At 43.6% G+C, this 141155-nt stretch overlaps 2 protein-coding genes and 1 long non-coding RNA gene across 5 annotated transcripts; 1 reads left to right on the plus strand and 2 right to left on the minus strand.

The window, feature by feature from the left end:
• Nucleotides 1–839: 839 nt before the first annotated feature.
• On the minus strand, nt 840–52535 carry IL20RA (interleukin 20 receptor subunit alpha). Of its 2 annotated transcripts, none has more exons than XM_025178071.2 (7): nt 51897–52535; nt 24576–24705; nt 22666–22844; nt 19741–19916; nt 15773–15917; nt 14818–14957; nt 840–12004 (listed from the first exon to the last, which is right to left on the minus strand). In XM_025178071.2, exons 1-7 carry the CDS (start codon nt 51979–51981, stop codon nt 11045–11047), a joined length of 1815 nt encoding a protein of 604 aa, XP_025033856.1. In that variant the 5' UTR covers nt 51982–52535; the 3' UTR covers nt 840–11044. The 2 variants fall into 2 exon arrangements, with proteins under 2 accessions (XP_025033856.1, XP_006112787.1); XM_006112725.4 differs by having other exon boundaries at nt 24576–24702; nt 51897–52533.
• Nucleotides 52536–88198: 35663 nt separating this feature from the next.
• Nucleotides 88199–92780, plus strand: LOC142827633 (uncharacterized). The gene is made up of 3 exons (XR_012902331.1): nt 88199–88337; nt 91655–91807; nt 92703–92780. It is a non-coding gene; the product is annotated as an uncharacterized LOC142827633 (long non-coding RNA).
• A 26224-nt stretch (nt 92781–119004) lies between these two features.
• Nucleotides 119005–129149, minus strand: IL22RA2 (interleukin 22 receptor subunit alpha 2). Of its 2 annotated transcripts, none has more exons than XM_025178103.2 (6): nt 128927–129149; nt 125263–125401; nt 124004–124182; nt 121525–121694; nt 120781–120940; nt 119005–119281 (listed from the first exon to the last, which is right to left on the minus strand). In XM_025178103.2, the coding sequence occupies exons 1-5, from the start codon at nt 128967–128969 to the stop codon at nt 120785–120787; spliced, it is 687 nt and encodes a 228-aa protein (XP_025033888.1). In that variant the 5' UTR covers nt 128970–129149; the 3' UTR covers nt 119005–119281; nt 120781–120784. The 2 variants fall into 2 exon arrangements, with proteins under 2 accessions (XP_025033888.1, XP_025033884.1); XM_025178099.2 differs by lacking the exon at nt 128927–129149 and adding an exon at nt 126207–126356 and having other exon boundaries at nt 119008–119281.
• Nucleotides 129150–141155: the final 12006 nt, after the last annotated feature.

Here is a 141155-nt window from a genome sequence, read left to right on the forward strand (position 1 = left end):
TAATGTGATATCTGTTCTGAAGCTTTCCTTGCTTCTGTTTTCACCTGTGTTCATTTTAGATTCTTCCTTCAACGCAGTTATCTACATCCACAAGGTGGCAGCATCGTCTTCTTGACTTCAGAAACCTCCCAGCATAGATTTTGTACCCTTACAGTCTGGCTCCTCTGCCTATAAAGTGAATCTTAAATGTTACTCAGGTGGAGAATCAGTTTTCTTGTATTCATAATAGTGGTGGGTGTCACATTTCTTCCCTCGTCTCTGATTTCACACCAATCCGTTAGCTTTCTTTGATAGGATAATAAGTCTTGTTGATAAGGGAGAAGAGGTGGACCTGGTATACCTAGACTTTAGTAAGGCATTTGATACTGTCTCTCATGACCTTCTTATCAATAAACTAGGCAAATACAACTTAGATGGGACTACTATAAGGTGGGTGCATAACTGGCTGGATAACTGTTCTCAGAGAATAGTTATTAACAGTTCATAGTCATACTGGAAGGGCATAACAAGTGGGGTTGCTCGGGTATGTTTTGGAGTCAGTTCTGTTCAATATCTTGCAGATGATGCCAAGCTGGGAGTGGTTGTAACTGCTTTGGAGGATAGGGTTCTAATTCAAAATGATCTGGACAAACTGGAGAAATGGTCTGAGGTAAATAGGGAAAAGTTTAATAAGGACAAATGCAAAGTACTCCACTTAGGAAGGAACAACCAGTTTCACACATACAGAATGTGAAGTGATTATCTAGGATGGAGTACTGCAGAAAGGGATCTAGGGGTCATAGTGGACCACAAGCTAAATATGAGTCAACAGTGTGACACTTGCAAAAAAAAGCAAATATGATTCTGGGATACATTAACGGGAATATTGTGAGCAAGACAGGAGAAGTGATTCTTCTGCTCTACTCTGTGCTGATTAGGCCTCAATAGGAGTACTGTGTCCAGTTCTGGACACCACATTTCAAGAAAGATGTGGAGAAATTGGAGAAGGTCCAGAGAAGAGCAACAAGAATTATTAAAGTTCTAGAGAACATGAGCTATGAGGGAAGACTGAAAGAATAGGGCTCATTTAGTTTAGAAAAGAGAGGACTAAAAGGGGACATGATAGCAGTTTTCAAGCACCTAAAAGAGTGTTACAAGGAGGAGGGAGAAAAATTGTTCTCCTTGGCCTCTGAGGACAGGACAAAAAGCAACGGGCTTAAATCGCAGCAAGGGAGGTTTAGGTTGGACATTAGGAAAAACTTCCTGAATAAATTGCCTAGGGAGGTTGTGGAATCTCCATCACTGGAGATATTTAAAAGCAGGTTAGATAGACATTTATCAGGGATGATATAGACCGTGCTTCAGGGGACTGGACATGATGATCTCTTGAGGACCCTTCCAGTTCTAGTAATCTATGATTTACATGAAAAAAATATTTTTTCTTTAATGACATAGAAAAGGAAGAAAGCTTGGTAGTCATCTGCTTAGGGAGCAGGAGAAGTGGGAGAGTTCTCCACAGGATTAAGTCAGATACTGGAGCGGGAAGGGTTTCTTCGGTCTCTGGTTCAGACCAGTCCCCCACTTCCACAGGAATGTCAACATGTTAGGGAGAAAAACAGGGTAGCGACCCACCACAGCCCAAATGTCTTATTGTATGTTCCATTGTGGAAGCTGGATTTGCTTCCTTGTAGAACAAACACTTGGGCCAGCATCCACATTTCTCAAAAAGAAAAGCTCTAGTACAAGTTGAACCTCTCTAGCTGGGCACCCTCAAGACCTGACAGGTGCCGAAACAGAGAATTTGCTGCACCATAGGAGGTCAATATTGTCTAGTGGTATTACCAACACTTCTACTGCTTCCTGGGCTCTTAGAAGACATTTAGAGGTAAATTAGAGCTAAATAACAGCACAGAACACTGAGAGCCAGGACTGGCATCTGTAGACATATTTTATGAGACAAAGGGAAATTTGGCCACACCCATGCTAGGTGGAAATCCAGCCACCTAAAATCACGCTGAACCACGGATGTTGCCAGACCAGAGAGGTTCAACCTATAGTTCAATCACAAGATTTGGAGTTTGTTGCAAGAATGACTGGGTGAGTATCTCTGGTGTTTGCCATCAGGACTAGATGGTCATGATGGTTCTTTCTGGGAAATTTAGGCCTTGGTATCAATAGACTCCCCTCTGGATTTTGGAAGACTGGAACTCTGGAATTGACGGGAGATTTGGGCTCACTCATGGGTCTCTGAACTCACTCCTGCCCCCTCACAGTAGCTCCTGAAGACACCTCTGCTTGTGTCTACAGGTTTTACAGAGCAAAAAGTATTGACCAGAAAACTTAAAAGGGAACGGAGAAGAATCACAAGTTCCTCTTTTTCAAAAAATTAAGTCATTACTGGAAAGAGTTTTCAGTCACTGCTGATGTCTGTTGGTCTAGAGAGGAAAGGCTCAGTTTCACATGATTACTCCCCTGTGCTGTCCCACACACCATCAACAGTTGTGCTTGAGTAAAAGAAATTAGATATCAAGTGAAGTATCTCCTTAAGTAGAAAAAAGACATGTGATAAAAGTTAGAATGTGAGGTCCGACAGGGTGAGATGATGGTTTTAAGCTGCTCTCCATGCTGGTTAGGTGCATGGGGAAGTTATACACACCTATGTCAGCTCCCAGCAAATAGCATTCTTTAAACTCTGTGGGGTTTCTCAGGCTGCTGCTGGAGAGCCCTCCACTCCCTTGCTGAGTGCCAGAGATGGTGCCTGACCCTTCTGGTTGCCTTGCTTTTAGGTTGCCCAACTAGAGATAGTTTTAAGGAGTCTGATCATCTAAAGGCAGGTGTTCAACCCTTTTTGAAACTCACACCCCCCTGGACTCCTAAACATTGACTCACCCAAGATCACCACTGATAACATTTTTCAAATGTTTCTCAAGCCGAAAGTCTGTTGCTAATTATATCAAAACCGTGGGTTTAGAATCTTGTCTTTAAAACCAACGCTTGGAACTCCAGGTACATTTTCCTTATACCTCGGGCCACACTGCAAAAGAGAAGGGTTACAATGCAGGAAGAGCGCAGCAGCTGTGAGCTCTGAACACACAGTTTTAGGACCCAAAGAGCTTAGTGGTCAGACCTGGCCCTGTAATAAATAATATACACATAACAGTGCATTGAAAGAACAATTACCACACATATTTGCTCTTCCCCTTTTTGTAGCCTTCTTTCTTGCAAAGGGGTGGCTAATACTATTCAAGAAGAAATCATTTGCTTATAGGTCTCAGACATACACTTGCATTGTCTGAAAAATACATTTGCCTTTTACAAATGCCTCTGGTGGCCAGGAGGAAGCGGTGGGGGGAGAGAAAATACCCCTGGAGGCAGGGAGGCTAGGGGAGAGGAAACACCCCTGGTAAACTGGGGGAAGGATTTCAGGGAAGAAAAAAGGCCCCTGTCCGATGGGATCCCCCACCCCGAGTCCCTCCTCACCCCCTAACCCTCACTGTCACATACCTCCCTCCTCCCCATATCACCAAGCTCCTGACTCATCACCAGGGAATGCTGGGTAAGTCTGCTAGTCCTCTTATACTTTGCCCAGCCCTTGTTTAACTCAGCCCACACTGCAGCCAAACAACTGTGGCTTGGCTTAGAGAATTAATTAAGGGCCATCCCCATGGCTGCTTCTGTTATTTAGAAGAACAACATCTTGCATCTTAGCAGCAGAAACCTCCATTGTCTCCTTGATTTACATATTGGCTTTGCTGCTAGTGCACTACAGTCCCTGCTGGGCTGCTGCTCTGACATTGTAGTGAAAGGAAGCCAATATTAGGGTGTACCCGACATACTCTGCAGTCTAATGGTTGTTTTTTACTAGCTTGCACGCTGCATTTCTAAGAGGCAAGTAAGGAGTTAAAGCATTCCAATATGGATGTAATGTCAAGGACAGCCCTTGCCTGATGTTAATGGCTCAGCTTTACAGTCAGCATCTAACCGTGTAAGGAGTTGAACCCCTGGGCAGGCAGATATCTGCCTGGCACAGTGAAAAAGGGCCTCTTACCTGGCCCATCTCATTTGTGTATTCATAGCTGAAATGTAATAGTTACAGTCATCAATCATTCTTGAGTCTGCCAACAATCCAGAGATCATTGAACATAAATGTTTATTAAGATGACAGTAGTGGGGGAAAAGGGTTGAGCCATAAATTGTGTCTAAAATAAAACATTCCCTGATTAAAAAAACTAAAACAACAGGTTCTAAAAAGATTTGAAACAGTTCTTGTTTAATCTGATAATTAATGTTGGCAGGCCATAACTACCTGTTGTGCTACTCACTAGTGGCAGTGACTATGCTGTGGAAGCCTACAGAAATAAGGACCATTTGATTCAGCAAGAGCATTGAAGAGCCCATCAGATTTTCATTAGTGACCCAAATAAAGACACTAGCTGCAATGCCAAGCTCCAGAAAATCACAGAGAAAATAGGAAGAGTATGAGCAAGAGATTTTGTTTCTCTCTTCTCATCAATACCTTGCTTCATGCGATTCCCGTTTTCAACTTACTCTTTCTCCAATCCATTAAAAACATGAAAAGCCTAGAATGCAACCATATTGGGCAATAGATACAACCACATATAAAAGACTATCTTCAAATGAGACATTTTCTTTAGGTATCTATTTCTCCAGGTGTCAACATTTGTAATGCTGTCAAGGACCTCTATAATGGTATTTTCAGTCTTCAAGCTGTTATTCCTCCACCTTCCTTATAAAATAATTGAAACTGTTCTGTCTATTACATAGGGCCCTCATTTGGGAGCTAGGAGACCTGAATTCTAATCCTGACTCAGCCACTGATTTGCTTTGTGACACTAGACAAATTATATTTCTTCTCTCTGCCAGTTAAACCTTTTCCACCCTTCATTTGTCTTGCCAGTGCAGGGGATGTTTCGATAAGGAACATCTCTCACTATGTTTGTGTGAGGTTAAGTACAGTGGAGTCATAATCTTCAGGCTTTTAGACACTACCGTATCATAAATAGTAAGGTAAGCTTCTGAATACTCTGTTTTTGCACACCAATTCAGACCAAATACTAAACAGAAACTGAGGCAGAAGAGAGGTTAGGCAACTTGCTCAAGAATTAGGAAATCAGTGGCAGAGTTAGGAACTGAACTTAGATCTCTGGAGTCCGAGTCCCAGTCCCAGTGGGTAATTTCAAAGCCATCCATCCTTAACCTAATCTGCCCATTTGTCTTGACATTTATACCACACTCATTACTTTGGTCTCTAAGAAATTAATGTCTCAACCATGTTTTCCATGTATGAGGAAGGAATACAACCATTTTGGGGATGTGGAGTCCTGTCCATGCAAGTAACTGTCTAATGCCACCAATTCATAAGTCACTGAACAGCTATCAGATGGGAAAGGATTTCCTTCATCCTGGATACAGGTAGGACGCCGATGGAAAGGAGTGGGGATGGAAATCACAATAGGAATTCTCATGCTTATCAAAAAGATTAATTTGCCCAAGTAAATCTGAGTTAGCCGAAGTAAATCTGAGTTAGCTTTCAGAGATTAAGGCGGTCACACTTCTGCAGCCTGACAGCCATCAAGCCAGTAGATTAATTATTTGATCACTTGAGGAGCAAGCCCACTCTAGTACAACACTGTGTAAAATAAAATATGAAAAATCCAAGTTGAACTGATGTCATTTTTCACAGCAAAGCGACTTAGCCCAGTCACAGTGGCTTTTGATTGTACCATAGCTCTGGTAGCTGAAAGAGATTCTTGGTACTTTTTGGCAAATCAGCAGTTCTACAGCTCAGATAGAAAAGCATGCAGAAATAAGCAGCAATCGATGAAACAGAACCATCTGCTGTGTGTCTTAGGGATCAGAAGTTAGAGAATACAGTACATTTACAAAACAAGTCTCACAGAGGTTGCATGTTTGGTTTTTTAAATAAATTTCTTGGGAACTCTGATGTCAGTGCTGCAGCAAAAAGCCTGGAGATAGATGTTAATCAAATTATGAGAAACAGGTCTGTCATTTTATTGATGAAAACCATAAACAGTAAAAAGCAAGTAAAAACATGATACCATCCAGTTAATTGATTTTGATTACCATGGTTTTCCATTTACCGGAATATTTGGCTTTTGATCAGAAATGTAGCTGTCACATCAGAAACAAGCCTTCATGGTCCATTGCCCTGGGAGATGAATGTATTAACTTAGGCTACATCTACACTGCAGCTCTTTTCCGGAATACCAGAGGTATCCCGGAAAAGCTATGCTGTGTCCAAGGATACATTTCAGAAAAGCGGATGCATTCTTTCGCCATTCCTATAAATCTCGTTCTACAAGGAAGAAGTGACGTGTTGAAAGAGGAGGCTTTTCCGAAATTTGGTGCAGTGTAGATGTGCCAAATTTCAGAAAAACCTCTTCTGAAAGAAAAATGGAAAAAGATACGCAAATTGTGGTTCGCAATTTATCTTTTTCTGACTTTTCTTTGTAGTGTAGACACAGCCAAAAATCTCTGACACTTAAGATGCCAATCTTCTAAAATAACAAGTAGTAACATTGTCCCATCGCCTTTCAATTGGCAGCTGGTACATAGGTAACTTTTTCTTCAAACATGTAATTTGAAGGGGCAGCAGGTTCTGGAGGACACCACTAAGAAACATACCGGATCATTATGAGGCCCCCTTAGAAACCCGTGGAAACCATTCTGCTCATATTCTTTAAATTTTCTGAGTCCCCAATTCCTTCATTACTTTTTTCAGAGGTAGACCTTTGTTTTACATAGAAATACTCCACCAATCTGCCTAACACTTCACAAAACACCACAGGGAGTGCCCTAATAATCCTCTCCACCAACCAGAGGGCGTCAGATGTTGTCTTTGCTTCTGATCAATTTTTACACTTTCTACAGTTAAGGGAGGCTACAGCTGAAGCCTTTTTTGGTGGAAATTCAGGGTGAGACATGTATTCTATTACCATCTACTCCTCTGTTCCCTGATGGGCCATCGATAGGATGCATTGGGGCTAAGGCAAGAAGCGAAAGATCATGCTAAAGTCTCCCTTAAAATTTAACAAAAGGAAGCTAACTTTGCTATTCAGTGCTTAAGCCACACAGCTGGACTTGAGAGTGTTGCCTTAAGCAACAGAGCAAAACACCTCTTGCAATAAGAAAGTTATCAGCCAGAAGAACTGGTCAGAAGGATGCATCCTATGGCTCCCTTTGCAGGATCAGGGCCTTGGAGACCAAGATTTGTCTTTTACTTTTGCGGTATGTCCTGCATTTTAAAAAGTGAGGATTTTTTCCCCCAACAGACATGGACTTCAGTCAAAAGTCTGGATTCATATCTGTAAAGCAATGTAAATGAAAAGCCAGGCTGTAACAACTAAAGTGCCACTCAGCTAAAGCACCACTCAGTTTCACTATGCAAAATAGCTGGGATTTCCCTCTGCTTTTTGGGCTGGGACAGCTTGCCAGTGAAGAGCATCACTTTTAATTACAACATGTTTAGAGGCACAATTTTATATATATTTATACATAAGATTACAATGTAAATTCAGATGTCTGTATTTGGAATTTAAAGGTGAATAAAGAGCTCTTGGCAAGAGAAGTGATTCCCCAATTTATCATACACTAAATAGAAACAGGGATGTAAGCAACTAGTCTACTACCTGATATGCCTAGGCTTATCAGGTAGTCAAGTCACTACTCGACTAGTCACTCCCCAGGGGGAGTGGAGACAGTGCTGTGGGGAGCCGGCTTAACAGCCAATTCCCCCCCAGTCCCATTTCTGTGGGGGGGAAGGGGCAGGAGAAGCAGAGGTGCAACAGGGGAAATGGCCCAAGCCAGGACTGAGGAGTCCCAGCTCACACCAGGTCCCAGATGCTGTGGCTCTGCTTTTTAAATGTAGTGGCTCAGCTGTCCTGGCTCACGCTGGGTCCCTCATGCTGCACCTCTGGTTTTTACATGTAATAAAAGCCTGTTGTGCCTCTGCTTTTTAAATGTAGTAAAAGCCTGGTGGCTCTTACTACATTTAAAAAGCAGAGGTGCAGTGAACCCCTTATCTACTAATTGAATAGTCAATGGAAATTCCATCAACTACTCAATTAGTTTCCTAACCACTATTTAACATCCCAAAACAGAAGCATTACCATCTACATGTTAAAAGTAATCTTTAATTCTTATTAAACAGAATAGCAAGGAGAAAGATAACAGTAGTTCAAACACAGTTTTGAGGCTATCTGTGGTTGATTTCTGACTCTATAGCTTAAAAGTCACTAACCTTCTCCTGCCTTCTGCTTTCCTGTCTGTAATATCAGGGTAATAACACCTTCCTTACAGTGAGATTATGATGATACTTTATTTAGTGTTTGTAAAGAGTTTGGTGCTCCTCCAATAGAAGATACTATAGAAGGAGAAAGCATTAAAATCCATAATATACAAATACTGCATTTAAAGATCAAAACTCAGAATAACCAAAGTTTATTAAACTGAGAGAGGGAATAAAGACTAAGTTTCCTAGCATGTGTTTATATTTATACAGAAGTGTTTCTCAAACTGTGCTCCGCGGAGCCCCTGGGTTCTGCGAGACATCTCCAGGGGCTCCGTGAGGTTGACAAACTGGAAACATCAATAGGTACAACACATACAATCAGTGGACCACTGGGGCTCCACATAAATTTTTACACATGTAAAGGGCTCTGGAACCCAAAAAGTTTGAGAACCGCTGCCCTAAGGAAATGTGCTTTAAAAAAAGGACATGATATGGCTTACAATTTGCCATGGGAAATAAAGAAACCCCACCTAATTTTCACCATTGTTCTTATGCCAGGCTAACGCCACCGTGAGGGCCTGCTTTTGATCAACTGGCAAACAACATTTCTTAATGCCATTTGAGGCATTTATTGTAAATCAATGCTACTAATGCCTGTTCGTGTCAGGTGCTGCCACTGATAAGGATAACTCCTGCACAAATCACTCTTGTAAATGAGAATTGATTCTGGCACTGTGAAAGTCATGCTAGTGAACTATTTCTTTCTCAAGCTGCCATTGGACTGCAGGATCAGTAGTATCTTTGACCTTGATGAATGAGTGGCTGTAACTTTCACAATGGAATAATTGACAGCCTGCCCAGATCACATTTATGCCACCAGAACTTCAAGTCTTTGAGTGAGGGAGGATCTTACATAGCCATTGGCAAGAAGTTCCAATTGTTAATTACACTTGCTGTTAAAAAATACATTCTAATTCTAGTTGCAATATTTCTAGCTTCAACTTCCAGTCACTTGACCCTGGATTATACTTAAAATGTATATCAACTTAGCTAGGTCACTCAGAATCATGAGAAATTCACATCCCCGAGAGCAGTAGTTCAGCTGAGTCAGTCCCCGGTGTAGACAAAGCTAGTCCAACAGAAGAATTCTTCTGTCAACCTAGCTACAGATGCTTGATGATGTTGATTACCTACAACAGTGATGGGAAAACCTCTTCAGTCAATGCAGGAAGTGTCTACGCTATGGAACTATAGTGTCATAACAGCAGTACCATATCTGTGCCACCAAAGTACCTGTGGCGGAGACATGCCCTGAGTCTCTGTTAAGCTTTCATCTGTTCCTCAATTATAATCATATATTTTCTGGGTGTCGGTACTTATGGACCAGGATCAAGCCAGATCTTAACCTCTTTAATAAAGACAAGGCCTTATTCAGGACATCTCTTTCAGTACAGTACATAAGCAGAGGCTTAACTGTGAGGCTTACCTTGAATTCAGTGGGACTTCAGCATGTACTTCAGTGCTATCCTGAATAGGAAGGAACTTAAGCATATATATTCCCAGATAGGGGACTTGATCTTTTATTGTAAGATGTATTTTCAGACCTTGAAATCATTCTTGTACCTGTTTTTTAACCCTGATTTTTCCATATCCATTTTAAAATATGAATGCCAGAATTCGACACTATTCCCATAAATGGTCTCAACAATACTGAATAAAGCAGCAACAGCACCTGCTTGCTCTTACTTAACACTCCTTGTTTCTTTGTCTAAGGAATTAATTGATTTTTTTTTAAATCTACAGCATTGCAGAAGGAGCTCTTATTCAGTCAGTTAACTCCAGTGATCCCCAGTAGCTGTAATTGTGCTTTCATGTGAAAGTGTTTCTTTTGCTGCTGACTATTTGCTTTGATAAAAGTACCTACCCTGACTAGTTAATAAGATTGACGTAGGGTAATTAGAATGTTTAAGAATAACTGAATATCCTCAAGAAAAAGTGCATCTAAGTGTCACCAATAATTTACTGCTATTCACTGACAGAGATTGGTGTAGCAACTGGGGTGTGGGTGGTCAGGCAATAGCAATATTTCTGTTTTTTCACCTTTGTTTAGCTTGTAAACTATTTTTCTTAAGTATCTGTAAAATATCCAATATAATGGAGTCCAAATCGTCTTAGAGCTTCTATAATATCAATAACTAAAACACAAAACAATGTATAGTAGAAGCTGTTAATTCCTACAAAATTTAGCCTTTTCTCCCAACCTCTCATCAAAGATTAACGGTAGAGACTGTAATACATTTATTAAAGCTCAATCCAATTCCCAAGGAAGCCTACAGCAGTCTCTCCAGCAGCTTAAGTGGGGGCTGGACTGGGCCTTTAAATAAATCTACTTCATTTTAACCAAAATATATGAAAGAACTTCCCCATGGAAATCTGTGATAGCTCTGAGAATCCTTAGGGCTGAAGAAACTTAGGGTTTTTCCTCTGCTTCCTTCCTATTTTTTTTAATCACTTATTAAGCGCATTGTGAGAAAAGCTTCCTAATATTCTCTAAAAATGATTGTTTTCAAGTACAAATAATTTGATTTAATGAAGATAGCATGAGGAAAACTCCAGAACAATCCTTACAGAGAATCTTTTTTTACAATATAAGTCTTAAAAAAATTTAAAAAAAACCCAATATAGAGATTAGATTATTTCAGTGCAAATCCAGCCCTGGTCAAATCTAGCCATTACTTGATGGTATAAACAATAATTTACATTTAACATTTTAAGATATTGAGGGAAGACCGTTCAGTCTTCCATTTTTACATGCAAACCCCACTGTTCCTTGAACTGCAGGAGATATGGTTCTTGGTCTTCTGATGGCTCAACAGACACCTGCCTCTCATAGAGTTTGGACAAAAGTCCCTCGTCAGCAGGCTGATCACATGCTTCATGCTCAAGTACTTCTTCATGTGTATCATGCTCAAAACTGGACAATGTAGGTATAAAAAGTTTTCCAGTATGAGGATCCCAGTCTACTAATATTGTCTGTTCATCCTCTTCTTCCACCCCCATTGTCCCAGTTTGCTCCTGGGGGCTCTGTGTTATTGTTCTTAACTGGGGATGGTAAGACTGCTCTATCTTTTCAGTATCCACATTCACCAAATCACTCTGTGGCTCACCCAGCAGTACCTCTGGTGTAGCAGCCTTCTCCATCCAATTTAGTTCTTTTAGTTCCTGCACCAAACACACATCTGTAACTTGCACATCAAGCTGGGGACAGTACGACTGTCCTATTTTACTGTCAGCCAAGTCCCTCAGAGTTATTTGTGGCTCATCTAGCAGTTCTCTTGGTTCAGAAGACTTCTCTGTTGAACCACATTCTTGTACCTTTTGCACAGGAAAAAGTTCTGCAGGCCTCACATCAAGTGCATACTCTACAGCCCCTTCATTCTTCTGACCCAAAGCATAGCGGAATCCATGCTGGCATCGTGGTGAGCAGTTCCGATATCTCACAGAGTCAGGTAAAATTTTAACATCTTCGGAAGTATCAGCCAAACAGTTCACTTCTAAGGCTCTTGTCAGAGGCTCATCAACACTGCTTTCGTCATGAATGGAACTGCAGTTGTGGCTGGTCCTATGTATTAAATTTGTGGTTTCTTGGGAAGTCTTGTACTCATCCACTATATTAAGAGTGATGAAGTTAACCACTATTTTTTCAGAAGGCATAAAAACCGTTTCATCAAATTTATTGGTGTACTGCAATACCTGGAACGGAAAGGCAATGTGAAAAAAAAAAAAGAAATATAAGACTCTCTCTCAGCAGTTTATTTGGAATCTACTTTTAAAATGTACAATTAGGTCCCATCTGGTCAGGGGTAAGGAGGAAATGAAGTGCAAAATCTGGCCCATTCTCTATAAGCAGTGACAAGAGAAGCCGTAAGTCCATTGATAAGCTCATTGGAAAGCTTCCACCTTAAGGCAAAGCGGATTCAATAATCAGGCTTAACTTTACATTGGAAGTGGTGGATTGAGACAAAGGACCAAGAGTCCAGAGATTTGTGTTCTACTTCTGGCTATGTCACAGAGTGCATTTGTGGCCCTGGGGGCTAGTTACATCACCCTCTATGCACCTCCATCTCTCCATCTAGAGAACTGGGATGTCACTAAGTTACCTACTTCTCACAGAAGCTATGCATGTCTTAACTTGCTCGTTAGTGTTTGTATGGTGATCCAAGAGCTTCAGGTAGAAAGTGTTACAGGATTTCAAAATACTTGTTATATAATAGTTGTACTTCTCTCTCAAACTGGAAGAAACCTATTACTGGTGTCTACCAGCAATCCTTGTTTCAAGTACAAAAAAACGTCTCTCCAATCAACAGGTCCTTTCAAACACAGTAAGTGCAACCACTGTAAATAAAATATGCCAAGGGGAAAAAAGAACCCCAGAACCAGGAAACCCAAAGCTGCCTTTTTTACTGTAAATGTGTGATGTTTTATACTCAATAAAATGAGAGATTAATACATGTAGCAAAGCACAAAAGTTGTTCCAGAAAGTTCTCCTAAAGCTCTTCATCCCTGACCTGAAACTGCTTGGCTACTCCATCTACCACTGGGTGCAGATGGCCAATCAGGGGAAATAGTTTGTAGAAGTAGTGAAATGATGGCTGGTATATAGACTAATTTCCACTTCTTACTGAATTAAGGATTTTAACCCAGAAGTCAAGAGGTGGGGGTTGTAGAAGATGAACCTTCCTGGGGTTCAGTCACAGCAGCAAAGGCTGCTCTACAGTAGTGACATTACCAGTTCTAGTCTCCCCAGAAAATCTGGCTCCATATAAAAGGGAGAGATGCTGCACCTCCTGCACCAACCCCACCACGGGCTGGCTTCCTTCTGATTTAATCCCATCAGTCTCTTTACCTCCTTCAAACCCTCCATACTATCCTCTGTCATGGACAGTGAGTTAACATCACAGTTGAGGGCTGGCGTACACTACAAAGGTAAGCTGACTTATCTACCTTGCTCAGGCCTTTGAAAAATGTCCTGTCCTGTGAGACATAGTTAAGGCAACTTAAGGCCTGGTGAAGACACTGCTAATCAACAGCAGAATTCTTTCGAAGAGGTGGATTTACTATAGCGATGGAAGAACCCCTGTCACTATAATACAGGTCTGCACTCCAGTGCTACAGCAGTTGGGCTGCCATGGCATTTCTAGTTAAGACATACCCTTAATAGTGCATTGTTTTATAATGGTGCCTCAATGTTTGACAGCTTGCTGTGCAATATCTAGGAGATAAAGCCCTGCTTTTAGGGATTAAAAATGAAACACTTCCCCCTCCCCCGTTCTTTTAAAGATCTTTTCTTTAAAAATTGTTATAATACAATGAAAGGGACAAACTTATAAATATTTGTACACAGAAATATCTGTGGGTGATCTAATTAGTACAGGTTGAACCTCCCTAAACTGGGACTTTCTGGTTCAGCAATATCTGTGGTCCTAATGTTCCTGGACCACAGAGCCGAGGAATGGGTAGGTCTGGTGGTAGGGCAGGAGCATGGTCGGGGAGTTGTTGACTCAGACAGGAGTCCTGTGTCATAGGGGGTGGGTGTTGTGGGGAGTTCTGGCCCCAGTGGCCAGCTCCAGCCCAGGTGCAGCCAACCAAGCTCTGTGGCTGTGGTCGGAGCTGGAGCACCCTGGTTGCTGGGGCCAGAGCTCCTCAGCCAGGGAGCTCCAGCTCCCACTCCAGCTGTGGAATTCTGCCTCTGACAGCAGCTGAGCCAGCAGCAGCAGGGCCAGGTTGGAGCAGCCCATTTGGGGTAGCAGAGCAGCACAAGCTAGTAGGGGAGGAATCTTCGCTGTTCCGGCAAATTCCCTGGTTCAAGACAAGTCAGGTCTTGAAGGTGTCGGACCAGACAGGCAAACCTGTAGTACACTGACATGTTAGTAGATTACTACAGAAAAGCAGACTTAACCGTACTGTATTAGAAAATATACTAAATTGAAAATTAAGTCATCTGCCTAGTTCAGATATACTAAATCCTCCAGAAACATAAACAAAGAGTGAACTAGAGTAATCACTAGTAATAGTCCAAGAGAACATCAATATTTCATTTGGTCTCTCTTATTTAGTGATGAATTAATCCAATTAATAATTTTTGCTCATTGAAGCCTCTCCAGAGAACTCTGTGGGTAAATATAGAAATTGTGCCAGGAGCTTACTAATTGCATTTGCCTCAGCGCGCCTTAATCCTTGCTTATAGCAATGCCCCTTTCCAAGAACAGTTCCATTTTGATGCTCAGTAACTTTGGGTTTCTTTTTAGGAAAGCCTGCCAGGCAGTCATACCTCACAGGCACAGCTGTTAATATAGAATGTGTAGGCGGAGGAGTAAAATTAACAACCAGTGCATTATGTTCTTTTCTTGATTTGAGTGCAACTTAAGGTACTGATCCTGCAATATGTGGCATGCAGGCAGGTGCTGTAACACCCACATGGAAGCTTAGGGAACCCAAGGGGGCTCTTCACAGGTGCAGGGTAAATGGCTGGACTGAGGCTTGAGTAAATAATGAGGAGCACTTACCAGGTTAGGTGGATGCTTTTGTTTGCTGACATGAATATATCTATGCACACAATAGCCTGCCATTGAGACAATGAAGGCTGTTAAAATGATGGGCAGAATGTATCCAAATACAATTGTTACAGTCTGTTCTACAGTTGGGTCTGTTAATAAAACAGAAGTTATTGCATTATGTAGTTTACTTCCCAATACTGTCACAAGCACTTATCACGCTGCTGCCTGGATGGAGGAACCAATTTTGCTGCATTTGGGGATTTCTAGCATCTGTAGGGGCTGAAAATGGTGACATTTGATCCAGAGACCAATTTTGATAATTCTACTTGCCTTTGCAGGTGGAACTAGCTAACCTGATGCACCTTCGCTGTCAGAAAAAATGCTTAATAAAAGAACAGTTTCATCCTGATTTCTCTTGGATACAGAATCTCTTCTCTTCTGAAAAAATATTAGTTCACCCAAAGGCCCCAGCTTCATGCAACAGAGTTGAATAGCCATCGACTGCTGCTATTGGTGTATTCAGACTGGATTTGAAGACTGGATGGATGGGTGAAGAGGGAGAGGGAGAGAAAAAAAAAAGTGTGCAGACACCCACAGATTCCAGAATCCATTAAGAAAATTCCAACAAAGACCATCGAGCTACTGGGGGAAAGAGAATGGAAGGTGATGAGATTTATTCCTGAGGAACACCCTGTTCACAGAGGAAGTCATTATATGTGAGCTCCAGTTAAGAGGATGGCATGTCTGTCGCAGCCATGGAAAACATTTGGGAGATTCCTCAACAGTACAATTTGGTGGAGGAAAAGATAAGGGGAAACTTTCCAAAATCAGAACTGGCCCTTTCACTTGGCTATCTAAGCAGTTCTAATCTATGCCTTTTCCTAGAATTGTTATACAACACATAATTCTTTCCAACTCTGATCTAAGTTTCATTCTCTTGGCAAGCTGCAGGATTTGTACATACCTTTCAGAGTAGCAATGCAGTGTTCTTCAGAAAATTCACTAAGCAAAAGTGGTGTTGTAACGTATGTCTGTACGCTGACACAGTAAACTATATTGGATTCCAACCGGGGCACAACCAGTGTATTGTTTTTAATGGAGAACACCCACTAGAAAAAAGAAGATGGCAACTTTTATTTTAAATCCTACCCTAAAACAAAGAAGATGGATTTTATTAAAAACAAACCAACAAAACCTGGAAAGAGCAACATTCTGACCATTAACCTGAGCTAGATCCGTAATTCTAAATTATTTCATTTTTTCTGAACACTAATAAAACAGAATCAGTTATTACATTGTCTCATCTGAGAATTTTACCTTCTGTTTAATGTAATAGTCTACATAAGAACGTAAGAATGGCCATACTACATCAGACCAAAGGTCCATTTAGCCCAGTAAAGGGCATTCCTGCTATACATCCAAAATACATTCCAAAAATTGGACATATAATGAAAAATGACAAAGAGGGGAATTTTTTTCCTGCAGCTGACTTCTGTTTTCATGAATTGGTCTTTTTATTTGCATGATGTAAAAGCGGGGAATAGGAGGACTTATAACACAACAGTTCCTACAAGTGTCAACGACGTTAGTGCAGAACCAACGAATAGCGTGGCAACGCCTTGTTGCCCAACAGTAGCCAGTGCCAGATGCCTCAAAGGGAATGAACAGAACAGTAATCATCAAGTCCCAGAGGAGTCGCTGTGTTAGTATGTAACTTTAAAAACAACTAGCAGTCCTGTGGCACCTTAGAGACTAACAAATACATTAGATCACGACCTTTCATGGGTAAAACCTACTTCATTAGATGAGCTGGAGTGATAATTACAGAATCTAGGGTATATGTAACAGCTAAAGCAGTTACCTGTCAATTGCTTTTATATCTTTCCTGGATTCTGTAATTTCCACTCCAATTTGTATAAAGAAGTGGGCTTTAACCACAAAGCCTCATGATCTAATGTATTTGTGAGTCTCTAAGGTGCCACGGGACTGTTTGTTGTTTTTAAAGTTAATCATCAAGTGATCCATCGCCTGTAACCCGTATCCCGGTTTTGACAAACAGAGGTTAGGGACACCATTCCTGTCCATTCTGGCTAATAGCCATTGATGAACCTATCTAGCTTCTTTTTTTTTTAAACCCTGTTATAATCTTGGCCTTCACAAAATCCTCTGGCAAGGAGTTTCACAGGTTGACTGTATGTTGTTCTGTAACCCAGATGACCAATTCCCTCTTTACAGAAAGGAGAGAAAATGGAACACTGTTAGTGTGCACTCTGACAGATATTATGCTATTCAAGAAACATCTCTCTGGTCTTTCTGTAGGACATCCAAAAAAGGTCCAACAAAGTTACATTTAGTTTCCATTTTAGGTAAACTCATTGAGGCTGATCCTCCTTCTCCCAGGGTATGTCTACACTACCCCGCTAGTTCAAACTAGGAGGGTAATGTAGGCATACCGCACTTGCAAATGAAGCCCGGGATTTGAATTTCCCGGGCTTCATTTGCATAAACTGGGCGCCGCCATTTTTAAATCCCTGCTCGTTCGAACCCCGTGCCGCGCGGCTACACGCGGCACGAACTAGGTAGTTCGGACTAGGCGTCCTAGTCCAAACTACCGTTACTCCTCATTCCATGAGTAACGGAGTAACGGTAGTTTGGACTAGGACGCCTAGTCCGAACTACCTAGTTCGTGCCGCGTGTAGCCGCGCGGCACGGGGTTCGAACGAGCAGGGATTTAAAAATGGCGGCGCCCAGTTTATGCAAATGAAGCCCGGGAAATTCAAATCCCGGGCTTCATTTGCAAGTGTGGTATGCCTACATTACCCTGCTAGTTCGAACTAGCGGGGTAGTGTAGACATACCCCCAGAGCTTATGAGGGTTTTAACTTTGACTTAAATAGGAACAGAATTAAGCCCTTTCATTTCTTAGCGGCTTGTGAAGCTGAACCATTATTGAGATGGAGTCCTAATAAGTGAAAAAATAAAGCTGTAATGTCAGATGAAAAAAGGTTGCTAAGAATGTCTCTCCATAAATTGTCTGTGGAATACTCACATCCTTTAAGCATTTGAAAGAAACAGCATAATATTAATATGGAGCAGTTGATAGGGTAGCATAAATGTCCTGGGTGTTGTTTGGTAATAGTAGTCATGAATGGAGAATCCACAAGTGAATTATGCAGGACAGCTCAAATGAGCATTAATAGAACCTTCACACTATACAATTTATTCTCTCAAGACTGCTTAAGAAACAGGTTCCAGTTTTGCAATTTAAAAAAAATTAGAACAATAGTTTGTTAAACTCTTCTTGTTAGTTAGGTGTCTTCTCTTGAAGGCAAATTAAAAATAGAGATTACATTTAATATTTAATACCTACATTTAATAAACATTTTAGATCTCAGAAAGAGATCTAAAAATAACCTTCCTATATTTAAAATTGTTGTAGCAGCACTAGCTAATATCTTGGCACTTTGCACTGCTTGCACCTAGAAATGTCCCTTTTGAAAGTTGGAAATCTCCCCTTTCCAATGGTATAATGCACCCATTCTATTTCTGCAGATCTGTGAGAAATTGGACCTGCCTAGTAACTAAATGTGCTCATCTTGCACTTCACAGCGTTGTAATTTGGAAGAGGAGGAGGGGGAAAGAGAGACAAGGTGATAGAAATCTGCTCCAAGATTTGGAATGTTATATTCAATCAGGTGAGATGGACTGGTGGGCAATATTTAGATGTTGTGGTCAAAAAACTTATCACACAAGTATTGTAACTAGATATGTGGCATTGTGATGGGGTGGATGAAGCCCAGAAGAAGGCCTCAGGGTCCTGCCATGCACTCATCCCAGGAGAAGAACAGAGAAGAGGTTCCAAAGCAGGCTAGAGTGGCTGCAGCAGCAGAAACTAATCAAGGCCTAGGAAGGCCCTATAAAAAGTTGCTGCAGCAGCATAGACAGTTACTTGCTCGAGCTAGAGGAGTGTAGATAGTGCTCCTGCCAGGTCCAAGGGAACTGCAGAACAACAGACAACTCAATATAGACTGGAGGAGTGAGGAAATGTTCCTGGCTGTCTATTGGGCTTAAGATTGGAAGAGCCTGAGCTAAGGGTAAGGCATTACTGAAAGGTGGAGCAGCAGGAAAGTGGACCCACGAACTGAAGGTAGTTTTGCTAAGGGGACATGGCAGTGCACAGCTAGGGTTGCCAGATGCCCAGTATTCACCCAGACAGTCTGGTATTTTTGCTTCCTGTCCGGTAAAAAATTCAGAGAATACCAGACACCTGAGATGTCTGGTATTCTCTGAATTTTTCCCCAGCTAGGAGGTGAAAATGCTGGGCACCTGGCAACCATACAAACACTCAGCACCTGACCTCCTCCCACCCCTCCCCGGCCCCCAACTCCCACAGGCCGCCAATCTCAGCTCCCATGCTTATATGGTTCCCCAAGGCTGCCTGGGTCTTAGTGCTCAACTGCTCCCCTGTTCCTATCCCTGCACTCACTCTTAAAGGGTACATGCTGTTTTATCTTAATTTTTTTTGGCTTAAGTCCTTGGAGCCCCCCCTTTTTTTGCTCAACAACTTTGCCCCCCCATTTTTTCCCCTTCAACAGAATTTTTTCCCAGTGTTTTTTTTTGGGGGGGGGAGAGGGGTGTTTGGTATTTTTGTTTCAACCATCTGGCAACCCTATGCACAGCTGTTATTCTAGGGTCCCTAGGCTGGGGAATGGAGTAGAGGAGATAGGCCTGGGTCCTTCTCTCCCCATAAGCACTAGCAAGAGGTGGGTCCCCATAAGCACTAGCAAGAGGTGGGTGCCAGGTTGTTTCTGGCAGGTGCAGAATTATATTTAAATAAATGAAGTACACTAGTCATGCTACTACTTACAGGGCAAGTGCCATAAACATGTCAAAAGATTTAATATGTACTGTTCTATAGACTTTTTAAGCTTACCCTTTTCTTAGTTTTTTTGTTGAATACAGACACATTATATTGCAGGCCAGAGTAGACTTGGTGCAAAGATACAGATCTCTCTTCAAGGGTTCTTTTCCATTTCTCAGGAGCAGTGAGAACTATTGATATAGACCTTTCAGTGGAAGACACAGTAACCATTGGTGGATCAATTTTAGCTGGAAAGAGAAGTGCATACACTTAAATAAAGCAATTTCACACAGCAAAGATACATTTGATATGACAAGTATTGTTGCATAAAAGCCTCTGCCCGAGCTATTACATATGGATTTTCTAGAAATACTCTAAACTGTAAGGTTCTGCCAACACATAACTTAGACTGACAAAAATCTCCTGCTGACTGCATTGGTGGGGGGAAAGGGGACAGCTGTCTTCTAAGTCTCTTCATTACTGATGATTTGTAAATGATTCTCTGAAGCTTTGTAATTGTTTCAACTGCATTGCTTTTTAAACTCTGCAACTCTTTGTGATCTTAAACCTTACAACTCTGTAATCTTAAACCTTACAACTCTGTAATCTTTGTAAAACTTTGTACCTCTCAGCAACTTTGCTTTATACGTTCAGAAACTTACTGTAAGCTTGGTGATTGAGCCTTGTAACTTTGTAATCTTTGTAACTCTCAGCCACTCTGCTTGTAACTTGCTCTAAACTGCATTTTCCCGAGATAGGAACGTGTGTGTGTGTGTGTGTGTGTGTGTGTGTGTGTGTGTGTGTGTGTGTGTGTGTGTGTGTGTGTGTGTGTGTGTAATAGAGAGAGAGAGAGAGAGAGAGAGACAGACTAGAGCCGTGGTCACCACCAGGTCAATCGCGCGATTGACTGATAGATCGCGAGGCCTCAACCAGCTGATCGCGAGGCATCTGGCCCCACTCCCATTTCCCCCCCCGCCTCCGAGAAGCCCCACTACCTACCTCCATTTTTGCTGGAGGTAGTGTCGGCTTCCTGTGGGTGGACGGAAGTCCCACAGCTTAGCGCCACTTCCGGGAATTCCAGAAGTGTGCTGGCTGCTCTGCCGGGCATGCTGTGGGAGGGGGCTTGGGGCCCGGAGGAGGAGCACGGCGACTTCTCTGCCCCGGTGCAGGAGGGGTGAGTCGGCCCCGTGGCAGGCACACACGGGGTTTTCCTGCGCTGCGGGGGGTGTTTCAGCCCCGGGGCAGGCACAAGCGGGGTTTCCCTTGGAGGGCGTGGAGGGGACTATTGAGTGTTTGGGACTAGAAAATGCAAGGCTGAGCACCTGGAGCTGGGTGATGAGTCATCAGACCACTTAAGGAGATTGCTGCTCTGTTGGATCAAGGGAAGTCTGGGCATGCTCCCTGGTGACTAGTGTGGATGAGTCACAGGGGTTGCACAAAGGCAATAAAAGGAGAGAGCAGTGGCAGAAACTCTCTTTCTCTCTCTCTCTCTTTCTCTTTCTAAGAAGAAACAACCAGTTTCTTTCCTGACCAGCTTCCCAGCCATGATCAGCAGACAGACCCTCCAGAATCTACATGCCTTGGCTCCTTCTGCAATCTCTCTGTGTGAGTGAAATATGGCTGGTTCCCATTTAGTTAAATCTTTAGTAGCAGCTCTGTCCTCTTTAGTTTAGCCTTGTAGTGCATATGATGGAGTGTTAATTCTTCGAATAATAAATCCATACTAGTGTAACCCTGGGAGGTCTCCAGTGGGAATTTTTTAGTGTAACATTAATGATATTAAAAATTTCCTACACAGTTGATTATATTAAGTTTCATTATAGGTTTTTGGAACTTAACTGTAACTTAGAATAATTTGTATTGTTTCAAATGTATTCTCAGGATAAGCAACTAAGTCTTACAATCAACAGTGTGGATGCTATTGCATTGGGAGTTTGGGTTAGGAATTCTTGTGCCTAGCAGACAAAAAACCCTTGAAATGTACCTGACTTGATTTATAGCAACGTGCATGAGATTTCAGTTTACTAAAATGAGCTAAGTTATTGGGAATTTCTAGAGAGCAGACTATCTGGCAGAGATGAGAGACATGGCAATCAGAGGTTACTGATTATGGACGGCAGAACATTTTTTTCCTTAATATGTGTTCTCCAAGCTATGCATGCATGGTAGCCAGCTTTTCAAGTAGAATGAAGCATTACTATACTTTCAAATAATATCTGCCTATTATTCAACGTGCAATGCATATATTTCAAAACACACTTAATATGTAATTGTCATAGAAACTCAAAATCTTATCTGATGCACTCCAACTAGCTCTGTCAACAGCAAAAACAGCTTTGACTAGGGATGTCATCGTGTAGTCAACTATAGGCCTATGGGTTAATCTTGTCGACTACAGGCATTTCCCCCCCCCCTGTATCAGAGGCAGCAAGGTGGGGGAGGGGAAGCAGGAGCTGGTGCTGAGGGGAGCCGGCTTAAAAACCGGTTCCCCCCAACACTGGTTCCATGGTGCTACCTACCCCGCCCCCTGTGCTGCTGCCCTATAGCAGCGCAGGGGTGGGGGAGAAGAGGAGGCTGCCGTGAAGCAGCCTCTGGCCATGGTAGGCCAAAGCTCACTGTGGACAGAGGCTGCATCACCTCCCACACAGCAGCCTCTCTCTGCGGTGAGCCTGGGCCTGCTGCAGACGGAGGCAGGTCTGGCAGCAGCTCATGTTCATGGACCAACCTCTGTCCATGGGGAGCTGAACCCCCAGGGACAGGGGATGCTGTTGGCCCCGGCCCTGCCTCCAGGGACTATTGAATAGTCATGCAACTGATAAGAATTAATGTGGTTACACGACTGACTATTCAATTGCCTGATATCTAGCATCCCTAATTTTGACATGCAATGAAATAAAAGTTCCTTCCATTTCCCGCAAGAGCAAGCACACAATGTTAATAAACATTTCATTAATTAATCAGAGGTATGAACCCGACTTTGTTATTGTCTTTCCTTACTATCTGTGAGAGGATTGAACCGTGCAGTTTCTGTCCAGTTGGAACAGTTGCCACCGGAGAAGACTTTTACTTTTGCATAGTATTGGTCTTCATGATTATGTGTTTCACTGGAGAGGTCACACCATGTTCTGCTGATGTTCTTGCATTCTGACTTTTTAATCCATTTACCTATGCCATATCTGCATGAGAGAGAGAGGAGACAGCTGAACAAGAAGCCTGGGCACAAACATAGTAGTCATCTGGGAAACGGCACACAGGAAGAACAGAATTCCAAACCTCAAGCACCCACCATTTGTACTGGTGGAGATTTCCCATTAGCTGGTTGTAATATCTCCGGATATACATCTTCTTTATAAATCAGTACAATAGAATTACTCATCTACTATACTCGTAATGTAATATAGTGGTCTGTCCCCAGTGCTCCCTGACAAAAACTCTATTTTGAGGGACTATTATCTGGATGCAAAACAACTGAAAGATCTGTTCCTATGACTACCAAGTTCTATTCCTTGGGTCCTTTTTGCCAGTCTGGTTGGGCCATTTTGTTCCTAAAACCCACATTGTCAACTACTTGAGGATCTCACTACACTGAGGGAATCCTGAAGCTAGAAAGGCCCAGACTCAAAAAGGTGTTTAGCTGCCTAAATCCCCACGAGACTTTGCAGGTGCCTAAACTGACTCAACACCTCAATTTTCATGGTAAAAGTTCCCTGTGTGACTGTTTCTGCCTCTGAGCACACACAGCCACATTGCTCTCTAGACATCCAGATGTGCATTTGAGAGGCTGCTTATCAGATTGGATCCCATTCATATATCTGGCTAATGGAAGAGATCATTGGCACATGGCTTGTAACTTTTAGGTGAGGGGTTAGTACACCCAGCTGGGATACGGGAGACTCAGGTTCAATTCTCTGCCCTAAGGCAAAAGGGAAGCAGGGAGAAAGGATTTGAATTTGATCTCCCCATCTCTCTATCCACTGAGCTCTGGCATATTCTGGTAGGGTGCTCTGTCAGTCTCTCCTGTTGTAACTCTTCCACTTTGGAGTCAATCTTAAAGAGCCATTGGGTGAAAAAATGACTGTAGCCTGATGAGCATTGCCACACCTAAATACCTTAGGGTATGTCTACACTACCACCCTAGTTCGAACTAGGGTAGTTAATGTAGGCAACCGGAGTTGCAAATGAAGCCCGGGATTTGAATTTCCCGGGCTTCATTTGCATATTGCTGGGCGCCGCCATTTTTAAATGTCCGCTAGTTCGGACTCCGTGCCCGCGGCTACACGCGGCACGAACTAGGTAGTTCGGATTAGGCTTCCTATTCTGAACTACTGTTACTCCTCGTGGAACGAGGTGTACTGGTAGTTCGGAATAGGAAGCCTAATCCGAACTACCTAGTTTGTGCCGCGTGTAGCCGCGGGCACGGAGTCCGAACTAGTGGACATTTAAAAATGACGGCGCCCAGCAATATGCAAATGAAGCCTGGGAAATTCAAATCCCGGGCTTCATTTGCAACTCCGGTTGCCTACATTAACCACCCTAGTTCGAACTAGGGTGGTAGTGTAGACACACCCTTAGAGACTCTAGGTCAGGGGTGAGCAATAAGTCAGAGATCGTCTGCCGGGATTAGTCCCTGGCACTTTATTTACCTGCATGTCCGCAGGTACGGCTGGATGCAGCTCCCATTGGCCATGGATCCCCATTCCCAACCAAACAGGAGCTGCAGGAAGTAGTGTCCCAGTCCACGCCTTTCATTGATGTAACAATCAAAATAAACAGTTTAAATGGTTTATTATCCTTTAAATCTTGAAGCCAGATTCATTCACAAAATTAAGTTTTCTATCTGTGCCTTTGCATAAAAATGCCTTTAGTTATTCTACTAGAATGGAAACAGAGACAATAGGCAAACTTACATCAAATACTTTACATTATAGAGTACTCCCTCTCCCAGTCCTTCTGGTGGTGACCAGTGCAGAAGATTCTTCAGGTTTTTTGATTCAAAATGGACATTCCTAGGACTGGGCAAAGAACAGTACAGCTCTGCTGGAACAGAAAATTTAAAAGGAACAATACACATTGAAGCAAATATGTTTTGTGATTCTTAAATCAAATTTATTTATTTATACTTTAGGGCTGTCTATTAATCACAGTTAACTTATGTGATTAACTTAAAATGAATCGTGATTAAAAAATAAATCACAATTAATCACAGTTTTAATTACACTTTTAAACAATACCAATTATAATGTATTACATATTTTGAATGTTTTTCTACATTTTCAAATATGCTGATGCCAATTATAACAGAATGCAAACCATACAATATGTTATTTTTATTACAAATACTTCACTGTAGAAATTATAAAGGACACAGTATTTTTCCTTTATCTTATACAAGTACTGCAGTGCAATCGCTTCCTTAGGAAAGTGCAACTTACAAGTGTTGAGGGTTTTTTTTTTGGTTATATAACTGCATTAAAAATGAAACAATGTAAAGATTTAGAGCGTATAAGTCCACTCAGTCCTACTTCTTGTTCAGTGACATGCTCAGACAAATAAGTTTGTTTCCATTTGCAGGAGATAATGCTGCCTGCTTCTTATTTACGTCACCTGAAATTGCAAACAGACATTCACATAACACTTTTGAAGCTGGCATTCCCAGGTACTTTACGTGCCAGTTAGGCTAATTCCTATGTCGCTTCCTGCTTCCTGTCCATTCCAAGGGACAAACTTCCATGCTGACAACGCTCACTAAAAGCATATTAATTCAATTTATCACAAAGAGATTGCACTACAGTACTTGTTAGAGGGGAATTGAAAAAAATATTATTTCTCTTGTTTTGTACAATGCAAATATTTGTAGCCAAAATAAATATAAAGTTTGCAAAGTATTCTATAAGGTAACTGAAATAAAAATATTTGAAAATGTAGAAAACAATATTTAAATAAATGGTTTTCTATTTATTTGATAAAAACTGATTGTGATTTAAAGCTGTGTGATTAATTTTGTAATTGTGTGACTGCCTTATTTTTTAAAGCAGTGTTTACCTCATAGACGTTAACCTCCCACCTCATCCCCCCTCTGTTCTAAAATCTGATTTGTCTATTTTATGTGTGTTCACTTTTTTTGTTTGTATCCTTTTGGTATATATGGTCATGCCAATTTTCTTCCACAATTTGATCTGAGGAAGTGGGTCTGGCCCACAAAAGCTCATCACCTAATAAACCATCTTGTTACTCTTTAAAGTGCTGCATAGTCCTGTCTTTTGTTTCAGCTAGACTAGACTAACATGGCTACATCTATATTACTTTTCTCCAAGTGGTCTATGGACCCACTGTGAGGAAGCTGCTACTGAGCCACTCCATTTGTTTACTTACCGGCTCTGTAGCCACAGAGCCATGCTGTTCCCATTGGCTGCCGTTTGCTGTTTTCAGCCATGGGGAGCTGCGGGAAGCAGTGTGATCCAGGCCACTGCTTCCCGCAGCTCCCCTTGGCAGCAAACTGTAGCCAATGGGAGCAGTGAGTCTCTGTGGCTGCAGAGCCAGTAAGTAAACAAACCAGAGCTGCCCGGTAGAGCTCTCTGAGTGGCTCCATGGACCGATCTGAGAAACAATGTTTTAAAGAAACCCTAAACCATGCAACACTTTTTTCCTTCCTCCCAGGAAAGCAGAGCTGTTTTGGTCACGAAACCTGGATTATTTTCTAATGTTGCCCTACTGGAACACACAAGAGACCTATCTAATTCAGTATCTGGTCTGATAATGGACAGCATCAAATATTCAAAGGAAAGTGAAAGAACCACACAATATGCAGATGTAGGATAACCCACCCCACATATTAGGTATCATTCTGAACTCTGATAGTTAGAAGTGGCTTAAACCCCAAAGCAACTATTTCAACCTACTGGTCAGGACAGCTGACTGTTCTTTAATCCTCTGGGACCATTTTAAACCCCCTGGAGCCTTTTTAAACATAAAAATTCAGGTTAGAGGTTTTATTTACATTTACCTTTTCCCAGAACAATACTGTATGTATTTTTAAGAGCTCTATGTAACTCAGAAGTTTGACTCATCAACAGAGGCTGGTCCAATAAAAAATAATATCTCATCTACCTTCTGTCTCTAATTGTTTGCTTTTGTGAAACAAAACTATTCTACATTAAGCCTTTGTGGATGGTTCCTATGTAACAGCAGACTTTCTTAGTTAAAAGAACATTATTTTGAGTGATGCTGCATACTCTTATTATAATACTGTGATAGACTATGATTTATTATTATTATTATTGAGATAAGAATCTTCCTGAATACTGGTTGAATCTCTTTAGTCTGGCGCTCTCTGGTTTGGCAACACCCATGGTCCAGCATGATTTTAGTTAGCTGGATGTAGCCACATTTCTCGTGGTCCCATAAAGTTTGTTAACATCCACTAGTCCTGGCTCTCAGTGTTCAGTGTTGTTATTGAGTTCTAATTTATCCCTAAATATTTTCTAAGAGCCCAGCAAGCAGTGGTAATGTCACTAGGCATAAGCACGATTTTTATGCTTTATCTACTTATTTCCTTGTACCAATACAGGAAATTTGTGTAACGACACTAACACTTTGTTATGAAGAAAGCTGATAGGCCTTGGCTAGGCACAGGCTTCTACTGGGTGTACGGTAGAACATTATTAAGCACCACTGCAAGCACTGTTCCATTTATTGGTCTTAGCGAAATAAAAATAAAGAGGCCCACTCCCTACACTATTGACCTTCTGTGGCTTAGCAAATTCTCTGGTTCGGCACCCATAAGGCCCCGAGGGTGCTGGATTAGAGACGGTCAACCTGTAGTAGGCTTCTTGTGTACAGTTGCTGCAACAGTAATTTTGTTACATTACTGTTTAAAATGGGACGTGATTACATTAACGTTACTTGCTGAGGTGACAGTCCAGATTCTGATCTTATTTGCACAGGAGTAAATCTGTATTACTGTATTTGATATCACAGTCTGTATTCACCCAGACATACATGAGATCACAATCTGACCCTGTGTTAGCTACAGGACCCTGACCCTGTGTTAGCCAACTAAATTACTACTCATTAATCCTTTATTTCACAAACTGGCTCAAATAAGGAATTTAGTTTTGGTCCAATACGTGCCCCAGTTTAGCAAAGCACTTAGGTGCTTAACTTACAGCACATTTCCAAGTCAATGGGAAAGCTCGTGTGCTTACAGTCCTAGCGGAATTGGGGCCTTAATGAGGATATCACAAGCAGTGGCCAAACCCTGCAAACTTTACTTACAATTCAATCCCATGTGCCTCCTACCAGGAGTACTGTTTAACATCTCTGGAAGCTGAAGGCATTCACTAAGCAACACTTAGGATCAAACCTGAAATCTCTGAAGTTGTACAACAACAGCACAACAGCCTTCTTTGCATTATCTCTTGTCAAGAGTACAAGGCTATGAGACCAGAAGTGGGAATTAAAAACGGAATCTGTGGTCACGCTGGACTTTTCAAGGACCCATAAACCCATCCTTTAGGGATGTAGTTGTAGTTCTTCTTTAGCTGAATAAAGAACTAGAGAAATGAGGAAGTAAACATTACAATGTAATGAACAATAGGAACCTAACAGACTGGTGAGTCCTTGTGGTGAAACATGACCTTGTTACTGCCTAAAATGAACTGAAAGAATTTTCTGAAGTTTATTTCAGTATCATTTAAATATTTGTTCTCCAGATGTTAACATTTGATTACACTTGTAATACTGATCTATAAATCGAATGAACGTCATCGCTGCTCTCTTAACTGACTTCTATCACCTTAGGATGTCCTTAGGCCAAACTCCAAAGACAAAAAATAGGAAATACTTTCTCAAAATCAATCTGAGAATATTACACTGTTGCAGTTCTACTGGGGCAGAGTTAAGGTTGCCACTTCCAGTAGGTTTAGGATAGAAATAGAATCTTAACTCCGAATTTTTAACTTCACCTTCTAAATTTCCTCCACAAATCTCTTGATTAATGCTGCTCCTTTAGGCCTGAAGGGTAAGATAATATTCAGGATCTTGCAAGACTGTTGCAGTTAAAAAAGGAATTTCATTTTGGTCTAATATGGGCCCTAGTTAGAAACAAGAAGAGACATGAATGATATGAGTTAGCTATTTCTTTGGTGCAATCCTTTGTATTTACAAAGAATGGCTGCAGAAGCCAAATACCCTTAACGCAGTAGAAACAAACCAATAGCAGGCAGCTTTCTTGCTCTCTATTTCCAAGTCTGCCTCTCTAATGATTTGTGCCCACAAAAGTCTGCCTCTCTGCTCCCTCTCAAGGCCACACTAGGGACACCAGGTGCCTAGTCTCCCCCCAGAAAGTCTGATAAAAAAGCGGATGTGGCAGTGGTCTGGTTGGATGTTCTGACGACACCTAAAGTCCATACAGTAGGTAACTCATACAGTTACCTACATGCTTCCAGCTCCCATCCAGAACACACCACACGATCCATCGACTATAGCCAAGCCCTTCGATACAACCGCATCTGCTCTAATCCCACTGACAGAGACCAGAAGCTTCAGGATCTCTACCAAGCATTTATAAACCTCAACTACCCACCCGGAGAAATAAAAAAGCAAATAGAAAGAGCCAGACGAATACCTAGAAACCATCTACTTCAAGACAGACCCAAGAAAACCAACAATAGAACACCACTTGTCATCACCTACAACCCCCAACTTAAACCTGTCCAACACATTATCAATAAACTACAGCCTATACTGGAACAGGATACCATACTCCAAGAGGCTCTGGGAGACAGACCCATAGTCTCCTATAGACAACCACCTAACCTCAAGATGATTCTTACCAACAACCACAGGACATACCACACTAATACCAACCCTGGTACCTTCCCTTGCAACAAACCCCGTTGCCAGCTTTGTCCACATATTCATTCTGCTGATACCATTATTGGACCTAACCAAGTGAGTTATAAGATCAAGAACACATATTCCTGCGCATCCAGAAATATAATTTATGCTATCATGTGCCAAAAGTGTCTGTCTGCTATGTACATTGGACACACATCTCAGACACTTCGCCAAAGGATTAATGCCCACAAAACAGATATCAGACAAGATCACAAAGAGAAAACAGTTTCTTGCCATTTTAACCAGAAAGGACACTCTCTCAATGACTTAACCACCTGCATTCTGCTACAAAGACCTTTTACATCTGCACTTGAAAGGGAATCCTCTGAACTGTCATTCATGTTAAAATTCGACACTCTCCGAGAAGGAATAAACAAACACTCAAACTATCTTACCCATTACCAAGATAGCTTCCCCAATTATCACCTCTAATACCATTAGCTCACAAACATCCCACTCTCCCCACCTCTAATATCATCAATTCACAGACACTTACCTTCCTTCCTTTCCTCCCCCCCTCTGCATCCCCCTCCTGTTCTAAAATGTGATTTGTCCTTTTCATATGTGTTCATTTTTTGTAATTGTATCCTTTGGTATATATGGTTGTGACTATTTTCTTCCACTATTTGATCTGAGGAAGTGGGTCTGGCCCACGAAAGCTCATCATCTAATAAACCATCTTGTTAGTCTTTAAAGTGCTACATTATCCTACATTTTACCTAAAGTCCAGTTATTGCGGACGGCAGGTGCTGAGTCATCAACCTGCAACAGCCCAGGCCTCCTTCCTGCATCTCGTGGGCAGGCAGGTGGGTTCTGAATCGGGCTGCAGCTCTGGAGCAGAGGTTGCCTAACAGGGTGGGGAAGAGGGCGATGGAGAGGATCCAACTATGAGGAAGGAAGAGCAGGAAGGAGTGTGGGGGAAGGGAGGCAAGTGAGCAGGGGTAAGGACTTCAGGGAAAGAAGTGGGGCAGGACTGGGGCTTCAAGGGGAAGAAGCACAGCAGGGAGCCATTGCCATCAATTAGAAAGTTGGCAGCCCTAAGCTACATTCATGACTGCTTAGCTGGCTTTCTGCTGGCTTTTTCTTTGCTTTTCTGCCTCTCACACAGTTTATACAGGCCTGTACACAGGTGGGGTGCAAAAGCACACCCTTAATCCCCCAAGTAAGCTCCTACCAGGGGAAGATAGGAGCGGCACACTGCCCGAACCTCCCTCCCTCATGCTCTGGCAGGCTAGGGGAGGGCTGGGGCTGATTTCCCCGCTTACTTGGGGGACGATATGGGGGTGCATGCATACCCTTACAGGCCACATTTACCAAAAAAAGCATCCTCTACAGAAATTCCTGCATATGGTCCTGAGATAGATTTTAGCTTCAGGATTATTAGGCCACCACTTCCATAGAAACCCCCTTTTATTTTCTAGGGTTTTGCTTAGGCCTTGCCCAGCAGTGCACTATTTTGTGTGGTGGCTTCTAGTGTTTCCAATGATTTAATTGCTCCTTCCATTTAGCCTGCTTAGGACACGCACTTGCATGAAGCAGCTCTGTGAGCTGTTTGGTGGCTGCCATTAACACCTCCCAGTGTAATAAGGCCAATTAGGGATGCAGTGACTTGGACAAAATAATTAATCACTGGGGGTATGTCTACACTACAAAGTTAATTCGAACTAACGGACGTTAGTTCGAATTAACTTTGATAGGCGCTACACTAGCAAACCGCTAGTTCGAACATAATTTGAACTAGCGGAGCGCTTAATTTGAACTAGGTAAACCTCATTCCACGAGGACTAACGCCTTGTTCGAATTAACTAGTTCGAATTAAGGGCTGTGTAGCCACTTAATTTGAACTAGTGGGAGGCTAGTCCTTCCCAGGTTCCCCCTGGTGGCCACTCTGGGCACAACCAGGAAAACTCCTCTCCCCCAGCCCCGGGCCCTTAAAGGGGTAGCTCTGGCCAGACGGCACTTGCCGGAGCCAGCCCTGCCAGCAGTCTCTGCCCCGAGCCAGTGGCCCCACGATGAGCCAGGGAGCCAGTGCCAGCGAGCCGTCCCCTGCCCAGTCCCCCAGCAGCCAAGGGCCATCCAGGGGCCGTAGATGGCGCGCACCCTCCTGGTCTAGTGCGGAGGTCATGGACCTCACTGAGGTTTGGGGGCAGGTCCCCAACCTCCATGATCTCCGCACTAGGTGGAGGAAGGCGGCTGTCTATGGCCGCATAGCGGCTGCCATGGCCCGAAAGGGACACAGGCACGCCCAGGAGCAGGTGCGCCTGAAAGTAAAACAGCTGCGGCAGGCGTACTCCAGGGCCACCAGGGGCAGCGCCGCAGCAGGGGCTGCCACCTGCCCCTACTTCCCCGCCCTCGACCGACTCTTGGGGGGCAGGTCGGTCCATGCCAGCCCGGGAGGCAGCGAGCCGGGACCGGAGGGCCCTGACCCAGGCACATCGGAGGAGCCACCACAAGATGTTCCAGCACTGGAGTTGGCAGGGTCATCCAGGGAGACCGTACCGGGTAAGTAGTTCGAATTAAGTAGTTCGGGGGGGGAAGGGGGGAAGGCGGGGGTGAGACCAGAGACCGCGCACCTGGGCCATGCCTTCCACGGATCACGCAGACACCTGTGCATGTGCGAGCACATGCCATACCACCCTTGGGCAGGTGGCTCCAGCTGCGTGACACCCAGGGGCCGTGGCCGAATAGGCACATGCATGTGTGAAGAGACCTGACATGCTCCCAACCCCGGGGCGGGACCCAGCAGGATGCTGTCCCTTCACATGTCCCCTCTACACGGAGGCAGGGGACATCTCCCTCCCCCCCCCCCGCCACCCCGGCCACACTATACACAGCACAGGGACATGGGTGCGGTCTTGGGGCAGCTCCCAGTCCCGGGGTGAGCCAGACATCCTGACCATGGCCTCTGTACAAGCACAACGGCTCTGACAGTGCAGGGCATGGTCACCCTCACGTCGTGGGGGTGGGGGCGGGGGGGGGAAGAGGGGGCTGGGCATCATCTACTGTGTCCTCAGGGAGAACTGACCACTTCTCTTCTTTCTCTACAGCTGCACCAGCTGCTCGTGCCGGGCGCAGCATCTCGCCCAGGACATGCTACCGCACCCGCGGCCTGCTCCGGACCACCACCATGGAGCAGGAGTACTGGGACCAGCACCTGGGGTCTTTGCGAGCCCTGCACCGCACAGTGAAGGCCTGGATGCGGGCAGACCTGCAGCTCCGCCAGGAGGAGCTGGTTGAGGACCGAGCGCTGAACTCAAACCTGCAGGCCCTGCTGCAGAGCATGGTGCCCTGTGCCGGTCCTGCGCCTGCTGCCCCCCCAACTACTGTCCCTCCTCCCACTCCTGCCCCCCCCACCTTTTCCTCCTCAACCCCCACACCCTCTTCCTCAATGTCCACACCCCCCACCTCAACCTCCGCACCCTCCACCCCATCCCCCCAGGGACGCCGAGGCCCCCTCCGTCGCCGTGCTCGGAGGCGGTTGGCCCGGCGAGACCCCCACCCCAATTCCTGAGTTTCCCCTCCCCCTTCTTCCCCTTGCTTCCCCCTTCCAGCTCCCTCCTCCCAGTTTTCCCCCTCCCCTCTCCCACACTCTCTCCTGCCCTTCCCCCGTCTCCCCAGTTTTATTCCCCCCCCCCCAGTTTTGTTCAATAAAGAGAGTTTCTATTTTTGAACACACGTGTCCTTTATTTTGTACATCAGGAAGAGGGGCTAGGAAGGGGTAAGTGGAAGGAGTTGAGGGAGGAATGGGGTACGAGCCCCCGATGGGGAGGACTGGGGTGGCTCTGCGGGCTCCTCGGGGTGGAAGCTCTCTTGGAGCCCCCCGATTGACCCCCCTCCCTGGATGGCAGCCTGCGGCAAGTGCAGCCGGGCTGATGGGCGAGTGCTGTGATGTGCCGAGTGTGGGCATTCAGGGCACTCCAAGCCAGGACTGCTTTGCAAGCAGGGAACCTCCGAGAACTGTCTGTCCAGGGTGGGGGTCGGGTCCCTTTAAGCACAGCCCTCGGCTAGCCTGAGACAGCAGCTCCACGCTCTAAGTCCTAACCTGATGCCCTGCCGGCACTGCTTCCGGCCAGCCTTAACCTCGGTTCAGGGTCCACTCAATGTGGACATGCTAGTTCGAATTAGCAAAATGCTAATTTGAACTAGTTTTTAGGTCTAGATGCACTAGTTCAAATTATCTTAGTTCGAATTAACTAATTCGAATTAAGTTAGTTCGAATTAGTGCTGTAGTGTAGACATACCCTGGTAGATTTCTGAAGATCCTGAGGTGCCTTATGCTCATTTAAAGTTTCTCCCCACTGTGTGGGGCTCAACCCCAAAATGCCGAGAGTCTTTTTGCCTTTTAAGATCACAGTGGATCTCATCAGGCATGGTAATGTTGCAGGCCATGTCTGCACTATAAACTTACATGGGCAAAATTATGTCACTCAAGGTGAAAAATTCTGCCCTCCCCCTCCCCCCGTGCAACACCAGCTGGGAGAGACTCGCTGCTCTGTCCTCAGGAGGGAGCTGCTTGCTGTAGCTGAGGGAGAAGTGCCCCTTCCCCAGCCAGGGAGCTCCATGCGTGGAGCCCCTAGCTGGGCAGGGCTCATTAAGCAGCTGCATGGCTGTGCTACTCTACAGCTTAGAGCAGGGATTGGGAACCTTTTTGGGGTCATCGGCCACTGATACGCAGAAAAATCAGTTGGGGGCCACACAAGCGAGAAGCAAAAAAAACCCCCAAAACCTTCACTAAGATGGCCTCCGAATGAAGAGAAAGACATTTCCTGATGTGGCCCCGAATGAGAAAAATATCATTGTTGCACCCCTGTTGTGTGTATGCCCCAAAATTATGCGCAAAAAGGGGCCAAAGTGAGGTGTGTAATGAAAGCTTATGCTATGCTGATTCTATATACGCTACTCATATACTTGTATGATTTTATATGTAAAGTTATTAATATGGAATGATTATCCAGTGATTATTCAGCTCTCAAGTTTGCCAATAAACACCGAAGGAATGCGGCTGGGAACCTGCAGACCAGCAGGTACACCATGGCAGCTTGCCCAAGGGGATACAGAGAGGTCATTTGATCATGTGATCAGCTCCAGTTTGGAAGATACCATCACCCAGAAGAACAATGGATTTCCCTCTGCATGGGCAAGATTATAAACATATCCTGGAGATGCCTCCATCTTTGACTTCAATCTGCTCTTGACTTCAGAAACAGCCCTGCTAAGGGCAGAGGGCTGCGAAGGATCTGATGACCTGTCCTAACATAGGATGTACTGCAGAGACCTTTAAGCTAGTAGTTTATTACATTTCTGCTAAGAGCCTGCATCAAGAACATGGTGATTGATGTATACAATGGATTTTCTTTAACAATTCTACTATCAACCTTTTCTTTCTTGTTATTAATAAACCTTTAGATTTTAGATTCTAAAAGATTGGCCCAGCGTGCTCTTTTCGGTAAGATCTGAGGTATAAATTGACCGGGAACTGTGGCTGGTCCTTTGGGACTGAGAGAACCTGTTTGGAATTGGTGAGACTGGTTTCATAACCGCTGGCCTGTATAAGGTGGGTGCTGGTTGTGACACAATAAACGCTGGGGTGTCTAAGGGGATTTGCTTGTGAGGCTTCTTGCTGGCCAGAGTGGCAGCTGAAGTTCTCTGTGAGATGTGTTTGGTGCATTATATGGAGGACCCCAGTCTTGGGCTGTAAGTAGCCCTGGTTTTAAGCAATTTGCACTGATTTGACCCTCTCAGCGGTGCCCCTAGACCAGCCTGATATATTACAACTCCCCACATTTCGTATACACACCAGAGCCAAGGGGGTGCCCAGGCAAGTGGATTTTGTATGCACCAGCCCTGCTGGGGGTGGGGGGATTGGTACGCCAGTGCGGGCTACCCAATGTTGGAAGGGGGTAGCCCCAAGCCTCGGGAGCTGGGTCCAGGCAAGTCAGGGGCTGCATCCAGTCCCTGGGCCTTAGGTTCCCCACTCCTGACTTAGAGGAACCTTGCTACAAAAGATGTGTCCACAACCATGACACAAGCAGATTACTTCACTGCAGTGAAATGTATAAAGCTAAGGTAAACTCTCAGCAAAAGCAGAACCAGTGACTACAAACTAGAGGTGAAAATTGGGAAGCAATCTTACAAGAGAACAATGGTGCAACCTATGTAACAAAGGACAAATTGAAAGACAGAAGTACTTTTCATTTCAATGCTCAAAATATGGGGAAGCACAAACAAGGGAATTTCTCAAAGTACAAAGAGTCATAAAGAGATTTCTCATGAAAAGCTATACTGCAAAACTGTGCACGACTCTAGGAGGAAGACGGTAGACATGGCATCAGACTGTAAATCATGCAGATCATGAATGGATGCTGCTGACAGACAGACACCAGCAACCAAACTTCAAACATGGTGTTAAGACCTACCCTAGGAGGGTTGTAAACAAGTTTGACACATCCTAGCGGGTCAGCTAGCTTTCAAAAAGCATAGTTTGGAAACACCTGCATACTTGTCATGCTAATAGTCTCACTGAATTGCACTAAATGGAAGGAATCAGCTCTTGTTGCAGACACAGTGGATACCAACACTTATGGAAGTCAAGAGTCTGAATTTTACTTGTTCACTCCCTGAACCTTTTGAAGTTCATCCATCATTACATGAAAGTATTTACATTTTCCCAGCATATTTATACAGCAGACCTAAGTCATGTATATGTTTATTACACTAAAATATCTTTAAAAATACACTAAAGCTACATCTACACTGCAAGGTTTTTGCACAAAAACACACGTTTTTGCGCAGAAAACAGCTGAAGCGTCCACACCTCAAATGCACTTTTTCCTCAAGGAAATCAAGAGTAAAACGGCGGAACAGAGGGCTTTTTCTGCCATAGGTAAACCTCCTTTTATGAGGCATAACTCCCTTTTGCGCAAGAGTTCTTGTGCAAAAAGGCAAGTGTGGATGCTTTCTTGCGCAAGAAACCCCTATGGGAAAAAGCATGAGTGCTCTAATGGCCATTTTGCCATGAAGTGTGGACACTCTCTTGCACAAAAAGCACATTGCTTTTGTGATGTGCATTGAGGTGTGGACATGCTCTTGTGCAAGAAGTTTTTGCGCAAAAAATCTTGTGCAAAAGGCTTCTTGCTCAAGAAACATGTAGTGTAGACGAAGCCTAAGTGTCAAAGTGGGGTTTTCATTTCATGCTTTGCTTCCCTCCTCTGTGCAGTGTTGTTTCTGTGAAGCAAGGAGTACTCAAGACAGAGATCTTGCCTGCAATGGGTTAGGCAATCTAGTGAGCAAAACCCACAGAACTTGCAAGAGAAGGGATTTTCTTTAAAGAAAGTCACACTCCTGCTCCCCTTGAAGTCAACTGATTTAGAAGATGGAAAGATTAATGTACATGCTCAGGTAATGCTCTGGATTGGGACTCAGGAAATCCTGTTTCCACTCTTGTTCTTGGTCCTGTTCATATCTGTCATCTAAATTAATACAACAGTACCACAAAAAAGCCTATAGTAAGGTAATTTAAAATTATATGCCAAGATTTCTGATGAAGTTTATGATAATATGTAACGGCTTATAGACACATTTTAAGCTCAATTACACTGCAGAGAATCAGGACTAAATCCTTGGCTTTCAATGGGGTTGCCTGAATAACTGAGATCAGAAATTGGTTGTGTTCTCCATTTTGCCAGATTCAATAGATGCATAAAAACGTTCTATTTCATAGGAAATGCTTGAAATGACCATTATCACTTCCATTATAATGAAGCCTCTTTCTATATTTCTCCTATAATTTAAGAAATGTGGAGCCTCTACTACTATGCAGAGGAGACTGGGTGTACCTCTGTATTTGCACAGCATCTAGCACAGTGGTGGGCAATAATTTTGGGTGGGAGGTCTACTACATTTGGTAAATGGTCAAAGGCCACACTTCTGTTAATGAAGGAGGTGCGGGGTCTGCAATAGAGGTTGGTTGCAGAAACTCAAGGTAGGGGATTGAGGTGCAGGAGGGGTTTTTGGATCTGGGAGGGAGTTTGGGTGGAGGAGGGGGTTGTGGCCTGGGGCAGGAGATTGGGATATAGGAGGGGGTGCAGGATCTGGGAGGTGGTCTAGGTGCTGGAGTGGATCCTGACTTGAGGGAGGAGTGTGGTGCCAGGTGCAGGCTTTAGCCAGGAGGCGCTCGTCGTAGATGACTCCCAGCTAGCAGCTCAGCAGGACTCTGGGTCAGGCTCCCTACCCGTCATGCCCCCACATGCCACTCAAAACAGCTGGCTGCCAGAGCCTCTTGGGGAGGGAGGCTTTGTGTGATGCATGCGCCTGTAAGCATGGCCTAGGTAGCTCTCACTGGCTGGCTTCTGGCCAATGGGAACTGAGAGATTGCGCTGGGGGCAGGGACAGTGTGTGGAGACCTCTCCCACTTGGGGTACATGGTGCACACACACACATTGGCTCTCGCTGCTGGCTGCTATGAGAAGCTTGCCAGGCAGGGAGTCTACCGAGGGTGCTGTTGGGGCCACAGGATGTTGCTGGACTAGAGGATTGTGGTGGGCCAGATCTGAAGGTTTGGTGGGCCGGATCTGCCTACAGGCCATATTTTGCCCACCTCTGATCTAATGCAACAGTCCCTGATCCTGACTGTGAGCACACGATAATATACTAATATAAATATTACGGATGTGAAAGTGTAACCATGTACATGGTTACCTGATGAGTCTAGGCTCTTTGGCTAGCCTTCACGATTACATGCAGGCTCCCCTCTCCCCGTGCATAACGACTGAAAATTTCGGGAGTTACATGGTTACTTAATTAAATGCTTTTTAACATCCCTAATAAATATGTCTTAACAACATGTTACTTTTTATGACTCTAAGGCAGAACTGTCTTAGAAAGAAAGAACAAATACAGAATAATAATTTAACTATACTTAAAGACAGTCAAGCCTCTGAGTAAACTAACGAAGAATTATTTAAAATTGAGAGACTAAACCTGAAACTCTCTTAGGTGAGCAGTCCTTACTCAAACAAACCCACTGACGTCAATGAGACTACTTCCACGAGCAACGATTTGCAAAGCAGGAATATAATTTGAAGTCATCTTTTTTTACATCACAGTTTGGATGGTCTAGAAAGCCGGTTAGCTTTAATTACAGGTCACCACCATTTCTGCACAGTGCTAGAATCTTTTTACAATTGGAAAGAAAAATTATGTGGTTATGTTTAGAACAGGGATCAGGTAAAATGTCACTTGTTCAACTGATCAGATCCTTGTGCTGAGTTAAAGTCATGCCATTTTATATTAGCGAAAAATAGCAATGGTTCAATGCCTTTTATTTCTGTGAGTGCTGCAAAACAAAGACAGCTTGCTACAAGAGCATATGGAATTCTATCTGAGCACATGCCTCATCAAGAGGATTGATAGCTAAATTCCAGTGACAGATTATTTATTATTGCTAATGTGAGAGCCAGGAGAAAACTAGCTTGGCTGAGGTTGAAGAGCTGGCATTTAGAAGACATTTGTTTCCATGTGAGCAAAGAAAATTTGACCTGGATATCATTCTTCTTAACTAAAGTGCTGCTGCAGCACCATTGCGATAGCGCTGTACGTGAAGACAAGCACTGAGAGAGAAAGGAGGTGAAAGAGGCAGCAACAGCAGTAGTCATCAGGGAGAGCCACAGTCAGGGTGGGGGAATGAGCGATTAAAAGGGCCTGGAGCTTGAGGAATTCTTTAGAAAAGCAACATGAATTCCAGGGACAGCAGATGAAAGGAAGGAGGTGCGTGGGGATGGGGAAAAAAGACTGGCAGAAATCCTGCCTGGGAGATGGGTGTGACCATGTGAGAGAGGAGTATAGTGCAGGAATGAAGGATTGGCTTGGGCTGACACTGACAATCGCCAGAGGGGAGGAGGAAAGAGGACTGAAGTGAAGATAGGGATAGTTGAGAGACAGATAGCAGCGGGAGGAGGCACTGAAGCAATAGCAGGAAAAGGCAATAGAGTTGGTGTAAAAGGAGACAGGAGATGTTGGGCATGAGAAAGAGAGAGAGAGAGAGAGAGAGAGAGAGAGAGAGAGAGAGAGAGAAGGGAAAGGTGTGAGGGGGCATATGCAGTGCCCCAGGACAGAACATCACTATCTGTTACCAAAAAGCCAGATTCAGCCATGAAAAATAAAATTTTTGTATGAGGTTGTCTGAACTCCCAATAATATTTTTCAAAATACTTAAGGCTGGAACCAAGGTGTGTGGAATGTTCTGGAACAGTTCCTAAATTATACAGGTGGGGCATCAGAATGAGCCTCTCTTTTCACATATCCTTTGCTGAGGTTGTTTATGGATAGGGAAGTTAAATTGCAGTTACCTAACTAATCATATAGTCAATACAATTTTTAAGCCGGGTCCCCCAACACCAGCTTCTGTTTCCCCCCGTGCCCTGCTGCTTTTGCTTATTGGGTAGTTGACTACTCACTAATATCTCTAGTTATGATGCTCATGCTACGGAGTGCTATCATCCATTAAGTAACAATAGTTCAATTAAAATTGATAATTTTGTATTTATTGCCTGAAGGGTGTTTCTGATTTTACTGTCTGACTTATTAACAAACCTTTGTCTGGACTAGGAATGTAAGCAAGTAGTTGAGTTGAGTAATCAACTACTCCCTCCCTCCCCCCCTCACTGCCTCTGTATCAGAGGTAGCGGGGGGGGGGGGGGACAGGAGCCAGTGCTGGGGGGGAGCCAGCTTAAAAGTCGGTTTCCCCCAGCACCATCTCCGCAGTGCCATTGCTGCCTCTATCAGAGGCGGGAGAGGGAGGAGGTAAGGCTGCCACGAAGCAGCACCTGTTCACAGTGGCACAGGCTGGCTGTGGGCAGAGGCTGCTCCAGCAGCAACCCCTGTTTGCAGCAGCCTGGACCCAGCATGAACTGGGACTGCTCAGTCCCGGCTCATGCGGCTCAGAGAGCTACCCCCACTGCAGCCCTGCAGAGCACCTCCTCTTATCAACTAATTGTGTAGTTGATACAAATTGTGTCGACTACACGATTAGCCAATTACCCGCTCCTTAACATCCTTAGTCCAGACTAGAGTTTTTGCTCCTGTGAATTTAAGAGTTAATTGATCAAGTTAAACTCCTATGCCTGAATCTCTACTATTTCCTAGACCTAGGATGAAGCTTCCAGATGGTGGTTAAGTCCAGGCCTCCCATTTTCCAGGGCTCATTGCTCCTTCAAGGTGTTAGCTCAATACTTCTCACTATCTTAGAGTCCCAAAATGAGACAAAAGTGGCCCCAAAGCCTTATTAACACTTCAGGTCAGTCTGATATGGCAGCTTCAAAGACAGCAAAGCAATCTCTTTGAACATCTATCTCCTGCCTATATCCAGACTTGCAAATGACAGGAGACTACACTGGAGACAGCAACTCTGTCCCTCTGATCCAGCAGAGGAGAGCACTCCCAATTCAGTGTCTTTAGGGAACATATCTGAGCTAAACATCCATCAATTCCCCCAAATCCAGCAGCCAAATAGCAGGCAGAGCAAGAGGAACCCTTGCCCTACATAATTTCAAATCCAAATAATTAAGATGTTGGGACTACCTTCCTGCTTACCCCAGAAAAGCATTATAGTGTATTCTCACAGGGTGAGTGCAACAACTCTGCTATGATGTGATCTCTTCTATGGATTTGGGGGCCAGCAGAGAGTATCCCCATAGACCTGAAAGCATCATCCTTCATTTAATATAATCCTTCAGGTGCTTTTCACTGTTTGGTGTGTACAGACAACTTCTTTCTCTTCCTAGTGCCTAACATTTCAGCTCCCAAACTCATGGAGCATGTGACACAATCACCTCTGGCAAACCTGGCCCCATCACTCCCAAATCCATGGCCCCTCAGATGCTTCAAGTTTTTCCGATGTGTCTGAACTAGCCCTGTTCTGCAAAGAGGAGAAAGGGAGTTGTGTGAGAACAATCTGGGGCTGCCACATAAGCCTCAAGGAAAGAAGTACTGGAGTCTTAGGTTGAGCAACTGCTCTCTGATAACACACAGGAAAACATTCATTTCATTCTGCTGCAGGGAAAAGTCCAGCATAATCTCAGACACTGTGTGCAATTTTAGATGCAGACCACTAACCACCCGCTTATTTACAGTGGAAGCATTTTTATTAAAAGTGCTTTACTTCTGGAAAAGCTACCCATCATGATTTCATACACCTGCTGCTGTTTTATCCCACTAAGATAAACTTGAGAGACTGATGTTGAACATGGAATCATAAATAAGGAAGGAGCTAGCCTAACCATCTGCCTCTGTCACATATAGATATAGAGTAATGAATGCCAACACACCTTTAATAAAATTAATATATACAGCAGAACCACAGAGACAATGTTTTGGACTGAGCCGGGACGGTCTGAGGGCAGCGTACACATATTCAATGGCCTTCCAGACAGAACTCTAACTACTTACTGATCATAGCAAGTATAAAGGATAAGATTCTTCGATGATGAAACCTGAAATACCGACAAGTCCCATCTACAAAGCTATCCAAGGTTGAATGAAATTTGACCTGTTGGAGAGCTTCATCCCTCCTGCCACCTTTTTAAATTTAAACCTCCGTGACATGAGCCTCCGACTTCCTAGTGTGTAGCTACTTTTAAATGTTTCTGAGCTACATCCTGTACTCTATCAGTTCAAACATTACACACTACAAAAACAGGATATTGCAGCACTTTGAGAAAAAAAAGCTAGCGAAAGACAAGTTAAGAAGAGTTAAGTCTTGTGCAAACCACAGGTAAGAACACTTACTACCGCCACAGCATCTAAAAGTTCTGGCAATCCCCTGAGAATCTAACAGAAAAAATTATCTCTTTTCATTTAAACACCCCAATATCCATTCCCTGATGTCTGTGTTTTTACGGTATGCTCCAGTTCAAATGCAGAAATTGCTATGAACAGATTCAAGGTTCTATACACCCAGTAAAGAAACATTCTCCCAGTGTGATCTCTCTTAAGCCACTCCTATGTCTAGTTTGGGAACAGAGGTGGAAGCCAGAGAGGGCAAAGAGGGCTTTATGCCATCTCTGTGCAGACTTGTCTCAGGGCTTGCCTGTAGCTACTGGTCACAATAACCTCAGGAGCTATGGATGGCAGAGAATAATAGGAGTCCAGTGTGCTCTGGCCATGACCTCAATGCTAAGGACTGGGAGGATGGTTAGGATAGAACTATTCTACCAGCTGAGAACTCCTTTGTGCAGGCCAGGCAGACTGGGTGAGCCTCTTTACTAAGTGTGGGGCAACTTAGGCTAATTAGTGGGCTGCACGAGTGTCCCTCCTTCATCTCAGTGGGCCGCAAGATTGTCATAAGCGAAAGGGTCTCCCGGGATAAGGTAGTTCTGCTAATTGCTCTTGCATACCTAGAATTTGCAGGGTGCGCCGACTGAACCATAGTGGTGTTTTGATTAGATGGAGAAGGAGTTCCTGGCTTTCACAGTGTTGTGTGCAATAGGGAGGTCAACATGTGGATGACTACACAATTAAGCAATAAGCCTGGGCTTAATCTTGTTGGTTAATCTTGCCAACTACACGCACTCCCTCTCCGCTTGCTGCCTCTGTATGAGAGGCAGCTAGGGGGCAGGGAATCGGGAGCTGGTGCCCATGAGGAGCTGGCTTGGATAGAGAGACAGCAGCATGGAAGGTGAGGGGGGCAGGCTGGTGCCGGCTTTCAAGCAGGCTCCCTGTGTGTACTGGCTCTGCAGACCTGCCTCCCTGCCCCCTGCTGCCTCCTATAGCTCGGACCCCCGCAGAAAGGGCTGCTGCCACAGACCAACCTCTGTCCATGGGGAGTTCAGACCCTCTGTGGACAGGGTCTACTGCCACCCCATGCTGCTTCCTCTGTGTCAGAGGCAGCAGTGTGGGGCAGCAGGCATCCGGTCTGCATAGGTTTGGACCAGCTTCCGCCTGCCACCCCATGCTGCTGCCTCTGATACAGCATGGGATGACAGGGGGCTCCCCAGGAGTGGAACTGGAGTGCACTGGCTGCCAGCCCTGTCTCTGGAGACTATAGAATAGTCATGTAACCACTAAGATTTCATGCAGTTACACGACTATTCAATTTCACAATAACTAACATCCCTAATGTCAAATCAGCACGCACCTCACCTCAGCTGCCCTTGCTTTAAGTGTGTATCACTTTTTTAATATCCATAGGAGAAAACCTACATGGAGAAAAACCAGCAGAATCTGGCGTGGGCTATGGCAAACAAATGTCTTGGGGACCACACACAGAACCCCAAGGGGCTACATGTAGCCCTCGGGCTGCAGGTTGCCCACCACTGCCCTCTCCATTGCTGGAGCAGCCAGTTCAACACAGAATCTAACCTATTCTAAACAAGAGTCTTTAAACAAAGACCTATTTAAATCTAGAGATGTGTACACTAATGAGTAAAACCCAGATACAAATCTGAGTGTCTTCAATATGGTCTGGAGTTTTGTTTCAGATTCCCATATTTACTTAGGACAGGCATTTTTCTCTCTCTCTCAATCATTGGCCATGTATTACTGGAAGAAGTTCCCCAAAAGTATCAAAATCCCCAACAACATAGTTTGTAAGTCTTCAATAGGCTCTTGCAGAAGAACAATAAAAATGAAGTTCCACACACGTCATAGCCATAAAACTGAACATAACTGAAAAACATTCACAAAAGAAATACTATTTGAGGAGTACCACATGATCTTGCTTGTCTTGGAATTAAGAAAAGCAATCACACAGGAGAACAATATACCAGGCAGAGTAAAGATAGCAATTGGGATTGAATGTTGACACATGAAATTGCAATACTTAATACTTAACATCCCTAATTTGTAACATTTAATTAGCTAATCAAACAGTTGATGGAATTTTCACTGACTACAATAGGGGGGAGGGATGCTCACTACCCCCACTGAGGCTCTTCAGTATAAATATAGTAAGAGTTTGGGGTGCAGGCAGCCCAGCTCCTACTATATTTAAACTGCAGAGCCGCAGCGGGGGTAGCTCCAGGGAGTTGCGCAAATCTGGGACTGAGCAGCAAAAGTAGCTGAGCACAGAAGGAATAGAAACATAAAATACCATTAGGGGTTGGAATAAAACAGACAGCTGGATTTGTATTAGGGATGTAAGTGACTACCCGAGTAGTTGACTACCCGATAAGCCTAGGCTTATCACTACTTGACTACTCACTTCCCCCCACTTGTTGTCTCTCTATCAGAGGCAGCAAGGGGAAGGGAGCCGGTTTAAAAGCTGGTTCTCCACAGCACTGTCTCCAAGGCAGGGGAGAGGGAGGCAGGCACAGGTGCAGCGGGGGACCTCTTTACCTCTGCTTTTTAAATGTAGTAATAGCTGCTTGGCCGATTCCCCATTGTGCCTCTACTTCCTCTGCCCCCCCCCACCCCCACCCCACGGAGACGGTGCTGGGGGGAAACCAGCTTTTAAGATGGCTCCCCCCAGCACCGGCTCCTGCTCCCCCCTTCCTGCCTCTGTATCAGAGGCAACAAGGGAAGGGGAAGCGAGTAGTGACTCAAATACCCGATGCACCTAGGTTTATCAAGTAGTTGACTATGCGATTAGTCACCTACATCGCTAATGAAAATCCAGCTGTCTGTTTTATTCCAACCCTCAATGCTATTTTATGTTTCTATGCCTTCTATGCTCAGCTATTTCTATGCCTTCTATGCTCAGCTACTTCTCTTTAAAATTAACAGAGTAGTTTGTGTGTTCGGTTCTGGAAATCAGAGTCCAAAGCATCAATCACACCATGATCTGAAACAGTTTCCTACAATAAATATATAGAGTGGAAGGCAGAGCCATGTCTAATACTTACCACACTGAAAATCAATCTTCTGGCATTGGATTTAGCAGGTACAGGAAGAACCTGCTAAATCAAAGACTGAGGGCGCACACTGGTTGATGCGTGGTAGAAATGTAGCCGTGTTAGTCTGGTGTAGCTGAAACAAAATACAGGTCTATGTAGCACTTTAAAGACTAACAAGATGGTTTATTAGATGATGAGCTTTCGTGGGCCAGACCCACTTCCTCAGATCACGGCACTCAATTTGCAAGGAGTAAGGGAAGTTGACAGGAGTGTTTGCTCTCATCAATCTCCTGCTGTGGAGATTAGGGATGTTAAATTGTGGTTAACTGACTTTCCATTGACTATTCCATTAGTTGATAGGTACCTCCATATTCCTCCTTTGAAATGTACAAGCACAGGTTTTTTTGAAAAAGGTTTTTTTTTTGCAAAACAGCTGCGTCTAGACTGCATTTCTGGCGAAAAAACCTCTTCCGTAAAAACGGTTGGAAGAAAATATGCAAATGAAGTGTGAGAATATGCTAATCATCGCTTCATTTCATTTCCTCTTTTGGGAGAGGAAAGCAGTCTAGATGAACCCTGACATTATATTAGGTTAGCTAATAAATATGAGGGATGTGAATGTGTAGCCATTTACGCGATTAACCAATGAGACTGGACTCATTGGTTAATCCTAACAGTTACACACAGCAGTGCGGGGGATGGCCAGGCAGGAGCACCAGCTTCCACCTGTTCCTCCATATGTATACATGTAACCGCTGAAATTTGCAGCAGGTAAATGTTTACAAAATTAAATGCATTTTAACATCCCTAATATTCTGATCCTTTATCTTCTTGCTCTTTTCTATTTCCCAAACAACAGCTTGTTATTACAAAGGGCTACTTTGTTTATTTCAATGCTCTAGTGAGTGTAAAAAGAAATCATATCCTCACGTTTATTTAATAGGATGGCTAGGGTTGCATCTTGGCACTCAAGGACTTTGTTGCTATCCAGATACACTTTCCATGATTTGAAAAGTAAGCAAAGCAGCAGATTAACCACAAAGAAAATAAAATTGGGTTTGGCAGCTCACATATCTTTCTGAGCTTTAATTACAAACAAAACACCAGAAGGAATTTTGAGAAGGCACTTTTCAAGGTCTCATCCTCAAGCCAAAATTATAGTGCTATTTACACACTAATAAATATAACACAGCACTTGCTCTTTGAAAATACAACTGTTCTAATTTTTGCTTCCTCTAACAAAGAGATTATGGGTGGGGGGTTTTCTAGAACAGGAGGGAAAAGAAGTTAGTAGCGAGGACTTACAGAGCTGTTCAGGAAGAGCTGAGTGTTCTGACACAGTCAAGAAAAATTTACTAAAGTCTTTTGACTTTTTTTCTGATTCAACAGTGAAATCAGTGAGTGGGAGGAAATGTTCTAAATTCATCGCTCTTTCCAGAGGACAGATTTTTAACACAAGACTGAAGATTGATTTACAATATCTCTTCCCACCTTCTGCTAAAAAGCCCTCATTAATACACCTTTAAGATGTACTGTACATGGGATTTCTCTCCTTAACACACAAATGGTCAGATCGTGGCCAGAATATTACATAATGAGACTTTAGAACGCCTAACATTTCAGAGACATTTAAATACTACAGCACAATCCACTACTATATGAACCATGCACTAAAACAAACCAACCAACCAACCAACCAACCAACAAAACCTAATATTTGGGGGAGGGGAGTTATCAGTGAATGTGAATGTTAAAATCCAGATTAAGATTGAATGTGCCTGCCCCACTGTTGTACAAAAGATTGCCAAACAACAGAAAATCCAAAATAGGGGATTATAGGACAGCTCTTGAACAATGCCAGAATTGAGTGCGTGTAACTTAGTTGTTTTTTCAAGTACCTTTATGCCTTTTACAACAATCCTGGCCTGTTCCAGTTCCAGAGTAGGCCTTCAGGACAATTCAAGTAGCTTTAGGTATGTATTATGCCTATTAGTCCAGATCTGGCAGCTGAGGCTCTCTATAGCAAGAAACATGCTCTGGCCACAACGCCTATGCAGTGGGCTAGTCTACACTAACTTCTGCTGTCGAACTAATCAACGTCACTTCAGCTACCCAAATTGCATAGCTGGAGTTGACGTACTTACTGTGGTATCTTGTGCACAGTAAGGTCAGAGGGGGTTACTCTCATGTTGACGCCTTTTTCGTCCTGGTGGAGTACCGGCGTCAACAGAAGAGCACTTGGAGATTGGATTATCGCATCTAAGGAGACACAATAAATTAATGGCGGATCCTAGGCATAGTGGAGACAACCCCTGAGAGTTAGAAGGAGGGTTCATCTAGCTCTGCACCATATGGGGATTCCGTTACAGAAGTATAATGTTGAGAGAAGCCAATTAAAATAGCTTTTCAGTTGTCTTGTGCTGCAAGAGCACAGAAGACAGAGTATGGAGCTACGCCCCACAACAAAATACACAACTCCTCTGTTATGCCTTCATGTGATTGACTAAACATGGGATATTTGAGGGAATGCAGAAAGTAAATAAGAGTAAGACTTTGGGACAACAAGTTCTCAGCCAGTGGCTGTTCTCATGTCCTGTACTGCTGATGAGGGAAACAGGAGACATTCTTCACAACTCACAAAACTCTTTCCACTTTTTAAAAAAAACCTTACTCAATAAAAACAAACAATAAAAAGAAAAAAAATCTATCAACCAAAAAGCAATTCTATGCCCTCTTTATAAAAGAACTGTTCCAGGATATTTGGCCTAGTTTTGACCAGGAGCAATATTTCTGGTGTGAATTCACAACCCGCCAGAAAACTAGGGATTTTTGATTGATTCAGATTGACAGCATCACTCCCCTAATCTCATGAATAACTGGAAATTAGCCCTGCTGCCATAACCCCCTCAAAACAACCCCTGGTAATTAAGGCCACAATTAAGAAGAGACAAATCAAACCAGGGCTCTCTGTTTATCTCTAGAAGATAAATAGAGCCTATGCATTTAAATTGGTGAGGACCCTGCATTTCATTTACTGAAATGTCAGGATTAATGGATTAAAGTTGATGAAGTACAGACAATTAATTGTCTAAAAGAAAATGAACTATGTCGAAGACAGTGAACACACTGTGAATTCCTATTAACAGAGAATTTCAAAACTATAGATGGCAGGACAGAATAGATTGTGAAAACAGATAAACACTCGCTAAAAAAAGCCAATTTAAAAAACAACGAAGTCTAGTAGCACCTTAAAGTTACAGACTAATTCAGCTACCCCTCTAAAACTATCACTACAGGTATTCAAAAGCATCCAAGATAAACACACTACTAACAGAAGTTTGGCAATGGATTGGCATGGGAGTAGACGCAAGCCTTTATGGGTTTAGGCATATCCTCAAAGGATAACTTCCTTAGGCATAACTTCCAAGGAAATCAGTGAGAATTAGTTGTCTAAATACCTTGGAGCATCTGTAGGAGCATTGAGGAGACTGATAAGAATTAACTGAAGCAAGAAGAACTAGGTTTCCAATGTTCCCTCTAATTTTGTCCACCTATGTGCGGAATAAAATATGTTGTGTGCACCAAGGCAAGTGCAGATGTGCACCACCATTAGAAACACATGCTGCTGGCTCTGGATGCTGTACTAAACATCTGGCCAGCACCTAAATCTCTCCTGGGTAACCGCCCAAGTGCTCAGTTTACAGGGATCACTGGTCACTTCCTATTCTAGCATCTAGAATTCACAAAAATACTTTATCTTGGAAGTGCAAAAAGACTGATGTAACATTAGCCCAATTTTCCTCTCACTGCATTTACCTCACTGATTTCACTGGAATTACTTCTGATGTATACCAGGGTGAGACAAGAATCAGGCTCTCTTAGACCCTGAGCACGATGCAGTGTTAGGGCCCGATCCTGCTTCCCTTACACAGGCCCCTCTGACCTCAGGCTGAATAAGGACTGGGCATACACTACAGGCTATGGCATAAGGGAACGTCTGCACAGTACTTCACAGCTGGGATTCCCATTGTGGCCAGACACTCACATTAGTCCTGCTTGAGCTAGGACACTAAAAATAGTATGGACATTGCTACGCTGATGGCAGCTCAGACTGGTTGCCCAAGTCCAAATCCACCTGACCCTTCTGGGTTTGCTATGTTGAGGGAGTATCTGAGCGAGACTGGCATAGATTAGCCAGGGGTTTACTGTTTGTTTTCTATAACAACTCAATAGTGATTTGTAGTTGAGAGGTGAGTCAAGAACCAGGAAAGGTTTCAGGAAGAAGAGATTGGGAATAGTTTTTATTTAAACAAACCAGGCAACTAATTCAATACGTAGCTACCACTGACCTGACCAGTTTGGCTACGTCTACACTGGCCCCTTTTCCGGAAGGGGCATGTAAATTTCACTAGTCGTCGTAGGGAAATCCACGGGGGATTTAAATATCCCCCGCGGCATTTAAATAAAAATGTCCGCCGCTTTTTTTCCGGCTTTTAAAAAAGCCGGAAAAGAGCGTCTACACTGGCCCCGATCCTCCGCAAAAAGTGCCAAAGTAGGAATAAGACCCTCCGGAAAAGGGCACTTTTTCCGGAGGATCGGGGCCAGTGTAGACGCTCTTTTCCGGCTTTTTTAAAAGCCGGAAAAAAAGCGGCGGACATTTTTATTTAAATGCCGCGGGGGATATTTAAATCCCCCGCGGATTTCCCTACGACGACTAGTGAAATTTACATGCCCCTTCCGGAAAAGGGGCCAGTGTAGACGTAGCCTTTGTGTTTATGTTCTCTCCCTTCCCTCCATATCTCTCTTGCACATTCAGTCTGAATGCTCTCTGGGGCTGTCTTCCTCTGTCATTGGTAAGTACCTGACTACTTTGGGCACCATCCAATCTAAATTATATTTCAAAAGAGTTCTATGAACTTAATTTTGACTCAAAAAGTGTATGTTTACTAAACATACATTTTATCAAACCTGAAACAAGTAAACTGTAAAAGTCCAATGAAAACAGTTGTTTTAAAATGCTACTATCCCCTGTAGCATATGAAATTAGGTTGGAGAACCTGACAGTGAGAAAAGAGACAAGTATCTTATTGTCTTATACAAAAGGTATGATAAAGGTAAACAAAGAGCTCAAAGAAATGATCTGGGGATGTTATCTTATATAAATATTTACACTTAGCCTCTATGCCAAAGGAAACATGGACGCAAATCAGACATCATGAATGGTATAACACATAAACCTGTAGGAGAACACATTAACCTCCCTGGATGTTCAGTAATGGATTTGAAAGTAGTCATCCTTCTACAAAAGAATTTCAAAACCTAATGACAAAGAGAGACAGCCAAATAGGAATTCATTTGCAAATTCAATACAACCAATTTAGGATTTAATAAAGATCTTAACTGGTTACATTACAAAGGCAATGTCCCCTCTTTTGATATTCACATCTCCACACCAAATGCTCTGACTACTTTCATCCCGATTTGATTAGCCTCACTAACACAATACCCCTACCTCTGTAATTTCCACTCCAATTCATCTGATAAAATGGGTTTTACCTAGTAAAGTTTATGCCTTAATAAATCTGTTTGTCTCTAAGGTGCCACAGGACTTCTTGTTTAATTTTTAGTCTATGGTGTTATGAGTATCACTAATAAGGAAATTGGTTTACATAAGATTTTAAAATTGTCAGTGTCACTTTATCTGTTGATTTAGTGGCACTTTCAATTTTTTGTAAAACTAAAAAAGTAAATTATGCTTTATGCCAAATACTATTTTTAGGTAATAAAGGCTTAAATGAGTTATCTATCTGCACTTTTATTACCTGCACACCCCCCCCCTTCGTTATTGTCAGACAAGGTCTGAAATAAAAGCCTGGATATGAACTTCACAAAGGAAGGTCACATAGGTATAATTGGCAGCACCAAACCACCATTCCATACTCTCAGGCTCCCGGGTTGAATCCCCAGCATTACCCAGAGTTCGGGATGTTGAGATTTAGTGATCCAATGATGCACATTACAGCAAATAAGCTACATCTTGCAAATGCAGGCCCAGAGGCTGAGGCTGAATCCAAATGGACAGACCTTGTCTGCTGCTGCACAGATCCAGCTGCAGAATTGGGACCACCAGGACTACTCCTCAGAACACCTCTGCGAGTAAGTTAACTTTTGGGAGCTGTCCCGTTTGGCTCAAGTCCTTCCTGCGAGCGAAGTTGCTCAACCCGAAAGCATTTCCAGGATCAAGCGCTGGGAACTGGAGAGTTGCGCTGGCCGCACTTCTAATTAATATAATAATCGGGACTGTCTCGCGGGCTCACTAATTACGTGGACTTTGGAGAGCCACTCCAGCCGCAGCGCGCCTGGCAGCCACTGGACCCCACGCGACAAAACATAAAAAGCCGGTTCTAGGGCAGCTGGTCCCCACCCCTGGAGAGAGGGAGCCGGGCACAGCGAGTTGCCCCAGCCTGCGCGCCCCGGGATCCGGCCAGAGCGGCCGCAGCCTACCTGGCGCCCCTGGGGAAGGCAGGAGCAGCTGCAGCATGAGAAGCCAGGGTGCTCCCGCCCGCCTCCAGGACCGGGGGACGCACATGGGGCGGGAGGGAAGGTCTCACATCTCCGCAGGGGGGCTCTGTCCGCAGCCAGGACTCCCGGGCGGTCCCTCCGCGGCTCCCCGGCAAGAGCTGGGTCCGTCCCGCCCCGCTGCTGCGAGAGAGAAGCCGGAGTAAACACCCGGCCGCGGGGGCGGGGCCGCGGCAGCTAGTGCTCCGGCGAGGCAGCCTCCTGCGCGCTTCAGTCTTGCCCCAGCCACGGCCCAGAGCCTGACACCCCCCTCCGGCCGCGGCAGAGGCCAGCAGAAGGAAACCTGCGGCCGCTGGGGGCGGGGCGCTACAGGCGGGAGAGGCGGCGAAGGGCGCTGGAATTTGGACCTGCACGAGGTGGGGCTGCAGCGAGTGAGGAAGTTGCCACGCTGCGGCTGTCTCCTAAAGACCGTGCAAGTCGGGACCCCAACGCGCTGTTGAGGACATGGCGTCAGCTCCCTGGCGGGCTGCCTGTCAGAGGGTAGCGCGCGGTGAGCGGGGTTGCTCTTGAATAAGCCCAAGAAAAGGTGACCTGTGGAACTACCCGCCCAGCCCTGCTTGGAAGGAACAATGGGAGGGTTGCAAAATCAAGCCCTGGAAAGTTCGGCGGTCGAGGAAGGAAGGTTGCCTGTGTATGTGTAATCGCAATTAGGACTAGGGTTGAGCTGGAGGCTCCTGGAGCCAACGTCTGGGTGCGCAGTGGAGCTGAGAGAGGCTCCCTGTTTGGTGTGATCCTGGAAACGGCTGGCGTTGTGGGCCCTGCAGCATGTGGGGGGAGGTGGGAGGCAGAGCATCGCTGCATGCTCACCCCACCACAGTTGCTAGCTCTGCAGCTCAGGATATGCGTTGACTGCAGGCTTCTTTCGAAAGGGAGCATCCACACCTCAAAACCGATCGAAAAAGGGATCCGCTTTTTCGAAAGAGAGCGTCCAGACCGCATGGAGGCTCTCTCAAAAGAAAGCCCTGATTGGTATTCACAGAATGGCCACCAGAGCACCTGTGCTTGTTCTGATTGCCTCTTTCGAAAAACGTTCCTGTTTTGCATCCGCACATGCCTTTTTTCAAAAGAGCTCTTTCAAAAAAGGCGTTCTTCCTTCTAATTTGAGGTTTACCAGTGTCGATTTAATTTCAAAAGAACTTGATTGCAGTGTGGACGCAGGTGAAGTTTTTTGAAAAAAGGGCATTTAAAAAAAAAACCCAATGTAGTCTAGACATACCCTGGGAGTTGCAGATGCCTGTGGGCAAGGGCAGCACATGGTTTTGTACATACTTGCTGAGAGTGAGGTGAAGTGAGAGCAAAGAATGTTGGTTCTAATCTAGGCTCTGGAGTAGGGATGTAAAAATATAGAAAAACATTAACTGTGTAACTGATCAACATTTTAGGGGGTGTAGTGGTAGGGAGGGAAAAGTCACCACCCCCTCTGTGGGTTCTGCCTTCCCTCCCAGAATCTTGGCTGCCAGTCTTGCCATCACAGTCAACCCTGCTGCCCCCATCTCCCAGATGCTGGTGGAGTCTCGGCTGCTGGCCCTCCTGCTGTGGGGTCCTGGCCACCAGCCCCACTGCTGCAGCTGTCTCTGCTGCTGTAGACTCCTGGGTGCTGGCGGGGTCTTGCTTTTGGTCACTGGTGGGCTCCCAAAGGGTGAGTTTAATCACTAACTGGTAATTATTAGTTTACTGGTTAAATGATTAAACTCTGAACATCCTTACTCTGGAGGGAAGTGTACTTGTGTGGGCACAGACTCTTCTGCCAATTCCCTCCAAATCCATAACCTTTCTCTTCCCCATCCCTCGCTATTCATTCCAAACACGTTTTCCTCACCTAGCCAGTTGCTAAACTCCATTGCTGAGATTTTGCATCACAGTCCCAGTCTCCTTGTTTGGCAAATCCTAGTTTAATCCTTTGGATTTTCCACCCCCACTTTCAGGCCCAGTCATACTGAAGTTTCCGACTGCCCCTGTCTCCTCCAATCTACCTCTTTCCCCAAACTGAACATCCAGTTGCTCCCATATCCACATTCCCCGGGGGCTCTCAATCTCAATCTTTCTCCTCCATTTTCTGTTTAATTGGATTTTCCAACTGCTGGCTCTTTCTTCTTATCTACTTGCCAGTTCCAGACTCCCACCCCAATGCCTAGTCTGTTTCCCTCTTCCCCCACCTCCAGTCCCTTGTCTTTTTCACCTCCAGGCTTTTTCATGTCTCAATCTGTTTTTCTCCCCTTCAAAGATCTGGTTCTTATCATCTTTGCATGTCACTCAGGCAACTTCCTCCTCCACGCTTTCTGGGCCCAGGGTGTGTGAGTGGTGTAGGGGTGTCTCTGTGCTCAATTCAGGTGCCTGGACCAAGAGTTGGTATGGCTCATGCAACCCAGAACTGCAACTGTATGGGGAATTTTGCTGAGCCCCAGGCTGGAACGTGGCCAGAGTAGATGGACTCTTCATGGAATTTATTTGTTAAAATCTAAGAAGTCTACTAAGCATGTGCAAACTAAAGTTTCTCAGGGCTGAAAACTTGGCCAGATTTTCACATGGACGGCAAAAAGATACCCACCTGCCACAATTTAAGTCCATTCATCAAAGCATGAGAGCACTACAGCAATTCACAGAAAAGGCTGCTAGAATTTTTTTTAAAGGCTAAAATGCTTTATTTTTCCCTGTTTCATTCTTGGAACTGCCTGAGCCATTCTGGCTAGAATCCAACAGAAGTTCAGCTTAAAGCAGTCACCCAGCAAGGAAAAATTCAGCTCAAACAGTTAATGTTGGCTAAGTTACAAAGACATGAAAACAGGAACTTTTAATGGGGCGTTGTTAATAGGCTGTGCTACCTATAATAGGATTAATGTGGAACCTGGGTTTAGCTACAAGTGGCACAAGCTCACACTGGGGACTTGTACTCTTTAAGGCTCAATCTCTAATCCTTCCTCAAGCAGAATATTTGGAGTGTGAGGAAAATCAATGTCATTTGAGAATCCCCCATCCAGCTGTCTCCATCTTGGTGCACCTATAAATCATACAGCTGGCCACGTGAGTGAAAGCATAATAGTCTCTCCTCTTTCTAGCTCTAAGTGTTCTTACTATGTGTGTCTTCTCAAATGCTGCCAGTTCCACTGCTGACAAATTACTTCTCTGATTGTATCACCCTCAATGTAAAGACAATTGTGATAAAAACACAGTCAAAAAGTAATTTCATTTGTGAACTTTCATTGATTCTCTCCTTTTTATATAGTGTGGCATGTATACACACAATCAAATGGAGACGTGTTAAACTATGTGCACTCATTGACTACCAGTTTAGTGTAAGAATATACAAACTGCCCTACCAGAATGGAAAAATGTCCTTCCAGAAAGGGAAGAACCCAATACTTCCCATAAGAAGTGCCACATGAGACACTTTTTGCAATTACTTCCAGGATGCAGAAGATATTAAGGTATCTTTTCAGGACATTAAAGCAGGTTTCCCCATTTCACTTGACATTCCTTTAATTTTTCTTCAGTTGTGTTGGCTGCTGATTCATATAGAGGATAGGTCCATCAGTGGCTGCTAGCCAAGATAGTCAGGGTTCAATGAGGGGCTCTAAATCAGCTGTTACCACTCAAGAGAGAGATCTTGGAGTCATTGTGGATAGTTCGCAGAAAATATCCATTTAATGTGTAATGGCAGTCCTGCACTCACATTCCCTCCCAGAATCTGCACCCCAGATCCTTACCTGCCCCTATATTCCCCCCCAAAGTCTCAGACCGCCTCTTGCACCCAAACCCCTTCTCCCTTGGACTTCTCCCCTCGTCCCTCTTGAGGAGCTAGCAAACAGGAGCAGCTAATAGGGGAGTTTCACAAGGGAATTTAAAGCGGGAGTTGGAAGGGGACTATTGGCATTTTTTGAACTTGTTTAAACTAAAAACCAAACCCACTTGATTAAAAGAAAAAACCTATAAAAAACTAATTAGCTCTAGGAATAAAAAGAGAATGCTGGCAGAAGCCCAGCAGCAGAGTGGGGGCTATCCACTATTTTGCACCAGTGTAGCATGTATGATTACCTGTCCTATGGACAAGTGGCATGTGTGTGCATTCTGTCTGGGACCTACTACCGCTGTGGAACTGCATTTTAAATGTAGCAAGAACCGGGTGGCTTTTTAAATGTAATAAGAGCTGCCCAGTTCTTATTACATTTAAAATGCAGAGGCACAGCAGTCCGGGACCTGGTGCGAGCCAGGACTGCTAAGCCCTAGCTTGTGCTGAGTCCTGGACCACTGCGCCTCTGACTCTCCTGCCCCTTCTTCCCCACACACAGTGGAGATGGTGCTGAGGGGAACTGGCTGGGTTGCGCCTCCTCCCTTATTGACTAATTGAGTACTTAATAGAAATTCCATTGATTACTCAATTAGCTGATTAAATGAAATTTAACTTCTCTAGTGCAAACTGTGCCATTTCCTTGTTCTCCATTTCTTGATTGTTACAGGTTGAACCTCTCTAGTCCGGCAGTCTCAGGTTTTGCAACATCTGTGGTCCTGCATGATTTCAGTTATTTGGATGTCCTCTTGTCATGTGTACCAAGTTTCCCTCTGTATCATAAAGTTTATTTACAGCTACAAGTTCTGGCTCTCAGTGTCCTGTGCTGTTGTTTGGCTCTAATTTATCCCTAAATGTCTTCTAAGAGACTTTGGAAGTGTTGGTAATGCTGCTAGATATATTGACCTCCTGTGATTCAGCAAGTTCTCTGGTTTGACAGTGGTCAGGACCTGAGAGTGCCGGACTAGAGAGGTTCAACCTGTAGTGAATATGTTCAAGCATGCAAGTCCCAGTAGCAGAGCTGTCTCATCTGTAGGACAGTTCAGGGCACCTGCTCCGGGCCCTGTGCTTTGGGAGGCCCCACAATGGCTGCCCCAATTGTCCTATGGACATGATGGTCCCCCTTACAGAGGTAAGCCAACAGGGACTAGCGTGATCCTGGGAATTACCTGGAAGTGGGGCCTGAGGCGGTAGCTGGGATTGGGCGCCTGTGCACTCACTGCAGTGGCGGAAGACACAGGAGGCAAAGAGACACATGCAGCAGTCTGCTTCACTCCACTGCCATCTCCCAGCAGGGTCGCTCCACTTTACTGCAGCAGTGGGAAGTAGAGTGACCTGGCCCCGACTGCCTCCACTCGCCGGAGTGATGTGGGATTAGGGGAGTGGAGTGCAGTAGATTGCTAAATTGTTCCGGCTTGTGCCACCAAAGTAAGTGTGGGGTCCAATCCTTGCTACCATCCCATGCCAGGCCTCTCAGTGATTCCCTGGGTTGTGTCGCTTTGGGGGAGGCGACTTTGGGGAAGTGATGCAGTGGGGGGCAGGGAAGGGTAGAGCAGGGGTGGGAAGGACTAGAGAGGGCCCTGCCTGGCCAATGCTTGGGTTGGAGTCTCCCAGCATACTCAAAGAAATGGTGTTGAAGACCTGAGTCAGAGCTGGGGTGAGGAATCCAAGAGCAAGCCCAAAGGCAGGTCTCGTCGACTCAGACTTTATAGGCAGAAGGGATCATCATGATTATGTGGTCTGACCTCCTGCACGTTGCCAGCCACAGAGCCTCATCCATCCTCTCCTGTAGTAGACCCTACAGTCTCTGACTGAGTAATTGAAGTTCTCAAATCATGATTTAAAGGTGTCAAGTTACTGAGAATCCACCATTTACACTAGTTGGAACTAACACTTGACCCAGGCCTCCCCTTGCTGCAGAAGAAGGCAACTTTACTTTCCCAACCCTCAAGGTCTCTGCAAATCTGATCATTGAAAATTCCTTCCCAAACCCAAATATGGGGTAGGTCAGACCATGACTGTTTTGGCAAAACCCACCAGCCAAGCACCTGGGAAAGAATTCTCTGTAGTAACTCAGCTAGGGTGATCATATTTCCCTATGCTAAAAATGGGACAGCTGATATAATTACTTGTACTCAAGCAAGTTCAGTGGCAACCAATCAGAACTATGCAGTACAAATGTTCAAATTAACATCAGGTTGATTGAGCCCCTGTTAAAAAGATCTACTGCATAGCTTGAGTCATTTTGTTTAGTTTCTTACCTTGAAGGTTTGTGTGGAGAAAGGTGACACACACTCCCATACACTTCTGTCCTATGGGGATGGTGGTGACTGACCAATCTGACCCAACCTTCCCTGCCCAGTGCTCTCCACCCTCCATGCCTGGCTGAGTCCCTTGGATGGACCTGCCTCTCCTGGTACCTGATACCATGTCTTGTCAAGGCAACATATCACAGATTTCTGTTGCATTTCACTCCAGAGCATGACCAACATCATGACCAGCCTTTCAGCACTTTTCAGGAGGGAAGGGATGGGAGCTGCTTCCAGATGCAAGGAGACTGGGGTGGGGATAGGGATGTCTATGTATTTGAGAGGTCGATCTCTTCCCCTCACCCACGTCCCGCTCCCCTGTGATTGGAAGCAGCTTGTCTCTTCATGCCTGCACAGTGTAGAAAGGCAGCTGCTGGCCACCCATAACCCAACTACCTCCTCTAGGTAGGAAGGGGTTAAGCTCTAAGGATGATTTTTTCTCCAGGGCTCAGAGAATCTGTTTCCAGGGGCTTCAGCCAGCTTGGCCAGAGGGGTGGCTCAGCAGGGAAGGGTGCCTAGAAGACAGAGCAGCCCCATAGGGCCTGTAGGCAGGACCTAGGATGAAGTCAGTGTGTGAAGAGGGTGCTATGCCCTTGCCTGGGGGGACTGCTTTGGAGCCTGCAGGGTCAGGTTACAAACAGGATGGAAATGGCTTCCTGCCACTGCAGATGTTATGCTTGTAAGAAGCACACGGGGGTTTTTTTTTAAGGGGAAAAGGCAATATGCTGTGTTTATTAAGAATGCAATAATAAAGCAGCTACCATATGCTTACATAGACTCTCTCTCTCTCTCTCCCCCTGTCTCCCCCTTCCCCACCAATCAATATTATATTTACCAGTGGATGGTTTGGATCTTTCTGGTGGCCAACCAGATTGATTACTGTTAGGGAAGAGTGTGGCTCTATTGGAGACCAGCCTTCAGAATCTTGGCAAGATGGAACCCAGAAATTGAAGCAAAGCAGCACCTTTTTCTAGCAGTTTTTCTTTATGGGGATTAGTAAGTTTTACATTATTATGCTGTAATTAATTGCTGTTTGGTGAGTGCTTGTTTTCTTAAGTTGTTTTTTTCATTATTACAGCTATTTTGTTTCAGTTGATAGGCGCTTGTCTTATTTTTTTAGAATTGTTAATTTGCCTTTATTCACATTTTGCTTAGGTGTTAGGAAGGTTTTTCTTGGAAGATGGCTTAAAATATTAAATACTTACAAATACATCTATGACAAGCTACCACCCTCACCAGGTTTTTCATGTGACGTTAAGGACAGTTGCATAGGGGCATATTGCTCTTGGGCAGTTATTTATGAATACATTAATTTTGGGCAGAATTACACCATCAAGACTAGCAGCAACCATAAAATAGAATTGTTTTAATAACTGCGGGGACAACATGAGCTCTATAAAATAGACTTCTTTAAATCATGGTACTTTCCTTTGACATTTTTTATTTAGTAACAAAAAAGACATTGACTCTGGCTGTAAGAAACACTATCTTCTCCAGAGATTTGAATGGAAATTATAGGGAGCATAGAATTGCAGGATGACTAAATGGGGGACTTTGTAGCATATTACAAGCCCTGTCGGACACACATTTTAGCCATTATGTATTTATTTGTATTTTCAGTTAATTGAATATAATGATAAGATTTGTGATGGACAAAGAAATGCTGAAGAATATTTTCACAGTTATGCCCATCCTGGCAGGGATATCAGTGGAATGTGTGTAAGCTTTGTGTGCTGGAGAAGGAGTTGCTGGCAATTCTGTAGGAATGAGGAGTAAAATTCTGATCCCGTTTACTTCAGTTGAGTCAAGATTTTACATGGGGTGTTTTAGTTCCGCTTACCTATTTATTTAAATCCCTCCCTGAACTAAAAATTGACACTTTGACCTACTCACCATCACAGATTAATAAAAAATGTAGAGCTAGAAGGAATATCAAGAAGTCATCTAGTCCAGTCACATGAACTGAGGTTGGACCAAGTAAATTTAGACCATCTAACCTATTCTTAAATCCTCAAATGATGGGGATTCCACAATCTCCCTTGGAACCCTATTCCAAAGAAGTTTTACTCATATCTAACCTAAATCTCTCTTGCTGCAGATTTAGTCTTTTGTTTTTGTCCTGCCTTTTGTGGACATGGAGAGCAATTGATTACCATCCTCTTTATAACAGCTGTTAACATATTTGAAGGCTGTTGTCTGTTCCCTCCTCGGTCTTCTTTACGCACATACACATATACACACACTTGCTAAATGAGTGGTCCGCCTTCATGTCAGTGGGCTTCAAGATTGTGTAACCAAGATGGTCTCCTGGGATAGGGAAGTTTAGCTAACTGCACTTGTGTATGTAGAATTTGCAGGATGTGCTGATTGAACAGCACTTTGATTGAAGGGAGAGGGAACACACGGCTCTTACAGTCAGTGTTGTGTGCAATCAGCATGCACCTCGCTTCATGTGTCCTTGCTTTAAGTACATGTCACTTTGTAATACTGATAGGGAAAAAAATGCAGATGAAAAATAGGAGACTCCGACAACCCTGTGCGTGGGCAGTGGTAAACAAAATGTCTCCTGGGCCACACATAGAACCTTGATGGGCTGCATGCAACCCTTGGACTGCTGGTTGCCCACCACTGTATTGAAGTATTGTGGTCATGATTCCTTTCTCATTTACATCAATATAAATCTGAAATAATTCCACTGACTTCTGCAGCCTTTCTCCTAATTGAGCAACAGAGAGCTGAGGTCATAACCAGCCCAATAACTGTGGTTGCTGCTGTGCAAAGATGAATTGAATTGGCTGACACTGAATTGGCTGAATTACTCTCTTGTGCTCTCAGGAGAGTGGTTACAAATATGAAGGAGTTATTCATACACTGAAAGAAATTAAATCACAGTTTGGGATACCAGATTGTTTTGCAGTACAATAATAATTTTGTCTCGCCTCTGTTTACCCATAAACAAATCCAGTATTCTCTTGGAACTATTCTATCCCTATAAAAACTCCTACCCTTGCCCAAGAAAAACTGTTCTGATTCCTGGATTTAAACTGCATCAGTTCCATTGAGTCTTCATCTCCTGTCTGATCATGCTGGGGACTCTGCTCTGCTTGTCTCCTGCCCTCTAGACCTCTGGCTACCATCATCATCTGGGAATTCCAATCAGTGCAAGCTCCATGGAGTGGTGAGGTCTCTCGCTCGCTCTCTCTCTCTCTCTCCCCAAGCATAGCCTCCTGACTCTGCCTTATGTAATCTGTTATATGGTTAGCTAGCCCTAACATTTGTAATCAGTTTCAATTTAGATTTAATATTGTAACTGTTTTGTGTGTTTTGCTTCCTGTCACTACCCAAAAATAAATAACTTTTATTGTTAAGCTGGTTGCTTCTCTCTCTTTCTTTCTCTTTCACTCACTCTTCCTCAAGGGGTGTTGTGTTGGCTTCCCCATTCGCTCTGCAACACCGCTTCTTGTACCCAAGCTAAAGATCCCTGTAGTGCCCAAAATCCTGTGGGGTTTGCTCATTGTGTGGTTTACCAGTGAATGATTGTGGTGTGAAAGTGCGGATAGGGGGTGCTGAACCTGGGGGCTTATGAGGATGGCCGCTTAAAGTGCTGTTTAATCCAGCCCACTGAGTCCAAAGGTTATGAGGATGCAGTGTGGCATTGCTGTTAAACCCAGCCTGCTGAATCCAGAGACATATGAGGGGTCAGCTAGTGAGTGCTGATTACCCAGTCCTTTCAGGCATGCTCTGTTAGTGGATGTGAGTGTCTGTGTGTGTTACTAAGGTGGAAAGAACCCCATCCTGAGGAACCTAGTGTCTGAAGGAGAGCTCCCATGGGAGGGGGAACTGGCAGCAGGGAGAATTCAGCTCCATATGAGAGCAAAAGTAAGCACAAACAGCACACTGAGGGGCTGTGTCTAGATTGGCAAGTTTTTCCGCAAAATCATCTGCTTTTGCGGAAAAACTTGCCAGCTGTCTACACTGGCCACTTGAATTTCTGGAAAAGCACTGACGATCTCATGTAAGATCGTCAGTGCTTTTCCGGAAATACTATGCTGCTCCCGTTCGGGCAAAAGTCTTTTTCCGAAAGACTTTTGTGCAAAAGGGCCAGTGTAGACAGCACAGTGCTGTTTTCTGCAAAAAAGCCCCGATTGCGAAAATGGCGATCGGGGCTTTTTTGTGGAAAACTGTGTCTAGATTGGCCACGGACGCTTTTCTGCAAAAAGTGCTTTTGCGGAAAAGCATCCTGCCAATCTAGACGCGCTTTTCTGAAAATGCTTTTAACGGAAAACTTTTCCGTTAAAAGTATTTTCGGAAAATCATGCCAGTGTAGACGTAGCCAGGCTGTGTCTACATTGGCAAGATTTAGTGCAAAAGCGGCTGCTTTTGCACAAAATCTTGCCACCTGTCTACACTGGCCACGAGTATTTGAGCAAGAACACTGACATTCTACTGTATGAAATCAGTGCTTCTTGCGCAAATACTCTGACGCTCCCGCTCAGGGATAAGTCCTCTTGCTCAAGGTAACATCAATTTCTTGCGCAAGAAAGCCCGATGGCTAAAATGGCCATTGGAGCTTTCTTGCGCAAGAGCATCTACACTGGCACGGATGCTTTTGTACAAGGCACACGCCAGTATACACACACTCTTACTCAAATACTCTTGCGTTTAGAGAATTTGCGCTAATCTTGCCAGTCTAGATGTAGCCTGATAGAATTGTTAACCACACTCCAGTCCCATAAGAGTAATAATACATGAACATACCCCAGAGTATTCGGCAAATCTGTTAACACCCTTTTCATCACAGTCTGCCCTCTGCTCAGAGCCCAGCCAGACATTCTGGCCTGGGAGTGGGGGCAGAGTATGGCTCCTTCCACTTTCTGGTCATAGATTTTCAGGCACATAATCCACTTCTTGTCATGGCCAGAATATGGGCCAGGCTTGAATCCCCCTCCACAACTGAATAAAGACTCTGAGAGGCTAGCTCAGCCTGGCAATAGGGTTGCCAGGTGGGAGCCCTCAGCTAGTTGCATGCTGGGAGGTTTATGTAGTGTCAATATATGATGTAAAAGCGACGAGGAGTCCTGTGGCACCTTATAGACTAACTGAAGTGTAGGAGCATAAGCTTTCGTGGGCAAAGACCCACTTCGTCAGATGCATGTACAATATATGATGTAGACTGTTGATTGTTTATAGTAAAGTCCGCATTCAGTGTTAAGCATACTCGTGCAGGGGGAGGAGGGTTTTTTTTAATTTTATTTTTTTGCTCTACAAATTTTTAGCACGTGTGTTTGGTATTTTTTGGGAAACCATCTGGCAACCCTAGGTAAATAAGCTGTCTGGTAGCCTGCCAGGGACTAATCCTGGTGAACCACGTCCAGTCCACAGGTTTCTTATTACCCACCTCTGGCCTATCAAGTACCCCTTTGCTTTCATTAAACAGCTGTGGGAAAGCAGTTATACTCTTTCATGATATGCAGTCAGTATGGGTGGCTGAAGAAACAAAACATTAATTTTCTACCTCTTTGTAAAGGGCTAGCCAGAGATCTTTAACTAAAGGGGTGTGCAGAGCCAGACTGCCACAGACCATGGAGCCTGCTCCCCAGTGAGTTCGGTCTGCAGGTGTTAAAGAGTACAGTAAAACTCCTGATGGTCCGGCACCATCGGGAACCCAGAAGTGCTCTGGGCAGCCAGACAATTGGAGCTGCTCTGCGCCCGGCTTTCCTGATTCAGCTGCTGCTGAAACTGACCAGTGGCTGATTCCAGGAAGCCCGGGGCAGAGCCAGGCTTCCTGGAGTCAGACGCTGATCAGTTTCAGCAGCGGCTGACTTGGGGACGCCTGGGGCAGAGCAGCTGGGGTGCTGCCGGGTTGGTTCTGCAGCGCTGAGGGGCGGTGCTACGGGACCAATCTGGCAGCAACCCAGCTGCTCTGCCCCAGGCGTCCAGATTCAGCTGCTGATGAAACTGACCAGCAGCGGCTGAATCGGGGATGCCTGGGGCAAAGCCGGACTATCGGAAGGGGGGGCTATGAGGGGTCTGGGGTGGCATCCCCCCACCCCACCCCACCCCAGATCCGTCATAGCCCCCCCTTCTGATAGTCCGGAATTTCTGATAATCCGGCACCCCCTGGGTCCTAAAGGTGCTGGATTATCGGAAGTTTACTATATATGACTTCCGGGGCTGTACCACTCTGATCAGGGGATTATGCTAATGAATGAGCACAGGAATGTGGGAGAGCAGCAAGCTTCCCGTACCCTTGCTCAGCTTGTACAAGAACTATAGTGATGCAGCAGTGCCACTCTGATTAAGGTTGCATCACAATGTCTGTTTCAAGATCAACCTTTCTAAGGTCAGGTCTACACTGCAGATTTGTGTTGGCATAACTAGATCGCTCAAGGATGTGAAAATGCACTCAGGTGTGATGTCAGTCACAATGATCTCACCTGTTTTTCCCATTGTCATAGTTACTACCTCTCAGAGAGGTGGATTAACTGTTACATGAGAGCTCTCTCCCATTAGTATAGGAGCATCTTCACTAAAGTGCTACAGTGGCAGCACCCAAGCAGTATGTTAAGTGCCCTAAGGGAAAATCAACATGCTTAGTCAGATTGCTTTGAAATTGGGTATACCTCATGAGGACACAAAGTAGTGGTAGTGACCCAACTTTGTAGTCATTCCTAAATTACCACACCTACTCACCCACAATCTAGGTGTCTTTTGCTTTCTTGAACTCTTAAACTGAGTGGAATTGATGACTGTATGAATCACACACCTTGTTGAGCTTGACAGTGATGAACTCACTCTTCAATTGATCTAATTAAGGATAAATTAATAACAAGCCCCCACCTAAGACAAAAAGAGTTTTGTACTGCCTGGCTGGAAGTTGTTATAATTTGTGACTGGGGTCACAGTTTTATTTTGGGGGGAATGTAATCAGTCTGTTTTTGAGAAAAAATCAGGCATGGAAGGGAAGGAGTGAAGGAATAGGAGTAGGTGGGGCTCAGTGCACACCAGCATCCTGCACTGACAACTCTGCCAGTACACCCCAGCTTTACCAGTGCATCCCAACCACCCTGCACCCCAACCTTCCCAACTTTCCCGTACCTTCAGCTCCACCGGTGCATGCCAGTTGCCATGTAACCCAACTTGCCTGCATGCCACATCTCTGCTAATGCATCCAACCAAATGCACCCCCACTTTGCACCCCAGTGCTATTCCACTGAAGTCCTTATTGTTTTTCACTTCAGGCACTGGCTCTGTACGTGAGCCAGGTTATGAGGATGTGGTGGGGTAACAGCAATAGACACATTGGAAGACTGTAAGGAGACGTCGTGTTTCCTGCTTGCAGTGAGGAGGCTTAGATACAATTATGGTATTGGGGCATAGACTGGAGGAGACAGTGCAGTCAGGGTATGACTGGTGAGGTATGTCAAAGCAGGTCTGGTGGGATGCAGATATGTATGTGTGTGGGGAGGGAAAGGCACCTGAGGGTTGTTGGGTGGGGGTCTGTTGGGTCAGTGTGCTAAATGGTGGGTTTTTTCTTTCGGTCCTTGAACAGTGTTAGCTGGAATCTTGTGGCTGAGAGAGAGAGGAATGTACAAGGAGGTGAAGATGTTATTCATTCTAGGAACTGTGTTGTCAGAGTAAAGGTATGTGTGTTGTCAGAGTAAAGGTATGTGTGTTATTGGGGTATTGCTGAATGAGGCAGAGTTAAATTTGCATTTCCTGGTTTTTAGAAGTTTGAGTTTTATTCAGCTAAAAATTCTGCAAGGAGACAACTGTGACGGGTTGGATCATAGAAATCCCCTTGGGGTTGGTCACTGGTGTGCTGATCATGCCACAGACACGTGCCTTTCTGTTCTCTGGGGCTTCCCACGGCCCTATCCTACTGGGCTAGATCCTCTGGTCCCCCAGCCAAAGCACAGTTACTGCTCCCCCCCCCCCTTGCAGAGCAACACAGACTCTGAACCAGTTCAGCTCTGGGAGGGCTCAGCCTATAAGAGCTCAGCACCCAGGAAACCAAATGGGACCAAAACCCCAAATAAATCTGACTAAATCTAAAGAGAACAGGTAAGCTCACACTCTTTATCAATGAAAGAGAGAGATGCACAGTGGTTGCCCCCCTCCCCCCCCCAGTAACAATTATGCACTCTGGGCTTGATAAAAAACAAAAGTGTTTTTATTAAGTATAAAAAGTAGGATTTAAATGGTTGCAAGTGAAAACAGTCGGATCAAAGTAAGTTACTAAGTTAAAATAAACAAAAGAACACCAGATAATTCTAATATACTAAGAGATTTGTTACATGTGAATTCTTACCCTAAACAGTTAATCTAAACACCTCTTTCACAAGCTAAGCAGTCTCTTAGTTTAGACCTGATCTTTCCCCCTGTTCAGTCTTAGATGTTTTTTAGGTGGTAAGCGGGGAGGAGGGGGAAATCCTGGCATCTGGCAACTGCCTTTTTGTTTGTTTGTTTGTTTGTTTTCCTTCCTCTTATATTTCTTTTGCCCAAAGTGGGAATTCTTTGTGCTCAGTTCAAATTTTTATCACCTTGAGTGGAAAAGTATCAGGTCCAAAATGTGTTTCAGCATCAGGTGGCCTGGCCACATGTCCTTGTAGACTCAACCACAGTTTGGGCTTACAGGACATACAAGACTATTCACAGATAATTGATTTGATTACTGAGCCATTACATTTCAGAAGCATCAGCAATGGCCCTCATTAGCACATTTAGAACTGTAAAAAGATCCACATTTCATACTTCTAAACTTCACATAGAGGAATGATACAAGCACCAAAATACAGCATGCACTTTCTGCATCTAGTAACATTAAAACTGATATGTTACATGAGGAATTTCATCTAAACTTCTTTGAGTTATGCATGTTCATATTCATAAGCGAATTTTCATAGAGCATGGAGTTCCCCGTGTCAACAACATACCACCAAACAACCTTAATTCTGTGTTTAAGTTGGTTTTTGCAAGTGAATTATACCCTTTGTTTCGAATTGAACAGCGTATGTACATTATGTATATCTAGAGCGTGTATATGATGTAATTCTGCACTTTTGACTTGGGCAAAATTACTATGGGGAATTTTGTCTCAGTAAGGTATGCAGCATCTGGTCTTATGTTTGTACCAGAATTGTGAAAAAATATTTTTGTCACTTTTTATGGGAATGCGCTTAAAAAAAAAAAAGAACAAAAGCATAAACTATAAAGACTCAATAGAGATTATTATAGATAAAGTTTATGTTGACAAACTAACCAAGTGAATAAAGCACAATAGAATTTGTTTCATGACCTCTTCTATACTCTTCCCCCATGGTTTTTGTATATTTGTATGCCCGGCAATTAAGATAAAAATTTACAAGACAGTTGATAACACACTTTCTTCCAAATAAAATTCATTAAATGGAAAGATGTATTCAGAAGATGAAAACCTATGCATGCTGCTGGAAACACTTTAAATTAGAAATGTAAATGAAATGGTCAGATTAATTCAAATCGCATTAAACATAGCCAGATGTTTTAAATCAGAACAATGCAGGAATCTGGAAGCAACTGGAAAACTTGATGCCAGAAATGTAAGCCAACTTTGCAAAACTCCTCTCTTAATTATATTTTTAAACATTTACCTAACAGTACATGAAAGCAATCTTAGTGCCTAATTTAAAAAATATACACAGGAATGGCAATACAGTACTATACTGTAAATCAGAAAAAAATCTGCAGCAAAATCTATGCTTTTTAAAAGTAATCAGATAGGACAGCAACATTTTATTCATTTGTGCTTAAAAAGATCCGTTTGAGAATGTCAGATTTATGTTTTTGAACTAGAACCGTGGAGAATTTTTGTTTTTGTGCTTAGCAGAAAAAATCCTGCATATCGTACATATCCCAGATTCAATATCAGCATAGTCTCCTATAAGACTGTCTGGCATTACCTTGCTAACCAATCATATTGGGACCCAGGGGCAGATGACCGTTTTGCGGGGCCCTGGGCAGCATAATTCCGCAGGGCCCCCCTTTGCCACGGCGCATGCGCGGGGCTTTCTGAAGGGCGGGGTCTGGGGCGGCCGCCCCGTTCGCCCTGCCATATATCCGCCCCTGTTGGGACCTCAAGGGCAATACAGATTGCCCCCCTTCGGCATCTCTGATATCCAGCCTCTTTTGGTCTTGGAACTAGATGCTATACTACTCCAATATCCATTGGGCTACTCTTTTCCTTTAATTTCTAAGGGTGCGTCTACATAGCAGGGCTTATCTCGAAATAAGATATGCCAATTAAGCTATGTCAATTGTGTAGCTTATATCTAGGGTTGCCAGGTGTCCGGTTTTCTACTGGACAGTCCAGTTTTTGCGCCCTCTGTCCGGTAGAAACATTCAGAAAATACCAGACATGTACAAGGTGCAGTATTTTCTAATTTCCAGCTGGGCGCCGGACAAAAGCCTGGCAGGTACAGGGGAGCGACTGGGAGGCGGGGCCACGATTGGCGTTGGGAGCCCTGTGGTCGCATTTAAAAACCAAGTGAGGCAGGGGCAGTGGCCAGGACTCCCAGCCACTGCCCCCGCCTGTCTTTTGCCCACAACCAGAGGCTCTCAGCGCCAGTCGCGGCCCTGCCTCCCAGCTGGGAGCCTCTGGTTGCGTGCAGAAGCCAGGCGGGAGGAGCGGCTCCCAGCCACTCCCCCCGCTCCCACCTGGCTTCTACTAGCAACTAGAGGGAATGCCTGCTGGGGGCACGGCCTGTTGGACTCTGGCTGCGGCCAGTGGCTGCACGTCCCCCCTGCCAGCTCTGCTTCCCGCCGCCCTTCCTCCCAGCCAGCCCTGCAAGCACAGGGATCTTGATGGAGTGGACATGGGATGGATCATCTTAACCCTCACTATAGCAGAATATTCCTTTGAATATGAATTTATTGCCACATGCTGGCGTTTTTCACCATCAGAGTAAGCTCATTTATTACTGTCCCCTTCTGAAAGAGATGGCTTGAATATGTTAGTTTTGTTGTCATCAGTGTTTATGCTAAAATTAAGTTAGTTCAATAGCACCATATTGAGGAAAGAAGGAAATACATTAAGGAAAATTCAGAGGAAGAATATAAGTTTGATTCATCCTTTTAGACAATACATTCTAGCATGACTCTAGCCAGCAATGGGCTTCACCCTGGAAAAATGTGATTTTAAATGCCAGTGATTTTAAATAAGCTTCTCCACCTGCTCTTGAAATATAGATCCTTCAGCAATTTCAGAAAGAAAGCTGAATAGGGCAAAACCAAAATTGTTCTCAATCTTGGCCAAGAAATGTGATTGATGATTCAGGTAGTGCTAGATATGAGTTAAAGTTTGTGCTTCAAATTCTGTTAGATTCAGTTTAACAACAGCTCCTTTGTCCTCTTGTTTACCCAAGAAACTTTTGTCATCTGTTGGAAACCTACCTTAGAAATCATAAAATTCCAGATATGTGGATATAGATATATTCTGAGTTTACTTACGGTTACAGCAGACTAAGTGGATTAGATGTTAATTTTTTTCTGAGTATATGAACTCAGACTAGAATAGAGAAAACACAGGAACAGATCTCTTAAAAGAGAATTTCACTGAATTTCATAGAATATACCAGGTTTATTTTCCTGCTCTAGCTTTAAAGAGCCTGCTGTTGTTTACCATGGACTGAACGGAGGGTTATTTTTTTATTGTAGTCTAAAGAAAAGTATATCTGAATTCAGGGGAGCTGGGACAATCTGTATAGTGTGGGGGCTGAGAGTCATTGAATAAAACCATTAACCCTGTATATGATGGAAACCACTTAAAGCCAGGGATGTAACAGCCCCCCACTATCTTACTTCTAGCATCTATGGCTGAATTATTCTAAGATATTTTAAAATTTCTCCACTGCATTTTCTCTTAGCCTGTGTACCTACATGTATAAATACAATACATAAATAATTCCAACAATAATTAATATATTAGACTAGTATCTATGGAAACTAAAACCTCTTCCTCACACTCAGCTATAAAGAGAAATAAACTTTCATCAATACACCACTGCCTGAGTAAGCAGCTGGGCCTTGTACCATGCTCTGAAAGTCAACACTTCTGTGTTTGCCAAGGGGGAAGGGTCCCTAACCCCTCTCCTCCCAGCAGCTTCAAGCTTTTTCTAGTAACTGCATGGTTGGCCCCCAACCAAGTATAATTCACAATCTGACTTTGTACAGCCACTTTGCTGGTGTAGCAACCCATATGGAATCTCTTCAGGCCAACACAGATGTAACTGGGTACAGCAACAGCACTGACGTGCAGTCAATGAGCGAACATTAGAGCCATACCAGCATAGCACATTGGAAGAAAGATAGGAGGCAATGGTTGTGGTTTAATTAGGCTGCAACTTTATTCATTTAAAATACGTTGGAGTACATGGCAACAAATTGTACATCATCCTTTCCTTAATCATTTCTACATGTGTTGGGACCTCACTGCCTTTCCTTTGCAGGAAATGAATAAAGGGGAGGGATAAATAGACGTCTTGCTTTTCCAGATTTAAGAGCTCCCTAGTCCCCTTCCTGAGCTCTTTTAGGGCACATCTAAACAGCAGGGCTAAAGTCCAATTAAGCTACGCAACTTCACCTGCATCAGTTCTGTAGCTTAAGTTGAAATAGCTTAATTCAGCTTTTGGTGCTGTCAACACAGCAGGAAGTCAAAGGAGGAACACTCTTCTTTCAACCTCCCTTATTCCTCATGAAATGAAGGTTACCATGAGTTGGAGAAAGAAGTCCTCCATGTTGTTATTATTTCTAAATAAAAGGCTTATAGTGTAGATGCACACTATGTTATTTCAAAATAATGTCAGTTATTCTGAAATAATGCTGCTGTGTAGACATGCTCTTAGAGGGGGGCTAGGTAAAGCAGAGGCAGTTAGCTCCCTGCTGCACACGATGTAGGTGTTCCACTTTCTCCACTTCCATAAGGGATGCTTTCCTTTAAATCCTTTCCCAATTCATTTTACCTTACCCATATCCCTTCCATACCGCGTACCTGCTCTGTGCATCTGCAACATTATATGAGCTAACAGTGTTCCCTATAAGTTTAGCACTTGTGTGGCCATCCAATACAGATTCAACCCAGGTAATTAGCAGAGCACTGGCAACATGTGTTTCTATTAATGGTGCACATTCACACATGCCTTGGTGCACATAGCAAAATTTATTCCACACATACATGGAAAAAATTAGAGGGAACTACTCTGCTGCACCATATCCTAGACCTCCTGAGGAAAGGTGAAAATTCCACTGTGCCTCAACCAATCTAATTGGTAGAGAAAATTTCCTTTTTAGCCCTTCCCCCCAAAAGGAACGGTAAGTTGCATAATGCTCACAGAGGGTCTGAAGGGAACCTGTCCCTGCTGCCAAGTTCATGGATGAGTAGATGGCTGATGCCAGCTCAATTCTGAAAAAAGAGGGCCCCTCCAGGCTGCATGAGGTATAAATACCCCCTCAGGCATCCAGTCAGTAAGAGGACAAGTGCAATGACCTTCTTTTGCCCTGGTCCAAACTACTTCCTGCGTAAGAATTGGTACATCTTAAGGAGGAATAACCACCAGTTTTGGAGTGTGTCTGCCCTGTTTCTCAGCATTTTATCTTGAAGCTAGTATTCTTAGTTGTGACCCACCTCACATGAAAATTGTGGTCAGCACATTCTCCTCATTTGATTATCACTTCATCTAGGTGAAGGTCTGGGCCTTTCTTCTACCAGCACAGCTAGTGACTCCACCAAGTTTCCTGTAATCCCTAGAAAAATAAGTGGCCTGATGTAAGGATTGTACTGTTGAGCTAGAGGAACACTCTCAGTTCCTGGTCATTAGTGCTCTTAACGCCTTTGCCCAAAGTTGCCCGTTCCCTGTACATTGACTGAGCCAATCAGAATCGGCAGAAGCACCTGTTAAATGTGTGCGCGCGGGGGGGGGGGGGGGGGGAGAAGGGGCACTGGTGCCTGAACTCTGACCCTGCCCTCTCACTGGCCCTTTCCCTGAGGCACTGATGCTGTGGAACTCCTTCCCAGAAGACCCTGCCCTGCACTCACTCCTCTCCACCCCCCCGTTCTGGTGTCCCTGAAGCAGACTATCATCATTCACTAATTGACTGTGCGTGGGCAGATGTAGTAAAACTTCATTTGAATCTGTCTGCCACCCTCACTCATAGGACTACACCACTACAGTACAGGAAATGAAAATGACACCTTCATCCTCCCCAGCTGCAAAATCACAGCTGCAGAGCTATATTGAAAATGGTAGTGACTATCGACCGAGGCTACATGAACATATATCTGAACCAACCACTGACCACACCAAATACAAGCTGAACTCACTGAGACAGAAAACCTTCAACCAGACAGAGAAAAGATAGATCATGCCACCAACCATGACTGAGCTTGGGCCCATCATACTCAGTGAGGCACAAAAAGCCCCAGGAAATGTTCAAGTCCCCATCTGTGATGTGGTTCTCACTGTTAAAGCACATAAAGATGCACTGCTAATGGTCTCAGTGCCTCTTTCAGGAGAGCAAACCTACCAATCCCTGATGGGATTCGATTTGCCCAGTCCTCAGAAACCAGACCAACAACAAACCCTCCAAACAATAATGCAAAACAATCCCCCGACAAAAACCAAACACCACTACAAGCAGCAGCACATCTGTGCAATCAACAATCCCATCGCCATTCTTGGTCTGGGAGGCCCTGAATTTATTCATTTCCAGGATGCATTGAAAGTTGCATTTCTTTTTGCTGGCTGTGACTGGGGGCTGAGTTGTGTGTGGTTGGAGGGAGAGAGTGATTGGGTGAAGCAATTATTTCTGGTTGGGCAATTTTATGAAAAGGGGCTATGCCAGCTGATCAGCCCATTACTTTGTGGATGTTTTTGTCCTTGTGGTTTACTTAGTTACTGTACATGCCCTAGAGCTGTGGGATAGACACTTTCTGAAATAAATTTAAATATAATAAATAACGTAAACAGGTCTGACCAGCATGGGCTCAGTCTAAGAGATGCTTTACAAACTCAACAGACTAACCTAGAAGTTACATGTTTATGTGGCTCAGACTTTGTCTACACAGCCTTAGCTACAGTCTACACAGTCTTAGTTATTGCCTCTTGAAGAGGTGAAGTATCTATGCGGGATAGGAGAACCCCTTCTGTTAGCATAGAATTTGGTAAGTTGTGTAATATAACAGGTTCTGGGGCACTGCTGAGAGGTCAAATCAGGGCAAATGTCTTAGAAGCAGGGCTACTTACAGACCGGGAGTCCTCCTCTATAAGGCACACCAAATCACTCACAAAGAGCACTTCTGTTTGCTACATCAGCCAGCAAGAAGTCACACAAGCAATCCCCTTGACACTCCAGCTTCTCCTGTGCCATTACCAGTACCGTAACTTACACAGATGAGAGGTTAACCAAATCTGAACAGGTTCTTCTGATCCCAAAGGACCAGCCAAATTCCCAGGTCAATTTAGATCTCACATTTTACCCAAAAGAGCACGCTGGACCAATCCTGTAGAGTCTAAAATCTAAAGGTTTATTAATAAAGAAATAAAAGGTTGAAAGTAAAATTGTTCAAGGAAACTAATTACACATGCCAGTTACAAGGTTCTGGGTGCAGATTTGTAACAAAGATGAAATAATCTGCTGTTTTATAAGTCTCTGGAATACATCCTTCATTAGGATGGGTCATCAGCCTTTCCAGGCTCAGTTTAGAGCAAAGATGCTTCTGCAGTGATGAGCTGGAGTGAAGACAAATGGAGGAACCTCAAAGGCCCTATTCATAACCTTGCCCACGTGGAAGGAATCCTATTATTCTCACTGTGCGAAAGAACCTCCCAAAATTAGGTTTGTCACATGAGTAAGTCAACTGTCCATGCATAACTCAGTCCTTAGCAGCCGTTGCTTACCTTCTGCAGGTTCCTCAGATGTGGATTGGCATCACTTAAGGTCCATTGTCAGTGAAGTACTGTGAGTCACTTAACTAGCCACTCTCTTACAGTAGGTGGGTGAAGCCTTTTGATAGTCTCCCAGAAGCAAACGTTTGAAATAAAAGCAGAGCACCAACACTCATAACTTCAAATACAAAATGACACATGCTCATGAGCAGTATAAACAGAATCAGCGAATCATAAGCTTTCTATAGACATCTTACTTGGCCAACTTTGCACAAGATTTGGTGCAAACGTATAACAATGGTCACAACAAGATTTTGCATGTTCATACCAGAATCCAATAACGTCTCAAACGGTCAAGGGCTACACTCTTCTATGATATTATTAGAGGGGGAATTTGGGTAAAGAAGGAGACTGTGACCTGGGGCAGGGCATGGGGATACAGGGTCTGGGAGGGGGAATGGGTGCAGGTGCAGAGGGCGAAGGAGAGGATTCTGACCTGGAGGAGGGGTGTAAGAGATGGTGCAGGGTCCAGGAGGGGTTGTGATCTGAAGCAGGAGATTGGGGTGCACGAGGGGTGTAGGGTCTGGGAGGGGGTTTGGGTGCAGAGGGTTTGAGTTGTGACTGGGGCAGGGAGGTGGAGTGCAGGAGAAGGTGGGATGTCAAGTGCAGGCTGGGAGGCACTTACTTAGGCGGACCCTGGAGCATGTTCCCTACTTGCCACAGCGTCACATGCTGCTGAAAGTGCCCAACGGTGGGGCTATGTGCATCTCTCCATGCCCCTTGGTGGGGAGGCCCTCCACGTGCTGCCTGCACCACGGGCCAATGTGACCTTTGAGATCATGGGGGCAGGCACACATGGTCCCTGCAGCGTTCATGGGCACGGCAGGCAGGGAGCCTACCTGAGGCTCCTGATGGGCTTCAGGGTGGTGGCAGGCCAGATCCAGTGATTTGGTGGGTCAGATGTGGCCCATGGGCCATCTTTTGCCCATTCCTGGAATAGGTAGTGTCGGCACTGAATATTGTTTTAAGTGTAGAGATGCTGTCAAACATGGTAATTAGCAGCACCGCTTTCATGTGTTAGCGTAAATTTCCCTCACCCCTGTGGGAGGAAAGCACTGCAATGTTAGTAGGCTTTGTGTCTCAGCAAAAGCAGCTGCCTTTCTCTCTGTTGGAGTGCCCTCTTCTGGCTGCTTTATGGAATAATGGAATTACAGTTTACACAACTGTAGTGTTGTTAGAAATACTGGTGCTAGAGGGGAACACACATATTATTAAACTCATCCACTAAAGCATATTTTAAATATATAGTGGACTAGCAGTTATTTAAATAAAATGGCAATTTCCTAAGATTTGATTACAATTGAAAAAACAAACATACCTTAAGTGCCTCATTAAGTAGGGAAGTATAATTACTCCGGCTCTAGGCTAGAGCAAATCCTTGTTGCAAAAAAGTGTTATATATGCCCATCTTCTGATCAGCCAAAGAAAGTTTTTCTCTCCACTTTCCCTTAACCTACAGATTAGGAATAAATTGCACAGATCACATACACCATATTAATATGCAATTAAAATACCATTAATACACTTTTTAACCCCCCTCTCATCAGCCTTCATCCCTGAGTCATGATAAGTGCATTTAATATCTAACCAAAAAGTTGAAAACTCAGATTGCCCTTTTTAGCATATGAAGTTAGCTACTTTTGGGATTTGTTTGTGTGGTCTCCATTAGAAACTGAGTCCAATGCAGGATAGGAGCTACTGGCCATGATCGTCCCCAGCCTACCCCTAATGATTTACCTCTCTACCAGCTGCTCTAAGTGCCTGAAGCAATGCACCTGAGAGGCTGGGGGAGCAGTGCATGACTGCTTTTTCAGGTTCCCTTTACTTCTCTGTCAGAAAGTAATTTTTCTACAGGAGAGCAAAGAAATCCATGGGGACATGAATTGTGTGTGTGCATAGTGGTACAGCATTCCCACAGCAGTAAAGGATTAGTTGAATGTATAATTAAAAATAACTAAAGAGAAATTTCTAATCTATTCTGGTTGTCCATGAGTGAAAAAAATCCTCACAGCATTTGGCTAAACAAAACACCCCAACATTATATCTTGTTTGGTTAACTCCAGTATGATAGTTTTTTTCTTCAACTCAAGCTTTTACAAACCACTTTGTGCTAATGGAGAACTGATTGTAATTCTTGAAAAATAATAGCATATAAAGCCAGATATTATCTCTCAGCACATTTTGTTGGTATTGTACAAGTATCTGTTATTACCCAGACTCCTATTTTTTAACTTTTCTGAGGAAGACAATTGTTAAAAATACTACCATTCTATACAACATTAACGGAAATTACATGGCTGTATGACTCCCTTGATATCACTTCATAACATGTGAGCACTTTATCATGTGAGCAGTTCAGGCAATCAGTGCAAATTCTACTATATGCAATGTTTTTGCTATGCTTTGTAACTATAACTTGTGTTGTGGTTAAGAGCTTATATTTATCAGCCTTTGCATTATTTATAAGGTTTTAAGTCTTAGTTGTAAAAAAAAAAAATTGCTAATTTATATTTGCTCTACAAAGTCTTAGTCCCAGGGTGAATGTGATGCTTTGTGTATGCCTATAATTCAATATTTTAATTGTCACACACAATTAGAAGAATATGTAAAATTTTCCTTACTCAAAAGTAGCATTAGTGAAAATCCACACTCAAAGAACTGAGTTGAAATAATATTTTGAAATAAAATCCAAACCAATCCATAACTGAAGAAGAAATTCTGGCATTAAGGGAGGTCAGTCTCAAAACTAATGGCTGGCCAGTGAGTTGGTGGTATGCTCTCTAGAATCCCATAGCAGGCCTTAGTTCTGATGTGCCAGTTAGGGACAATATTTGCATTATGATTAACCAGGAATTGCCTGAATGTAGACCGCTGGCTTGTTATTCAAATTGGTTTCTATTATTATTCTTAGGAGGAGCCATAGGCAGGCAATTAACATATCCAGCATTTACTGGTTGACTAACTGAAGAATAACATATTTTTATTCTGATAGTTATATTTTTGGGAATCCTTTTTCATTTTAATTTGTGACTAATAAACCACTTGCTCTGCAGGGGGAGATGAACTGATTTTGGGACCTTTCTCTAATTCTGGCCAAACTTGCAATCATTACATGGTGGTGGGCACTCTTCCTACCCCAATCTTCTATTTGTTCAGTAATTAAATATGGGATGGCTGTCATGCATTTTGACATCAGAAGAGAATCTTTAGTGTATCCCAGTTCTGATTTGGATAGTGATAGGAAACCTTTGAGTAGTTAGTTTATGCGAGCTGTGCACAGATTGGGTTCCACAGCATCTCCATGCAGGGGTTTATGTTAGACCAATCCCTGCAGGTGGGTGGAGCCTCAGCTTCCAAGAGAATCCCTAAATTCCCACCTCCTTAAATGTCCCATCAGCCCTGAGCACCAGATGTTCCACCTCTTTGTCATTCTTAAACAAGTTAACCTAAGTGTTGTGTCCCTTGGGCCCTTTAAGAGGATGTGAGGCCAATGTACACTGTGGCTGGTCAGCTGGCCTAAATTTGTTTTTTAAACAGTGCACCTGATGCTATAATGGGTTAGCGAGAGGGAGAGTTGGTAGTGTGTGGGGTTTGTAAACTTAGTAAGGCAAATTAAGACAGAGCTGAGCTGCCAGAGAATTCCTTGGGGGGGAGGCGAGGCGAGGCAGTGAGAGTCTGTGGTGGTGGGTGACTGGAGGAACTGGTTTGTTCATTTGTTTGTTTTAAGTTAGGACAATATACTTGCCTAACAGAATTTGAGAGAGTGGCAGAAGTCCTTAGCATGCTGGAAGAAGCCCTGCCTTATGATGCCCTGATTTTCTCCTGTGGGCCCACTTCCAGCTGGGTTAGATTTGCTTTCCTGGGGAAATGTGTGTTTGGGGAAAGCAATAGTGAACTGTTCACTATGAAGATTTGGGGTGACTACATGGCCACTGTCTCTTATTTTATCTTCATAGGGGTAGGAACACTTTAGTGCCAAAACTCCCACCTCTCTATCAGCATCCTAGATCTGTTCTTTATTATGTCTCTTGAAAATAGTCAAACAAACTAGGAAATTCACCTAATAATTGGATGTCATTCTCTCAGGGGACCACAGTGGCTGTTTTGCTGCAGTGTTATATCTTGCTTGTCAGCTGCCAGTGAACGTGTAATGGGAATGTAAAACCATGGTAAACTGAGACATTGCATCCCTAAGCAATGAGTCTCATAGGGACTCACTTTGAAATTAAACTATAGTCATTTTCAATATGGTATTTGTTTTATTGTCTGGGTGCATCTGCACATAAACTTTCCTTTAGGTTCTGAGCAACCTATAAATGCATGCAAGTGATAAATTAGACTAAGTATAGTGTTCAACATTAATCAGGCAATGAAACAAGCAGGTGCTCTGGAGCAGGTACACAGCTGCCAGTCCATTTATCTTGCTGTCAAAGGTGACTCCTGCAGAGAGAAAATCAGATGTGGTGGTTTGGAGTCTTTTGTATGTCTGTTTCATAGCTTGTAAAAAATACTTATGTGGATGTGTGTGAGTTACTAAAATCACCTAGACCTGAAAAAGCAGTTATGTGATGAAAAGTTACTGTAAAAATGTCACTTTCCTGCTCAGCAGTTCTATATCTTATGTACACTGGGAGCCTGCTTATGTAAGGGATAAAAGTGTTCACTACATTTTACTTCTATTTGCACTGCCGGGGTAAATAAGATTGTATTCTGATTCACTTAACAGAATTCTTAGCTACATTCAAATTACAGGCTCACATTATACACTCAGCTCTGTACAATCTAACACATGACAAGATGTATCTGTTTCACGGTGAGGCAGCAAGATAGAAAGCATTAAATCTTCAATTCAGGATGAATATGTGATGTGGCAGTTGGCAGTTAGTAAAATCCATGTTCTGTTCTTAAGCATTGAAATACAAGGTGTTCAATATTGCTTAATACTATTTTTATGGAGACTGTTAAAAACAGACTAACCAAAGAATAGTCTCAGAGGGGTAGCCGTGTTAGTCTGTAACTGAAAAAAAAAGATGAATGGTCTTGCAGCACTTTAGTGACTAAGAAAACATGTAGATAGTGTCATGAGCTTTCATGGGCACAACCCACTTCAGATAAATGGAGCAAAGGGTCTAGAGGTACAAATAAATAGCAGAAAAAGAGGGAACCAGGAGGGAAAGAGAAGGAAAAAATCTTATCCATTAGTCTTCTTGCTAAATGAGGATAATAGTGGGCTGTAAGTGCCTGATACTTAGTTTTTGATGTCATTAAGGTGTTGCGTATAATGACCCATCCAGTTCATATCCTTGTTCAAACCTTGGTTAAAGGTGCCAGATTTTCAAATGAAGGTAAGTCCTGAAGGGGTAGTGTAGACAGCTCCTTCTGGCGAAGAGCCTCTTCTGCAAAAATGGCAGCTCATTAGGCATGCAAATGAGGCTTGGCAGTATTCCATGCTTAGCCTCATTTGCATATTTCTGGCGCAAGAACCCGCCAGTGTAGACATAGCCCTTGTGTTTTGTGCACACAATGCTGAAGAGCTTAACAAGTTACCACAAATGACTGTGGGAAGTAGTGTTAAGCCCTGACATAGAAATGAAAGGAGATGCTGAACAATCTCACTGCCTTGGGAATCATGCCTTGCCATATTTTCCAAGACTGCCTACAAATAGCTATGTAGCCTGGAGATAAGGTGAAGTATACTAGCCTCTGAGGAGACACCCTGCATCATGAAATCAGCATAGGATGGAGGGGGAAAAGCTCAAGGGCTTTTCAGTTTGCATTTTCTCTTCAGAACATGTGTGCTGTATTGTGTAGTTAGTACTGTAAGGCTGTGTCTAGACTGGCAAGTTTTTCCGCAAAATCATCTGCTTTTGCAGAAAAACTTGCTAGCTGTCTACACTGGCCACTTGAATTTCCGCAAAAGCACTGACGATCTCATGTAAGATTCAGTGCTTTTGCGGAAATACTATGCTGCTCCTGTTCAGGCAAAAGTCTTTTTCCGAAAAACTTTTGTGCAAAAGGGCCAGTGTAGACAGCAGAGAGTTGTTTTCCGCAAAAAAGCCCTGATCGCGAAAATGGCGGGCTCTTGTACATTTCAAAAGGAAGCTCTGCAGGGAGAGTGGGACCAGCAGGGAACTCCTGCTGGCCCTTCCCTCCCTGCAGTGCCTCAGCCTTTGAAATGTACAAGAGACCCACCATCCTTACACTGTGTCTCTGCCCTCATCACCTAGAGATAGTGTCTTGAAGGAGCTGCAAAGGAGAGTTTGACTTGACTGGAGAGTGAGGAAAGGGTTAAGCAACTCTGGAGATGCACCTGAGGGAGGGGGCTTTGGGCATTCAGCCAATGAAATGCTGATAAGGAATTTAAAACTGAGAGGTTTTTTTTCCTTTTCCTTTGTTTTGGGTCAGAGCAGTTTTTCCCCAGGTAAAAGGAGAGACGGATTCTCCCAGGAACAGACTCCTTGAATTCATTAAAATGTGTAAGGGGAGAAAAGTTTAGATAGTCTGTCAGGTTTTATGGTTTTCCTTGTTTGAGGGTTTGAAATCATGTCTGAGCTAGTTAGTTGTTTTTCTCTTTTGTAACTAAGGAATTAGAGCCCATGGATGCTCCCTGAGTCTATTTTACTCCATGGCTTTTAACACCCAGCCACTTACAAGGCTTGCAACCCTAGTCTTGTTTTAATAATAAAAGTGTTTTTCTTTTTGTTTTGGTTCACTGGTATTGGTTGGTTTTTGTGTCCTTAAACCTATGTGCCTAAGTTACTCGGGGAGAGTAGAGCCCCATTGTTCTCTGTGGATTATCTCTGTTTGTTTTCCAACTCCAAGCAAAATAGAGATTGAGGCAGGGGGGAGAGCTTTGCCTCACAGAGGAGGTTCCAAGTGATCCCTTCCTTGGAAAAGGGTTTATTTTATATTTACATTTGGTGGTGGCAGCGACAAATCATCTTTCTTTTTGTGCCTCAGGGAAACTGAGACAGGACAAGTTTGTCTCTGGGAGTTACAGAGACAGGTTCTTACAGAGTTTATTCTGCTAGCTGGCCCCATATCTATACTCAAAGTGCCAGGATAGGGAAGTGAGCCATGACAGATGTTTTCTTCTGGTTAGAAGTGAGTTAAGCCCAGGAGCTCATGGGCTGAAATTGCTGACAAGGTTACCAAGGGTGCTGGCTGTGAGGTGGCTTTGTGCTGTGGACCTCTCTTCATTTGGAGCTGGACTGAGATCCTGTTTCTTTGCATAGGCCAAACTGTCACCAGATTTCAATGACCATTTTTATTTATTATGGACCTGAATTTGAGCCAGCATCTCAAATTAAGTCCCATGTCCCATTTCCAGTCTCCTTATCCATCTATCTCTCCTATTTTTTTTTTTCCTCACTCTGTTTTTGCAGCTCGCAGCTATAGCAATTGTCTGCTCTGTGTCTCAGCTTTTCAGGCGATGCTCCCATGGCCAGGCTGCTCAACTATGGGAGTAACATTGCTCTTCTAATATGTTGTTAATAATGTGAATTCTCATAATAATACTAATACAATTACAGGCAGTCCCCAAGTTATGCGGATCCGACTTTCCGCAATTACGAACGGGGCTTTTCTCGCCCCGGAACTCGCGGGCGACGGGACCACCCAGACGTGCAGTGGTCCCGCCACCGCGTCCTCCGGGGCGAGAAAAGCTGCTCCGGGTGTCCCTGGTCTGCTGGGGGGGTCCCCAGCAGACCAGGAACACCCGGAGCAAAGCCTTGGAGGTGCGGGACCCCCGCCTCTGCGGCTTTGCTCAGGGTGTCTCTGGTCTGCTGGGGACCCCTCCCAGAAGACCAGGGACACCCCGAGCAGACCAGGGACACCCGGAGCAAAGCCTTGGAGGTGGCGGAGTCCCGCGCCTCTGCAGCTTTGCTTGGGGTGTCCCTGGTCTGCTGGGGACTCCCCCCCCCCCCCAGTGGACCAGGGACACCCGGAGCAAAGCCACAGAGGCGCGGGACCCCGCCGCCCCCGCAGCTTTGCTCTGGGTCTCCCTGGTCTGCTGGGGGGGGGGGGCGCAGCTAGTGCGCCCCCCCCCCCAGCAGACCAGGCTTTTGTTGTGGACGCCTGGGGTAGAGCAGCTGGGGTGCTGCCGGGTTGGTCCTGGGGGGACCTACCCGGCAGCGCCCCAGCTGTTCTGTCCCAGGCTCCAGATTCAGCCGCTGTTGAAACTGATCAGTGGCTGATTCCAGGAAGCTGGGGGCAGAGCAACTCTGCCTCCGGCTTCCTGTAGTCAGCCCCTGGTCAGTTTCAGCAGCAGCGGCTGAATCTGGAGCCAGTTCCGACTTACGTACAAATTCAACTTAAGAACAAACCTGTAGTCCCTATCTTGTACGTAACCCGGGGACTGCCTGTATCGTGCTCATTCCCTTACTTAGTTCCTCCTCAACACTCCCCAATGTTTGCTTTGTGTGGATTGTAAAGCTGTTTAGGCAAGAAATGTCTGCATCTTGCAGAGAGAAGGTGGATGAGGAATTTTTTTTATTGGATCAACTTCTGTGTAAGATCAAAAGCTTGTCTGTCTCTAACAAAGCTATTCTTTTGATCTTGTGCATAGAAAAGCTTGTTGCTGGAGCATAATAATAAGTTTTCTGTGACTTGCCCCTGACTTCCTATCTCCACTTTTCCTGCACCAGGGTGACATTGTTCTATCTCCTAAACTGCATGGAAGGACTGGTTGGAAGGAACTGAATTATTACTCCCTATTCGCTTTTCTTCCTCACTGCATCTAGTCTTAGAGACAGCACAATAAATAGAACTCCCAAGCCATATGATTTTTTTAGACGATTTTTTTAACCCTTTAAAACATGGACTAGCAAGCATTAGTTTTGAGGGATTTCTTGCTGAAATAAATGTTGAGGGAGCTGGGTTGGTGAATTGATCAGGTCAGGCCCAGAAGGTCAGGTGGTACAAATCAGCCAGGTGCTTGATGCAGTTCTGGTAACTCTGATGAGCACATGTTTGCAGTGTGGGTCCATAAAGTAATTCATCTCCATAAAATCCTAGACTTTATGCCTTTGGAAACATTAATTCATGTCTTAGCGACATCATACACTGATGATTGTAATTCTTTGTGTGTTGTCTTACCATCTGCCTACCTACAGAAATTACAATCACATTATAATCTATTGTCAGAATCCCAAGTCAGGCTAAGAAATATGAGAATACCTGGTTGGTTGATGCTGACAGGGTTTTTCAAACAGCCCAAATAATTTATCAGTCTGAGCTGCCTTAGTTCAGGCCTCTGCACAGTTTCATTGCATTGAGTATTTCCCCTCTTGTCATGCACTACCAATAAATAGCAGTTGCCCAACAGATAGCAGTGAGGGGAGTTCTGTTGTTGAGTTCCACAGAAGAAGGAACAGGCCCCAATATGATATTCACTCATCCTACTTCCTATCAAGAACATGGCACCATGCAGATTTTATGGAACCATGGAAATTAGAGATTGAAAAAAAGGGGGAAGGATAGCTCAGTGGTTTGAGCATTGGCTTGCTAAACTGGGGTTGTGAGTTCAATCTTTGCAAAGGCCATTTAGGGATTTGGGGCAGAAATTGTCAGGGATGGTACTTGGTCCTGCTGTGAAGGCAGGGGACTGGACTTGATGACCTTCAAGGTCCTTTCCAGTTCTAGGAGATAGGCAATCTCCATTAATTTTTTTTAAGAGTTATTGGGCCTGGTTTTCAAGGACTCACACTTGAGATTCATGTGCAAAAAATGTGTTTCAGAACCATACTGTATGTATTTGCATGTGTTACCATCATGATTGTGTGTGCAAATCAGGTGTCTGCATGTGACAGGAACTAGTTAAGTGTCTAGTCAATCATTTGGATATATAATCACCTGACTTGAATGTGCACAAAAATGTTTGAAATATTTTATGGGCCTGAATTTTGACTTAGAAAAATTGGCCCATTCCCTTCCAACTTATAGTCCTGCCACTTCATTATTGGTTCCCTACTTAATAGTCTTCAGGGCTTTGTCACCACCAAACAATAGTGCTTCCACCACTTCCCTACTAGGCAAAGTGTATCCATAGTCTCATGGGTCTCATCCTCAAAAGGTTTCCCGATAGCTGCTGCGTCCAGGGAATGTCTGTGTAAGCAAACAAAAGATTTTTGCTCAGAGCTTGGCTGCGTGAGAGAGTTTTGCCAGTTACACCAAGATATTATTGGCTCTCAAACTCTGGGTTGGGGCCTAGAGCTGAAGCCAAAGCTTGACCCCCCCCTCTCCACCTGTGTCTATGAACTCTGACCCAAGGGCTTCAGCCCTGGATGGCAGGGCTTACATTACAACTAGGGATGTTAAATATTGGTTAATTGAATAGTCAATTAGCCTCATGAATTGTTATCAGTTACTCAGCAATTCTGTAGTACATGGGGGCGGGGCTGGCAGCCAGTGCATTCCAGCCCCATTGCTGAGGAGCCCCCTGTCACCCATGCTGCTGCCTCTGTATCCAAGTGGGAGATGGTCTGTGAGGGGAGCCAGTTTTGGCTGCCTGTTTCCTCACACTGGGGTGGCATCAGCCCCTGCGCCTGTCCAGTGGGGGGCAGTCTGAGCTCCCGGATCCAATGCAAGCAGGAACTGAGCCCGGTGGCTTGCCTGCTTGGCTCCTAATAGACTTTAAATGCAGAGACTCAGCAGGGGTAGGTCCCAGACCCATCACAGGCCAGGACTAATCCGGGCTGCTGGCCAGCCTGCTAAAAAAATGACGGGTGGGGTGGGGTGGGGGAAATGCATGTAGTCTTTAGCATTAACCTATAAACTTTGCTAATTGGTTAATTGACTACACAATTACATCCCTAGTTACAACCCACCTGCCTGGGGCTGAAGTCTTTGGCCATTGACTTTGGCTCCCCTGCCCACAGTGGTGGGACTCAGGCTTTGGTCTTCACTCCTGAGGTTATGTAGTAATTTTTGTTATCAGAAGGAGGTCATAGTGCAGTGAAGTTTGAGAGCCCTGCAGTATACTAATTATACTGGCATAATTCCCCGTGTAAAGATAATCCAGAATAAGGATGGTTTGTGTTCGTTTAGTTAAAACTGCTTCCAAAGTGATTTAAGCTAAATCAAAAAAAGGTCCTTTTACACTAAATAAGTGTGCACACCATAAGAATTGCACTAGTATAACTGTATTAGTTTAAGTTCATGTGATAGTGATATTGGTACAACTTTCCCATGTAGACAAGCTGAAGGTTACTGTAGGTCTGGATTCAGTTACAAGGAAGCTTGCAGAGCTGCTGTAATCACTTTTTAGATACCTATAGGAGTTCAAGACAAACTATAGGATACAGTTCTGTTTTTAAAATGATTAGGATACCATACCAAACTGGATTTTTTTACTGCCTAGTATTTCTCTCTCATTCAAGCTACAAGTCTCAACTTCTTCTTTATACTGTATTTTCCATGTTGTGAACAGATCAGACTAGGTTCATGTTTTAGAGCTTCATGCACAGGTGAAATCTGCCTCTGCCTCCCCATTTATCAATACATGCATCTTGCATCTAAGGATTCATTTGTATTTGTGAACTAGTTTGTTTTTTAAATATATTACGCTTTGATGGCAAAATGAGATATTTGGATGTTATTGAATCATAAAATTATGAAGCCAAGCCATCTAAGCCTCCTCAGTTTATACTGCTTGGTACAATTATGAATATTTAAGATCAGAAATTTGTAGATCAGAGGTAATCGTCTTTAAAAGTCTGGAGTGACTCAGTAGCCTATTGACATTCAGTGAGACTAAGGCTTCTAAGACTTAGATTGTTAAAGGTAGTTAGACACCTAACTCCCATTGATTTCTAAGGATCTGGGTCCTTAATCCTTTAAAAAATGGAACTTAGCATATGTTTATCCTGAAATTAAAAACCCCTGGCTCACCTGCACTGACTCACACAGGCTTGTGGGGCTCAGTGGGAAACGGTTTTTTAATTGTAGTGTAGACCTCTGGCCTTGGGCTGGAGCCTGGGCTCCTGGAGCCTGGGCTCCCGGACCCTGTGAAGTAGGAGAGTCCCAGACCTTGGTCTGCACCTGAGCCCTGAAGTTTTCACCACAGTTAAACTGCCTCTCAGCCAGGGACCTGGAAGTCCAAATCAGCTGGCACAGGCCACTCACAGGTATCCAATTGTAGGATAGACCTACCCTTATGGCTATAGTGCCTATGTCACTTAGATGCCTTTGAAAAAAATCACCTCAGCTCTTATGGCACTTATGTGATTAAAGGAAATACACACGTTAATGAAGATTTTAAAAATCCTGAACTTTTTTTGTTAACTTTATGGGATTATTTTATATGTGGGCTTTCCTTAAGGGGGAACTACAAAGTTAAAGGAATGCTCTTAAATCCTTCTGCAGGAAAGAGAGTTTGGCGGTGAGTTGTACTGGCCGAGTGAAAGTGTCCTATCATGTTCCGGAAAAATGTAGCAAATTGCTTGTTTTCCAGTAAGTAACAGTATTATAGCGCTGTCTGTTAGATGTAGTCACTGGACTAAGTTATCATTTCTCTGAGTACGTCATTTCATTATTTTGACATCTGAATTTTATTGAATCATAAATCATAATAAAACTAAATAAACTATCAGTTGTTTCAAGGAACTCACAGAAGAGAACACAACAAAATAAGCTCAAATAATATTCAGAGTTTATCCAGGCTAAAGTGATAAGGGGCCAGGTTTTTAAAGATATTTTAGGTGTAACCCTTCTGTCAGGTGGAGCCAGCAGCAGACAGGGTCAGGTTCGATATATAGGGGTTCCTCTCCATCCAACCAATATGGAATTGGCTTGAGTCCCCACCCAGTAACCTGGGAAATTCACAACACCTCTGGGTGCCTCTGGGATGCAATGCTTCCTCACTCTCAAGCACAGAGTCTGAGTGTAGAAAAGAAACTTTTAATAAAAGGCAGGGAAGTAATTTGGCATTAATTTGGGAAAATACCACGGAGTTCATAACCAAAATCATGAGTAAAAGTCCCACCCCAAGAAGGTTGAGCAATGTCCTTTTCCTCTCAGGTTCTTAAGTCCAGCAGTGTAAATGTCTCCGTCACATGCCCAAGCCTTCTCTGTACCCCACTCACAGTTGTTGCCCTTGGTCAGGGCAGACCCAGATTTCAGAAGTGCATCCCCAGAGTCTACTTCCCACCCCGAGTTGGGGGAGTGAAGAGGCATCTTACTCACTCTGCTGGTCATTCACCGTCTGCCTGCTCACTGATTTCTCCTGCTGGCCGCTTGTCATGCTGCCACTGCTCTCCTGGCCTCTCATCACCTCTCTCCATAAGCTACCTGCTTGCTGCTCCCTTCTGCTTGGGGTGTATTTGGCTTTGGACAAAACCCCAGTGATTTCAGCTCTTGGCCCAAACCACAGTCCAGGCACAAGAAATGTCAGCATCCGCTGGAGAAAATTTAAAATAATACGGGATTCCTTGTGGAGCCTATTTTAGCTCTACCATTTCCCCCTCAGAAGTTAGTATGGGAAGCCTGATGTAAATCCCCATCTTTAACTGCTTAAAACTGCAGTTTTTGTGCAAAACTGATGCTGCTGGTTAAAATCCTATTTTTGCTGGCCTGGTGAAGTACAAACAAATTAGTATTCTTATGTCAGCAAAAAGCCAGGGTATTTTTTCAACTAAAATGTATGTTCCTACTAAATGTTCCTGCAGCCACACCCACGTCTTAAGGGGTTTTCATCACTTACAACAGTTGGGTTCAATGGCTCTAAGCACCTGCACTATGCAAATTATTTCAGCCCCCCCCCCAATTAAATATCTTCCCCACGCAGCAGAGAAACTAGCTGTGGGGTATCATTAAAATTCATGTGCAGAGCATAAAGAGCGATCAGTGTGGTATAGGTTTTGCTGAGATGCAGATTTGGGCAAGTCTTCAAAACACAACATGCCAGAGGCACAGATACTTCCTTTTGAACTACCCTTGTTCAACTTTCCTGAATGACTAAATCTGACAGTCAGGTACTTGCTGTTTGTGTGGGTGCACTTGTAATTAGAGAAATAGGTGTTGCATGAACACACTCTACCGTAGCATCTGCCATCTCCTTGTGTAGAGGAGTGGCTTGTTGATTGGTTTTATTACCTATTCATAAAGGTAGCTCAGCCTCTAGACTGATGTTTGGAAGGACACTGAGATTTTCACAAGCTTGCTTTGTCTTTTATAATATAATATGTAACCTTTTTCCTTTGTATGCAGTGCACAACCGTTTTAATACACTGCTGTATGCCTTGGCCAGTCCATTGAGGCAGAAGACTGACAGACATGCTGGGCTCCTGGACAAGGGGTATGTGTTTGTGGGGGGAGTGCTGGCTTTTTGGTCCCAGAAGGGGCAGAGCTGGAGTAGCAAGACCTCAGTGCTACCCAGAGCGTGCTTTCACCTGACAGCCCTCAGAGCTACCCAGTGCGTGGTGCAGCACTCCGGCTGCAATGTAAAGGGCCCAGGGCTCCGGCCTCCACTGTTCTTGAGGGAGCGCCTGCAGCCAGGAGCTGCAGGCCCTTTTGACTTGCTGGGGCCTGGGGCAACTGTCCCATTTTCCTTCTTCTTCCCCCTTCCCATTGGTGTGCCTGCATCCAGGGACTTCTGTGTTTCAAGCGAACTCACAGCCATACTTAGCTCTTATGTAGTACTTTTTGTCCATGCTCTATACAGATAGGGCAAGAATCATTACCCCCATTTTACAGATGGGAAAACCAAGATTAGGGGCCTTGTCCAGAGTCATGCAGTAAGTCAATGGCTGAGTCACTAGCACATAATCCAAATCTCCTGGCAGGAGATGCTAAACAGACTAAAATCCAGCATAACCTGCTAGGTAAGGATTTCCCTAGTATGATGGAGAAGGGCTGGCATAGTGGTTTCTTTGCTACTACCATTTCTTTGCCTTGGAGGACTGACTAAGTGCCTGGAACTCAAATGAAATGGCGATTTGGTGTTGTTGAAAGTAATTGTTAGGTAGAATGGTCTAAAGGCTGCTCTAGTTTGCCTTGGGGCTATTGCCTGCTGTCACCAGGATTAGGGAGTTGCAAAAAGCTGGGTATTTTGCCCCATCCCCTAGCCTTGGACTGGTTTTATCTCAGCTGGTTTAGCAGATATGGGCTCTTAGTACCTTCCTTTTCAGTTTGAAATCATCAACCCTTCCCTATTAAGCCTATCAACTATGATATAAATGTTAGTATTTTCTTAATGGGAAAGGATAACTTTTGCTGACATTTTGCTGCTGCTGTTGCAGGCTTTTTCATGACTGAGAGAATTTCTTGTGAAAGGTATTGATCTGGCAGCCAGGATAGTGTCATTCATCATTTCACCACAGAAGCAGTATAGCATAAATAGCATCAGCACAACCTTCCTCCCCAATGGGGGCTTAAATCTGAGCTGGAAGAGACATTTCCAGGGATAAGAACATAGTGAAGTACCTGAGAACATGCAAAACTGTGAAATCAGTAGGACAAACTCAGTTATCGGGTCCACTGGCTCTTGCAGTTACGCCCAGAGCTAAATTTGGACAGTGTAGGTTCATGGATGAAAATGAAGGAGGAATTTGACCATCAGTAGTTACTGTAAGTGAACAGACCCTGTGTATTTGCTCTTCAGGACTTGTGTATTCAGAAAGGGAAAAATAACTCAGTTTGTCTGGTTCTAGTAACAGACAAAGGGCATTAGAGGAACAAGATAATATCAGTATGCCAAGTCTGTGCATTTCCCTTTTCTGTTATGTCTCATTGTCTGATTATTTCATCTGCGTTGTAAATATAGATTGATTGAATTTCCCTAGTTTTGCAGTTACTCTGTGTGTAAAATTCCCACTGAAATTAATGGGAGTGTTGTATTATAGGGATTACTTTCTCTTTGGCTTTAAACAGTATAAAATATAGACTAGTTTCTGGAATGTTACTTTACAAGGTGGTGGTTTGGGAGATCATGTTTGACACAGTGATAGGATATGTGACATCCCCTCTAGTTATCGATTCACATGGAAGATAACAGACTACTTTTGCTGCCAGATAATACTTATGTTATTCCTTTGGCCTAAGCAATGTAGGTTTTTGGTCAAATGCTGAAGGTCCTGGGTTCAAACTCTCCTGTTGACCCACATGGGAAAAGTCATTATATTTGCAATGCCACAAGTCATTGTGCAATAATGTCCTCTTTAAGTTTGTGTGATGACTCTAGTGATAAAATCGGGCTGGAAAAGAAAGACATAATTATTAGGTCATCTTTTGTTCCCCAACTGTTTCTTCTGGGTGGGATGAATTGCTTGCCATTTCCAGTAAGTTTAGATGTGTCAGGAGAAAGAAATTAAAAGGCTCTCTCAACTTGTACTAGAGGGAAAATTAGCAGTATAAATCTATGGATGTATGTGAATATTTTATCATTTGCCTTAAAGATAATTTGCTTTGAAGGTAGAGGGGCTTTGAACCAATCTTAGAAATCTAATCAATAGCTGCAGATACTGGAGAAATATAATCAGCTTGATAACTTTTTCTAGCGATCTTACTGCTGAGGCTGAAAATTCAGAAAATTTAAAAAAAAAAAACTTAACTGGTATCTGATCTGGAATTGTCAAAAATCAAACCGGATGGCTATGTCTAGACTGGCATGATTTTGCGGAAATACTTTTAACGGAAAAGTTTTTCCGTTAAAAGTATTTCCACAAAAGAGCGTCTTGATTGGCATGGATGCTTTTGCGCAAAAAGTGCTTTTGCGCAAAAAGCAGCCGTGGTCAGTCTAGACACGATTTTGCACAAGAAAGCTCCAATCGCCATTTTAGCCATCAGGGCTTTTTTGCGCAAAACAGTTCTTCCCTGTCTACACTGGCCCTCTTGTGCAAATATTCTTGCGCAAGAGGGCTTTTTCCCGAGCGGGAGCATGAAAGTATTTGCTCAAGAAGCACTGATTTTGTACATTACAAAGTCAGTGTTCTTGCGCAAATTCAAGTGGCCAGTGTAGACAGATGGCAAGTTTTTGCGCAAAAGCAAAATCTTGCCAGTCTAGACGCACCCGATGTGTTTTCCTGAATCTTTCTGAAAAGGACTTTCTGTTCTGGCCTGGGTGATGTATGAAGCAAAATGCAGGACAATGTAGCACTTTAAAGACTAACAAGATGGTTTATTAGACGATGAGCTTTCGTGGGCCAGACCCACTTCCTCAGATCAAATAATGGAAGAAAACAGTCACAACCATATATACCAAAGGATACAATTTTAAAAAATGAACACACATGAAAAGGACAAATCACATTACAGAACAGAAGGGGGATGTGGGGGGGGTGATGTATGTGACTTTCACACTAGAACTGTAGGAGATCCAGGAAAGATACATCATCACACTGGCAGGCCTTGCAGTGTATTCAGCTATTTCTTCCAAAAGCAGAACACCCAGCTCTGGCTCGTGTCTGATGCAGACCAAGACACCAGAGTTTGGCAACGCTCAGGCATGCTTACTGGCAGCAAAGCATGTGGAGTTTTTCAGCTTCTGGTTCAGAGTCAGAAGAATAGTTTCTTCTGCCTTTCAATGGTTAAAACTGATACAGACTTTTTGTTGTTTTGAGATGTTGGCATGTATCTGCTCCAAATGATGTAATCAGTTTTGCTGTTTTGCTTCAGGGGGATTATGAACAATTTCAATGCCTTCAAAACTGGAAGGAACAAAGACAAGCTCTTTCTGTTTGTGGTCTCTTCTCTGTCCTTATCCCAGAGAGATTCTAAAGTCAAAACATCCCCACCTCCTCCCCAAAATATCTCATCTGGGCCAACTTGGTGAGTCTAACCTTCAGATAAACAAATTCATGGTTGAGATTTTGTAACACATGAATGATAGTAAATAATTAAAGTAGCAATAAAATGCTACACTTTTGCTCCACAACAGACACTAGTAAGAATTTGGAGTACTACTGTTTCACCACAGTGTGTCACTCTTATTCTACATATTGCTCATCTGGGCTATTCTCTTGCTAGTTACAGTAAATAGCTTGTTCAGACCTCTAATTTATTGGTTTGGATCAGACTAGTGTCTCCAGCCTTGTTTTCCCATGTGTGGAAGAATATACTGTTCTACTGTGTGAAAACATACCTCTCTAGAGAAACATAGTGTAATAATTTCTGATCAGGAAAAAAAGGTCTAACAATTTTTCACTGAAACAAATTCTTGTGATTCCCTCCCCCCCTTCAAAGACATAAAGAGTGGGAATATAAATTCATTAAGAGTCTTGGTATGTGCATGGATATATCACATCCTATGACAGATTCAGAGTCCAGAAATATATCCCTAAATTATTGTGATAAACTAAATAAACTTAAAACACCAAGAAATAGTCTGGTAGCACTTTAAAGACTAATAACATGTAGAGGGTATCATGAGCTTTTGTGGTCACAGTTCACTTCCTCAGATGACTGGAGTGTTAGATGTCCAGAACCAAAAATTATAAACTAGTCATTCAACTGCAATGAGGAATTCTCAACATGTGAACTCACAAAGATTGGGGAAAAATTATTAGTGTGTGCATGTGTGGAATCAGACCTTATGCATGTCATTATGTTTGGGTTCAGATTCTGGTTTGAATGTGTGAAATAGTAAGTGGAGAAACCATGTACTCAATCTGATCTTCCTGCAGTTTTCACACTCTTGCTAATTTCTATCCATTTTCAATTTTAGTTCATGAAAACTGAGGACAACAAGATTCTTCCCCCGCCTCCTCCCCCAAAAAATGTCAGTAAGAAATCACAATCTAAGTTGAGCACAGCAAAACAGGTCAGTAGCTATGGGATGGGGTGAAGACTGGAATGTGTTAGGCTTGGCACTGGTATAGAGATGGAGTGAAGGAAAAGAAATGTGCTGCATCTATCCAGGGGCTAGTAGTAGCTTGTTCAGACCCTAGCATGGATTAGAGGAAATGAAGAGTCTGCCTGTACTTGCAGCTGCAATGCTCTCTGGACAGTTGGGAATGCAGTAGAGTTGTAGATGTGTTTTTTTTTGTCTCAGAATATTAGAGGTACAGGGTAGATGAGTATGGCGAGATGCACCCAGATGGTCATACCCTGTATCACACCCTATGCCAGTGCTGGGCAATCATTTCTAAAAGGGGGCCACTTCACAAATTGGAAGGGGTGGGAGCCTTGGAGCAGAAGGAGCAGGGCCAGGAGTTGCCAGGTGCTTAGGGTTGCCAGGTGTCCGGTTCTGAACCGGACAGTCCAGTATTTGAGCTTTCTGTTCGGGAAACAAATTGAGAAAATATAAATGAGAAAATACAAATGTCCGGTATTTTCAAAATAAGCTGTAACGTGGATTGTGATGTAATGTCAAGTGTGTCCGGTATTTTTGTTGAAACCATCTGGCAACCCTACTTGTGCTCCCCCAACCACAAACCCTGATTGGCTTAGGGGTGGGGGAACGTGTGAAGTCTTTGCTCCCGCCTCCAGTACCTAGAGAGAATTGCCAGCTGTTTTAAAAACAGCTGGCAGTTCCTTCTAGAGGCACCTTTGCGGAGGAGACTTTGCACACTCCTCCTGCCCCCAGGCCAGTCAGGGTCTGGAGGCGGGGAGAGCATGTGAAGTCTTTGCCCTCTGCCCTGCCTGGTGTAGTGTACCCCTGAGTGGGGGAAGGAGACTTTGCGCGTTCCTCCATCCCCAGGTCTTGATTTGCTGGGGAGTAGCAGGGCAGCCACAGGCCAAATCCACTAGTGTGGTGGGTTGGATCTGGCCTGCAGAGACACTCTTGCTCACCCCTGCCCTATACCCTGTTGTAGTAATCATTGTACCAGTGTATGCCTTGTAAGTCATCATTTGAATACTCATAACTTGCAGATGAGCAATATAATGTAAAATGTATGTAGCAGTTTTATGCATAAAGTTATAAACTTCCCCCAGATGATGCCTAAATGCATGTTCTGACTCCAGTCACACCAAGCACACCGGAAGCTGTGTGCAGTCCAGGTTGGAGATTACAAGCAGTAAGGCACCAAAGATTGGAGGGCAGGGGTGACAGCCCCATTACGGTTCCTTGGGAGCACCCTGGTATTTCACAGAAAAGTAATATTTTACATTGGGCCAACTTCTGTGGTTGAAAGAGAGGTGCTTTTTAAGTTACAGAGACCTGAAGATGAGCTCACCATCAGAAAAACAAAAAAACAAAAACCAAATGATGCTTAGCAGAGTGACTGTGTGTGTATTTTATATATGAAAGATGTAAGTTTTCTATAATCTGCATGATCCACGTTAAATACAAGAGGAAGTTATTTCTACAGAGCTGAGAGGGAAGAAGAGGAAGCGTATTACGAGCAATAACAAAGGCATTTGTTTTTTGTTTTGAGTACCACTTCCCACTAGAAGGGCTTTCCTGACTGAAAGTGGTACACATCATAATAGAGATAAACCACTGAAAGTTTGTTCTGCATCTGCCCCCATGTTTCTCACAAGTATAAGAGAATGGAAAGGGAGGTTTGTATTGGTTTTCTGGCTCCATCGAGCTATTTTATGAGCTTCCAAGGCTTTGAAAATGACTAAAATTAAATTTACTGCTTTGTTTTTGTTTTTTTTATTTCTTGCTTTTTGATGAGAGGCAGCATGACTGAGAATATGTCGACACAGAAGCTGAGAATGTACTTCCCTATACAGATATATAAATGAGTCTGTTTTGCTTGAGCTAGCATGCTAAAAATAGCATGGCACAGCAGCATGAGCAATGGTTTGGGCTACATGTCTAAGTACTGACTGTCCCAAGCCACAGGTATACCTGCGTAGCTAGCCTGCATGACTGCCCATGTTGCTGTGTCCATGCTATTTTTAGAGCACTAGTTTGAGTCTGTTTACCTAGTTGGTGACACATTCCCACTGCTTTGTTGACTCAGGATATTAAGCAAATGCTTATCAGATAGTGAGTTGACTAGTCGATTTCCCCCCCACTCCTTGCTGCCCCTATTATATAGAGGCAGCAAAGGAGAGGGGGGAAGAGAAGAGGGGGAGAAAAGTTACTTCAAAGCATCAGTTTCGCACAGCTGAGCCGGGGATTAGCTGTGTGGCACTGCCGCTTTGAAACCCCAAGACGTCGTTTCAAAGGGGCAGCCGCTGCACACTGATCCCCGGCTCAGCTGTGCGCCACTGCCCCTTTGAAATGCCCCATTTCAAAGGGGCAGCGCCTTGGAGCCCGGGGTCAGCTGGCAACTCCCCAGCTGATTCTGGGCTCTGTGCAGCATTTCAGCAGAACCGGGATCATACAGCATTAAAGTGGTTAACAAGCTAGAAGTACTTGTAGAGCCATTCTCAGACCTATGAGTACTGCTGTCACCCCCCAGCTATTATTTCCCTTTATCTAGAATTATTTAACTAATATTCTTTAAGATGCTGTGCTATCAGTGCCATTCCTTACATGGCTGAAGGACTGTCATTGGATGGGGTAGGAAATCCTTCCTGCTAGGGGCTGAACATGTCACCAAATTGGATTTTGCCTTTTTTATGTATTCTTGAATCTAAAAAAAACCATGGCAACTCCTACCATAGATGCAGCAGAAATTATTCTATTTTTCCCCGTATGCATAATTTTGAGTGATTCCTTCATCCTATTGTTTTCTCTGAGTGCATCATGTAAGTGTTAATGTTTATGAATCTTGAGTATAGCTTAGAAGGCAGCACAAATTCTGACAGATCAGTGGTCCCCAACACGGTGCCCAGAAGCGACATGGTGCCCGCTGGGGCATTTATGTGTGCCCGCCATGTGATCAGGGCCGGCCCTGCCCCGAGTGCACTGCACATGCGCGGTGCTGGCTCCGGACGCCTTGCACATGGACGGCCTTGCCTCCGGGCATGCGGTGCATGGGCGGCCCCTGCCCTGGCGCGCGGTGCATGTATGGTGCTAGACCTGGGCGCATGGGTGGCTCCACCCCCGGGTGCCCGGCAGCCCCAAAGGGTTGGGGACCGCTGTAGATCAATCATTGCTGTAATTTTAAAAAAGCAGCTTTGTCACTAACATTAAATGCTCTTCACGTAGTCTATCAATGTCTCTTAATCCTCAATTGAATTACGTTCTATTTTAATTCTAGTTTTATCCCTTACAGATCTGTCTGTCTGTGTGTGTCTCTCTCTCCATTCAAAACCTATTTACATCACCTTTTTAAGTCACCAGTTCACCAGGGATTAGCTAGTGGTGAAGAGTATTGATACTTTATATTTTTTTAACATCTGTCTGTTTCAGCTAAAATGATCAAGAAAATATCATTTGGTTTGAATGGCTATCATCAGGCTCCAGAGTTGAGTCACTTCAATGAGATGAATGAGGCAAGTCACACCTTTCTTAGCACTGAACCTCTTTGAAGTCTAAGCTTCAAATGTTATAGAGCACAGCTGCACCACTGTAGCTCTTCAACATAGATCAGAGTGGGCAGATTGTTTGGCCTGATGGTTACATCTCAGTATGGAAATTGTGTGGAGTGTCATGAATGCTCACAGAATTGGGGGCTGGGGTACAGGAGAGGGTGCGGGCTCTGGGCTGGGGTCAGAAATGAGTTCAGGGTGCGGGGGGGGGGTGTCTAGGTGGAAGAGGTTGGGATGCAGAAGAAGGTGAGGGCTGTGGCTGGGGGGCATACTCTGGGGTGGGGCTAGGATGACTGGTTGGGAGCAGGAGAGTGCTCTGGGCTAGGATGGAGGGGTTTGGATTGTGGGAAGGAGATCAGGGCTGTAGAAGGGGGTTGGGGCCCAGAAGGGGCTCAGAGGTGCAGGCTCTGGGCAGTGCTTAATGTGGAGGCATAATCAGGTGGCTCTGCATGTGGTCTCATCCACAGGCACCGTTCTCGCTGCTCCCATGGGGTACGGTTCCCAGCCAATGGGAGTTGAAGAGATGGTGCTTAGGCTGGGGACTCTGTGTGCACTATTGACCTGAGATCTTAGATCCCAGCCAATCTTAGGCACTGCCCCAGCACAGCACCAGACTCGTCCATGTGGGCTCCCTGGGCACAGCCTGTGTCCCTCTGCACAGTGAGACAATGGGGCTTTCGAGTCTCCAGAAGGACACATGACTTGATGTACCCGGATGTAAGATGCACTTTGCACAGTCATTTGAACTTTGTCCTTGATTTGCAAGTATTGTTTATGGAGTGTGGTTATCTAGCAATCGTGCATGTTTCCCAACTTTGAGTGGACGTATAAAACTCTGGCAGCTAGTTCACACTGTTCCACTAGATGAATCAGCAGCATTTCATATGAACGTCTTTGCTGCATGTCCTCACTGAGAAGGACCCCTACTTTTAACAAAATATTAATCACTTTCTGCTTCTGCCCTCCCCCAATGTCCTAATCCAATTTATTTCAGTGGAGTTAAAGGGAGGGCTCTTATTTGTATCTTACAAAGACTGGCAGGCTTGAGATTTCCTTCCAAAAATTAATCAATTTACTATTGCTTTTAAGTATCCTGTGGTATTTGAAACACATTTTGACTTTCACAGCCTGCTCTGCAGGGAGCAGAGAATTTAAAGGCAAATTCTACACACTTCTTAACTGAGGGCAGAATTTGGCTTTTGGGAATAATTCACAGCTGCATAATAGGTTAAACCCAGATCAAGTGTGGCCTCTTATATAGCACAGGTCCTTAAATTTCATCCAATTATGCTTGTAGTGAACCCAATAACTTGTGTTTTGGCTAATACATATCTCCCAGACAGGTGTCCTGGTCTAAGACGGAGGGCCTACTCTTTGTTTTGATAATTTGTTCCGGTGGTTAACAACCCTGTTAAAAATTGTGCTTAATTTCTAATTTGAATGTGCCTAGCTTCATCATTTACCCATTGATTGTAGTTTTTTCCTTTCTTTGCTCAATTAAAGAGCCCTTTAGTCACCCATATTTTCTCCTTCTGAAGGTATTTATGCACTGTAATCAAACTAGCTCTAAATCATCTTATTAATAAGCTAAACAGATTAAATTCTTCAAGGATCTCACTGTAAGCCATTTTCTCCAGCCCACAAATCACTTTTTTGTGCACTCTTTTCTGCTCCATTGCCAATTTTTCAACATACATTTTAAAACATGGACACCAAACAGGTCAGCCAGCCCTCAAGTCTGCCCAGACTGCGTCGTTCTCACCTCTGACCCAGCCCTCAGTACTCCCCAGAGTGTGTGGCACAGTGCTCTAGCAGCACCTTAAAGGGCTCAGGGTTCTAGTCACTGTTGCAGGAGCAACTGGGAACCCCTGGCCCTTCTCCAGGCCCAGGGTCAGTTGCTCCTTTTGCCCCCCCATCCATCAGTGGACCTGGGCAACATCCATGTGACCTTCCCACCCCCATGTGACTCCTTCCCATGCCACCCATAGCCCAGATCCCACAAAACTTTAACTAACCCATTCCACATCACATTGGTTGGAGGCTGTCTGGGACTCTGGATAGTTCTGCTGTGCTTGCCTAGGGATGTAAGAGTAGTCGAATACTCGACTACCTGATAAGTGTAGGTTTATCAGGTAGTCAGCTGAGTACTCAACTACTCTACTTGCATTCTCAACCCCACCCACCCCCAAGGACCTGGGATGAACCAGCCGTTCTGGGGGCGGCTCAGCCGCAGCTCCGCTCTCTTCCCATCCCATGTGCCAGGCTGGCCCCACTCTGCCAGGAGCCCTGCTCATGCGTGCCAGGCAGGGAAGAGACTGGGACTGCCTGGAGCTGGACCAGGATCCGAGGACTAAAGTCTGGGTGGGTAGAGCGCAGCATCTAGGTAAGCTTGGTATTCCCAGTCTGGGTTCGGGGAGATGCGGGCTCATCTCACTGACCAGGCAGGGCTCATCTCACTGACCAGGCAGGGCCAATGCTGCTGGTGGCACTTTGCGGAACCCTCATCTGGGCAGGCAGGGGCCGCACAAATGTAGAAATTCTGTGGACTACACGATTAGTTGATTACTTGTTTCTTAATATCCCCATCCCTCTGTTACTCAGTCCCTCTGTTGCTGCAACCTGACAAGCATCTCCTCTCCCAGGCATCATGGCCAGAGGTTGCTTGGGAGAGTGGCCGGAAGAGAAGAGACTTTGGTCTCTCCCCCCCCCCCCCCCCGGCCGTCATTGGGGAGAAGGCACATGACCCTTCCTGCCCTCTCCCCATGTTGCCCCTGCCTGAAAGAATGAGATCAGATGTGACTGACATGACCTATTTTCCATAATAAACCTCCAACACTTGCTATCAAGATGCTGATGGAAGCAATGGCTTTCCACCCCTCCTGCTGAGTGATTTGTTGATTCCACACACATCCTCACACAGCACAGTTCTAGGCGATCTGATGTTTCCAGTATCCGATCACATGAAGTCTCAATCATACCCTTGCAGTCAGTTTTCTTTAGCCATTATGATTTCCATATCTGCACACTGGAAAGAAACATTATTCTTGGTAAAGGTTCTTGCTTTCCATTAAGAATCTAGGCGCTATATGCATTCCCTGAAAAAGCAACGAGGAACTTGGGTTCAGCCCTGCCACGGGATGGAATTGAACTCCCCAGTGAAGCAAACTGAAATCTACACCACCTTGGGCTCCATCCCATAGAAAGCTCAGAGGGCCAATCCTTCACTGAGTGGAAAATGGAGGGGTGGGCAGGGCTCTGTGCAGTGTAAGTTGTGTTCAAGGAGACACTGTGGGTGCAGTCTGCAACTTGCACAAACATTCACAAAAGCTGCAGATACCTGCCTGCTACCCTACATTGCCCACTTCCCACTTTGTACAGCTGAGCGGTAACTTGTTTGCTGTCATTTTAACTATATTTTAGCAACTAGTTTAATTGCACAAACTGATTTTTCACTGCTCTCAAGGGCAATGCATGCAGGAAGAGATGGAAAGTCAAATGTGGAATATTCAGACCCAGTCTCTCTCCCTTTACTTTATTTTGGAAACAAGCTCCACAGAGGAAGACAATTTGTTACTTTCATCAATGGCATTTAGAGCTACATTGACAAACTTGCTCAGCAAACATACATCTTGTATTGAACAAAATAAACCACTGAGGTCCTATTTAAGGGATAGTCGTGGGATAATCTGCAGATTCCTGGAATAGAATTTCCCATTTGGAATATTTCTAGACAAAGAAGTCACCACTTCTGACTACCTGTAAAGGTAAAAGTAGGCTGAAACATCTCTTCCCCCTTTGTCCAAGAAACCCAGGATTCTTGCGGAGTTTCAAGTATTCTTTTTTACAATTATTCTCTGATATTTTATATAATTTCAAAAGTGTTGAACCTTTGGCTGCATATAATAAAAATGGCCATCTCCTACGACTAAGGGTCTGATCCTTTCCCTCTTATAGTTAATGGGAAAATTCGGATAGATTTCAATGGGGGAAATGGATCTGGAACTAAATGAATACATTATTTAGATAGGCAGTGAGATGGTGTTGACATCTAGAAAAGGACGCTTAAAAATCTCAGGATGGCATTCTATGAAATAATGCTTCAACAAAGGGATAGAACACTATGTACAATTACCACTATATACAGTAATATGATAAATACTGGGCTTTTCTATAAGATTGCTGCTGCTTATAAACATAAATGAATTAAACCTCAGAAACCTCTGTGGATGAAAAAGGTAAATTTAGTATTCCCATATTACATTTAAGCTGAGGTACAAAGAGGTTATGTGGCTTGTCCAGCAAGCTGCCAGATGCTGATATTTTTTTCCTGCAGCTGTAAATTTGGATTAGGACCACTATAGTCAATGGTCAGGATATGAACCATTGTCTGTATATAGTATATTTTCTTAAAGTAAATCAAATACAGACTATTTTGTACTAAAGCTCTTTATCCTGCATATATAGTGACTTAAGGATAGATACCTAGGGACAGGACTGAAAAAAAAAATTCTGATATAATCAATGTATAGAGACCTAGGAAGAATTATACCAGAATCTAAGCAAACTGTTTTTTTTCCTTAGGCATTAAAAGATTAGATCAAAATCTGCTGAAGTTTAAGGGAGTCTTTGCACTGAATTCAGTGAGTTTTGGGTCAGGTCCCAAAACGGGATGATAGTACAGTGAAAGCGTTGTTATCTGGCACTCTGTTAACCAGAAATCTTTGTTAACCAGCATTTCCCCCAGCCACAATACCGCTGTGCTTTCAGGTGCACATGCCTGACTCCCACCTGTCCAGCCAGCCACAGCTATTCAACCTGAGCAGCAATTTCAGAGACAAAAGAAGTTGTAAAGTGATTCCAAGAACGCAATGAATAGAGCAGCCTATAGAGAAAATTTGTAAATAACTTTGAATATTTAACCATTAAAACTGATCATAAACAAGTTAGAGTGACAAATTATTGGGACAACACATAGGACCTTATTCTGGTCTCATGCATTGTAAATTTGAAATAACACCAACAAAATCAGATTTGGTTTAATAGGGCCGCGGTTTATCTCGGGTATAGACTACTGAAATCAGTAAAACCATATGGCTGCGTCTAGACTGGCAAGTTTTTCCGCAAAAGCAGCTGCTTTTGCACAAAAACTTGCCAGCTGTCTACACTGGCTGCTTGATTTTGCGCAAAAGCACTGACGTTCTACTGTCCAAAATCCGTGCTTCTTGCGCAAACGCTTTGACGTTCCCGTTCGGGCAAAAGCCCTTTTCCGAAAATTTTTTTGCGCAAGAGGGTGTAGCCAGACACAAAAACCCCATCTTGTTTTTCCACGAACCCCATCTTGTTTCCCCCCCCCCCCCCAGAGAGCAAGAGAAAGGCAGTCAGCCTTTGATGCCCTGGGAACACAGGTTTGCTGCCTGTCCCTGACTCTACCATAAACAGAAACCGGACAGTAAATGGGCTAGCTGACGACCCGGGGCCTCCCATCGCCCTGATGGCTAGTACCAGTAATTGACACGCCTGCACTGTCCCAGGAGAGGAATCTTCGCCCATCACATACCAGAGGTGCCCATTGTCTGCATTTTCCCAGGTGTAAATTATGCTTTGCACCCTTCGTGGGAAACTTGGCGTTCAAAGCCATTTTTCCTAATTGGCCACTTGAGACCAGGAAGAAGCCCATGTGACCCAAGGGGTATAAAGAGGGTTGAGTTGCCCACCCAATTTGAGCTCCAATCATCTATACCTGCTGGCAGGTATTGATTGTCTCCCGAGGTCTGTGGGACGCCCAACCTCGCCCTACTTCTTCCCGAGGGATTGAGAGAAAGACGCTGGCCACGCCAAGTCTGGAACGCAGGGGTGAGAATATATACCTGCTATGTGTCTATTTTGCATGCATTTAATAAGAGCTCAGAGAACCAAAGGGTTTCATGGTACCTGTAAGTAACTTATTAGTGTAATTTCTGTCCTGTCCTTTGTAGTGTCTGTGTTATCTGTAACACAGAAGTAGCATTTAACAACTAAGTTTACCCTGTAACAATAAATAGTAACTGTTTAAGCTTTAACCTGACTCCTTCAGTTGCTGTAACAGAACCAAGCACAATTTAAAAGAACTTCAGCCGGTCATAAGGGACTCACTGCCCTGACCGTCGGCTGACAGAATTGGCGTAGTCGGCAGGATTGTGCTACTGGTTCACATACAGCAACATGAAGCCTGTCATGATAAACATGGATTTTAGTGGTATAGAGAAAGGGTTTGCCCAGGAAGGTTGGGGCAACCCAAAATGGGATAGAGAAATGTTAGGAAAGGATTGGGGAAATCCTGAGGATTTGTGGGTGCAGTTCTGTAAGTATAGAACTACCTGCAAGCTAAAAAATGGGACAAAGCCTGAGTCTGTGGAAAGGAGCCACTTTCCATTCAGAAATGGAAAACAGGATCAGGCCCAGACAAGCAGGCAGGTAACAGATAAGATTGAAAGCCTTGTGGTAGAACTGAGAAAAAGGCAGTAAGTACTGGAAATCTAAGCCCTTAAAGCATACTTACAAGATGCTTTAAGATGTTGTGCAAATGCTAAAATGGTGTAGATAGAAAACTGTGGTTTCTTTACAGTCATTCTGAAGGAAAAATGGGCCCTTTTTCCAAAGGAATGTCTGTAAATAATCCAGGCAAATTTGATTCAAATCTGTACATTTGATTAGAGAGACTGCTAAAAGAACTCTAAAGAGAGGGGGTTCTATTGGAACTGAACTACCCCAATGAATAAAAAGGGAATGTAATTGTTGTACAGCTATGTAGAAATAGTGTAAGAAAGGTTCAGAGAGAATGTATGTGTATCTGTGTGTAGATATATATATATATAGTGTAAGTAATAAATGAAGTTTTAAGGTCCAGTAATCTTGTTTGTTTGTAGGTTTAAAACAGATTGGTTTGGTTTACTTTCAGTAAGACCATTTTAGTCCAAGTTGTTTAATGAAGGTACAGGAAAACTGTAAGCATAAAGAAAGAGTTACACTCTATGCAAAGTTTAATGTGGCTAAGTAGTGTTGTAAACAAAGATTGCACATTTTCCTGTAAACTATAAAATGAGCAAAAAACCTGCAAACAAACTAAAATGCTGTGAAAGCTCCAAGAGGCACAACAGGTTGTGATTTCCTTTGTGGTGCAAATGCCCTAGCTGGCAGCACAAAGAAGCTTTGCAGGTAATAGCTAAGTTTGATTAGCAAACTACCTAATATCAGAAAGTTCAAATTGTAGCCCTCCAGAAAGAAAGAAAGAAAGAAATAGGAGGTTGGGTATACTAGGAAAAGTTTAAATGTAAGCAGTCTTTTAAGAAGGCAGAGAGAAGACTGAAAAATTGGCATTTGTAAAAGATGTTACCCCTTTTGAACAAAATCTTGCAAAGGTTCGGGCATAGCCCTTGGTCTGATCAAGTGTTAACTGCTTGTCCATACAATTTCAGACCTACAAATTGGCTAACTACCTGTAAATATGTAAACCCTTGGCTGCAATGGAGAGGGAAACAGCTGCAGCTTTTGTCTTCTGTGGAAAACCTGTAAAGAGGTGTTCTGCAAAAATGTAAAAGCCTCTGCTGCAGAAGTGGAGAGGTAGAAGTGCATGTCCCTCAGTACCCAGACGAGCTAGATTCCCTTAAGGATGGGTGCTGAGAGTTAAAGCAACTCTCAGATGTATTTATTTTTCTTCCCTCAGGAATATGTTTAAGAAAAGGACCAGGAGGTATGAGGCTTAGTAAACAAGCTCACCCTCCTTACCAAATTAATAGTAGACAAACCTGTCTCATTCGGAAAAGTCATTTAGCATGTGAAAAAGGGAAGGCAAAAAGTTTGGAGCCCTATATGGGCATGGTTGAAGGAATAAGGAAAGTAAAGCAGACATTGGAAAGTTACTAGGAATGAGACATTTTCTTTGAAAGGACAAAGCAAGTGATTTGAGGGAATGTGAAGATAAAGGTGGACTCTGTGGGAGTGTGGAAGGAATTAAGTGATGGTTGTAATATGTGAAGGGAAATCTTGTTTTAAAAATGACACCTTGTTTCTTTGCAGCCTCTTAACAATGTGCAAACGATCTATGCAAAGAAACAATCAAATGTAAACATTTTGTCTATGGACACCTTTGTTAAATCTGCAAAGGAAAATTAAGGATTCTACTAAAACTTAATTGGTTAACTGCATAAAGGAATGAGCTCTATATATTGTAACTCTATGTTGTGGATTTCAAATTAACTAGTTTTATTTTGTTTTGGATAATGTCCTCTTGCTTAAAATTGCAAACAAACAAGGCACAAATTGGTTAGTGCTTCTGTTGGGCATTCAACTCTTAAGGACATTTAACTTTCTAGAAACCAAATTATTAGTTTAGAAATTCAAGCTTTGAAACTTAACTGTCTCTTTCAAGGCTGAGTTGATAACACTTTTGGCTTGCTTTTAAATTCAACATTATATGTGAATACAGGCTGCCTGGTTATTTCAAAGGAAAGTGGACAGGGAAGGCTGTTGCTGTTTCAGCAGACACATCCACTGCACCCCTGACCACAAACATAGAAGGAACAGCTCAGCTCGCAGAGCTGGCAGCAATCAATTAGCTTGTGAGGCAGGGGCCAGTACCATCTACACTAACTCCTATGCTGTATGGGCTGGAGCCATCCAGTGGATAACTAATTGGAAGAATAATAACTGGGAAATAGGAAAGCCTGTTTGGAGATTGGAATATTGGAAATGGATATACCAGTATGCAACCCAAAATGCCTTAAGCATAAGTCATGTGTCCAAAAGAATAACACCCTGACTGCATAGCTAAATAACCTAGCAGATGCAGCAGTACAAATTTTTGCTGCCCAGGTGGATTGGGAACGCCTGTACATTTGGCTACATGAAACCTTGGGACACACAGAGAGCGATAAGCTGGTGTGGCAGGCACATGCCAGGGGGTGGCCTATCACCCACAAACAAGCCAGAAATCTGGTACAAGCTTGCACCCTATGTGCTGAACTCAGAAAACATGTAACAGAAAGGCAATGATTTGCCAGGCTAAAAGATAGAAAAATACTATGGGCAACCTGGCAAGTAGAGTATATTGGTCCACCGCCCACCAGTAAGCAAGGGTGGGAGTATGTTTTAACTGAAGTAAAAATTGTTTCAAGAATTGGTTTTGCTTACCCAACCCGATGGACAACAGGGTTGTCTACGATCATGGGACTAAACCACTTAATAGCCCTGGTCCCAACACCCCAGTTTGGGAACACAAACCCATGTACTGCACTCCTATAAGGGAAAAGGAGTCTGGACAACTGCAGATGCTGGGCTAACACCAATAACCATTACTGAGGCTTGGATTGTATCCAAGACCAGCAAACCTTATGTTTTATTACAGGAAACTGAGGCAATATCCCTGAACAGTGCTCCAGTGGGATGGATCCCTCCCAGTGCTGGTGCGAATCCGGGAAACCACCATGAACTTTTTGTATATATATACCGCTTGCTGTTGTGCTTGCAACCACTGTTGTTAGTTACAGACTATTGAAATAAGACATGGTACTCCAACTCGCCATGGTCTTCTTCCTCATCCCAACTGCTACTGCTGTACCAGAACACCTTACTTGACTCCTATACTGGACTGGGAATCGAGTTTGTCCCTCTCAGCCCAAATGACTGGTGAAACAAAGTGACATCTTCCGATGGGGACCGGTATGGTTCGATGACAGCGACTACCACAATCCTCTAAATAACTCTGGGGGGAGGTTAAGGGGGGAGGCAAGGGAAGTGGCAACAAACGGTATGGGATAAGACATGCTGTAACTAAAAATGTAAAGCCTCATGGCTAGATTGTCTAGCCCAACACCTAGGACTTTCGTTAACTCCCTTCCTTCACTCTATTGTAAATACTATATTAACCATTTTACTTGTTGTAATTGCTTGCTGCATGCTTCTATGTATTGTTAGGCATTTTGTGTACACTGCTACCTCCTCTGCACAAATCTGGTATATGGCGTTGGGAAGCGATCCTAATCAATCCCTTGATCCAAATTATCTGATCAGACCCTGCTGATAGGGCGATTTTAGCTTCCTCCAAGGAGGGCAAAGGGTGCTGGCATCACCGCCATCTTGCGTTCTGGGACATAGTGAGGCGTGTCAAGGGGGTGGAATGTAGCCAGACACAAAAACCCCATCTTGTTTTTCCACGAACCCCATCTTGTTTCCCCCCCCCCCCCAGAGAGCAAGAGAAAGGCAGTCAGCCTTTGATGCCCTGGGAACACAGGTTTGCTGCCTGTCCCTGACTCTACCATAAACAGAAACCGGACAGTAAATGGGCTAGCTGACGACCCGGGGCCTCCCATCGCCCTGATGGCTAGTACCAGTAATTGACACGCCTGCACTGTCCCAGGAGAGGAATCTTCGCCCATCACATACCAGAGGTGCCCATTGTCTGCATTTTCCCAGGTGTAAATTATGCTTTGCACCCTTCGTGGGAAACTTGGCGTTCAAAGCCATTTTTCCTAATTGGCCACTTGAGACCAGGAAGAAGCCCATGTGACCCAAGGGGTATAAAGAGGGTTGAGTTGCCCACCCAATTTGAGCTCCAATCATCTATACCTGCTGGCAGGTATTGATTGTCTCCCGAGGTCTGTGGGACGCCCAACCTCGCCCTACTTCTTCCCGAGGGATTGAGAGAAAGACGCTGGCCACGCCAAGTCTGGAACGCAGGGGTGAGAATATATACCTGCTATGTGTCTATTTTGCATGCATTTAATAAGAGCTCAGAGAACCAAAGGGTTTCATGGTACCTGTAAGTAACTTATTAGTGTAATTTCTGTCCTGTCCTTTGTAGTGTCTGTGTTATCTGTAACACAGAAGTAGCATTTAACAACTAAGTTTACCCTGTAACAATAAATAGTAACTGTTTAAGCTTTAACCTGACTCCTTCAGTTGCTGTAACAGAACCAAGCACAATTTAAAAGAACTTCAGCCGGTCATAAGGGACTCACTGCCCTGACCGTCGGCTGACAGAGGGCCAGTGTAGACAGCTAAAAACTGTTTTGCACAAAAAAGCCCCGATGGTGAAAATGGTGATCAGGGCTTTCTTGCGCAAAACCGCATCTAGATTGGCACGGACGCTTTTCCGCAAAAAGTTCTTTTGCGGAAAAGCGTCAGTGCCAATCTAGACGCTCTTTTCCGCAAATGCTTTTAACGGAAAAACTTTTCTGTTAAAAGCATTTGTGGAAAATCATGCCAGTCTAGACGTAGCCTATGAGAAAAAGGCTGTGTCTAGACTACATCCCTTTCTTGAAAAAGGGATGTAAATTAGACACTTCAAAATTGCAAATGAACCCAGGATTTAAATTTCACGTGCTTCATTTGCATAATGGCGGCTGTGGGTTTTTTTTCCGAAAAGGGGCTTTTTGAAAGAAAAACAGCTGTTTAGACGGGGATTGTTCAAAAATAAAACCCTTTTTTGAAAGATCCTGTATTCCTCATTTTTTCAGGAGTATGGGATCTTTCAAAAAAAGGTTTTATTTTCGAACGATCCCCGTCTAAACAGCTGTTTTTCTTTTGAAAAGCCCCCTTTTTGAAAAAAAAAAAAACGTGACCGCCATTATGAAAATGAAGCATGGGAAATTTAAATCCCGGCTTCATTGCAATTTCGAAGTGTCTAATTTACATTCCTTTTTTGACAAAAGGGATGAAATCTAGAAGTACTCTAAATAAGGCCCCACATGTTATGTCCTTTTGATTTGGTTAATATGTATTAACTTCTAGTTTTTATAATGTCATCTTAAAGAAAATAAAAATGTTTTTAGAAATTACAAAAATATTAGAGTGAGAGGTACCACATTTGCTTACCTCTCGGGTTCCAAATTGTGACCGGTTTAAAAAAGACCCTTCTTTTTGGCTGATTTATTTGTATAATTGTTTCATAATTAAATTGCCTGATAGTCTGTAAGTGTCCACATCAGGTTTAAATTGTCTTCTATTTTTCATTTTGTTAATGTTTAGGTGATTAGCATTGAATTTATTTCAACACTTCCATTTAGATCAGGTACTACTGCAAACTTCATATTTATCCTGGTGTAATATAGGAGAGATTCTCTTTGGTTAATTTTCCAATTCCCCATATTATTAAACTGGTAGACTATAAAATTGTGTATAAACACATTTGTTTTAAACTGTATTTTTTAAGTATATTGTTGCTTCTGCTCCCAAAATCACTATCACTGAGTAGTAGCCTATGTGGAGGTCTTACATGCTAGCTTCCCCGTGAAGAAATCAGTGACACAGTATGGTACATTCTAAGTGTACTTTGCTTTATTTACACATATGTACATGAAGTCCTGGTGCAGATACCAGCAATTCCTTCTTGCAGGAATCTCAGCCCAACACCAGTGCCTAGTTCTCAGGGACCATCTGTGTCTCAAGAATAGACTCTGAGAGACCAAGCAAGAGAGCAGATTGTCCTGCTGCACACGGGTCTCTTTCTACCCAGATTAATGTATTGGTCTTAGTGTTCAGTTATACAGTCATATCTTCCAAGAAATAAAAACTTGTTCTTACATTAAGAAAATGAACTTGGAGGACTGTGTGATAGCACCTCCTGATAATGTCATTACTAAACTAAATTTGATATGTGAGAATGTTAAGCTTTCAGGGCTAGACTCAATGTAAGTGCATTTTATGTTAAGGTTTTAGGAGTCTTTCAAAGTGATCCCAGGGTGGTATAGTTTCATCACTTGTGTGATACAGGGCCCTAACTTGAAGTGTGCTAGCTGAGTCCTATTTTGACCAGTTATTATGTGTCCCTGTTAAATCTGAGGCATCTTTTATTATAAGAATTTCTAGATGAAGCACCGTTCTACAATGCAGAATTAACAAGGAGATTTGTGGAAGACCCTGCTTAGCTCTTACAACCTCTCTCTCTCTCTCTCTCTCTCTCTCTCATGTGAGGTGCGGAGGGTTAAATATTTATTAATACTACCAGACTGAGTGGAAGGAGAAACATCCAAGAGTTGTCCCATTCACATCCCCTTTTGTACTGTCGAAGCAACAGTACCATCTAGTGGCAGTATGAATCATTTAATGCTTGTAAACTGTAGACTCATGGAAATTGTTGGCATGATGCAAAAGGCCTCCTGGTAACAGAAGTAAACACAGTTGTCCTTTATAGTCAGAACTGTTCCTACATTTTTAAAAATAAATATGCATGGGTGAAGCCCTTTGTTGTCAAGCAATGAATTCCATGAAATCCTCTTTTCCACATTTTCTGCAGTGGTGCTGCCAACCACAGGTGCTCAAAAAAAAAAAAGTCCCAAAAACGTCATGAGACATTTTAATTGTCCTTTTTTAGACAATTAATATTAATTCTCTATCTTTCTCCTCCTGTTTTGGAGCATTTACAGGGGGTCATCAGTTTCAGCTTTTCTCTGCTATCATGAGGGCTAGAATTTTTTTTAATGAAATAATTGATTCTGACAATCAGATGTCTCCAGGAGGTGGGCTTTAAGAGATCCACCAAATATGATCTCACAAAATTGTCAGACATTGCAGTTCTTCATGGAATTAAGTTATTAAACTGCTTCTGTGAGGAATCAAAAGGCAAAATATCTCTGAGATCCATCCCACAGTGTAATTTTTCTGAGATTAACAACAGTACTGCTCTTGGTACTGTTCACAAACATTATTGGCTTGTATCCTGCTTTCTTTGTGGAAAACTGACGCTTACTTTTAAAAAGCAGTGTTGACAGCTGCATTTCTTTGTTCAAAGCATAGTGGTTCCACCGTGAGCTCCCCCCTTCCCCCCGAAAAGTATCTATTTGCAATGAATAGCGCTGCTATGGAATTCCTGTTCTGTGGAATAATTACATGCACCTTTAAGGAAATGATAGCTGTAATGCAAAATAACATAAGGCCATAGGAACAATACCCAGCAGAGATAAAGTTCTGAACATAAATAAACCCCAAGTCTGTGTCTCATAAGAATAGATGTATGGAAGGTGTGGACAGAGCTGACCAGATGCTAGATCATATGATAAACACTAAGGATCATGGCAGAGTATAAAAACAGAGCATTTATTTGGTACAGCTGGCTATGCATAAACTCCTAATTTATTAAGCTGGAGCATCTGGTCTGTTGCTGTATCACTATCCGATTTTTTTTTTTCCGAGCCTTATTCTTAAGTCCCCTGTTTGAGTAACGTAACATTGGCTGGCAGTGAAAACAATGAGGAATTGCACTGTGACTGAACTCCCTTTCTGTGTTACTATAATAATCATAGAGAGTGTCCTTTATAATTCCTATCTTGACTTTGTCCTTAACATTAGAGGAGTACTTAGGATTATATACAAATTGATCTTCATAAGAGCCAATATATTTATTTCACAGAACCAGAATGCTCAGTTGTATTGCTGAGTTAGAGGGGTTTGGACAATTTGTCAACCCAGATGTCTGAAATGAATATTCCATAAAATACAAATAACTGTGCCAAAAGGTTTCTCAGTAGGAGGAAAGGATGGCGCAACACCAAACATTTTTTTGTAATGCTATCTCATCCTTCCACCCACATACCTCATTTAGATATTTGGCGATGAGGAGCCATTTTATCGATGTTTATAAATCCCTCCTCAGAATCACTCTGAGGTAGAGATTTAAACAAGTGAGAGAAACTAAATTCATGCTGTAGAAATACCAAAGGTTAAAAAATCTGGGTGAGGTGGAGAGGGGAGCAGCAAGCATGCCAGTAGTAGGGGTGGATGGATCCGCACAAACATAGACGTTGTGGGCATTCTCTTTACACCCAGGCCAGGTGTAGGAGAAAGGAGCTGTAGCACACAGGCCAGTTAACCTTGGGTTGCACTTACAGTACTAGCTGAGAAGAAGCAGCAGTTATACTTCCAGACCGTAGTCTGAGGGAAACATCCTGAAGAGCAAAAGCAGAAAGACGATGCAGGGACATCAAGAACTAAGTAAATGAGCATTTTACCAATATGTCTGGGGGGGACTTCTGAAAACAGTGTGCAAAATTCTTTCAGTTAGTTCCAGGAACTACATAGTCAGTGCATATCCCTGCTTGAGCATGCCTTACCACCTCATATACCACAGGGTGTGTCATGTGGGACTGTATCATTATCGTTGTTTGGCCAGGAGGTGAGGGGGAGGGATATGCCACCAGCAATCTTGCCAAACATTTTTCCAGTAAAAGTGGGGGTGTTTTTTTTAGAGTGGAACTGGAAGGAAGTTTGGATTACAAATGGAAGAAGTTTTGGCCTTTTTTGCCGGGCATTACGAGATTGGTAACGATAAAAACATCTCTCTCAGACCAGTTACATACTTCCGTAAACCACCCTGATTTATAGTTAAGGAAGTGCATCTTGGTTAGGAAATACTACAGTGTAGCTATTGCTGGCCAAACTTCTTCATTTCTAGTCTGCTAATGTGATTTTTAATGTTAAAAAAAAATCTACAATTTTCCCTTCAAACTGATACTTCCAACTTATTTGGACCATATCCAAAAATCCTTACTCCCTTTCTACTCAGGTCTGAACACTTTAGGAATTGATTTTTTCCCCCTAGATAGCCTACTACACATGCATACGCACATACATACACATCCTTTCTCCAAAGAGTGTATGTATGGGTGTATGTGTATCGCTATACTGGACTTTTCATCTTAGAAAAGAGGATACTCAGGGGGAGGGGATATATGATAGAGGCCTATACAATCGTGACTGGTATGGAAAAAGTGAATAAGGAAAAGTTATTCTCATAAAAGCTAGGGGTCACCAAATGAAATTAATAGGTAGCAGGTTTAAAACAAACAAAAGGAAGTTTTTCTTCATGAAGTGTGCAGTCAACCTGTGGAACTCCTTGCCAGAGGATTTTGTGAAAGAAGATGTTTAACTGGGTTCAAAAAAAGAGCTAGATAAATTCATGGCGGTCTGGTCCATCACTCGCTACTAGCCAGGATGGGTAGGAATGATGTCCTTAGTCTCTCTGGAAATGGATGACAGAAGAGGGATCACATGATCATTGCTTGTTGTGTTCACTACCTCTTGGAGCATCTGGCATTGGCCATTGTTGGCAGACAGCACACTGGGCTGGATAGCCCTTTGGTCTGACCCAGTATGGCCATTCTTATGTTCTTACCTGGCATTGCTCTGTTCCCCCCATGGATTTCTTGTCACTCCCACACTTTAGGGACACAAACCTTTACCCAATTCCTAGGCCTCAAGGTGTAACTTCTTGCACATTTGCAGGATTTTTTTTACCACTGAAAGAGCCTTACACAGTAATATCCTACTTAATCTCTATTTATTAATTATCAAAAACAGAATGTACACAGCCAGGCATACAGTACTCACCACTCCCAATGAAACAGATGAATTTGTCAGGCTCAGGTCCATCTAGGGGACTCCTGTTTCAGCACAGTGTCATTGGCACAGGGTTGAGGTCTGGCAGTTCTGATCTCAGAGCTGTGTCATGAAGTTGGTTCCTTTTCAGGTCTGTCCTTTCTTTTTTCCTTTTCCCTTTCCTTTATTCATTTGGTTACTCCCCCCTTCCTGTTTGCCCCCAATGTATATAGTAATCTTTTCAGGTATATCTTACCCAATCATTCTACTAAAATTTAAACTAACCAGTCCTAACATTGGTTTACACCCATCAACATTAATTATATAAGAGGAAGAGATAATAAAAGAAACAATAGAGAGATGGTGAGTGGCTCCCTTACCAGATGAACTGCTATTAAACTAAGTTTTCTTTGCCCATCTTGAGATCTGTTTCTTTGTTTGGTGATAGTTGGTGCCATCAGGATGGAATTTCCTTAAAACCCTGGTATGATACTATTGTAATATAGTTTAGATGGAATGTGAGTATGTGCCTCCAAGCTTTACAGCTAATAGCTGCTGCTCTTCAATCTGGCTGCAGAGGAAGGTTTTAGGCCTTCCAATATGGCTACCTGCCTTCCAATATAACTACAGAAAAACTATATTGTTACAGCTCAGCTCCTTAATTATTTTTTGTTTTTCTTCATTTAAATCAGTGTTTCCCAATTGGTGCCCTTCTTAAAGAGACAAAGTCTATTTTGCAACTTTAGGTTTTTTTTCTTTGCTTGACCAAATTACCCTGGCAATCCTAGGCGTTCCTTGAAATTCTTTTAAGATGAAAAGGGTTCCGTGGCCAGATTAAATTGGGAAACACTGATTTAAATCATTGCCCTGGGGTGGTGCTGGAGACGAGTGGTTATAGCTGTCCTGGTTCCCTTCTATGGCCCCCTGCTACCAGAGACCTACCTTTCTCCTTTATGAGAAACAATCACATTCCAGGCACATCCCATTGTCCTGAACAACCAATCCCTGACCTTGCTATAAGCCCTCTCCCCATCTGGCCACAGCCTGCCTGGTGCAACTGCTCCAGTGGTCACTCTACACTATATCTGTCTCTTGCACTTGCTGCTCTCAGTGGCCGCTCAGTATAGTGTGCGTCCTCTCTCTGCCCCCTCCCTTTCCATGTTAGGGAAAACAGTCCCATGCTAGGCATTTCTGGTTTTCCTGGCACAACCAAACCCTGACTTTGATTTAAGTTAGGATAAGAGGAGGCTGCATACCAAATGTGGTGGCTCTAGCATTTACTGTTTATGAGTTCTTGAACAGACAGACATTTCATATACAGGCAGTCCCCGAGTTACGCGGATCCGACTTATGTCGGATCCGCAGTTACGAACGGGGCACTTCCTCTCCCTGGTCTCCAGCAGACCAGGGAGAGGAAGCAAAGCGGCAGAACGCGCAGCCAGCTGACAGCCCAGAAGCAGAGTGGAGCAGAGCAGAGCGGCGTCTGGGCTGTCAGCTGGCCGCGCGTTCCGCCGCTCTGCTGTGCTCCGCTCTGCTCCCCCTCCCCCTCCCCCTGATCTGCAGACCGGGGGGGAGGGGGGGGGAGCAGAGCAGAGCACGCGGCCAGCTGACAGCCCAGACGCGTCTGGGCTGTCAGCTGGCCGCACATTCCGCCGCTCTGCTCTGCTCTGCTCCGCTCCCCCTCCCCCTGGTCTGCAGACCTGGGGGACGGGGAGCAGAGCAGAGCAAAGCCGCGGAGCCCGAGGGCAGCAGGATAGCCACAGCGCGTCTGGGCTGTCCCGCTGCCCCCGTGCTCCGCGGCTTTGCTCCGGACGCCTGTGGTACAGCAGCTGGGGCGCTGCCGGTTGGTCCCGTAGCACCGCTCTGGGCGCCACTGGACCAACCCAGCAGCACCCCAGCTGCTCTGCCCCAGGTGTCCCCAAGTCAGCAGCTGCTGAAAATGACCAGTGGCTGACTACAGGAAGCCCCTGCCCCGGGCTTCCTGGAATCAGCCGCTGATCAGTTTCAGCAGCAGCTGACTTGGGGATGCCTGGGGTTCTTAAGTTGAATCTGTATGTAAGTCAGAACTGGCGTCCAGATTCAGCCACTGTTGAAACTGATCAGTTTCAGCAGCGGCTGAATCTGGATGCCAGTTCCGACTTACATACAGATTCAACTTAAGAACAAACCTACAGTCCCTATTTTGTACGTAACCCGGGGACTGCCTGTATATCAAACATATATTTGCATGGGGGCCTAGAGTTCTATGGGGATCTGTTCCCACTGTCTTTGGTGCTATTTCAATGTCAATGAATGTTTAACCTCAAGTCCAATCCCAAAGGATGTGGGCCTCCTTTGAGATTGGTTCCCCACTCCTGCTCTAAGGCCTTGGGGCTAGATGCAGCCCCCCGAGGCTCAGTGAACCCCCCAGCATTGGGGAGCTCGTGCTGATGCTCCATCCTCCTGCAGGGCTGGAGCACACAAAATCTACTAGCCTGGGTCCCCCCCAAGGCTCTGGTGTGTGAGGGGAATGTGGAGAATGCCTTGTCTTATTTTTAACAGCCTGGGGTGTATTGGGGGGGTGGAGCTGGGGGAGAGAGATGGATGAAATAATCTTTGCTTGCTGCAGGGTTCAAATAGGTATTTGCTATTAGATAGGCTGCTTTCCCGATAGCCTGATTGCATGATCCTATCACAGACTCCGCACCTACATACCTCAGAATCAGTGTATGGAGACTCATGCAGGTTGGGGACCTCTCTCTCGAGTGACCACTCTATCTAGCTATGTTTTATAAGCAATCAGTTATATTGCAGTCATGCAGAGAGGCTTCTACCAGCGAGTATGACTTAAAATCAACAAGTCTGTTCTCCAGATTACATTTTAGAATTATTATTCATCTGAGAAAGTATCATCAAGCACTACAGCTGTACAGGGTCTTGTACTCTGGCAAGGAACCTCAACGGAAAGGAACAATGCTGTCTCAAAGTGTACTTCATAATTGTGTGTTTGACTTTTTATAGCAACAATCCACACCTTGCAAAGTGCCCTTACAGGAGAGTTGTAGAATGGCCTATAGGCTATACTAGTAGATATGATGGACTACACCAGTTGCTGATAAAACACAAACTTTCTCCTGAGGCAAACAATATTATTTACACAAGCAGTATATTAGCATCCAGAGGCTCCCAAACAGAACTGAAGTTTCCATTGTGCAAGGTACTGTAGAAACACTTCATTGTAGACACACCTTGCTGTCCCAAAATTCTCACTGTTTAGTTAGAACCAGTGCAACCTGTAGGTGAAAGACAATTGGAAGAAATGGGGCCATGAGTGACTGAAAAGAGTTGATATGTAGACTAAGCCATGTGTTACAGAGATAGGCAGCTTCAAATCATTTAATAAAAAACTAGGTATGCATATAACTAAAATTAGGGTCAGATGGGGTTACACATTTTCTAATCACACAAAACCAAACACCTTGCCCCTTCTCTGAGACCCCCATCCCCACTCACTCTACCCCCCCCCCCCACCATAGTTTGCTGTCCACCACCCTCATTCACTTGCTCATTTTCAGCAGGCTGGGATAAGGGAGAGGGTTCAGAGTGTGGGTTCAGAGTGGTGCTTACCTCAAGTGGCTCCTGGGAAGCAGCTGCCATGTCCCTCCAGCTCCTAGGCAGAGGCGTAGCCAGGTGACAATGTGCTGCGCCTGTCTGCAGGCACCTCCCCCACAGCTCCTATTGGCCGGAGTTCCTGGTCAATGGGAGCTGCGGAGCCAGTGCTTCAGGCAGGAGCAATGGGCAGAGCTTTTGTGGTCACCCCTGTGCCTAGGAACCATGAACCCTCACCAGCTGGACTCTTAAAAGTGCTGACTAGAGCCATCAGGGTCCCATTTTTGACCAGTGTTCTGATTGAAAACTGGATCCCTGGCAACCCTAGAGTCAGAATTCTCTCCTATGTACAAATTGGTTACTGATGTCTCATAAGTGAATTGCTACCAGCAGCCAGATATGCAATAGCTGGTTTCTAGAAACGGAGAGAGCTCCCAGTGTTAGTGGTGTGGAAAAGTACAGCATGGAAAACATTTCAGTGGAAAAAATGACAGACAGCCTTATTCCAGGATCAAGTAGACTTTATAATGTGTGGTTATTTCAGGAATTTGAACAAAATTAATACAAAGTTGTGTCTAAATCTTGCAGACTCTTTCTTCATAACATCTCTAAGATATGGCATTTGCTATTCCTCCACAAAGCTAAAACTCTCACCTAGACTCTCATCTCAGTTATGGCAGCATCCTCTTCACTGGCTTTGGCAAGAGCGATCTTGCCACATGCCTGCTCTAGACGGATTATGTTTGACACGGGTCTCTTTTAAAAATCTAAGTACCGCATCTCCAAGGATGACTCAAGCAAGAGTTGGTTGATGCTTTGTAGATACATGGAACAATGCAATATAAATGCTAAATATAGCATGAAAAAAACACATTTTTATAAATTTGGACTATGTTGCTCAGACTTCACTGTAAATGACAACTCTCGTGTAAATGGCAGTAAATGTGGGGGTGTAGCAGGAGACGTGAATAACGAACAACTTGCATGTCAGATTTACAGGACATCTTGCTCCCAATTCCTTTAATCTAATTTATGGTAACGGGTGATGCTCTTTTGTTGCTGTTTTTACAGAACTGAAAGTCACTTCCTTCCTTCACCACACTACACTCAAAGGGCACTGAGTGACATTGAAGGCTGGAAATCTTTCCCTGTGGAGTGTGAAAATCACTAGAAATTGGTTTCTTACTTTGAGGGGAAGCAAGCCTTGTGGACGGTGACTCAGATGCTGCTTATCATGAGTCTCACCCATACTTACAAACACTCTCTTCGTCCTGGTTAGGTGTCTGATGAGTGGGAGAGAGTGTGCATGGGAGGGGGGGTTCCTTTATGTTTTCTAGATTAGCTCAGGTTTGGGGGGGCTTGATCACTCAGCTCCCACCAAGCCACGCAAAGCTACACCTGCACTTTGAAGGCAGAACACAACATTGGTGGGCATTAGCTGAGGATGAGAGAGGGAAGGGAGACTGTGTGGCTTTCCCTACACACATACACTGGTGCTGGCAGCATGTTGCATTAGTGGAGAAAAAAAGCTTGAAGTGGGGAGGCCGCAGGGAGATGACCGGCAGTAGGGAAAGGCATCAGCAGCCCTCAGCTGTCCTAGCCTTTCCTCTCTGCCAGAGTATTTCCCTGGAGGAGGAGAAGGCTTAGCCAGCAGGACACTATGCTGCTATACATAGCACAGGGAGACATTGCTTGGGTGAGTAAAAAGCCATGAAGGGTACCTGCCAGGGTACGTACCCACACCCTTCAGGCATGCCTTTACTTGCCTAAACTGTGCCTAAAGAAGCTTGGTGGAGTCAAGGCTCTTGGAAGTATGAAACAAGTGTGTGGGGTGCCCAGTGACTGGGCTCTGGGAAGCTCCATGCGCCCTCCCCCCAGCACTTTCCCAACTGCAACTGGGTTGTTGAAGGGTTTCTTTAGCTCTCTACTCCTGGGACAATGATTTTGTTTGTTTTTGCTTGTATCATTGACATACTTGTAGACAGGTACATGGAAATAAATTGCCAAAATAATTGAGGGTGGAGTGATAACATAGTATTATTTTGGCAAATAAAATACTGTACGTAGAGTTTTGCAGAATTTCAAACTATTGTGGGCAGAATTTTTTTGGCATGGCAGGACTAGCAACCACTTTGCACTTTCTTTTGGTGATGTTTAGCGCACACACCCATGTAGTCCCCCACCCTGGGTAATAAACAGCAGTGTAGAAACTGAGGCTTAGGGGAGCACAGACACACTTGAAGTGTGTGAGGATGTGGCCGCGTAGGTACTCTATATAGCACTCTAGCCACCCACGTCTTTCCTCCTTGTCTACATTGCTGTTCAGCCATGTAGTGTCCTGCAGCCTCCCACCACTGAGCTCTTCCCTGATGTAGGGAAAGACTCCAGTGGGTAAGGCTATGGGAGTGGTGAAAGGCTCTGATGTTGGCGGGGGGAGGGGAGGGGAGAGGAGAAGGGGACAGAAAAGGTTTCCATGCTGTCTCCCATCAGCCAGTGAATGGAACTGCAGAAGCCTTTGTCCACTCCCAGATCCTGGCACTGAAGTTGGTAGCTATCTGTACACTACACACTACTGCCTGTAATGCGTAGTGTGGATGCAGAAATAATAATAAAAAAGGAAACTTTTTTCCTTTTTGAGCCTTAGAATTAAAAATGAATTCTAGAAATAATCTACCTGTATATGTTTAACCACCAGAAGATCTTAAATGGATTTAAAAAAAAAGAGGGGGGGGGGCCTCCCATGAAATGGTTTATGCTGTACAGGGCAAAAATATACATTTGAAGCTGCTTCGGTTGTATACATTTTAAGTTGTGATATGTAAAGATTTTATTTCTTGTGCTCAATGTTACATTAATTGGATTTGGTGAAGCATTGGAGTCCATCGGTTATTTTAAAGACATTTGCCCATGGGCGTGCAAATGTTCAAAAATAGAGGAATCCACTCTATGACCAGTAGAGAAGGAAGAATTGAGAGTAACCTCTTCCACTGTTCTCTGTAATACAGGGAATTAAAAAAAAAAAAAGGAAAATTCAGCAGAGCACTGTTAGATAAATACACAATCCCCTTCCCCTTTAGAATACTGAATTAACCGTATTTGCAATGCCTCCAGTTATTTCATCCATTCCCAGCTTCTGTCAAAGGCAAGACAGGAGAGGGATTGCTTGTTCTGTTCACTCCCTCTGGGGCACCTGGCATTGGCCAGTGACATAAGACAGGACACTGGGCTAAATGGACCTTTGGTCTGACCCAGTATGGCTGTTCTTATCCATGTAATAATAAAACCATTCAAGAGTGAGAGTTAAGTTGCTGAAAAGACAATGGCCATACACATCAAAATCCTGCATTCCTTTTTTATGCATAACTTCCCTGAAAGGAGTGCTAAGTCTGCAAGGGACAGGGTAAAACTCCAGCCTGGAGCAGCTAGAGTGCTTCCGATAGAAGCGGCTGCTCATCACTGAAAACAAATTTTTCAACATCACATCTGCTTCTGTTGAGAGTGCCACTGACTGAATGTTTTGGGAGGACATCACCACTCTGCATTATAACACAAAACTGACAGGCGGGCTAGTCTTGGGTAAAGGTAGTGCAGTGGCACCCAGAATCTTGGAATTCAATTCCTGGCACTTCCATGTTTCTTTTGTGACCTTGAGCAAGCTGTACTAGGCAGGATTCACAGCCACAAGTTAAAAGTGACTTGTGTGCACTCTAGATCAGGCCTTTAATCTCTCTCTGCCATGGCTCCTGTCAAATGAGGTTAATACCAATTCCCTATTGCTAACATTTGTGAAGCATATGTTATAATGTGGTGAGAGGCCATAAATAGATAAAAACAGATTTATTGCTGTGGTTTTTCAGATATACTAAGTTTGTTCCCCACTTTAGATTGGACAAAGGGAAGTTTGATAGTTGATGCCTATAAAGCACAAGGCTTGGAAATGTAACACATGAAAACCAAGTATGAAGAGTTTGGTAGGAGGATTCAGGCACTAACTACTATTAGAAGTTTGGGTGGAGCTTTGTAAATCTCTGCTCAACAACAACTTTTACAGCCCCTCATCTTGCCAGAGTTTTACAGTCACTGCATTACAGGTCTGAGTTATTTGTTGTTTCCAGGCCATCACACCTGATGTAAATGATACTGTGTATTTATATTTAAACACAGAGAAATAAGAGGCATTCCTGATCTATTTATATTAGGGGTTTTCCTAAAGCAGTTACAGTAGTGATCTAAGCACTAATGTCAACAAGCAATCCAACATACTGTACCTACCATATCTATTCTGTTTTGGCTTCCTATACACCTGTGACATCAACCCAGTTTTGAGAGAAGTGTATGGAAGCTTTGGGTACATTGCGTTTCAAACACAGTAGCAGTTTCATATGACATTGTTCAGTCTTCTGTTGGCCTGGGCACATGGACTAGGTAGTCTGGTAGACCTTTACGATCTCTAGCTGCCTGGAATCTCAGAGGCCTCACTTTTGTTTACTTACCATGTCACAAGGGCACTGTGCATATCTTACTGCTACACGCGCTGCTGCGATCCAGCATTGGCAAGTAGGTTTCAACCACTATGCAGTAACTGACTTCGGATTTCAAATCTTCAATTTTAACAACTTTGTCTGTTCCTTCATACATCAGTATTTTTTGTTTCTACATGTGGAGGAAGGGGGGGATCACAATCAGTATGTTCCTGTAATAAGTGTTTCTATGGCCCAGCTTTGTAAGGACAGCAGAATTGTACAGCCATGTTTTGGGATGTGTGAGCGCCAACAATAGTCACTTATTAGCTTATAATGCCTAAAAAGACATTGAAAGACAGAGCCTCTGCCCCAAAGATCTTATTTAGGAATGACGGAGAGCTGAAACACACTAACAAAGGGATAGAATAAAGGGACACAATGATAAAGTCATAAATTATTTTTTTAAATCTCTGAATTCATTGAATAACATTCACAAACAAATCTGGCAGGTTAATTCAATTGTAAATAGAGGTGGTGTTAGCCTATTGGGGGTCCTACACAGGAAATATTGCTCATCCCCATCTACTAATAAACTTGTTTAATACATTTTTAAATAAGAAAGCAAATAGTGGGCCCCTTGTAGAGAGTCGGGGCCATATGCAATTGCTCAGTCTGGTTATGTTTCATGACAGCTCTGTTAAAGCAGGATGGGTTTGCACAGGCTTATGTAATTCAATTTTTAGAAGTACAGTGTGTACATCAATGTGCACTTACTTCATCTAGCATGTTGCTGATTAGAAACACACGATATAATAGATCATAATAGTTTGTCATTGGTATCTTGCTGCCTCTTCGTCTTTTATAAGGTGAATTTGGAGCCCGGAGCTTTAATTGTATGGACTTGTTTCTAGGAGTCACTTTTAATGACGGAGGTCCTATCTTTGCTAGAGTAATAAACAAAAATATGAAAATAATTATAACTGATTAATGATGGCCTCACAGTCCTGAATTGTTAGCAATTGGGGGGAAAAGACCAAATTTAAGTCATAATGTTACTATCTTTGTATAGTAGCATCACACTAGTAAAGCAGTACTTACAGCTGCTGGGTTGTTTTTAAAGCTCTTAATTGTAAGGTGGGGTGGTTTTTTTTAAACCAGTCCAAAGTTTTAATTTGAAAACATGAGAAACATCAGCTCAAAAGTTAAAACTTGTGAAAGTTTGTTAAAATTCCATTTTGCTGTTCACAAAGGATATTTCTTATAAGTAAAATGGAATTTTTATTAGCTAAGGCTCTCAGAATTGTGTATTTGGATTACTCTTAATGGCTACCTTAAAAACATTGGTATTGCCATGAACATAGTCTCACTAAGGACAGGAGCTTTTGACAAGTTTGAAAAACATTTGGGTTTTTGAATAGCTAAGGCTTAACTCTTCTGCATAAACAGGCAATGAATTCCCAATGACATGGGAAGGCAGAATCAACCCAAAGTTGATTGATGGGTGGAGTAGGAGGGGGAACATGAGCAGACATGCTTGCAATAGGGTGCAGAGTGTGCTGTAGCATCTCCTGGCTTGAAGTAGTTTTCATAATATGCAAGCTTTACAGTTTTGATTCAATGGCTCTCAGCACCCCCACCATAAAACATTATTCCAGCACCCCTGAAAGTGAGACAAGTGAACATGTTCCTTCACCCAAGCTACTTCAATAAAATACTTGTCTCTGTTACAAACCTTAGGCTTAGTCTCAAGCAAATAGTTAAGGGAGACATTCCCTTAAACTGTAACAAGCACTGTTAAGTCTGACCCACACAGATCCATGAGCTCAACTGTACCAATCAAAAGTGAGCTAGAAAAGCCTGCCATCCTCTCTTATGTTGCTGCTCCTTTGCATATCATCGCTAGGGTAGATACCATCAAAAGAAAATTACACGTGACACACAAATTTTACCTACTTCTAAATACAAGCTGTGCCAAAACAAAAGTGCATCTGCTATGAACTTCCCTTCAAATTTGTGTCTTTGACCACAGCTATACACCACTGAAAGATATACTGTCCTCACGGAAGCATTTAACTTCTACATAACAACTGCTGGTGTAGACCACTGGCAGGATGTTCCCATGCAGCCTACAACAGTTGACTTTTTTGGCTCCTTTTCCCCATAGCTAAAGGAGAGCACATTTCCCCCCTTACTGTCAAGTTTCCCCATCCTTTGTCCAGACCTTGCAGTGATGTTGAATGCTCTTCCTAGCTCCACGCCATTCAGTGATCTTGGGAATACCCATTTCTTAAGAGGATTAGCCTCCTCTGCTTTCTCAGTTATAGACAGGCATCTAATTAGGATTCAGATACAATCAAGCTAACTGGAATTTCATATGAAGAATTTGTTTTGTAACAGCAATTTTCTCAAGCACGGTTGATTCCTAAGCCCTAAATGTCTAACTGTTAATGCTATTTAAAGTTTTGACACGTGATGGCTGACTAATAATCCTGCATAACACATGTTTCACTCTTGGATTTGCACAACTTTTGGTTGTGCATCTGCCATGCTCTGATGTAGCTAATATATCTTCTGCCTACCACCTGATGAAGACTGAATGCTTGGACTATACAGCCATACTGCAGAGCTCTTATATCCTGCATGGAGTTTCTGGTTTGCTAAAGCAACTGACTTTTACTGACTTTCATAGTTCCGAGCACCCTTGGGTTCCCCCAGCAGTTAAACATTATCACTGTTTCCTCAGAAGCATACACTAGCCAGAAGCATTGAGTGTGAGCAGGCTTGGGCTGGTGGCAGTTATAATTAGTCCAGTCTTTAAGGAAGTGCATCTTCTACAAGAACAAAGTGTACTCGTTGCCAGCTAACTCAGACAGTTTTACTAAATTCATTCTTTAGGCAGAGAAAGGAACTTCCCTATCCTTCTCTAATTTTGCACCAGCCCTTTTGTGTTTGTTCATCTGTCAACTCTGAGTATAGTACCAAGGCCAAAAACAATTATGGCCATGAGCAATAGAGCTTAGACTTCTAGCAACTCATTTTGAGGGAACAAATGTTTACTCAGAACAAAAGAAATCATACCATGAAACAAAAGATACACACTAAGATTTAAGAACCACAATGTTAACTTGTTCAACAGTGTAGTAAAAACTTTTCTTATGTTCCAAATTAAAAGTTGTGTGAGGAAAAACAGACACCCCTTGAAGAGGAAGGTCATAGTTCTGTATACAGAATGGACAAAGATTTTCAGACTTACTTTCCCTCCAGGGAGTAAATCTGCTGCTGGTGTTCCAATCGGAATGGACTCCAGCTGAAACAGATTTCACTCTGCCATAATAAGGTTCTCTGATATCAGATGTCTCATGTGTTAGGTCACAAAAAACTTCACGAATACCCCAACATTCTTCTTTGTTTTTCCATAGGTTTTGCCCATACCTGTGAGGGGAGGGGGCGCAGGAGGAGAGAAAACATAGACTTTGATAATTTCTGACCATTGGTTTAAGGTGGTGACATTTTAGTTCCATATCCAGTTGCTGAGCTGCACTCAGATACCAGATCCTCAGAGCTGCTGTGGCAAATAGATTTTTTTCATCCCAGCTGGCTGCAGGAAAGATTGATTTCATAGGTATTTTCCAAAGTCTGTATATCTGCTCCCCCCCCCCCCAAAAGAAGACATAAAATTGAAATGCTGAATGCTTCTTGTCATTACAAACCTATGGCATGTTTCCCCTCCCATAAGGGGTGTTAGTTGCTGCCAACTAGATATTTTGTGTATCTAAGTCTTCCTGCAGTTCCAATTAGAAAATGAAGTCTTGCTTCTCATTTTCTATTGCTGGGCACTGTGGTTTAAGTATTCAAAAGTGACTGGAAATTTAAGGTGCATCTATGTGGGATGCCCTACTTGATGTGTGAGAGGGCAGGAGCCCAGCATATATAATATCCAATTCCCCCTTAAAGGGTCACATTGTAGGGAGTTACTTGACATCATCCTTTGTCAGATTCTAAAAAGTCATCTTGTGTGTAATTTGTAGTAATTGACTAAGTTGCCTCTTTTGAAGTAGCCAAGTATGACTATTCCCTGTACATAAGTAGGAAGAGGTTGTCATTAGAGCAGTGTGATGTTTTTCAGTGAAAAATGAAGATTCAGCAACAGTGAAACATTTTGTGAATTTTTGTCAATTCAATTTAATTATTCATGGAGGGGGAAAAACACAACACATCTTTTTCAAAATTTCAGTCAACTTTCATGATAAATACTAATAAAAGACATTTGAAAAGCTTGAAATTGAAATGAAACATCCAACACTTTGACTCCAAAAATGAATTTCTTTGACTTTTCAACTTGCCAAATATGAAAAGCAGTTGCTGGAAGTAAGCACCAAACAATTTTTGTTATTAACTTTTTGGAACAGACAGTGAGTAAGGAAAAAAATGAGTTCTTGCTCAGTTCTACTTCTTGACCCAGCAACCCCAGACAAAGACAAGTAGATGCTGGAAGTTCTTCACTGTACTTACACTTTGTACTGCACAAAGTAGGTAATGTCACCTGCGGCATCACTCCCAGGCTGCCAATGCAAAGTGCTGTTGAGGTTTAGTGCGTGAAATTCGACCTTTAGTGGTTTAATTAATCTCTGCAATTCTCTATGCCCTGAAACTAAAGGAATGAATAAGTAAGTAACAAAGGATAGAAAGTGTGTGTCACACACGTACAGTACTAACGTATTTACATTGTAATTTGTGGCATTGTTTTTTACAGAATAGTGAATGTAGTGCCAGTAACAGAGCCCATATTGCCACTTTAGGAAACTGAAGCATTTTAATTCAATTCACAGGTACAGCTACCTCAGAAGTCTCTTGTTCCCCAGTGCCATCCAATCCACAAGTTTCAAGAAGTAGGGATTATTGTTGTTACTTTTTTTTTTAATGCAGTGCCTATAAACAAGCTAAAGAGTGAGAGGCTCTGCATGCCTGTTCAAAATATTATCAACTTCATGGTCAATCAGAGATCTAGTCATTGGGGTAGTTTGTGATGTTGGCATCTGTCCAGTAAAATGTGATCTGAAATTTACCAGTTTATGCTACCTAAGAAACTGAAAAGTTATCATATGGTAACAATTTTCATGCTAACCTGAACCAGTTAAACCTCAGAAGCATCCAATTCCCCACCTTTCAACGATACAGAGCCTGGCTACCTACTCTGGCTCTGACACTGGCATTGTAACAGAATAAACTAAACCATGTTAGTTACTGTGACTGATGATACAGCTGTAAATGTTTTTTAAATGGGAAACATTTGTCTTTGCTTCTAATTCAGTACCTTGAAAAACAACAAACACCTTGAACTGAAAACTTTACACACTTGTGAAAACACCCAGCGATCCTGTCTAAGTTATTTGTCTGGATTCATTATGAAACCTAACTTTGCTTTTACATCAAAAGAATTAGAAGCATTGACTTACCAGTTGCACCAGTCCAAAGTAAATTTATCAGTAAGTAGAGGGGGTAGTGTTTGATCAGCAAGGTTAAAAGAACAGCTGCATGAACGGAGAGCATCTCTGTACCTCTTGGCCATTCATACCCTAATGTGTCACTACACTGAAAAGGAAGTGTTTATTCACTTGTACATTTTAGTTCCCTCTTTTGAATTAGGAACTCATTAGCCAGGATAGGTCAGGTCTTACATAAAAGTAACTTTTGACATAGCCAAATTAATATCTTCATTGTTCTGCATTAAACACCCAGCCCCTTGGTCTCAAATTGGCAGCTATGTCATTTCTAGGCTTGGAATGAAGCTTTTAATAAAGCAGGCCTGGATTTTCTGGCATGATGCACTATGGAAATTCCATTCCTCCCAACCTTCAATCCCTTCCCCCCAACATTCAATCAACTAGACAACAAAGTGTCCCTGACCCATGCTAACTACAGCATTCCCCTCTTACTCCACAACTCCTCCAATGCACCTCCCCACCACCTCCCACTTAGCCTCATGCTCCCACAAGCCCCAGCAGCTCTGGCATACACACAGCCCTGTGCAGCCCAACACCTCAGCATCACAAGCCAGAGCCACAACACCCTCCACTCATTCCGTAGCCCACCAATTACTCGTCCCCAGCCTGTCATACACACTGTCCTCAGGAACTTCCTGGCCACTTAGAAGTGCCTCCTAAGCCAGTGGTCCTATCCCAGACTAGATCAAATCCCTCCTGCTTCCTACTGCCCAGCTTCGCTCATTCCACACGACTCAGATTTGGCCCTGCTGCCCTTTGGTCTTAATGGAGGGGCAGCCAAGCCCAACTTCAGTGAGTGGCATAGGGGCCCAATACTCAGGGGTACAGTGCTGCTCAGATTTGGCCTGGCTTCTTCTCCGTTGTGCCTAGCATTAAATTAAAAACAAAGAGTCCTTGATTTTTAAAGTTAGCATCCTAAACCCATATCCAGGCACCTAAATAAATGAGCTGATTGTCAGAAGTGCTGAGTACCTAGCTTCTCCTAAAATGAACATAATGCTTTTGGTCTATGCTGAGGCCACCAGAGTCACCACTCTATACCAGAGTCATCTATTTTGACTATCACTTGCTGTGCTGTGAAGAGGCTTTTATTTCTTATTCTGCTTTGCTGCTCCTCCACACAAAGTCAAAGAACATGACAAAACTACACTTCAGACCATAAGACTGAAGGCTATTCACAGTAATCAAGGTTGATGTCTAGGTATTTGGGTGCATAATGCTTTTGATTTCCAGTTCTGTTTAACATGTTCATTGTGGAATGTACTTTCAGAGCAATGAGAGTGAATCATAGAATCATAGAATACTAGGACTGGAAGGGACCTCGAGAGGTCATTGAGTCCAGTCCCCCAGTCCTCTGCTTTTAAATAGCAGAAAGGGGCTCAGCATCCAGAACTCCCACTAACTTCTATAAGAGCTACAGGTGAAATAATTTTTTTAAGGCAAAACAAAGTTGTTTTGTTTTTGGCTTGACTTTAAGTCTCATGTTCTTTTACAGATGCCTCAGAGTTCAGTATCTAATGTACTGTGCTATCCACCGTGCTCTACCAACTGCTCTGTTTATGACCTTGTTTAAATACACTTACTGGGTTGCTACCCCATCTTCTAGCACCAGCATCAGTGGAGAGGTAGCAGATATTTGGGCTTTGCGGTGGACTTCCCAGTGAAGTCAGAGTCAGTGACATAGTCGGGATATATTCTAAGTGTAACACTGAAGTGTAAGTCCTGAAATGAGATGTCAAACAGCATGCAGCCAATTCTTTCTTCCAAGAATATTAGCCCAACTTGGAATATTAAAATGTCAGCAGTTACACAGTGATACACAGAAGAAGGGGGCACTGGTACATGCAGGGAGCCTGTGAAGTCTACACAGTTACACTTTCACATCCCTAAGCCCAGGTCCTGTTCTGAAGGCCCAGTCTGCCTCAGGAACAGGCCAGAGACCAAGGCAGAGAGCAGGCTCTTTAGTTGCTTTGCACAAGTCCCCCCTCTCTCCTGAAACTGCCTGTACACAAAACCTTACAACATTAAAAATAATATGCCATATCTTCCCATGAGGCCATATTTGTTCACTCCAACCTCTCCCTCCTTGCTCAACTTAGTAGACTGTTTACCAGTGCCACCTTGTGCTGCTTTTCACAAAGGTATAACTAATGCACACACGGTACATATGGGCAGAAACATTAGCCCAGATGCAGTCTGTCCAAGGACAAAGTCCTGGTCCAACTGAAATCAACAGCAAAATGCCCATTAACTTCAATGGATGCAGATTCTGGCTGCAAATACTAGTTTTAATGACAAATAAATGAATTAAAGAGTTGTCTATGTGAAGTGGTGGCCACACTTTAATACACTAGTAATCTGGAGAAAAGCTACAGTTAGTTGCTACTGCAAATGAAACCCAATTCAGCACCAGTGTAAGTGGGGACAACTTCATTCTTGTTAGTGAAGTTGTACCTACTGTGACAGGGTCAGGCGAAATGGCTACAGGAGAGTGTTAGAAGACAGGTACGTTAGCTCCAGATAAAACAGGTCCTGTTTCCCTGGGTAAGCTAACAGGGGCTATTCCAAAGCAATTAAATCACCTGGAGTCAATTAGGAACTTGCTAGAATCGGTTGAGACAGGCTAATCAGGATATCTACAGCCAATTAAAAATTTATTAAAAAAACCTTACCTTTTGTTCCAAGCACGCAAGGAGCCAGAGTAAGAAGTTGCATTGTTGAAGGTCTGGGAGCTAGAAATACTGTCTAGTACCAGAAGGAAAGTCCTGTGGTAAGGATAAAGAAGGTACTGAGGAAGGGACTGCAAGGAAGTAGCCCAGTGAATTGTAGCTGTTGCACAAAGAGGTTGCAGACACATCTTATCCACAGGGTCCATGGGCTGGAACCTGGAGTAAAGGGTGGGCCCCCTGGAGTAAAGGGACTTACCCCCATCTCCTGACTTGCTATTTGCCATGTGAGAATTGACCTGGACAGTGAGACACACCAGAGGGGAGGGACTACTTTGGAAAGGGGTGTGGCCTGTCCCACACCTGTTCAGCAGAGGCTGCAGGGTATGTTCTCATCCCTTCCCTCCATGCTGGCCAATGCTAAGTAGGGATTTAAATATCAGCTAATTGAATAGTAATTAACCTAATAAATTCTTACTAGTTACTTGACTATTCTATAGTCTCCTGGGGCAAGGCCGACAGCCAGTGCGCTCTGGCTCCACTCCCAAGGAGCCTCTTGCCACTTCAGGCTGCTGCCTCGCTATCAGAGGCAACAGCATGGGGTGCCAGGAAGGAGCTGGTACTCAAGGGGACCCAGTTTAAAAACTAGCTGCCTCACAGACCGGCTGCCTGTTGCCCTGTGTTGCTTCCTCTGATAAGGAGACAGCTGTGCAGGGTGACAGCTGCCCCTGTCTAAGGAGGGGTCTGAGCTCCTGGACCCGGTGTGAGCTGGAATTGAGCCTGGCTGCTTGCCTGCCTCCTAATACACTTCAAATGCAGAGCCACAGCAGTGGTAGGTCCCAGACCTGGCACAAGCAAGGACTGAGCCAGGCTGCTAAAAATGTTCTGGAGAGGGAGGAAATGCATGTAATCTATAGCATTAACCTGTAAGCTTTTGCTTATTGGTTAATCAACTGTACTATTCTATCCCTAATGATAAGGATGGCTAAGGAAACAGCAGGTTTGTGCACCTGGTAAGTGTCTAAACTGAGGGCTGCTGTGAGCCTGAGGCAAGCAGTCTGATCAAAAGCACAGACTCTGCCAAGACAGAGAAGGAGCTTTGTCACTATGAACATTAGGACTCAATTTTGCACTAAAGTTCATTAAAAATTGTGGATTCTTTTTCTAAATAGTCAATTATATGATGGGCGAGGAATTATAGGAACACAAGGAGTGAAATCCAGCAGAAAGCAAAAGAGCAAGCACAGAACATGATCCCAAATAACATGTGTCACTGACTGGCAAATTGTTCTCCTGTTACCACCCCCACCCCGCCCCTCCACCAACACACTTCCCAAACAATGATGACCTTTAAGCAGTTCCTTTCCCTAGAAATAGCTGGTATTTATTCCATAATGTTTTATGACCTTGAATTCAGGAATAAGGAACTGTTACATAATCTAGTAACAAGACTATGTCATCACTGAATTTTACAGCTGTGCTTCCTTCAGCAAAGGATTATAGACTTTGAACTGAACCACTGTATACACATTTGTCAAAGGAACATTGCAGTATTTGAGTGTGAAAATACTGTATATTTGAAATAAGAATTTATAAATAAGAGGCAATTTTAAGAAAAATGAGAATTGTGAAAGGTCATTGAAAATTGGAAATATTAAATGTTTTGGACAGGTTTTTCCAGATATTATTTAAAATATATTAATTCCTTAAAAGGAAGCATTAGTTGGACTTAAGATACTAGTACTCCCACTTCATTTCAAAACACTTAAGAATTGAGTAGCAGTATGTTGATGAATGTGAAGGTACAGTAAAAGACACCTTTATTTACTTAGTATGAGTGGATACATGGAGCTTTGGCCCTTAAATGTACTTTGATTTGAAGATAAATATTGACGTTCATGCTAGCATTACAGCATAAGCTATTCTTGAGACTTGGCAAGAACCAAGGTCATACTCATGTAAGTCGCTAACTGGAGTTCCCCTTCAGCATTAAAACTTTGACACTATATTCCAGAACAAATCTCTGCTTTGGTAATGTATTTTCCAATTGTAAGAGGGATTTTCACTCAGGGTGAAAGTCAGCCCATGTACAAACACTTTATATTGTTTAATACCTCTTTAACCCCTTTTTTGAAACCTGTGCTGCACAAATCTTGACTTGATGCATAGCACAGGGGTTAATTTAGCTTTTTCTTTGTGCACAGATTTGAAGGAGATGGAGGCAGGGCAAAACTGGAAATTAGATAATCTAGTTTACCTAGAACATTTCCCGCAACCAGCACAACTTCCTTGTAGAGGCCACATAAGTATGAGACTAGTCCCATAACAAATAAATACTATGATAAGCAGATTGATAGTGTATAGGTGATATGTCTTTGTACAGAATTTATGGAATTCTGTTGAGAAAGAGCAGCAGTGTTGACAATTGTTCAGCTCAGTGTAAAGGAGACTGATGAATATTTAGTATTTGAATGAATCCAATTTTTTTTTAAAAAGCAACAGGGACATTATGTTTCTTACCATTCACTTACCACACCCCAGGGACCAAGGGAGGAGAGTATACTGGGGTTGTGTCTATACTAGCGTGATCTTGCGCTAAAGTGATTGCTCTTGTGCAAAAACTTGAAGCCTGTCTACACTGGCCGCATGTTCTTGCGCAAGTAAACTGTCATTCTAATGTATGAAATCAGGGCTTCTTGCACCAGAACTCTGATGCTCCCGCTCAGGAATAAGCCCTTTTGTGCAACTTTTCTTGCACAAGAGGCCAGTGTAGACGGGCAATATGAATTTATTGCACAAGAAAGCCCTATGGTTAAAATGGCTATCAGAGCTTTCTTGCACAAGAAAGCGTCTACACTGGCATGGATGCTCTTGCGCAAAAGCATCTCTCTTGCGCAAATGCACATGCCAGTGTAGACGCTCTCTTCTGGAAGAGTTTTTGCACAAGAAGCTGCCAGTGTAAATGTAGCCCGGCTGTTTGGAGAAGAGGTGTGTTGCCTCTTCCACAAGATTTACTGCAGTCAAGTTTCTAGGAAATGAAGCATTGCTTTTATAGAGACAGTAAAACCACAGCTTCAAATGTCCAAGGCTATAGAGGGTAGATCTTTGAAAAAGATGGGGAGGTTGGAGCAGTGAAGCATGTCATAGTAGAGGTTTAGTATGTTTTAAAAAAATATTAATGCAAGTAACTTAACACCATGTGAAACCTTGAATCACGTCAACAGACTAATAAGTAGTGCTCAGTATGTTGAGACATGAACACTGTCAAACTGAAAACATATGAATAATTTCATGTGAGATACCAAAGTTATGTTAGGACAGAGTTAATGTTTTTCTGCTTTTTAAAAAAGTGACTGTTAGCATCATTGAAAAAGTGCCAGGATATGTCTACACTGCCACCCTAGTTCGAACTAGAGTGGCTAATGTAGGCATTCAAATTTGCAAATAAATATCCTGGGCTTCATTTCTATGTTCCCGGGCAGGGAAGGAGGAGGAATAACGGTAGTTCGAATTAGGAGCTTTAATTCAAACTACCTAGTCCATGCCGTGTGTAGCTGTGGGCAGGTAGTTCGAACTACAGGCATTTAAAAATGGCACCCGCCCGGGGACATAGAAATGAAGCCCGGGATATTTATTTGCAAGTTCAAATGCCTACATTAGCCATTCTAGTTCGAACTAGGGTGGAAGTGTAGATATACCCCCAGAGAGTGATTGCTCTGGAGGAAAGACTACCATTTAAGTCAGAATTTGTGCAACACAAGCAGTGGCCATGCTGCAGCAAGATACCTCAGACCTGAGGGGAGGGAAGTTCTACCTATAGTCTACCCTTCACACAGACTGCTATGAATGATGGCAGTTGTGATTGATCAACTTAGCCATATTCAACCAGGGTTTCATATCCCTTAGCAACTACAAGTTGGACATGTACTAACACCACCCTTGAATAAAATGTCCCCTTAGCCTGTAAGTTAATTATCTTCTGATGTTCAGAATGCACAGTCAATGTCTACATTGCAGGTTTTTTGCGCAAGAACTGTTTGGCACAGAGTTCTTGCAGAAAAGTACTTGCGCAAGAGTGTGTCCACACTGTCATGTGCTTTTGTGCAAGAGATGTGCTTTTGCGCAAGAGCATCCATGACAGTGTGGACGCTCTCTTGCGCAAGAAAACTCTGATGGCCATTTTAGCCATAGGGATTTCTTGCGTAAGAAACCCGTTGCCCAGCCACGCTGCCTTCTTGTGCAAGAGCTCTTGTGCAAGAGGGCTTATTCCTCATGAGGAGAGAAATAACTCTTGCGCAAGAAGCCCTCTATTCCAACGCCTTACTGTAAATTTACTTGTGCAAGAACGAACATGCAGTGTAGAGGCTCCGCAAGTTTTTGCACAAGAACAGCTGTTCTTGTGCAAAAAGCCTGCAGTGTAGATGTAGCCACAGTGTTGTCAAACTAAATAATTAACTGCCTAAAATCTATTAATCACTTGGTTCAAACTAGGATGGCTTTGTAGAAGGAAGAATACTATACCGCTGCCTGATGGAAGCAGAGACTTTTTTGTAGGCCAGACTCTTCCTGGGATAAGAACAGTACATTTTTTCTTCTCTGTAACCTATTTTAAGCCCAAAGTTTGTTGGGCTTAACAAGAATAAGGAAATGATTTCATCGATGAATTGGATTCCCTTCCTCCTGAAAAGCCCCTAATAGCACATATATAGTGCTTTGTCTGCCTCCACTGGCCTTATCCTCTTAACTACCACTTCTTTTAAGTCAACCTCACAGCAGTACTTTCCTCCCCTCCCAATGTGAAGGGGCCTTCAAGAAGTCCTCGGTCTCCTCCCTCTGTCCAAGCCTGATTAGAGGGCTCTTCCTCATTCTTCTTCCTGCAAACACAGTTGACAAGAAGGAGACTGGATGGCTTACTGCATGGCCCACATCTAGCGTTGCCTCTGTTTTTCTGCTGTTGAAAGGGTGCACAGTCTCTGCTCATTAACGATTAAATGGCCCTTTCTGAGAGTGCTGAGTCTGCTATGCATAGCACTTTGGGGGCTAGGGCTGGCTCCTTCTCCAGGCATTCATGTAAGCAAGCAGCATATACAAACTGATACTATTCTGCACTTCAGAAGTCTTGGGAATTTACCAGCATCTGACCTGTCACATACAATATTTTGCACAGCGGCATCCCTCAGAACTTCTACTCAGTAATGAGAGCAAACAAACGTGCTGGAAGCATTTATGAAAAGCTAAACAAAGGCAGTTCTACTTAGATAAACTTCTGAAGACAAGGACTGTCTTTTTGTTCTGCATTTGTACAATGACTAGCATAACAGGGTCCAGGTCTATGACCAGACTTTAGGTGTTTAATACAAATAATTAAGTCAACAGCCATTTGCACACCTGCAGATTAAATCCTGCACGAGACTGAGGTCCATAGTGTTGTCCAAGGGAAGGGTGGGGCATTTATGACTTGGGCTTAACCTCCTTGTAAACTGAAACTTGGCCTCAATTGGAGTTTGTGTATGTACACTCTCCCAGCCCTCTTATAAACATGCACAAACTGTATGCTTAGATCCTGGAAAAACTCAGCATTTCTATAAGTACTACTGGATTTGCTTTACATTTTAATACAACCTACATTGGTTAGTTCTGAGCAATGGAGAATGGGACCGGTCAACAGTTAGCTGCTTTGAAATTTTCCTGAGGAAAATGCTGCTTTTAACCATCTTAATTTCAATGAAATAAGCACAAAATGTTTCATCTCATCAATTTTTTAAAACTAATCCTTCAATAGTTTACATTTAAAACTTGTTTTGTCTCTCTGCTGCTGCCTGATTGCACACACCTTTTTCCAAATGAGGCATGCAGTTAATCCATCACTTTGTAACCCTGTGTGTCTCCTGACCACAATAGAACGCTACCCAGTCTCATAACAGTGTGAAAGATACAATAGTGACTGCTGAAGGGAACGAGGAAAGCCCTTCCCTTTTACAACAATTTAAGAAGTGGCTAAGCTGTATAGATGCAACTTTAAGGAAGGATAAGAATGTCACAGAGCATTATTTCAGAATAACTGACATTATTCCAAAATAACAAGGAGCGTGTCTATACTACAAGCCATTATTTTGAAATAATGTCGAGCTGAAGGACTTATTCCAATTCCTGTAACCCTCATTTTATGAGGAGTAAGGGAAATAGAAGGAAGAACGTTCTTCCTTTACCTTCCTGCTGGGTAGACAGTGCCTAAAGCCGAGTTTAACTATTTCGACTTCAGCTATGCAATTGACGTAGCTCAAGTTGCATAGCTTAATTCGACTTTTGCCCTGCTGCATAGATGTGCCCTCAAACCTCTGTGACTCCAGCAAGTAATGAACTTACATGAATTTTTTATTTCTTGTGACCTATCCTGGCTTTTAATGAAAATAATTATGACAAAATCTTCACTTTAGACAATAGGACCACAGTGACTTCTTCCAAAAGACTTTTTGGTATAAACCCTCTGCTTATTAAACACTTCAAAATTTATAAAGAGCGCTTCAGAGTAACTGAATTTTCAACTCCACTTAATAGAATCTAGGGCTGGAAGAGACCTAAGGAGGCCATCAAATCCAACCCTCTACCCAAAGCAGAATCAACCCTAAATAACATTTACATTCAAGTTCCTGATCATGCAAGTTTCTCAAATGATTAGGATTCTCAGAGCATTAGGATTGCTGTGAGATTCTTGTGTTCAGGAGTGCTGGAACAACGTGTAGTGGAAGTGCTGGGAGCAATTGAATCAAACTGTAAATGCTGCATATATAGAAGTAATTTCAAATGGCAGCACCTGTGTTTGGGTTTCCCAACACTAAGTGTTTTCAAAATGTGTGGGCTTAGAGCCACATAAAGCTCGCATGTAGAAACTAACACCCTTCCTACCCCAAACATGCTTTTGTGCCAGATCAGAATACTACCACAGGATTAAGTGGTAGCTTACTTCCAGGAGCGGCCCTAGACGAGCTGCCTAGTTCACACCTATGGATGGGCTGCCACTGCTTACTCCTGAGGGACTTCTGTGCCAAACATTTAAGTTCTGCATATTTTGTCAAAATAACACAATCACACCATTTTCATTTATTTGCTGGCACTATTTTGAAATACTGGTGTAATTTTGTGATAGTGTTTTTTTGGCCCAGAACTTTTAATTTTTGGTGCAGAATTCCAAGAGTACCAGGGTTCGGTGCAATGCAGTTTGGGTGTTGGCAGCTCACTAGCGGGTCTGGGGGGGAGGGAGGTCATTAGGGAAGGATTCTGGGAGAACTGGACTCTGCAGGGGAGTCCAGGTGAAGGTGGTTAGGGCTCAGCAGAGATGGGGTGGCCTAGAGGAGAAGTCTGGGTGCTGGCAGAGTGGGGCTTGGTTTGAGTCAGGGTGCAGCTGATAGGGGCTCTGTGTGTGCATGCACGTGTGCACGGGGAGAGAAGGGTCCCAGTGCAGGGCTAAGGCTTGGCGGAATGGTGTAGAAACTCCTGATGCATGGCATGAGGCATGGCAGGCTGGCAGTTTAGTGGGCTTCTGGTTCCGCTGGTATGCCCAGAGGTGCAGAGGAAGCAGCTTCTCTTAGTGATCCACCCTCTGTAGCTGAAGAGTTATGGGGTCAGGAAGTGGGAGGGATCACTATATGGGGAGCTGTTCCCATCCACCCAATCCCCATACTTTTGGGCTCTCTCCAAACCTCACCCCCACAGAGCTTTTTGCAGCCAGGGGATGTTTCTGAGGGTTGTTCACAACTCGCTGCTCCAGGCGGAGAAAAGGGAACTCTATTGCCCCCCACCTAAAATTAACATTCCTGGGCAACTGTCCATCCCCAAGACATCCCACCCTCACACAGTGACTCACCTCTTGCTGGCTGCACCAAGGGCCTGAATAGACGTGTCCACACTGCCAGGGAGGTGTGCATGAGCACTGGTGCAACTTCTCTCGCTTCCCTGCAGAAAAATGGTTTTTATGGGGAAGCAAACGAGAATGTGTGTGTGTACGTGTTTCTGCATGCGCACGGTGGTGCCAGATTCCCCTAGGAGGAGTTGTGAATAGAAGTGGCTATGCAACCTATATTTATTTAGAGACAAGATTTTTTTGTAACAAGCTTAACACTTGTACGTGTAGTTTGGGAGAAAGTTCAAATGCAGACACTTATAACAGTGAATTGGAATGTAACTTACGTGGTTTCTTTCAAAGAATGAACAGTCTTCAGACTCACTTCTAGGATATGTCTCAGGGCAGATCTAGACTACGTGCGGCTTCCAAAAGATATGCAAATTTGGCTCAAATTTGCATATCGTCTTCCTCCCCCCCCCAAAAGAGGCTTTTCTGATATTTGGCCTGTCTACACAGGGGCCTATTATCGGAAAAAACGCCTCTTCGAAAGCCCCCTTATTTCTCCTATAAGGAGGTTTAAGGGGGCTTTCGAAAGAGGGTTTTTCCCCCCCGATATTTGGCCCCGTGTAGACAGGCCAAATATCAGAAAAGCCTCTTCCAGGAAAAATACCCAGAAGGTATGCAAATTCGAGACAAATTTGCATATCTTCTTTCAGAAGCTGCAGGTAGTCTAGACATGCCCAGAGTGAGAGGAATGTAAACCAGTCATTAACTATGTGATAGATTAGTGATGGACAACCTAGGCTAGTGAGTGTGCCACATGAGTGACAATGTTCTACTTCAGATGCTCGGCTAGCCAGACTCTGTTCTCAGGTTTGGTGGGTAACCAAGAAGACACAAATCGCTGAATGCGAATAAATGCAAGGTTTATTAGCTATTACAGAAGCTATCTCTGTGCTAAAGCAGAAACCAAAACAGCCCCTGCCTGGGAGAAGTTTCCCACGGACAGGCTCTGGTTACCATGGAGCCTATGTCAAATACGCCAACACATGCATACTAGGCACAGCCTCTCTCTCTCTCTCTCTCACAAGCTAGACATGGGGAATTTTCTCTTCTAATATTAGGCCAAAGCCTGTTTTCTAGTTTGCAAACATGAGAACTGGGAAGATTCACTAACTCCTCGCCATACAATGGTCTTCTGGTTTTCCAACCACAACAGACCCTCCTACATCTCTATTGGCTGCAAGACTGTCATAACCAAGACAGTCTCCCAAGAGAAGGTAGTTTTGCTAACTGCATGTGCATACCTACAATTTGCAGGGAGTGCTGACTGAACCGTAGCAGAGTTTTGATTAGATGCAGAGGGAACTCACAGCTCTTATAGTCAATATTGAGTGCAACCAGCACTCATCTCACATGACTCTGCTTTACAAACCTGTCACTTTAGTAACACTGATAGGAAAAATAGACTACATGGATGGAAACCAGTGTAATCTGGCAACTCTATGCATGAATGGTAGTAAACAAAATGGCCCCCAGGCCACACAATATGAAGCTCATGGGCTGCAGTTTGCCCACCACTGACAGAGAATAAAAATTTCCTGAAGCAAAACTGAACGTGGAAACTCCAATGCATATGGCATCAAGAAGCTAATATCTTACATGCTAGCAGATAGCATTTATATTAAAGCCAATTTAAGGAGAGAACGGACCACTACATCTAGTAGTCTGACTTTGGGCATATCACTACCCACCCCCTCCCACCCCAGCACCAACATGCTAATTAACTGAAATTAGCCCAAGTATTACAAATTAGCCTAGAAGAGGTGAAACAAAAATGTAGACTAGACACTCAAGTATAGAAGTGTTCTTACTCTGCTGATGGTAAAAGAAAAAAAAAAGATTAAGGCTAGATAAAACTTAAGACTATTACTGATACCATGGTGAGGGGTGGCACATAAGGACCCATAGATACTCAACTGCTTCCCTACAAGCAAAAATATTAAAAGCTTAAATTTACAAATTAAAAGAAATGTCACCAATGAGATTCCAACTAAATGCTTTCAAAATATATGGCAGGAGTGATAGTAAAGAATTGTCACAACCATGCTAGTCAGAAAAATATCAACTATTGGTTTCCTTTTTAGTTACAACTCAAATATTATTGCTCAGACTGAGTGCAGGCCAAAAGGAGAGGAGGAAAATGTGATATTAACTAGTTTCTAATAGTCTGTAAGTCTCTGCCACGTCTGCCAAAGAGGCAATGAAATACCGAGTCCAAATCAACAAAGCTTTTCGGAATGTAAAAAATCACTTGAGGTATCATAGAACCCTAGCACTGGAAGGGACCTCGAGAGGTCATTGATTCCAGTCCCCAGCCCTCACAGCAGGACCCAGTATCATCTAGACCATCCCTGATAGATGTCTATCCAACCCACTCTTAAATATCTCTAGTGATGGAGATTCCACAACCCCCCTAGGCAATTTATTCCAGTGTTTAACCCACCGACAGGAAGTTTTTCCTGAAGTCTAGCCTAAACCTCCCTCACTCTAATTTAAGCCCATTGCTGCTTCTCCTATCATCAGAGGCCAAGAAGGACCTTTTTTTGCCCTCCTCCTTTGTAACACCCTTTTAGATACTTGAAAACTGCTATCCATCTTTCTTGAAATGTGGTGCCCAGGACTGGGTACAGTACTCCAAATGGGGTCTACTCAGAGTACAGAGAAAGAATGACTTCTTGTGTCTTGCTCACAACACTGCTGCTAATGCATCCCAGAATCATGTTTGCTTTTTTTTGCAACAGTGTCACACTGACTCATGTTTAATTTGAGGTCCACTATGGCCCCTAAATCCTTTTCAGCAATACTCCTTCCTAGATAATCACTTCCATTCTGTATGTGTGAAACTGATTGCTCCTTCTTAAGTGGAGTTCTTTGCACTTGTCCTTATTAAACTTCATCTTGTTTACCTCAGACCATTTCTATAGTTTGTACAGATCATTTTGAATATTGACCCTATCCCTCCAGAGCACTTGCAACTCCTCCCAGCTCAGTGTCATCTGCAAACTTAACAAGCGTGCTCTCTATGCTGTCACCTAAATCATTGATGAAGATACTGAACAGAACCAGTCCCAAAGAGACCATTGCACAACCTCACTTGTTATGCCCTTCCAGCATGACTGAACGGTTAAGAACTACTGTTTGAGATGGATTATCCAGCCAGTTAGGCACCCACCTTATAGTAGCCACATGGACCTGTAAGCCCAGCCACACCTACTCTGGGGCAGTTGACTCGGGCTTGCTAGCCTACACAATTACAGTGTAATATTGAGGTTTATTAAGGGTATGTCTACACTGTGATCAAAAACTTGTGGCACCAGTTCTCAGAACTCAGGCTCAAGCCCAAACCAGAATGTTTAACCCTGCAGCCAGAGCCCCTCAAGCTAGAATTTGCTGACCTGAGCTTTAAGACTTGTTTTTTAAATTGCAGTGGAGAGATACTGTTTGTAAACCCACATTACTTCCATACAACTCTAGAAAGTAGCAAGTGTTGTTGCCAACTGATTATTTTATGTGAAACAAATCAGAATTTCATCCACATGGGCCACAAACTGTAACCCTCAAACTCCCTTTTCAAGAATTTGGTCAATTCACATAGAAGACTAGAGTTAGAGACAGGCACCAATCAGGACCACCTATATGGTAAAGAGAGTAGCAAATTCTTGGGACACCATTCAAAGGGAGAGGGAAATCTGTTTGTCACCTTGCAACATGCAATAGTTTGATACCAAAGAAACCACTGCTTGACACTAATAATATGGCTAACTAATGCATAGAGTCCAACTTTTTCTAAGTAAACTAACAGACAATCTAAGTACTCTATCTTCAACTCTTGCCCACTTCTATCTGAAACTGGCCAGGAGATTGTTCCCTATCAGTCTCAGAACTACCCAAGTCATTTAAACGATTATGAAATCCAGGCTTCAGGATTACAATTCCTAGTTAGGTATAACCATAACTCTTCAAAATACGTCATTTGGTACAAAATGCAACAGTCCTAATGCTTAGCAACACAGACTGCCATGAGCACATAATTGTGCTCCACTGTGTTTCACTCTATTCACTGGCTTCCCACTAAGGCCAGTCCAATTCAAAATTTGTCCAGATTTATGGAAGCCCTCAGTAGCACAAGAAACACAAGAGTACTTCTCCCTCTAACCAAATCGCTTATCTTCTACTGGAACATGAGGGTTGCACTCAATAGAACTTTGTAGGGGCTGGATCTAGTGGAATTCATTCTTGCAAGAACTGAAAGCGAGCGGAAGTTTCACTTCATTTAGAATTAAGGATGAGATCCGAACCCAGGCATGCAAATGGAAATCTTTCCATTGA

This window comes from Pelodiscus sinensis, chromosome 3 (genome assembly GCF_049634645.1).
Source record: "Pelodiscus sinensis isolate JC-2024 chromosome 3, ASM4963464v1, whole genome shotgun sequence".
NCBI classification, from domain to species: Eukaryota; Metazoa; Chordata; order Testudines; family Trionychidae; genus Pelodiscus; species Pelodiscus sinensis.

Bases quoted from the DNA above. Each gene is read 5' to 3' on its own strand.
- IL22RA2 (XM_025178099.2), bottom strand. From the start codon at position 126,300: ATGCTCTCCGTTCATGCAGCTGTTCTTTTAACCTTGCTGATCAAACAC. The intron at 121,695-124,003 runs GTAAGTCTGAAA...TTATTACTCTAG, and splicing joins ATTTACTCCCTGGAGGGAAA to CAAAGATAGGACCTCCGTCA. The intron at 120,941-121,524 runs GTAAGTGCACAT...CTCCACATGTAG, and splicing joins TCAGCAACATGCTAGATGAA to AAACAAAAAATACTGATGTA.
- IL20RA (XM_025178071.2), bottom strand. From the start codon at position 51,981: ATGTGCGTCCCCCGGTCCTGGAGGCGGGCGGGAGCACCCTGGCTTCTC. The intron at 22,845-24,575 runs GTAAGTTTGCCT...TCTCTCATGCAG, and splicing joins TATAATGTAAAGTATTTGAT to ATATGGCATAGGTAAATGGA. The intron at 19,917-22,665 runs GTAAGGAAAGAC...TTCTCTTTCCAG, and splicing joins GTTCAATCCTCTCACAGATA to CTAAAATTGATCCACCAATG.